Here is a 144,179-nt window from a genome sequence, read left to right as displayed (position 1 = left end):
AAGAGGAAGATGTTGGCGCGCATGGGGGGAACAGAGGAACGTGAGTAAAATTTTATTGTTACCTAGGGATGTAAAAAGTGATAATGGGGCAGAATCACGCACTTTTGTCGGGTTTCCCGTCGATTTCTGATTCGCGCCAAATTGCCCCAGGATTTTTGCGCACGTGATTCAATTTTCGCGCAACAGAAATTGGGGGGCATGGCCGTCGGGCAACCGGACGGATACGGAAAAATGCAAGGCACGCACTTACATGCACCGGGATGAAGAAGGTAAACTCTGGCGGACCTCGGCGCAGCAGCGACACCTGCTGGATATCGGGCGCACGGATCTTAGTGAATCCCGGCAGACTCGAATCCTCGTCGGAGAACGCGCCTCTGGATCACGACTGGACCGGGTAAGTAAATGTGCCCCAATATGTGGCTGTATATAGTGATAATAGGAGGTTGTATATAGTTATTATAGGGGGACTGTATAAAGTCATTATTGGGCGACTGTATATGGTTATAGGGGGCTGTATATAGTTATTATAGGGGGACTATATATAGTTATAGGGGGGGTTGTATAGTTATTATAAGGGGCGGTATATAGTTATTATAGGGAGGCTATATATAGTTAGGGGGACTTTATATAGATATAGGGAGTTGTATATAGTTATTATAAGGGGGCTGTATATAGTTATAGGGGGCTGTATATAGTTATATAGAGCTCTATATAGTTATAGGAGGCTGTATATATTTATTATAGGGAGGCTGTATATAGTTATTATAGGTGGGTTTTATATAGTTATTATAGGGGCTGTATATAGCTATTATAGGGGACTATATATAGTTATATGAAGACTCTATATAGTTATAGGGGGCTGTATATAGTTATTAAAGGGAGTCTGTATATAGTTGTAGGGGGACAGTATATAGTTATAGAGGGTTGTATATAGTTATAGGGGGCGGTGTACAGTTATAAAGGGAGACTGTATATAGATATAAGGGGGCTGTATATAGTTATAGTTCGCTGTATATAGTTATAATAGGAAGCTCTATATGTTTATTTTAGGAGGGACTGTATATGGTTATTATAGGGGTCTGGATAGGTATTAGGGGGGGGCTAAATATATTTTTATTACTAGCAACAATTGTGGGGAGGCGGCCCCCCCACCAGTTTGTGCCCAGGGGCCTTCACCACCCTTAATCCGGCCCTGCTCATAGGTCAGGAAAACAACACTTAAAATGGCTGCAATATGTCCACTACACAATTGTGGTAACTAATATCTCATGGAGTCTAAATCCACGGTGGAAAGCAGGGTTTTTTTTATCAATATATGGAGATTTGTATATATACCATCCATTACAACACTGCAAGAGAAAACCCTTGTTCCAGCACCCAACCTAAGTCTAGCTGCACATGAAGCCGTGCGACTGTACTCCAGAAACAATGGCTCCTTGTGGCATCTGGGTGAGGTCCGCTCACAAAACCATAGCATTAAAAAAAAGGATTGCCTGAGGAACAGGACTCCCTCCATAATTTGTGACTCCAACAGTTGACTGCTTTGTTTGTGAGCTGATTGAAATACATGTGGCCATGGCTATTAGTTGAAAAAAAACGGCTAGCATGCGGCCAGAAACAACAGGGGAGATTCTTTAGAAGTGTCTGAGAATACAACTTCTCAAGTTGCTCATGGAAACCAATCGGAACTCGGCTTAAGTTTTATAAACTGCTGTGGGAAAATGAAAGCTGAGCTCTGATTGGTTGCCATGAGCAACCAGAACAGTTTTGCTCTCAGACACTTCTCATACACCTCCCTCAATCTTCGTGTATGTGTCGCCTTAGGGCATGTTCACAAATTACAGGTTAATCAGCATCGCAACAGTTTTTTATTTTTTTTCTACAGGTGAAACCTGTTCAATAAAAGTTTTCAAGTATAAAATTAAGAAACTGAATGATGCAGCTCTGAAACAACTGAGAATGAACCTTAGACTTATGGATTTGTAGTGTGACGTTCCCCAGACTCACATTCTCAACACAAAAGGCTCATCTCCCAGACAAACATCACCATTTACTGTCATTCCTTCCATTCCATTAAATTGTCAGCTCTTATGAACACATATCACCTTGTTTATTCATTTGTGTTCATTTTGTGCCATTTTGCCTGTTACTTCCTCAATTATCCAGGGATGCAGAATACATTTACCTGATATGTAATAAAAGTTATTAAGAGTCGGTATAAACACTTAGCAATGTTGACTCCAGGTGCAATGTTACTATGATACACAAGAAAAATGACATCAAATAATCACATTTTTTTGATTGGTTAAAAATATCCTGTCTGCATCTTAAATATTGTTATAATTCTGGAGTCAGGGAGTAAGAGTTTTCCTTCCCGTGACTTTGCCAATTAAGTCCGCCTTGCAGGTGTGTGGAGACTTACAGCCATTGATGCTCCACTAAAGGATTCTGTTAAATATGCAAATAAGTTTTCCAGGATGGGACAAGGAAAACCATGACTCTTCTACTACCTTATAAGGCCGCCCCCTTACCATAAGGGATGACTTTCAAGAAGCCTAATTACAGGATGTTGGGTTAAAGCCGAACCAGTATGTCTGTTCCAGTAGGAACAGATTCTCAATAGTAAGGGAGTTGCCTTACAAGATAGCAAAAGAGGCGTGGATTGTCCCACCCTGAAAAACTTTTTAAAAAACTGCATATTTCATAATTCTGGACATTTATGTACATCTTCTTTCATCTCATACACCCCTCTCCAAAACTTCTTCCATGCTGCACCCGTCCTCTGGAATGCTTTACCTTGAATGAACCCCTGATATCCATAATAATAAAGTCCCGTCATAAAGAACTGGCATAAAAGTCAACATAAGATTTTACAGTAAGATCAACAAGGAATAAAAATAAAGTCAAGAAACTGTCATTTTTTATTACATTGTTAACTTTTTATGAACAGGAGTTAGTCCTCTGCTGGTTGCCAAGTAGGATAAAATAATACAATAAAACAATATAATCATCAGGTGTGGTCTCGCTATTCCTAACGTCTTCTAGCTGGTAATCCAATAGAGCGCTTTTTACTAGATAAGAAGAGAAAAATATCTTTGTATTGCTAGACTTTGGAAAATGGATTCATATTTATAGGATGTTCTCCCAGGGCCCTCACACTGCTGTGCTCTTAGCATTTAGATTCTCCAATGCCGCCCCCCCAGCCCCCACCCACACACACACCCATTTGCTCTGATTGGTTTCTGTAGCATTTAACTAAAAACCTGCAACAGCTTTTACTCAGAGCTGTAGAATATACATTTTTACACAATCTTCCACTTCTAACAACACACACTCAATGGTGTTCATAACTATAAGGTCAGAAAGTTATGTTTACCTGTTCTCACATTCCAGAAAACAGATAGCCTATCCCTGTTTTCATGCATTGAAAGGTAGCTGTAAAAGTTTAGAGCCAAAATGTGAGACTTTTATGGGTACAGTGACCGCGTAATGTAATGTTTAGTTTCTGGCGAGCATGATGCAGACGTGTTATATACCTGATAGCAGCCAATCTGAAGGATTAGAGCTGAAGGGGGGAAAGGAGAAGGAAGCAGTGTGAAACAATGATGAGAAAGGAGGTGTTCTTAGACTTTCATATATTTACCCTTACAGGACTCTTTTTTTTACGTTTAAATAGGACCTGTCACCCAAAAAAACGCTCTGAGAGCTGCTTACTAAAGTAAACAGCTGCTAGCGCTACCCCAGTAATAGCAGTGATAAACTGCTAGTTTTATCAGAACTAGCGGGCACTGCAGTGCCATACCCTCAGAACGCCGGACCAAGCTTACAGCAGTATTCATGAGTGGGCGGTCTTAGTAAGCAGCTTCTAGAGTGTTTTTTTAGGGTGACAGGTCCTCTTTAAGGAGATGTATGAGGACTTATAATCTGTGGGACAAATTGTACCTTTTTGTAGCGCCATTAAATATTCCATGCAATGTACTGGAAAGCTTAATAGAAAAGAATACATTTGCAGCGTATCCACATGGGCCCTGTTTTTACGGCTTTCATTTTGTGCTCCAAATGAGGCTCCCTCGTTATTATTTGGGTTGATACGATCACAGGGATACCAAATATATATATGTTTTATTAGGTAGATGCTTTAAAAATTTCATTTTGACAAATTCAAAAGCCAATGGGGCACATTTACTAAGAACAGTGCAGTGTGTACTATGAGCAGTTTGCCTGTGTAGTGTGCAGAGGGTGCCAGATTCAGGATTTCTGGCGCACATTATTCATGGATCTGGTGCCCCATGCACTGCTCCTACAGAGTACACCACTGTTTTTTTGGTGCACCTTTATCATGGGGGATCCGAGACACTTGGGTCAGACTTTGCATGTTAAATGTGGCGCACGGTCCGACTGAGCACTGAAACGCCCCCTTCAGTTCAGAAATGTGTGAATAGTGAAGCCGAGCCACAAAAGGGCCTTGTGCGACACAAATGTGGTGCAGACACGTCTTAAATATCTGTGCAGCCAGTTTGCACCTAAAAGAACATGCAAAGTCCGAAGGACAGAAAACTGTCATAGTAAATGTGCTCTAAAAACTTTTTCACACTTTGCTCTACAGACCTATGTACAGCAAACAAAGGCATATAGCCATAAGTCCAGCACGAGATGGTGGAGAGGTAAAATAGTATTCTTTATTGTTCAAAGATTAAAAGCTTCCATATAGGAAATCACAGGTGGCGTCACAGACCGACACGTTTCGACACGACAGTGTCTTTATCAAGGTCTAACACAAACACATATGGACTTACTATTTAAAAAAACCACGTCCAAGAAGCTCCGCCCCGCGCCGCTATGAAGCCTGTCACGTGACCGGAGCCAATTGGACCGGAGTCCAAATAGGTATAATAAAACATCGCATTATAATAAAAAACATCAGCATGTCTGGCGAAATAACAACAAGGGGAAGGATACAGATGTTATATGCAATGAGGCACAAAATTGCTCAAGAAATATCTTAAATCATTTGGAACAGAGCATCAGATATATCTTATTAGTCAAGAGGACTGAAAAGCATTACGAACCGGCATGGATGACCAAATCGTAGGATGAACTAGTGGGTAAGTATGAACTAATATCTGTTAACACTTGTCTATACCAATAGTAGTACCTTAGTGAGATCGATCTTCAATAGCATAGAATGATATCCTGTCTGGCATTAAGGCCTTTAGGTGTCCTAGTGTCTAGTGAAAAAATCCAGAAGGATTCCCTGTTCAATAACTTCCTTTGATGGTCTCCACCTCTCCTAGGGCGGTTAACCCTTTCAATTGCCTGCCACGTGAAACCTGTGCAATCCTTGTTATGTATATTTCTAAAGTGTCGTGAAACAGCAGATACATTGAGTGAATTGCCAGTAACATCGGACAAGTGTCGGCGTAATCTGATTTTTAGCGGACCAGTGGTACAACCCACATATCGAATTCTGCACAAAGTGCACGAAATAACATAAACGACATGTGTGGTATTGCAATTAACATAGGATTTCATTGTGTATTGTTTGCCCGTGGAGTAGGAGGAGACTTGATTACCCTGTGTGATGTACGAACACATTTTATACACCCGGTGCCCACATTTATGATTGCCTGGGTATGCAAGCCATGTCGGGGTTGCTCCCGTTCTATTTTGGTATAAACTTGGAGAAAGTTGATTTCCTAAGGTGGGGGCCCTTTTTGGAATGAATCTGATGCCACCTTTGACTATATTGTACAGTTCTGGATCTCTTGTCAAAATAGGGAGGTTTTTCTTAACAATGCCTTTTATAGCATTAAATTGTCTGCTGAATGGAGTGCAGAACGTAAGGGTGCTATTAGTCTGTACCCCCCTCCGAATTTTCTTTCTATTATCACTATACGGTAGTTCCTGTCTGGTTAGTCTGGTGGGACGCTGAGACTCTAACCTCTTATATCGAGAAGAATATGATTCCTCGAGGGTTGAGGATTAGAAAAGCACCTACAACGATATATTCAGAGGAATTTATGACATGTTGGAATGCAACTCTCAGCGAGTGTTCCACCAAACTAATGCATATGATTATCAAGGAGGAAAGGAATCTGTTACTAGAGATTAATAATGACATTGAAACAACACAAGCAGACATAAAAAGGTCTGTTTCTTCGATGGACTTTGAACATCACCTCACTCTGATTAAAAACAATATTGAGAAGATGGAAAAAGAAATTATGGATATCAAAAAAGATAAATTTCGGAGGGACATTAGAGATTACCAGTCCAATGAAGTTTATACATGGAAAAACAATCGGCAGGAACAACGTAGGAGAATGACGGATGATACCCCGAGATCGATTCTAAAGAAACCCAGACATGGACGTCGATCCCGCAACGCGGGTAACACCAGCAGAGTGGGGTTCTCCGAGACCGAAGATTCGGCAGCCAGCTCTTCAGTTTACACCTCGGATGAGGGTGATCCCGCACCGAAAGGGAATCCCCCTAACACCGGCTCATCTCAGGTTTCAAAAAACGTGGCAGGCGGGCCGGGAGGAAACACAAAAGGAGGTGGAATGAACACCAGGAGAAATCGAAACCGCAAGTAGAACTTTCTGTGCTCAATTTATCCAGTTATACCATGACTGAACAACAGACTTTAGTCCTTAGTAAAGGGTTAAATTTTTCTCCAACTGTTGATTTTGATTTGTTTGCCACTATTTTGGATATAAATAGATTTGCTCGTAGCATTACAGTGAGGAATCATTTTTCTAAGCCTTCTTTTTTAGAAGGTAACCCTGTTGAACCTATATCTGTTGAATCTGATCTGATTCTAGAGGAATTGTCTGCTTTAACTTATGAATGTCCCAACTTCGATGAACAAGCAAGTGCGCTTACTCTTAAATCGCTATTATGTGAATCCTGCCCTAAGAGCGATGTTACGAATAGCAGGTTTCTCACTAGTAACCAAGAATTCTACCCTATCATGTCACGGACTTCCAACCTGGATAGGTTTCAAGAGGCCATAGAAAGGGACCTTATTGAATTGAAGAATAATTGTGACAGGTCCAGAAATAGGCCCTCTAACCTATCCAGAGAGGAAACTAGAGCTCTTGTCCAACTTAAGAAAAACAAGGACATTGTTGTGCGCCAGGCAGATAAGGGGGGTTCAGTGGTCATCTTAGATGCCACCCTTTACGAAAGGGAAAATATGGCCATGCTAAACAATACCAATACATATAGAAAGGTTACCAGTGACCCCACTTCAGCCTGTCTCGTTAAGTAAAAAAATCTCTTACATGAGGGTGTTAGTATGGGGGTTCTAGACACCAAAATGCGTGATTTTTTGTATGTGAAGAACCCCACCACACCTATTTTCCATTCCCTCCCGAAAACACATAAAGGGGTCTTCCCACCACCACTACGTCCAATAGTGGCTGGTATTGGAAGTTTAGGGGAAAGATTAGGGGCCTGGGTTGATCACTTTTTACAACAATTCTATGCTATTGAAGATCGATCTCACTAAGGTACTACTATTGGTATAGACAAGTGTTAACAGATATTAGTTCATACTTACCCACTAGTTCATCCTACGATTTGGTCATCCATGCCGGTTCGTAATGCTTTTCAGTCCTCTTGACTAATAAGATATATCTGATGCTCTGTTCCAAATGATTTACGATATTTCTTGATAACATCTGTATCCTTCCCCTTGTTGTTATCTCGCCAGACATGCTGATGTTTTTTATTATAATGCGATGTTTTATTATACCTATTTGGACTCCGGTCCAATTGGCTCCGGTCACGTGACAGGCTTCACAGCGGCGCGGGGCGGAGCTTCTTGGACGCGGTTTTTTTTAAATAGTAAGTCCATATGTGTTTGTGTTAGACCTTGATAAAGACACTGTCGTGTCGAAACGCGTCGGTCTGTGACGCCACCTGTGATTTCCTATATGGAAGCTTTTAATCTTTGAACAATAAAGAATACTATTTTACCTCTCCACCATCTCGTGCTGGACTTATGGCTATATGCCTTTGTTTGCTGTGTCTACGGTCACGCTCCTGACCGGTCCGTGCACATAAGGAGAAGAGGGGTCGTCCACATTTGTGGTGTGAGCCGGGACTGGAGGTACTTGTTACCGACTGCATATTTTTCCTTGTTACAGGCCTATGTAGGTGTAATTTTTTGCAGGATGCTGTGGTGTTTTAACAATTTGGGACCTTCCCTTCTGAAATATTCATGGACGGGAAAATGGTGAAAAAGTGCAGATTCTGACATTTGGGCGCTATTTTCCTTACAGTGTTCATGGCCAGTAATAATCTTTTTTATATTTTGATAGAACGCGCATTTTGCGACGCAGTGATACGTAACATGTTTATAACTTTTACGGTTTATTTATTTTTATATGTTCTCTAGGGAAAGGGGGGTGATTTTAACTTTCCCTTTTTTAATATTTTTCTTTTTTTTTTTTTTAATATTATTCCATGCCCTCTAGGGCAGTGATGGCAAACCTTTTAGAGGTCGAGTGCCCAAACTGCAAGCCAAAACCTGTACATTTTTTGCAAAGTGCCAACACAGCAATTCAAGAAGTAACTTATTACAATCTTCTTGCTCCATGCTATACCACAGCTTTCAATGGGCCTGAGGGCACCAATATCTTTGTCTAAAGGAGTAGAAATTTGGATTGCCACTGGAGCTTCCCTTGACAGCCCCCTGAACAAGAAGGTTCAGGGGTCACACAGAAGGAGCTCCAATGATAACTTGACCCTGTCCACACTTCCTCTCTCCTGCAGTCTCAGGTAGACCTGGATGCTTCACATTAAAATAATGCTAAGCATGGCAAGTCCAGGGACTGTCTGGCAAACTCTCCCATGGGCCAACAGCCTGAGTGCCCACTGAGAGGGCTCCGGGTACCACCTCTGGCACCCGTGCCATAGGTTCCCCACCACTGCTCTAGGGTACATTAAAAGGACCCTGTCGCCAGGAACCTCATTTTCATTAAAGACAGGTTATAGAAGCCCATTACAGCTGCATTCCAAATATGTCTTTCTGCTTTTTCTAAGCATTTGCATTAAAATATAATTGTGTGTTATAACTTATATTATACCCGGACAGAATCCTCTGTGTAGTCCCAGGGGTTGGGCTTTGGTTTGGAAAAACAACATGTGACTTGTCTGTGCTGCAGACTGCTTAGCTCTCAGCCCCCACCTTTGTGCTCCTGTACAGCTTCTCCCTCCTGCTCCTTCACAGAGCTCACAGCCTGGTCAGCTGACATCAGTGGGGAAGAAAGGATTATAACACTCAATTTTATTGTACTGTAATACTTAAAGAAAGCAGAGAGGTATATTTGCACTGCAGCTGTAATAGGCTTTTGTAACCTGTCTTTAGTGAAAATGAGGTCCCTAATGACAGGTTCCCTTTAACCCTGCAGGGTCTGATTGCCCATACTATTTTACTGATGATCTGTAATAGCCTGTCATTCACAGACCTACGAGTTTCTATAACTGCCATGGCAACCAATCGCCCCCCTCCAATTACATCATGGTGGCGATCGGCCATCCAAGATGGCGTCGTCCATCGGCAGCAATATTGGGTGCCATGGCCGGGTTTGACTGTGGCACTTAACAGGTTAACTACCTGTGTTTGTGTGGGTTTCCTCTGGTTTCCTCCCACACTCCAAAACATACTGTTCGGTTGATTAGATTGTGAGCCTCATTGGGGACAGGGACTGATTTGGCAAGTTCTGTGCAGCTCTGGGTAATCTGTGCGCGTTATGTAAATAAAGATTTATCATTATTACTCCATGGTGGGGTTTTTAAAGAAGTGAATTAGAGTAAAACAGGAGACTAGAACCAGTTCTCTGACACTTTGACCCTTAGGTTTGCTCAGCATATACATCAATATTAACCAGTACTTCACCTATTGTTTAGGTTATGTCACAATGTCTGGCATAATCCCAAAGGGAACATATAGAACATGTTATACAAGGAAAAATGGAAATTCGCTTACGAATCGCTATACATAGCTTTACCCATCTGTTATAACATGTCTGCAGAGCTGTTATTTTATCTATGGCATGCAATTAGATGTTTCACTCTTCAAGCTTCTCCATCCACAATATGTAAATATTTGTGTAATATGTGACATTACTAGGGGACATTACAGGGGGCTGTGTGTGAGGACATTACTGAGTGACATAACATGGGGGCTGTGTGTGGGACACATTACTGGGGGACATTACAGGGGGGCTGTGTGTGGGACACATTACTGGGGAACATTACAGGGGGGCTGTGTGTGGGGGACATTACAGGGGGGCTGTGTGTGAGGACATTACTGGGGGACATTACTGGGGGGCTGTGTGTGAGGACATTACTGAGGGACATAACATGGGGGCTGTGTGTGGGACACATTACTGGGGGACATTACAGGGGGGCTGTGTGTGGGACACATTACTGGGGAACATTACAGGGGGGCTGTGTGTGGGGGACATTACAGGGGGGCTGTGTGTGAGGACATTACTGGGGGACATTACTGGGGGCTGTGTGTGAGGACATTACTGAGGGACATTAGAGGGGGCTGTGTGTGGAACATTACTGAGGGACATTACAAGGGGGCTGTGGGTGGGGACATCACAGGGTGGCTGTGTGGGAACATTACTGAAGGACATTACTGAGGGACAGTACAGGGGGGCTGTGTGGGGAACATTACAGAGGCACATTACAGGGGGGCTGTGTGTGGGGACATTACAGGAGGGCTGTGTGGGACACATTACTGAGGGACATTACAGGGGGCTGTGTGTGAGGACATTACTGGGGGACATTACTTGGGGGCTGTGTGTGGGGACATTACTGGGAGACATTACAGGGGGGCTGTGTGTGGAGACATTACTGAGGGACATTACAGGGTGGCTGTGTGTAGGAACATTACTGGGGCACACTACAGGGGGGCTGTGTGTGCGGACATTACAGGGGGCTGTGTGTGTGGGACATTACTGTGGGACATTACTGGGGGGCTGTGTGTGAGGACATTACAGGGGGACATTACATGGGGGCTGTGTGTGGGACACATTACTGGGGGACATTACAGGGGGGTTGTGTGTGGGGGACATTACAGGGAGGCTGTGTGTGAGGACTTTACTGGGGGATATTACTGGGGGGCTGTTTGTGATGACATTACAGGGGGACATTACAGGGGGGCTGTGTGTGGGGCACATTACTGAGGGACATTACAGGGGGGCTGTGTGTGGGGACATTACAGGGGGACATTACAGGGGGGCTGTGTGTGGGGCACATTACTGAGGGACATTACAGGGGGCTGTGTGTGAGGACATTACAGGGGGACATTACAGGGGGGCTGTGTGTGAGGAATTTACTGAGGGACATAAGGGGGGCTGTGTGTGGGGACAATACTGGGATACATTACAGGGGGGCTGTGTGTGGAGACATTACAGGGGGCTGTGTGTGGGGACATTACTGAGGGACATTACAGGGGTGCTGTGTGTAGGAACATTACTGAGGGACACTACAGGGGGCTGTGTGTGCGGACATTACTGAGGGACATTACAGGGGGCTGTGTGTGGGGGACATTAGTAGGGGACATTACTGGGGGACATTACAGGGGGGCTGTGTGTGAGGACATTACTCAGGGACATTACATGGGGGCTGTGTGTGGGACACATTACTGGGGGACATTACAGGGGGGCTGTGTGTGGGACACATTACTGGGGAACATTACAGGAGGCATTATAGGGGGGCTGTGTGTGGGGGACATTACAGGGGGGCTGTGTGTGAGGACATTACTGGGGGACAATACTGGGGGGCTGTGTGTGGGGACATTACAGGGTGGCTGTGTGGGGACATTACTGAAGGACATTACTGAGGGACATTACAGGGGGGCTGTGTGTGGGGACATTACAGGAGGGCTGTGTGGGGCACATTACTGAGGGACATTACAGGGGGGCTGTGTGTGAGGACATTGCTGGGGGACATTACTGGGAGACATTACATGGGGGCTGTGTGTGGAGACATTACAGGGGGGCTGTGTGTGGGGACATTACTGAGGGACATTACAGGGGTGCTGTGTGTAGGAACATTACTGGGGGACACTACAGGGGGGCTGCGTGTGCGGACATTAATGAGGGACATTAGAGGGGGCTATGTGTGGGGGACATTAATAGGGGAAATTACTGAGGAACATTACAGGGGGGCTGTGTGTGGGGACATTACAGGGGGGGCTGTGTGTGGGGACATTACTGAGGAACTTTACAGGTGCACATTACAGGGGGGCTTTGTGTGGGGACATTACTTGGAGCATTACATAGGGCTGTGTGTGGGGGACATTACTGGGGGACATTACTGGGGGACATTACTGGGGGGTTGTGTGGGGAACATTACTGGGGGGCTGTGTGGGGGACATTACTGGAGGAATGTATGGGGAACATTACTGGGGACTGTGTGGGAGATATTACTGGGGGGCTGTGTGAGGGACATTACTGGGGATTGTGTGGGGGACATTATTGGAGGACTGTGTGGGAGACATTACTGGAGGACTGTGTGGGGGACATTACTGGAGGATTATGTGGGACATTACTGGGGGACAATACTGGGGGGGATGTGTGGGGGATATTACTGGGGGAATTTGTGAGGGACATTACTGGAGGACTGTGGGGACATTTTTGGGGCGTGCTCACACGTGGCAATAGGACGGGTCTCGATTTGATCTCACATGAGTTTCCAGTGAAACTGAATTGAAAGGGTGAATTTGAGTTTGAAGGGGAAACCTGTGCAACAAATATTGTTCAAAATAACAAAAACTGCAACTAAAACAACCTCAAAACTGATTGCGATGCATTTGTAACGGCAAAATGTGAACGCGCCTTCAGAGAACTAAGAATTCGGGACAATGAAGGACATAAGCTGTGTCTGTGTGGTAAACTCCACAGGAAGGAAACAAGGCTAAAGACGAGACGTGGCCTTATAGTGAAATGTCTCCTGCAGTCACTGGATGGAACAAGTTTCTCCTGTGGTTTCTGTAGCTGCATATACACTCAGTAACATTGTTATTGGCACAAGCAAATGTGAGGGGGTTATGTACAGGAGGGGGTATTACTGAAAGTGCGATACACATGCATTGGGGCCCGTTCCCCAGATCTCTTACCACCCTAGCAACGCCCCTGACCTGCATTCTCATTATTTTTGGAGGTCCTGAATGTTGGAAGCAAACAGAATGTATTAAAACTGACAATTGTGAAATGTTAGTATGGAGAAAATATGTCACTCTATTCCTCTATATCAGCAGTTGTTAAGCTGTGGGTCGCAACTCCTTTGGGGGTTGAACGGCCCTTTCAAAGGGGTCGCCTAAGACCATTGGAAATATGTGTCGCCGTGCTCCACTGTTCTCCATCTATAACATGACATGTGATATCATCATGTGTCACAGCTCCAATATCGGTGTGAAGAATCTGCAAGAACAGAGAGGAACAAGGTAGGTATGACTGCTGGGTACTGGGGGCATTTCTGAAACTACCAGCTACTGAGGGCATGACTGTGACTACTGGGGGCATCCCTCTAACTACTGGCTACTGGGGGCATCACTGTAACTACTGTCTACTGTGGGAATCACTGTGACTACTGAATGATGGGTCAGTTGCAGTGACTACTGGGGCATCAATGTGACTACTGAGGGGATCACTGTGACTGCTGTGGGCATCACTGTGACTACTGGATACTGGGAGCAGGCGCTGTATCACTGTAGCTATTGTCCACTGTGGGCATCAATGTGACTACTAGCTAATAGGGGGCATCACTGTGACTACTAGCTACTATGGGGCATTACTGTGACTATTAGCTGTTAGGGGGCATCACTGTGACTACTAGCTACTAGGGGGCAACACTGCCCCCGCCCTTCCCCCTGCATGGCGGCACAGCCGGCCATTGACAGAACGGATGCCCCTCCTCCCCACCCTACGGCCCAGTTGACAGCCCCCCGCCCGAACAAGCACTGGTCTGATCGCACTGGTCTGATAGGACATGTCCTATCTTTTCATGGTTACGGAACGGTACGGTGCCGCATGTGTGCGGCACCATACTGCTCCATAAGGTGGCGTGCGCCCATTGCCGGCCTATGGGGGATGTATATCCGACGTATAAACGGCGCCGTATATACGTCCCACAACGGCCGTGTGAATAAGGCCTAACAGTCAGGACTAGAAATAAAGTTCAAAGTGCCGCTAAATATGTGTATCAGCCCCTATAGAATGCCGGATAGTGTGCTAATCTCCATATAAGTTAGACATTTCTTTATGTATATTGGAGGCAAAGGAAAAGTGAAGAAGTTTACATAGTAATTAAGTAGATTTCATTAAAAAGGTCTTAAAATGTTGAATGAGTCAGCTTTACCCCAGCTTGTAGTGTAGTAACTGCATCCGCTGTGTATAGATGGGGCCAGATACTAGTTATACCCAGGACCCTACCAGACCTATGTCTCACATTTTACTGTAGCAACAAAGAACAGAGAAAACTGAAAATAATTTTTGCGCACAACATCCAGCTTAATGCCAGCAGTAAACCATCATTATCTTTATTATAAAATAATTGACATCCTGTTTACAATACTGTATTTCCACTTGATTTTGTTAAAAAGCCTTTGCGTGCCTGCACAGAAAGCTTTTACCGAATAACAAAATGACTTATGTGACATCATAACCTTGTATTATCTCCTCATTATTCTGAACGTCGGGACAGCGGCAGCTCCATCTGGATGTAAACTGTCTGCGCTGTGTGTGTAATGGCCCCCATGTCTCAGGACGATCCCGGTCCAAAGAAACCAATCACAACTGAGCTTGCATTGCTTCAACCTAATTCCTAAATAAAAGTTGAATTCTGATTGGTTGTTTTGGGAACAGCATGTAAGACTGGAAAAACACTTTGCAAATCACATGCATTGGAACTGCACCTGTAGTAGAAACCACCTGAAATCCAACCTTTGCATTGGATTGGGTTACATTTCATGATTGGAGATTGCAGCAATGACTGACATGATTCTGTTTCTAATCCCACTGCATTTTTTTTATAATAGCATGCAGGTCCTCCACAATGCTGCTAATGTAAATCACAGTGGGTTACCCAACAGTGATTCTGCTGCAGCTTACCTGTAGTGAGTTCCCTATGCGTATCCCCAGCCTTCAGGCATGTACTAAGGAGAGGCAGGGGGCTCCATAGCAGACTTCTGAATGGGGTCCCCCATAATATACTTATTTGTATACTCACAAATTTGTACACTCTTACACACATACACACATTCATCCACAGAAAACAAAAAATACACACACACTGCATACACACACACTGTAATACTAGAAATGACAGAAATCTGATAATGTGAGGTGTAAATACAGACAAGGCAATCGTTCACAACATCAGCAGGGTCGGGTTTATAGATGGCCACTGACTTAAGGACAACCGACTTACAGACGACCCCAAGTTACAGACCCCTCTGCCCACTGTGATCTCTGGTGAGGTCTCTGGATGTTACTATACTCTCAGGCTGCAATGATCAGCTGTCAAATGTCTGTAATGTATTTTTATTGATAATCCTTGTTCTCTTGACAGCAAAAGTCCAATTGTCACTGAGATAAAAAAAATTTTTGTCTGGAACTACAATTATAAAATATAATAGTACCGACTTACATACAAATTCAACCTAACTTCCTAAAGAACCTATCCTGTACGTAACCCGGGGACTGCCTGTTTAGCATAATGGCACATATATACTTCTCTACTTCTTTGTAGACACAATGTAGGCTGCCATGAACAGTCTATAATATGCTAGGGTCACCCTGTTATTATAGAAAATACCATAGTGTATATCTTTGGTATGGACCTATGGCATCTCCATGTCATCATTATACAAGAGAATTTGAGTGAATGTGTAAATTCCTATTATGGGTAAAATACCTTCCCCATGGAATTTCCTGCAGTGTTTAACTTTGGAAGTGTTTCAAGTATTTAACAAGATTCTTAAATGGACAAAAAAGTGCACCGTGTGCAAAGTACTGAATCTTGAAAAGGTCAATTTGTCATAAAGAAGCCCCATTCTCCATTCTATGAAGACTACAATGGCTTCTGGAAACGTCACTAGGCTGGGCAGCTGGCTACATGTACTCGCAATGGCTTCTGGAGAAGTTACCAGGCTGAGCAGCCTGCAGCATGTCTGCACAAATAAGTTTTCCAGAATGGGACAAGAATAACCACAATCAGGTCGAAACAGTGCTGTCTACAGTTGGTAGTTTGTTCCTTCTGGAATACATAAACTGGTTTGGCTTTAATCCCACATCATGTCATTAGGCTTCCTGAAAGTCATGCTTGATGGTAAGGCATCTCTTCCTTACAAGGTAGCTAAAAGAGAAGTGGTTTTCCTTATCCCATATTGGAAAATGTATCTGCATATTTCCCAGAATCCTCTAGTGAATCATCAATCGCTATAAGTCTCCATACACCCTAATTGGCAAAGTCTTTGTAAGGAGAACTCTTACTTTTTGACATTACTAACCGATACTGAGTTCACAACACTAAACAGTATACACTGACTTTTTATAAAGATAATGAGAACATTGTAATGAAATATAACAACAGATGCAGATACCATCACATAGCACCAAGAGAAAATTTGTTACAATCCCTAGCAACCAAAAATCTTCATTTTTCCCAGAGCAGAAATTTCCCAGATTACCTGTTGTTATATCCAAGTATCTTATCTTCTACAAAAATGGAGTCCAGTCCCTCTTGTCTATTGATGCAAAAATTATTCATTACACAATTTGGTTTTGGCAAGTTTTAAAAACGAACAATCACACAGAAGACAGAATAATACTATAGGGGTTTACTAGGAGTTCTGGAAATCACATTAGGGTTGTGGAAGGGGAGGCCAAAACATACCTTGGGTCGCTTTGGTACTTCTGTCTTTTTGGCCCTGTGTCTGGCTGGAAAATTCAGAGGGTCACAGGACCTGCTAATGAATGACCTCTCCTATAGACTCACCAATGAATGGTCTCCTCGGACCACAGGACACTGCTACCTCATGGGACAATGGGCGTCACATCCTTTGTTAGCCCCCAGGCAGAAGTACTGGGGCAATGTGGGAATTGGAGTAGGGTAAGTAAGCTTTCATTTTTTGCCTCTAATAGATTTTCCACACTTCCTAGAAAACCCCTTTAATTTTGCCTCCAAAAACTAGACATCAAATTGCTAGAATCAGGAGAAAACTATAATACATATTCTCCAAACTCTAGTCAAAGGAGGCAGAGTATGGCTTAAGCACATTGTAAATCAGTTCACATAAAGAAATCTAATATACAAATAGATCTAAAGCCGACAGTCATTTACAATCATCCTGAGTTTTTCTTTGGCACAAACAAAATAATAGCATAAAAAACACAAAAACTGTACATCAGTGCATTAAATATTACAGCGAAATCACTGTCACTTTCAGTGATTGAGAGTTAACACCTATGGTGAATGTTTTTACAGGTGGAAAGCAGATAATTATATGTCATTACATTCTAATAGGTATATCTGCTTTCAGAGATAACCATACATCAGCGGAGTGAAAAAAACAACTCCCTGTGCTCATGATAGAGTCTCTATCTGAAATGACTTCTCTTAAGATGAGAAATGAAGAATAATCAGTAGTAATAGTTTGGAAGCAGATGACCGGAGTCCATAGCTTGCCACATTGCAGAAATTAGATCAAATTTCAACTAGTTATTTCTGAATGAAGCTCCGCTCCCAGAACATTGGGACAGATTTATCAAGTGTCTGAAAGTCAGAATATTTCTAGTTGCCCATGGCAACCAATTACAGCTCAGCTTTCATTTTACTAAAGCTCATGAATATTTTAAAGGGGAGCTGTGATTGGTTGCCATGGGCAACTGGGAATATTCTGACTTTCAGACACTTGATAAATCTGACCCACTGTGTCAAAATCGGTCTAATAGAAAATGATTGATAGAGACAAAAATCTACAGCAATGGCTATAAACTAGCACTTAAAGGGGATGGTGGGCTTTAGTATTGGTGGCCTATCATCCGGTTAGGCCATCGTGATGGGGGACGACATGTGGCTCCTGCACTAATCAACTGTTAACAGGACATGTTTTATTTATGCCCTTATCGATGATGGAACTCGTAAAACTTTTTACTAAGGGTCCTGCTTCTCACTTTCGTCGGACTTTGCAGCATTTTCAGGGTTTGGACAGGTATTTAACAGGTGTCTGCGCTGGGATTGTGTCGCATGCAGTCGGTTTTAGGCACAGCTGCAATGGCTTCCAAAGCGCCAGAAATCGGGGGACGGGCCGTTGGACGATCCGACTGATTTGGAGTGAGCGCGGGATTTAACTTTCAAATTAAGTCACAAGACAATGCACTTACATGTACCGGGAAGAAGAAGGAGAACTCTGTCGGACCAGAGTGGAGAAGCGACACATGCAGCATATCAGGCACACGATCATAGTGAATCGTGGCATAGTGCATTATCGGCTGACAATGCACTTTCGGGGAGATCGCTAGCGATCTAACTGCCAAAACTAAGTAAATGTGCCCCATTGAGTCAACCAGTTCTATGTCCCAAGGTGTCAGGGTCAGTTGTCAGCTCCCCACGAATTGATGGCCTTTGCAGAAGATAAATCATAAATACTACATCCTTACCATTCTCTTCTACGCATATAATCCAGGCAAACACAGATTCCCCACTTCAGACAATCCTTATTGGTTAATCTTTCTGGACGATTAGTTCGATAACGGGACCCATTGTCACTGGCTCTTATCTTGTGCTCAGTTTAGCTTTGAAGGATCCAAAGCAAATACCATTCAAGAAGTAAAGTTATCTGCAGCATCAAAATTTTTGGAATTTTGAAAATTTTCCCTCAAAATAATTTTTGCTTTGGATTTTACCCTCCACCTGTAAAGCAAACTATCAATTAAGTATGAATATTTCACATGCCTGTTGCTACAGGAGCCTCAGATACTTTACCACTTCCTCTGTCAGGTCTCTCCTAAAACGGCCACTGACTTTTAGAGGGAAGCATGTCTGTGACTTCTTCCGTGAAGAAAACAGTGGCCATTTTAGAAAAGACCCAGTACAGGAGGTGAATACAGCAATGGAAGGAATCTGGTATACAGAAGGAAACTGGTATATTGACTATTTGTGCCTATGCTGCTTTGTGATTACTTTCTATAGGCAACTAAGCCTTTTTCCTTTAGACAGTTTTAATAAGTGATCCCTATTGTAGAAAGGGTAACATTTATTAACAGTGCACCTTTTGCTGTCCTATACATGGTGAAAGAGACAATGGGATCATTCATATGTTGGTTTGATTTGTGATTAGGAGCAGAATAACCCCTAACCAGACTCCTAGGAGAGACATAAAGAGTCCTGCTTACCCCACCTACTTGACAGTAATTGACCACTTTCCCTGTGTTAGTGGGTGAACACCAAAGGCTGTCAATCACTGTGAAAGTGGTGATCAGGACTCTTATATTCTCTTCTCCCGTCAGTAGTTCTTGGCTTTTTCTTCTCCACTTCCTATCCTATTGCTCCTAACATGGACCTTGACTTGACATATTATACTCATCTCAGACAGGGCAGTAGAAACCACCTGCTTTGCTTTAAATGTCCATATTGCAAAGAATAATGTAAGTATAAATGACTCTTTCTTTGACAATTTTGAGAACATTTGTCATTTTGAGTTGTCATTCCTCAATCCAAAGCACCACCCAGAGTGATGTCCTCAAAAGTCATTCTGGAGGACATGTTAACCCATTTCTTCTGCCGTTCTTCAATCTTCTCCACTAAGCATTTGATTAAAATAGGGTCCACCTTTGGGTCAAACTTATTTGCAAACCAATGCCCTGAATTAAGCAGCCATCGTAGCTCAGGCGCCCCATAAATACACACACTTCGGACGTAAGTTCCAGTGCAAGGTGGATATTGACTTTCGTCCATATACATCCATTTTACAAGCCGAGTTTTGCTATCCATATCTGTTACCTCCCCTTCTGACCTCGATAGCCCCCCAGGTGCACCTGGCACCCGATTTAAAGTTGCCCAAAAATGTTCATCTGGTGAAAAAGTGTCTTCGCACCATTGTAAAAACTGTTTAGCTAGCGGTGAATCAAACACATACTGAATGAATGGACGACTTAATACAAAATAGGCACTTCCAACATACATCTCAATACCTTCAGGTGGAGGAGATTTTGTAGTAAAAGTCCTAATTGGCATCTGTACATATTCAAATTTTACCACAAAGCGGATCTCATGATGGTAGGTATAGCGATCTCTTTTAATATCTGTCGGTTTCGATGTCTCCAGCATATTCTTTCCATTAAGCTTTTTGAGCTCGGAGACAAGTTCATAGTTGGATTTCAGTGGCATGTCCTGTCCACACAAGTTAATGACATATTTCCACTGCACGGGGGACTTCAGCAAATCCGACAAACAGTTCAGGTCGGCTTGTAGTCTTGAAAAGTGAGCATAAACTACTGTCTCAATCTTTGATGCGATGAAGACGTTAGGGAAGCAGTTGGCTAAGTTTATCATGGCTTTCTTGAAATTGGAAGGCGATTTTTGGTCATAATGGATGCAGTAGACGTTAGCGGGACTGTATATGGTGTGCAGAAGACGTTCCACACTTATAGCATCTTTATGTACAACCATTGAATAGGCTATGGGAAAGTCCTTCTCTTCCGGCGAGATAGGTTTCTGGTCATATTGACGTACGTTTTTATAGTCTACACAGTTATTAGTCATTGTCACGACGTCTACATCTTCAAGGTCAATAATACGTCGTCTCCTAAGTTGTAAACCTTTCCCGATCTCCATGGGTTCCATCTCATATATGGCTGTGCAGTCGATACTGTTAGAGGAATCATTTGGTATGGCATTTCTGGTAATAAAGGAAGAGAAAAGATGCGGCTCCACAAAATAACTTAGAGTTTTAGGGAAAATTGATTCGACTTTCAAAACCATCAAAATACAAAGAAGGGACACGGCTATCAGGAAGACGGTAACCTTCTGACGCTGAAGACATGGCAAACAACTCTTCTGCTTCCTCATTCTGAAATAATACATACCACACGTAAGAAATTAAGAAAACTTTTCATATTCATACATGTGTTAAAATTTGACAACATTGATGATAACATTACATTAGGTGATGCTGACAATTTGATATTTCCCCAAAATGTTTGTTTAACCCCCACAGAAAATGAGAACAGGACCCGCAGCAATGCATCAAGGGAGATCCAATTCTCAATAATGGGTGGATCAGCAGGATGAGCACGCATCGCAGTGTCCGAAATTGCCAATCACAATACTCAGCTATATCCAATACTCTCATAGACAGTGAATGGGGCAGAACAGTGGCTCAGTGGTTAGCACTACAGCCTTGCAGCGCTGGGGTCCTGGGTTCAAGTCCCATCAAGGTCAACTTCTGCAAAGAGTTTGTATGTTCTCTCTGTGTTTGCATGGGTTTCCCACACTCCAAAACATACTGGTAGGTTGATTAGATTGTGAGCCCCATGGGGACAGGGACTGATTTGGTAATCTCCCTTTGCCCCACTATGTTCAGAATCAAATAAATACATTTTCTATGGTATCTCTACCTAAAGATATAGTAAAGATATTACTAAAAAGTCAAGTTGAAGACTATTAAAATTGTCAAACACGTTAACATATACAAATTTTAAGTCCATTAGAGTTTCTGCCCAACAATATTAACTATCACTTTACAAAAATCACAATCAATAATTACCTGCAAATGGTACAGAGAGGACTTAACATAACCAAGGAAAACACGAAATAGACAAAACTGGACCCAACACAAAGTTTGAAACATTTTGTGGTGGTCACAACACATACAGATCATAATAATATAATTGACATGATAAACATGTGGTGGTAATCATCAGAGGAAAAGTTCACTACTTGATGCTGTGCATCTTGGAGGTAGTTTTGGGTAGAAAAAGAAAAACTATGGACAGTTGTGAAAGTATGCAAAGTGTTGTAAAATATTTGAGGAAGGAAGCTCAAAATGGCAAAATTTTCCAATTTTTAAAGCCAGGATTCTAGCAACTGGGATTCATAAATGCCCCCTGATGACTTCCAATGTTGTGGGCATGTTCAGTGTTGTGTGCAAGGTTCACAATGCAAGGGCGGATATATCCTTATCACTTATCAGGATTTAATGGTTAACTTTACAAGGTGTGACTCTTCATTGTAATCCTGTCTTCTGATGATAATACCCTGCCCGAAAAGTATAGAGGGCAAGATAGAAAAGACAACTCACAGTCTAAAAACCCCAACTACTGAGTCTAAAAACCCCAAAACTTCAGGAAATGTTTCTATTTTTCTTTATTCAATATTCCAAAACATAATATTAACACCTTATCATCACTTCTAGTCTAAGAGGACATTTCTAAATACTGTATAATAAAATGTAAAAGAAATCCCCCTCCCCTTGAAAAAGGTCATTTTTAACATCTAAAACATTTATGGTACCAATGCATAATATGTCACTTTATAAGCTTCATGCATCATATTAAAGAAATGGCTGAGTTTCTTTTCCTAATTTACACGTGTGGAAATACTGAATCAAAATGAAACTAAACTACTGGTAACTAAATTCTAAAATCAATTTGTGACTCCTTCGTTTAAAAGCATAAAAAAAAAAAATATTTTTACATTCTGCCCCAGAAAGATTAATAAACAATTAACCAGTAACTCAAAATGTAGGCAATAAAATATTCTTATCCTACAAAAAACAAAACCCTGTAGGTTGTGTACAAGGAAAAATAATGAAAGCATTGCTCTTGAAATGTGACAATGAAAATTTAAAAGAAAATCCTTAGGCGTGAAAGATTAAAATACTGTATATACTTGAGTATACTGTAAGCCAAATTTTATCTAGCACATTTTTGATGCTGAAAAATTCCCCCACTTGGGGCCAGATCATCATTGGCACTGCTGGGCCCTGCAATTCTGGGGGGCCCTGGCCAGGAGCTCCAGCAGCCCAATTGATGAAGCAGTCCTGGGTTTCAGTAAATAATCACATGCATGCAAGTGATTCTGCAGCTGGCAGTCTGTCATACAGACCTCTGCTGTGGGGCCTCTTGGCACACCTGTACTAGCTTTATTATTTTTCTATGCTGCCTAATTTTTGGGACTAAAAACTAATTAATGGGGGGTCACTATAGATGGGTTTCTGGAGTAGGGGGCCATTCCTAATGCATTACTGAGGGGTGGGGGTGCCCTTTCGCATGTATTTAACATGATTTTATTGGTATATATTTTTATTTTTTAAATTTACCAGTAGCTTGTAAATTTCCCACCCTGGGCTTATCTTCGAGTCAATAGGCTTTCCCATTTTTTTGTGGCAAAATTAGGTGCTCATGCTCGGGTCGGCTTATCAGCTTATACTGAGTCTATGCAGTAGATAGTCTCTTAAAAGGTTAAAAATACTTTATTAATAATATCTAAAAGCTCAATTAAATCAATTGCCACATTTTTCTATTGATAGATTTCATGTCAATCTGCACATTATAAAAATTCAGGATGTCTATGATCCAGTGTTGGACTGGCCCACCAGAGTATCAGAGGATTCTCTGGTGGGCCCAGGCTCTAACCCAGTACTCCACACCAGAGGTACAGCAGAAGATGACCCAATTTGAAGGCTACTAGAGTTTGTTTTCTATTTGGTGATGGAGAATGGGCCCCCAGCATAAACTCCGTGGGCCCCAGAGACCCTAGTCCGACACTGCTATGATCTACCACTTCCTTTATGGCTGGTGAGATATTCACCTGCTGTTGCTGATTTCAAGCTTTTTCCAATGATGTTTCTTAGCAATTCATAAAATACTTAATTACTACAATGTCTATCAATTACAATTATCAAATGAGCAGTTCATTAATAAATAAAAATTCATGTTTAAAAACGAAGTGTAGAATATCAGTGCAGGATGAAAGATAAACTTGCCGTTTGCCCTGAGTTAGCAGGTTGGTGAGTGGAGGAGTTTAGGAGAGCGCTGGAGCAAACAATTATCCTGGTCAATGTTGGACTTTTCAGAAGAAGACTGACGGTGTCTTTCATTTGATGGTGGTCTGTAAGGTTCACTTCATAAACTTAACCTAAACATTCTAATAATATAATAGAAGGCTTCAATAAAGTAGTTTTCTATTCCTGTTTTTCAAAGCCGTAGAAATATACCAGCCCTTAATATCTTGACAATAATTTTTAATGAAACCTGGGGTTGGAATTCCCTCAAGAAAGGTTAAACTTTGTAAATATAACTATTCCCAATCTGACAGTCGGGAATGTGCACGTCTGTATTTCTACATAAGGACTTTGTTTCTTATAGGAATACTTTCTCATCGTACCCTGTATAGATTCCTTGTACAAAGGTTAGTTGGTAGATACATTTACATGTAACTGTAGAACTAAGGCAAGCCAAACACTTTTAAAGGTTTTTGCATAATTCTAGTAAAGCAGAACCTCTCTGTCTCTATAGATTTCACTCCTGCACACTTGGGTCTTCCTATATCCTGAATTAAAAGGAAAACACCCCCACACACCGGTGACCTCAACTGTTTCATTGAGAAAACTAAAGAACTGTGTTGAACTAAGGGGGTGTAAAGGGTGCAGTCACAGCTGGTCTTAGGATCCTTAGGGGACACATAAGAAGTCTTTTCACCAAATGAAGAGACCGGTGATAAATATAATTGTTGTCAGTATTGGCCTAGTATTGGGGCCCAGCAGCTTCAAGTCCCCCCCCCCCCCCCCCAGACAGCACTGTCCATTAGGTGAGAGCCTATTTAAATGAAATCTACCATAAAATCCATCATGATAATCCAGGGACTCTTACTCCTAGATCCAGGCACTGTGACTGGGGTAATCTTCTATAGTTATTATCCATGGCCTCCTTCCTTCTAAAATCAACTCTTAAAATTATGCTAATGAGGTTGACGGACTACCCTAGCCCCTCTATGATCTGACTTTATAGACTGTTACATTCTCTCACTCTCCTCCCTGCTTCCTCAGCACAGAGAATACAGCAGAACTGAGAATATTGCACAAGTGCTGAGAAAGCAGGGGGAGCATAAAACAGTGTAACAGTCTATGAAGTCAGATTACAGAGGGGCTAAGGTAGCCCCTCTGTCTCATTAGCATAATGTTAAAACTTGATTTTAGAAGGAGACCGTGGATAACAAATATAAGAAGATTACCACGGTCGCAGTGCCTGATTATATATGTTACTATACAATCTCAGTAGCTTCCACCTTCAGCTTGGGAAAGTAACAGAAAAGTATAGAAATGTCACTATCATGTCCTCTATTCGCTTATCAATGTACGTAAGCTGCAGCTTGACAGATGTTTAATGTGTGGTTTAGTCTTTGTTGCCTAGTTCTGCTTCCTGACCTTTGTTCCTTCCTCATACCCACCGGTCTCTTATCTATGCCATCCTGTGCTTGCGTTAGGCCTCATGATCTTTCAGTACATCTTCATTTTCGGGTCTATTTTTCACTTCATTTCAGCTATATATTATTCTGCCTCCACACATGTCTTGACTGTGTAGGTGAATAATTGCTGAGTTACTGCCGCCCGCCTCCCTCTCTCCTCTATAGCAGTAGATCTTGGCCACATTCCCTCTTCAAGCTTCACATAAACATCTGAGGTCTGCTATTTCTCCAAAGCCAAAATGAGAACATGAAACGTTTTATTCCTGAGCTGCTGAGATCGTATTTACCATCAAATCATTTCCTTTACATTAAAGATGAGGCCCTGTAATCGCTTGGACTATTAACATCATTCCTCAGACAAGATCATTGAGAGTAATCACATTAAGGAGATGCTTTCCCTTTTCGGCAGCCCCACAGCATGTGTATAGGAATACTGCAGCCCTGCATGAGATTCAACAGTCACATGCAGAATGTAGCAGCTGGGAGAAGCTTCTTCTATGCAAAGCACTTACTGCATTGAATCATTCAATGAATCCTCCATTGCAGTATTTTCAGTGCAACATGTTATTGAATATAATAATAATAATTCTTTATTTATATAGCGCATACAGATTACACAGCGCTGCATAGAGCTTGCCAAATCAGTCTATGTCCCCAAAGGGGCTCACAATCTAATCAACCTACCAATATGTTTTGGAGTGTGGGAGGAAACCAGAGGACCTGGAGGAAAACTACACAAACACGGAGAGAACATACAAACTGATAATATCTTTGAATACAATAATCTGCTTTAGACCTTTTTTTAGAAATTGCAATTTTTTTAATGAATTAGAGTTCCAAAAAACAAGTTCCACTTTAATAGGTTCCCCTTTAATCCCTTCCTGCATGTAGGAGATGGTGATAACTTGTTAGAGGGACACTTTTTGCAAGGAATACTTCTGTACTAATGTCTACTATTGGAGGAGACCCATTTTTTTTGCATTTAAAGGAACTGATCACTTCTCCATCAGTTGTTACATTTCATCCGAAAGTCCCCACTTAACACAATTTTTCTATTTTTCACACATCTTTCTCGCAATAGAAAGCAGCGCACATACAGACTAAAAATAAGGAGAACAGTCGCCCCAATATATGAAAACATAAAAAGCTTGTGCTATCTGCCTTAGTGCAGTTTGCCTTACTCATGTGCAGTTTGCACCAGAAAATCCAATAGTGTCGCATGCTCTTAGTTTATCTGGTCTGGTTTTTTTAGGATGTGACACAATTGCATCTTTTTTTTTTTGGTTACATTTTGCTTCATGCTGTTGCAACATAAATGTGGCGAAGCGCAGTAATAAATGTGTTGCAAACTTTGACTGAGCACTAGCACAGCCCCCTTAGAAGCAACGTTTTCTAAAGTGGTGAACAAAGTGCAACAGCAACAAAAAAAGAGGTGGAAACACATTGAAGGCACATGTGCAAGCTCCAAAGACACTTTGGACAAAAAAAAAAAGACACATAGACAAAAAAAACTGGCGCAGACACAATGATACATCTGAGCCAGTATGTATTTGCAGAATACTTACTCCAATGCGTTAATACTATGGACCATCTTCAGGAAGGCAGAGAAATAATTCTTTCGGTGAATACATGGCAGGATCTAAAACACAAAGATGCAATCAAAGATTCAATATAATATAATTATTATGCAGCCTTTCAGTATGTAGTGAGCTGAAGACTTGCACCAGTTGTGTTTTCAACCACTCCTGGTTTTGGCTCACAATAACTGATACAAATAACTGAAGACCTAACGGAGATGTGAACTGTCCCTAAGTGGAGCATTTCTTAAAGAACACTGACAAGTCTGGTATGATAACTGTGTAGGAGAACAAAAGATCTATCACACAAAATGTGGTCTCAGTAAGGGGGTGATGGTCATTGCAAAAAGGTTGAAAGTTTAAATAAAGGGGATTGTAAGCTCTTGTGAATAGTAATGTAAAGTAAACCATGTAATACCCTCTGATCTGTGGAATATAATGGTCTGTATAAATAAACATTTATTAGGGGATTTTCAGGCACACAACGTGGCAGATTTACTTACCCAATCCCGTCGCGATCCTGCGGTGCGTTGTCCGATGAGGATTCGAGTCCAGCGCGATTCAGGGCAAAAGAGAAATATTCGGGAAACCTGACAAAAGTGCGGCGTTCGCACCCTTAGTAAATGAGCCCCAATGTATTAAATAAATAAAAAAATTGTCTACTGCTCTCCACGTACCTAATAGGTGGGGATATATATCACTAGATACAGACATTGCCGCCCTCAGTCAGTGATTGGCTTAGAAAGGTTTTACCTTTCTACCTTTTACCTTTGGTAGATGGAAGCAGAAGAGATACAGGAACTGTTGGAACAGGTGGTGGATTTTTCAAAATCCATTTGGAGACCATTTCCATCAATTTATGTATGATTGAAAACCCCTTTGATTGCATAGATTCTTTCTAAAGAACACTGGGCTCACGGAATAATTTCTTTGATTCAACGCCAAATTTAAAAGGTTAAGTGCTTGGAAGGGATTCACACACCAACAATCTTTTCAATCCTCTGTTAGGAAATCTACAACATATCCTCACACTCCGATGTCTGTGTTATTAAGCAGAAGAGCCCAGGTACTGAGGACTTGGCAGCATTAAGGGTAATACATGGGGCTTAGTGAAGGAGAGAATACACATGAGCGTCCTATGATGTGTAACAGTACACTTTATCCTCTATTACTTTCTGCTTTGGCAAAATAAGCTTCTTGGCAGGGGAACGTCTCTGCTATTCCAAAACTCGGCAGGGTTTTCTCATAAGTGAAATACTTTATAATGTAAGTGTTTTCACCTCTTAACTCCTTATGTCCTCCTGCAGTCTTTACTGATAACATTTTCTGCTATTTCTTCTTGATATTGAGGAAAAAATTCATCCAATGAAGATAAATTAAACTTGGCTTCAGAATTTGTCTAATACAGTGATGGCTAACCTGTGACGTGCATCAGAGGTATTTGCTGACACACAGCAAACTGACAAAAATTCCAAAGATGCATCAACTCTCCTGCTGAGAGCGCGGTGCAGTCCCTTCACTGTCCCATCCCCTGTCCCAGCATTATTTTCAATGTGTATCAGGTGCTGCGATAGGGGACGGGTGGTGAGCCAGGCAGACTGAAGTTATCAGATCGGAGTGCCCTTGCCCCGGTGAAAAAAAAGGGCAGTGTCATGGGATACCAGGAGCTCCAGAAAAGAGAAGTATACGTTTATTTTTTTGTACCGCCCCTAGGCCACCTATATATTTTTTTAACATACTCAGTATACCCACCAGTTACTGCTCAGCAATACTGGGGGAAGAGAACGCTTTTTTATTACAGCTACAAATATCACAAAATTGTAATTTTTGGGGATAATTTCCAAATTATGACACACCAAGCTCAAAGTGTTGGCTATGCCTGCACCTGATATTTGTGCTTTTTATTGAAGAACAGAGGGGAGATTTATTATGCTTTCTTTGTCAGTTTTCTGGCGGACAAGGCATGGATATCTCGCATCCCTACGAGTTGCTGGGATTTTCCTGCCCGAACACCACTTTGGGTGCAGAGCATAAACGTGGCAGAGATTGAAGCAGAAATTTCCACCAGGTCTGACATGGTCTGGTGGAGCAGCTTAGTAGATGCACCAGTCTTCAACTCCATCCAGTGCCGATATTTACATAGTCTGGTTTCATTGGGGCAGATTTACTTACCCGGTCCAGTCGCAATACAGCGGCGCGTTCTCCGATTCGGGTTCTGCCGGGATTCACTAAGGTCGTGCGCCCGATGTCCACTCGGTGTCGCTGCTGTGCTGAAGTCCGCCGGAATTCACCTCCTCCATTTCGGTGTATTCGAGTGCTATATTTTGCGACGCAATTTTTTTTTTTAATTCCGGGTTGTTTCCGAATCTTTCGGGTTTTACGACAATCACGCCCCCCCCCCCTCCCCTCGCGTGAAAGGCGATCGTGTGTGCCAAAATCCTGGGGCAATTCTGCGCGAATCGGAAAAATTCGGGAAATGCGGCGGAAAAACGCGATTCGGACCCTTAGTAAATGTGCCCCTTTGTGTTTGTGCGGGCATCCTCCTCAACCAAAGTATACTGACAGGTTGATTTGTAATGCATGTTGAGAACCATATGTCAATAGTGAAAGACTCTCTACAGCACTATGGTAAATGTCAGCGATAAATAATTACTCGGAATTATGGAAACTAAAATGCTGTTTATTACCATTTAAGGGAATGAGCAAAAGATAAAAAGTATGGGTGGCTTAGTGGTTATCATTATATCCTTGCAGCGCTGGGGACCTGGGTTCAAGTTCTAGGGCCAACATCTGCAAAGAGTTTGTATGTTCTCTCTGCGTTTGCGTGGGTTTCCTTCCACACTCCAAAACAAACTTGTAGGTTGTTTAGACAGGGACCGATTTGGCAAGCTCTGTGCAGCACTTCAGAATTGTAGGCGCTATATAAATAAAAAAATATTATTATTATCCTGCCGATGGCTCTGTGCTGCACTGCGTAATCTGTGTGCGCTATATAAATAATAATAAAGAATTATTAATATTATTAAGTATTAAAGGAAATGTACTATCAAAATCAAGCATGATAGATCCAGGCACTGTGACTGTGGGAATCTTCTTATATTTGTTATCCACGGCCTCCTTCATTCTAAAATCATCTTTTAAAATTATGATAATGATAACTTTCAATGAGTTTGGTCACCACCACAGTTACATGATGTTCTGTTCTTCTGAATGCCAAAGGTTCTGTGTAATGGTTGTAAAGCAGATACAAAGTTGATATCCATGAATAACAAAGAAACTAGGCAGAAATGATACTGATGTAATGAGCAGAAGCTCCCGGTGGCACATGGTCCCAGCCTGACATGTGACAATGTACACAAGCAGTGCCACTGTGACATTCTGCTCTAAATCAAGTCAACAGGGGTCACTGCTCAGAAAGATTTCTAAATTGGGAATATCTCCGGGACTTGCTGCCAAACTGCTCTGCATTATTTATACCAGACCCATAATAGACGTTTGCGGAGAATTACTTAAGACAAACAAAGCATGAGCATACCGTATTTCTCTAATTTAGATAACCCCTAATATACAGCTCCATCTCACTGTATGCATCTGTATTAACCCCGTGTATACAACATTTTAGGAGCGCCAATGCAGAAGGATATGGAACTTTTTTTTTTCATGATCCTAAACCTAGACGGATGAAGCATTTCAATTATGAGCATCATACATCATCCTTAAAAAATAATAGTCAAATGTTGATTATCCTCAATGTATAATTAAAGTTACCCTTCTGAAACCCCCCATGCGATGCATCGCCAATACAATCGACATGATGTACAATGTTATATTAACCCTTACTCATAACTATATTGCATTCTAGATGATTAGAGCATCACAGGGAACGGTGCACGGAGCCACCTACCTCCTAGTAATGGAGCAGTGTCCCACCCTGAGACTGCAGCCAAAGTAACAAGAATATATTAACTTACCAAAGTGTTTGATCCCGACCGCTGCTGAGAGCCTCTTGGCTACTATGACTAACTGTGGCAGAGGATAGGATCCAGGACTCTGCTGCTGTTAAGTCTGCACTGAGCCTTATGACAGGACAGGAAGGAGTGTGTCAGAGGTGTATGAGAAGGGGATGTGAAAAGAAATGAGAAGGCTCCTCCTTCAGCAGCACAAGGAAGTGAACTGTGGGCTGCCAGCCGAAATTTCACTGAAAAAAATGACATCTAGGCTGGGAGTAGTGGGGAGTGAGCGGATAACGTGTTCTGCAGACTTCATGCTGGAGGCGTTACGCTTTGCACTTGACATTAATTAGAAGATTCCTGCGTTTAATAATCTGTTATTAAGCTACTTATGCAGAGCTCTGTACAATGCTGCATGTCCCTGTGTAGCTATTAGCCTCATCTTAAGTTACATACACGCTAACGTTCTTATTAGTCCGTGTGCTATCCATTGATTCTACTTTTAATACATGGAACAAATAAATATTTTGGGCTCATACACATCCCAGTGTATCTACAGCCCTGTGTATGAGCTGACTGCCCCAAGCCACAAGACTCAAAGTAGGTGAAATTCCAAACGTCATCACAGAGATAGATCATAAATATGTAACGTGAGAAATAACACAGTGGAATTTCCATTCCGCAATTATGTAATTATGGTACTGATCAGCTTACGGTATAACATAAGGGTAGGGGAATGTAAGATCTGATACTAAAATAAAATCTACTATCAAACATAATCATGATGACCTGAGGCACTTACTCATAGATCCCGGCACCGTGACTGTGGTAATATTCTTATATTTGTTATCCATGACCTCCTTCCTTCTAAAAATCAGTTATTATAATTAGCCTAAAAGGTTTCTGGGGGTGTTACCAGAGCCCCTCTGTGATGTGGCTTCACCGCCTCCCCCGTCCCCTCTGCTCCCACAGCATTTCCCCTCCTCTCTCTGCCTGATGTTATGTCACTGCAGCAGAAGTTTCAGGACATATTGGGAGGGGGAAGTGCTTTTGTAAAAAGCTCTGGTAATGCCCACCAGAGCCCTTCTAGCTCCTTAGCATAATTTTAAAAGTTGATATTAGTAGCAAGGAGGGAATGGGTTACAAAAATAAGGAGATTACCACATTCACAGTGCCTTGATCTATGAGTAAGTGTCCTTGGTTTATCCATTTCTGATTTTGATGGCAGATTTCCTTTAAAGGAAATCTACCATTTGCTTTTGTACATTATGAACCAAACATACCTTGAGAATGCTGTAGCTACACTGATACAGAAACATATCTTCTTCAATCCCTGAAGTGAGTGGTTTTGATGAAAAAACAATAATAAAATTATAATTATGAGGCTCTGTGGCTGCCCCAGGGCTTCTCCTCGGACCGGAATTATGCACTACTCCAGCCTTGTCCTGCCCAGCATTACCTGAGAATATGTCATCACTGTGTTCTCCCTGACAGGCAGAAGTAATCAATCACTGCGCCATCCCCAGCTTAGTCCTGTCTGGACAGGTCAGGTAGTTCTTTTTTGTATGGCAGGCAGTCTGCACCCAGCTTTGCCATGGGCCATAATTTTATAATTGATTTGACCAAAACCATTCTGTTCAAGGAGTTAAACAGATATGTTTCTGCATCAGTGTAGCTACAGCATTCTCAATGTATGTTTGTTTCACAATGCATAAAAACAAATGGTAAATTTCCTTTAAAGGGGTTTGGCCACAAAAGAAAATTCTCAAATTTCAATCCCCTAGTGATGTTTACACAACAAAAATAATTTTTAACCCTTTACTTTATAATTTTACTTACTTTACAGTTTTATTGCTGTTTTATCTCCTATCACTCAGTGATGGACAGTGTAAGATTCCAGGATGTGGGCAGGGACTCTCTAAGCAGACACTTCATGATCCATCTAGTTCTGTGAACTGACAATGTGGTTAAATTTTCAGGGTACAGGATTATATACACTTTTATTTATGTTCTGAAAATTCTACTAGTATCTGACACATAGAAAGAGAGATGAGACATATCAGAGATGATGAGATCCTTGAGATGTATAATACATGCTCTGCTCTGCTGCATCTCTGTTCCACCACCCTCCCTCCCCCAGATAAAGAACTTTTCTGCCTCTATCTTGTAGATTCCCTCTCGCTGCTGCTGCTTGCCGGCAGGAAGTCAGATTCTGTGTATCAGTGTGAGCTCCGTCCTGCAAGCCAGGGGGGAGGGGGGCTAGAGGACAGGAGCAAAGAACAGAGAAGCTCCACAGCGTCAGGCAAGATGGCTCCTGACCCTAAGGCAGTGATGGCGAACCTTTCAGAGACCGAGTACCCAAACTACAACGAAAATCTACTTATTTACCATGAAGTGCCAACATGGCATTTCAAGCAGTAACTTATTGCTACCTGTTCTTCAACATCATTCAATTGTGTCTCCTAAGGCCACCAATACAGTTGAAAGAAGGAGGGCAAATTCAGACCATCATTGTAGATTCTCTCCAGGAAGAATGGTGGGTCCAGCAGGAGGACCTCCAAAGACATGTGCCACTTTAAAATAGAACTGAGAGCAGCATCCTTTAAGTTGTTTGGGACTGCAGGAAGATATGGTGGATTTGGTCCTGTTTAGTGAAATTGGGGCGATGAAATTGGGTGCCATAGGTTCGCCACCACTGCCCTAAGGCCTCATTCACATGGCTGTCTGGGGAGATATATATGCAGCCGCAAATTTGCACATGTGTGGCACCGATCCCTGGAGTACACGGGGAAAAGATAGAACATTCTCTATCTTTCCACGTATCTGCAGCCGTGTGCCGCTGTTCTCAATGGAGGGGTCACCTCCTCCTCTCCAGCGCACACCAGTATGCCCGCCGGGCTGTGTGAATGTACCCTAAGTCAGAAGATACAGGCAGTGGCGTAACTAGAAGCTGATGGGCCCCAAAGCAAAGTCTGTGTCTGGCCCCCGACTATAATGTAGGGTTTATATTAATAGTCTTCTCATATGGGAATGTGACCCAATAAGGGCCCCCTAAACCTCTTGGGCCCGGGTGCGATCGTAACCTCTGCACCCCCTCAAGTTACGCCCCTGGATACAGGGTCGTGTCTAGGGGCAACTGAACTTGTGTACAGGACTGATAGAGACAGGTTGGAATTATATCTGTGAAATGCTGTATTTTTGTTAATAACAGTGAATTAGAGAGTGTGTTATTTTGTTATCCTGAGTACATATAAGAAACTTGTCTTCCTGGGAATATCCCTTTATGGCTATACTGCAAGACAAATATTCCTCAAAGGTTGAGGTCTGTTTGTAAAGCTGCGGTATGTTTAGAGAATTAATGCTGTGTAAGTTCTGTGGCTGTTACCCTAGAGGGACAATTACCCATATCTTACTACATAATATTACTTCATAAATCATGTTACTTCATTTTACTTCATAAAAAATGTCCACTTTGGATTTTCACTTATGTAAAAAGCTCTGTTTTCCGTCCATACCAACAATGGTTTTTTAATCTATTCACTGTATATCTGGGAGGTTTTTTTTCTTAGTCTTTTGTTTTTGACAAAATGAATTCTTGCCCATGGTGTGACTGGAAGAGTGACATTTTTAGAACATCTCCTAGAAACTGTCCATGGAAAAATCATCAACCCGTACTACAGGTTAGCCAACTTCTTGCGTATAGCCACAAGGACGGACTGGGTGAATGAGTAAATCTTTTAAAAACATCTGACCTCATCTTCCCCAAGTAAGGGTTTTCAAGAGTGGGAATTGCATTCTAGGAGTTTGTCCTGAGGCCTTGTCTGAGGCATAACCCTTTATACCTTACTGCAGCAGAACTGCTCTATTTTTATGATTTTAATTATTTTTGTTATTTGTTTAATTTTTTTTTACTGACATCTTTTCCTTTTCGGTTTCCGGTTCTGTGGGCTGGTTATGTGGAAGGCTTGTTTTTTTGTGGGTCAAAATGTACTTTCTAATGGTATCATTTAATAAGCTATACTTTAACCCCTTAACGCTCTGCGCCGTAGCTCTACGGCGCAGAGGTGCAGGGAATGTATTAAGAGGGCTCATGGGCTGAATCCTCTTCATACAATGGTGGGGGTTGTTGCATATTGCAGCAAACCCCCACCGCTAATAACCGCGGTCGGTGCTTGCAAAGTCGCCGGCGGCATTTAAAAGATGGCGGCGCGCGGGCGGCGCCATCTTTATTCCGATTGCCGCGTCCCTGAATGTCATCGGGGGGCGGCGATCGGTTGCATTGTAGCCTCGGGTCTTTGTTTGACCCGAGACTATCTGGCTTCTGCAGATTTGTTACAATGAGCCAGTGGCTCATTGTTATGAATAAGCTGCAAAAATGCCATATATTGCAATACAGAAGTATTGCAGTATATGGTAGGAACAATCTGACCATCTAGGGTTAATGTACCCTAGATGGTCTAAGAAATAGTGAAAAAAAAAAGTTTAAAAAAGAAAAAAAATAATAAAATATTAAAAATTCAAATCACCCCCCTTTAGCTAGAACTGATATAAAACATAATAAAAGGTAAAAATCACAGACACATTAGGTATCGCCACGTCCCAATATGCCCGATCTATCAAAATATAAAAACGGTTACGGCCGGCAGTGACCTCCGAGACGGGAAATGGCGCCCAAATGTCCGAAATGCGACTTTTACACCTTTTTACATAACATAAAAAATGGAATAAAAAATTATCAAAATATCGCACAGACCTCAAAATGGTAGCAATGAAAACGTTTTTTGTACACATTCGTTTAATTTTTGAAAATGTATTAAAACACAATAAAACCTATATAAATTCGGTATCACCGCAATCGCACCGAACCAAAGAATAAAGCTGAGGTGTTATTTTGAGTGCACAGTCAAAGTCGTAAAAACTGAGCCCACAAGTACACGACGTGGCGTTTTTTTTTTTTCAATTTTTCCACATTTGGAATTTTTTTTCAGCTTCGCAGTACATGGCATGTTAAAATAAATAACATTAAGGGAAAGTAAAATTTGTTATGCACAAAATAAGCCCTCACACAGGTCTGTACACGTAAAAATGAAAAAGTTATGGATTTTTGAAGGTGGAGAGCGAGAAATGAGTGAAAAAAACCTGCGTCCTTAAGGGGTTAAGATATACTTTTCTTGGTTTATTTGTATTTCTAAATGGGGAATGATGTGAATTTTTTTATATACTGTATACACATATGTTTTTGAATTTGGTCCCCCATTTATGTTTGAACATGAATTCGTTACTACACTATTGTAGTCTATGGCAGAAATGTGTTGCATCTGAAACAAGGTCCATATTTTTTCGTGCACAAACTGTGTGGTTTATTAGACTGATTTTTTCTGGGCAATCTATGTGTGCTATATAAATAAAGGAATTATTATTATTAATTTTACTGTGTTGCAGGAGCTTAATAAATTAGTGTACAGTAGAAAGTGACTGAAATGACTCCGCATTCATGAAGTGGAAATAGAACGTTGAAGACTTTGGTTGGTTTTATTTTGTGCCAAAAATAGTGTCAAAGAAACTAGAAGAGCAGGGAAAGTGTCAGGATTCTCGAGTTGTTCCCATATTGAGAAACAACAAAAAAGAAAATGACAAGAGTGTCAGAAAAGAAGCTAATTTGTGGCGCAGGCACATAATAATTAAGGTGCAAACATGGCACGGCTACTAAAATAAATAAAACACCCACCAGAAAACCAGTGAGCTTTATTCTGTTACCATATCTTTAAAGTAAGGTCTGGTTCTATAACCAAATTTATACAATACAGTAATCTTAGATCTGCCACTGTATCTATTTAGTAAGCTTGGTTCTTGAACCTTGTCTATGTAATACAGTTATATTAATTTTTGCGGTATGCTTGGTTTGGGTATGGTACCTGTGTAGTAATCTTGCTTTTGGAACTGTATCTATGTAGTAAAGTTTGTTATGCTACTTTGCAGTTATCTATGTAGTTATCTTAGTTCTGGAACTGTATTGACGTAGTAGGTCTGGTTCTGCTACTATATGTATATTCTAAGGTGTGCCTGGTCTGGCTGCTATTTCACTTTTAAGCTGGTATTTCTTTACCTGGTATTTTCTTCACTAGCCCAATAAGAGGCTGATATTTTCATGTGTGAATTAAAGAGCTTTAGTAGCCCCCTACCCCCAATTGTGACAAACCTAGGTACCATATCTACATAGTAAACTTGTAATGCTGTATTTTCAGGCTATAATACATACTTTTTAGCAAGAAAAAGTCTTCCTAAAAAGTGCCTGTGTCGTATAATCCAAAGTCAGGAGAATCCAGCACTGCCAGATCTTTTTAACTTCTGTCCAGGAGATCGGGTGAAGCGCTAACTAAGCGCTTCACCCCATCTCTGAGAGAGCAGTACCCCCGCACTATTCTCTCCATGCTCATTCCATCTATTAGTAGCAGCACAAAGAAGATTAAAAGAAATCTACCATTTGAAAATGGTCATTCTGACCTTAACATACCTTTACATAGGTGTAGGTAAGCTAATGCTTGAGGTTGTCTTGTTTAGGCCCAGGAATAAGCAGTTTTGTCCAAAAATCGATTTTATGCAATAGGCACAGGGCGCTCGGTCACTATTTACGCACCTTGCGTGCTGGAGAGTTCTCCCACCTCCCTCCCCTGCTCCCGAAATCCGGTGACGTCAACGAGTTCTCGGGATCACTGGCGTTTGTGCACTGCATCTTCATTTCGCACGGCCGCACTGCAAAGCGGACTGCCGTGCGAAACGAAGATGCAGTGCGCAAGCGCCAGGGATCCTGAGAAATGTGGCATTTAGCTTTTGCATAAAATCTATTTTTGGACGCAACTGCTTATTTCTGGGCCTAAACAAGACAACCTCCAGCATCAGCTTACCTACACCTATGTAAAAGTATGTTTAGGTCAGAATGACCATTTTCAAATGGTAGATTTCCTTTAAGGACCTTAGTGATGTCAGAAGCATGTGACTGATCACAAACTTATCACATTAAGGTCCTTAAAACATTTTTGGCTGCCAATTAAAACAGAACTAGGGGGTGGAAAGGAAAGTTTGCAGCTGAGACTTGGTATTTATAAGATTTTTTTGTAAATGGATGGATGTAGCAGAACTGTGTGTGAGTGAATTTATGGATGTATCAGAGCTTTGTGTGTGAGGGTATGTAGCTGGGTAGTTTGTGTGAGTGAATGGGATGCATGTAGCAGGGCTGTGTGAGTGGATAGATGGATGTAGCAGAGCTGCTTGTGTGAGTGGATAGATGGATGTAGCAGGACTGTGTGGGTGGATAGATGGATGTAGCAGTGCTGCTTGTGTGAGTGGATACATCTAGTAGAGCTGTGTGTGTAAAGTGCCTTGAGAACATTATTTTAATTTCATATTGAGGGACATAGCAAGTGTATTTACTGTAGTACGACATTATGGGAGGAAATTCAAGTTTCTATCAGTTTTCAGCTATGATTATTCTGGGTTTTTCCCCAGCACATGTTATAGACAGTAAGGATGAAGCCTTACAGAACCAGGCCAATTTTTAACTTTTGGGCTACCGTATTCCTAACGCTGTAATTTTTTATCTTTTCATTAGCAGCCTTACAAGGGCTCGTTTTTTGCAAGACAAATTGTACTTCTTTGAGTCAGTATGATCAGAGATCTGAAATTTATATAGTCCATTATGTTTTAATAGTTTATTAAAAAAATGTCATTTAAATTACTTTGTTTTATGTGGACACCAGTAACTTTCTACTGTGCTGTATAAGTGTTCAATTTTTGCAGATGATACTGGTGAATCATGATTATATATTTTATTAGATTGATAGTAATTTAAAAATGATATACCGGTATATGCTTTTATACAAGTTCATGAATAAATCAGAGACTTCAGGCAACCAATCCTTCTCTACCAGCCCATTCAGCTCTGTTGATCAGCACCAGAAAGATTGACACTCATGGGTCTTAACCACAGGTGCAGGCGACGCCTTAGCAGCAAGTGTCACAAAGGGATTTTTTAATTTAAGAAAAAACACAAAAAAGCAACCGAAGGGCCGGCTGCAGGCAAACTTGTTCAGCCTCTGAAAACGGACCTATTCGCTGGTCTGATCCCATGAACTGAACACAGTGCAGTGGATGGGAGTCCTTGCATCATACAGAAAAATGATGCAATGACTCCCTGTCTGCTGGACATTCTGTAGTGCCAGTACTTTAACAACTGTTACAGTGCAAGAGCTGAAGTGCACCTGTCAGACAGGGACTCCTTGCATCATATTTTTGTATAATGCGAGGACTGCCTTCCACTGCACTGTGTTCAGGCCGCGGGATTGGACCAGACTACGGGTCCATTTTCACACGCTGTCTGCAGCTGGGCCTAATGTTGCTTTTTTTGTGTGTTTTTGTTTCAAAAGTGTTTGTGACACTTGCTGCTAAAGGCCACCTGCACCTGTGGTTACGACCCATGTGTGTCAATCTTTCTGGTCCTGATCTACACAACTGAATGGGTTGGTAGAGAGGGATTTCTGAGCAGCCAGCGTCAAACATACTTATAAGCACAACTAAATCCCTATGTGTGACTAAATCTCAGTACAGAGGGACCCCTACTTAAGGGGACCCCTACACCCAATTTACAGACGACCCCTAGTTACAGACGGACCCCTCTGCCCCCTGTGACCTCTGGTGAAGCTCTCTGGATGTTACTATAGTCCCAGGCTGCAATGACCAGCTGTAAGGCGTCTGTGATGAAGATTTATTGATAACCCTTGCTCTCATTTCAGCAAAAAAATTTGAAACTCCAATTTCACTGGGACATTGGACATTTTGTCTGGAGCTACAATTATAAAATATACAGTTCCGACTTACATACAAATTCACGTTAAGAACCTAAAGAAACCTAAAGAACTTATCCGTACGTAACCCGGGGACTGCGTGTATAGGATTTTCAAGTTTGAGCAGATAAGGGCATTTTCAAACTACTCACCACATTAATGACCATTCATTTTTACAGAAAAATAATTACCGTATATACTTGAGTATAAGCCGACCCAAGTATAAGCCGAGGCCCCTAATTTTATCACAAAAACCTGGTAAAACCTATATATTTTTTGCTCGAGTATAAGCCGAGTTTGGGTTTTCAGCATATTTTTTGTGCTGAAAAACTAGGCTTATACTCGAGTGTATATGGTAATATTTATTTCAGCCGGCTCTACTAGCCTTGTTCTACACCTGTGATCCACACATCTACTCGGCATAACTGCTGTACAATTTAATGATGCCTGAAATGCCTGGGGCAGTGTGGATGACAAGGAGAATTTTTTAACATGTTTAACTAGGTCTGGGACATGAGGTTCGAAAATACAGAAAACCCCAAAATCCCAATGAAAACCTGCTAATATATTTTATAATATTACATACCACATCTGTCTGTGGAGCTCAGCTCAGAGCAGGATTTCTTTTTTAATTATCATTTAATAGCGAATTCTCATTGTTATAGACTAAATAATATTCCGAATGTCACTTGGTTAAAAGCATTTATAGTTTGGATTGCACTTTCACCTTGCTTAAAAAATTTGGTTAAAGCTCAGTGTAATAATAGTAGGGTGCTGGCTCTCAGCACTAATGCTGCATTTCGCACCATAACAACTATTACCACAGTCACAGGGTCTGGATCTTAGTCCCTGGTTTATCCATGTGCAACATCCCACACCGGGGCCCAGCCTTTTCTTGGGGCCTGGAGGCAGCCGGGGCCCAGAATACCGGTCTGGCTGGCTAGCGCAGCCTTGGGCGCACAGGCCTCGGTATGGGGACCTGGAGCTGACCTACAGCCTGGCAGGTCTCCAGCAGGTGGTGTGTGCAAGAAATATGGAGGGAGAGGCTGATGCAAGGGTTTCTCCCTGGGGCAACACCTGAGTGTCTGTAGAATGAGTCCCTGGGTGATGGAAGATGGGGAAGCCCGTGCTGGTAAGCAGCCGTATCCAGAGATTAGACGGAGGCAACGTTGTGCAAATCAACTTACAGTTCTTTATTCAACTTTATACAACAGGCAACGGCCAAACGTTAGCAGCAGATTCAGCAGGCTGGAAGGTAGATGGAGTTAGCTGGCGAGCAGGAAGGTTGCTCTCAGCCAGGTGCTAGCTTCAGACTGGGCTGGTAAAGATGGAGCTGAGTCCGGATGACGGACCTCTGGTCTGAGGGCTTAGTCTCCTGACTTGCCCTTATGTGTCAGGCAGTTTGCCTGGACACTTATGCTTCCTGGTATTAAGACAGTGGCTGGTGCAGCTCTACAGGAGACCGTGTGCTCACGTCCACTAGGGGTTGATATACTCCCTTGGTCAGGCAGTAGCACTTCCCAATCAGCTTTCAGCTTGCTTTACAATATCACAAGAAATACCATTGGACAATAATGGGGCAGATTTACTTACCCGGTCCCGTCGGGATCGCGCAGTGCGTTCTCTGACGTGGATTCGGGTCTGGCGCTATTCACTAAGATCGTGCGTCCGAGCTCCTGCATGTGTCGCTGCTGCGCTGAGGTCCACCGGAGTTCACCTGCTTCTTCCTGGTGCATGTGCTTGCCACACAAAACCTTTTTTGAATTCCGCGGTTTGTCCGAACCGTCAGGTTGTCCGCCGGCCACGCCCCCCCCCCCCCCCCCCCCGATTTCTGTCACGTGCAAGCTGGCGCCGATGCGGCAAAATCCGATCGCGTGCAACAAAATCCTGCTGCAATTCGGTGCAAAACGGAAAATATTCGGGAAACCCGGCGAAAGGGCAGCGTTGCCGACCCTTAGTAAATGAACCCCAATGTGGCTACAGCTGCAATTACAAAGTTCTCCAGTACTTAGAGACCTCCTAGACAGGTGATCAGTCTCCCTAACGCACCTCACATGGAGAGGGCGCTATTCGCAACTACCACCTTGCCTATGCGTTGGTAGGGGTGTTGCACATGCGTGATGTTGATGGTAGATTTCCTTTAGAAATATCCTGCATAAATGCAGTTTGAGAAAATGTCTGTGTTGTCTCCAAGTACAACATGGAATCAAACAAGTTCACAGTGATATCACAAATAATGTCTATAGTCTAAAGGACATATTGCTCAAATATAGATTGCTCCTAAAGCAGCACATTTATAAGCATAGATGAAATACCTGTTAATGGGTATTGAAACATTGGGGGTCATTTATTATGACCTTTCAAACGGAAAACGGGCAGTGGTTTTTTCCCCTTTCATTGCCTCCTGTGTCTGTGTAGTATATAGCCAACCAGCCCCCAGGTAGTACATAAATAGCCCCCTGAGTATATAGCCAACCTGCTTTAGTACTCAGTTTATTTATTTTTCTATATACCCAAGTATAAACTGAGTGAGGAATTTTCTGCACAAAAATTGTGCTGAAAAACTCGGCTTATACTCTAGTATATACAGTATATATGTACATGGGATGGTCCACCTTCAAAACGCGTATCTCTGTCTTTGAAGCTCCGCTGCTGTCAGATTCATTAAAGTGGTTTTGTCCCTTGATAAGTCTGCTAGTGCTGTTCTTATGCTATGGATGTCTGAGACAGTCGCATAAAAAGTTGGAAAAAAGACATCAATAAAAATCGTATAACAAAGATCAGGGTGGGGACTGGGGTCAATTTGCATCTAAATGAAAAGTAAAATACAGTACATGAATTCAGGTCTATCATGAAAATCAGGTCTATGCAAATAATGAGTTTGGTGCCGGCTGGGTCTATGTTATAGTGACTTTCATTGTCCTATGTTCAATTGGCACAATGGAAAGTCGCAAAACAGAAGTTGCACCACAACTGCTCTAAAACAATGCCACAAATAGACAAAAAGGTGTAATGATACATGACCCCAATTAATCCTAGTGATGCAAGTTGTAATTTTTAGCAGAAATTATGATGCATCTATTATATTATATTTCCTGAACCCAAACTGTCATGTACGATGCTGCGCGTCACTGCTTCCCCAAGGGAATACTGACTCTTACTAAAAAAGTGATTACCCACCAAGTTCTTAAAAAGCCTGGCGCCTTTACCCAGATATTATATGAATAGCTGGTGAGCGGCATACAGGACCTAGGAGAGGTTAGGTAGAGGAGCATAATACCAGGAAATTAGGGGGATGTGTCTAGGAAAACCAATAATCGTTTTACAGCATTTTCCTGCATTTCCTGATATTCAGCATTTTCCTGACTATCTTAAACATATGCAACTCCAGCACGAGTCTCAATCCAGCACAACGTAAGATAAAACTTATAGCCAACACCCTGCCGAAGTACCATGTTCAGATAACATGCAATTACTCCGAAGATGCAGAGGTCAATCATGACCAAACTACTTCAAGGAAAGTTTATATGTTTTTTTAAATGTTTAAAAAATTAAATGTATCTGACAATTTGTTACAGAATTTCTTTTCACTCCGTGTAAATGTGCAAATTGTATGTAAATATAAAGATAATTAACATTTGTAAATTACAATTCCAAGATTTAGAACTGAATAACCTGCCTGACTAGAAACGTTTAAAATGTTGAAATATTTTTTAATGATTCTTTCAACAAATTGGTCTAATCTCTAAAAAGTGAACAACTTTTTACTCAGACATTGGCCAGTAGAATGGACTAGTGTAGTGGTCCTAAGTCGGGAGAGTCTGTATTGTATTTGTTTTGTCTGTATTGTATTTGTTTTGTATACTAACCCGGCTTTTGGGCCTTACACTTATTTAGTCTAGTGGGACACAAGGGTCATAGTGCCACACAACTGGATTAGGGGCACTGATGATAAACATGTCATCAGCCTGCCATTGCTTTTTAATAGTAACACCTAATGCGTTTTCTGCATCCTTAATATTATTTAGAAGCGTCCCCAGAGGTGCTTAAATACACAAACATAATGCAACCCTGTTTCAGATTACACCCGCAGCATTTCCCCCCACAGTATTGTAAATGGCCGTATCACGGTCTAAAATGCCTGGGTTTTTAAATGGTTAACTCAACCCACATTCGGAGTCACATTCGCGGGTGGACATTAACCAGGCTCAAGGTTGATTGGACATCAATCAACATACTGATACAATGTAGCCGATAACATGTCAGCCGCGTCAGGGATAGATGCCTCCTACAATGGGTGAGTCTAACCACACTCGTGACACGGTCACAAGGTCCCCCCCCCCCCGGGGGGCTTGGTAGCATAGATCATCTGGATCTACCTCATGATGATGTTGTCAAGGAGACTGATCAACACAGGATTTCTCATTTCGGCAGAATATTATGGAGGTAAATGTCGATACCACTATGGCTCATTTTAAAAGCAAGGGGAGAACCCAACCGAAAAAAAAATCACACAACCATCACACACAACAAAAACTGTGAAATTAAAACTAGATTGTTGTTCTGTGTTGAAGGCCGATACTTTTTATCTCAAAGCTTAGTAATAGATGAATAGATATTCAGAAATAGTTTGGTGCCCATTGCTGCACCTAACTAAATAAAACATGCATATGGAACATAATCATTAAGACCTTGTGGTTTCACAGTGTCTAAGGGGAAAATGAGTCTGTCATAATCTCCCTCCTGACCAGGGGGTTGACAGCTTCAGTGCCTTGGAATCTGCTCCCTATGATTCAGGTTTGGATATCTGTACTTTGTCTTGAGTTGGGATTTAAGAGACCATCCCTATTAGTACATAAAGCATGTTGGTATGCATTTTTCAGCACCCTATTTGGATAACCCCATTGTCGGAATCTCTTATATAGCTCCAATGAGAATTATACAAAATCAGGAGGGAGCGTTGGTTTTGGGTACATGTGAGTGGTTAGCACTCCAGTGCGAGATGTTTTGGGTGGCGAGGTCCAGGAAAACAATTTGATCCTTGTGGAACTCAGAGGTGAAATAGAGCCCTATTTCAATGATGTTCAGATGTAAGACAAAGTTCTTGTATTTGTCAGCTGTACCTTGTCACAGGATTAATATATCGCTTATAAAGCCTAGCCATTATGCTATGTTGTGTATCTACTCATCCATAGCATCGCTAAACACAATCTCCTTCTCCCACCAGCCCAGGAAGAGGTTGGTGTATGCGGGGGCACATGGGCTCTCCATCGCCACTTCCCTGAGCTGGTGGGAGAATTTGCCATCAAACACAAATGTATTGTGTTCGAGGACGAAGCGAAGGAATCCCAAAGTGAATTTATGTTTTTCACATTGGATATCTCTAGTGTTTAGAAAAGACTAGATGACAATGGGTTTTACTATACAGCCACTGCTTAGTTGTCCACCTTTTATTGCTGGTAATGTTGCTGCCATATTCCACTGTTACCAGCAAGGGAAAATTTCTAGCAGCAGACTTATCTAGAAAATATCACATTGGTGAGTAATTACAGAAAGATACTGGCTGTTATTTCTAACTGTTACCAAATATTTAGCACATAAAGAAATTGCTTATAGCAATATTTGTAACTTCCTTTTTTGAAACCATTCTGGCCAGAGTGAAGGCCCCACAAGTGCAGGAGCGGTGATGACAGCAGAAGTGTCAAACCTACAGTGGCCTAAGGGCTAGTTTATGTTGTTTCAATGCCCTGGGAAAACAAGCCAAATGGCTTTACCATCCCACCACCCCTAACCACTTCCCTAATGTGCCCATGCCCCTTTCCAACCTTCAGATCAATTAAAAAAAAAAAAAACAATATAAGAATTTGTTTGTTTGCTGAAAGTCATAAAACACACATTCCATAAGTGTAAAGCACTAGAACACAAAGTAAGTGTGGAACTATGAAACTGACTACAACATTCGTTGGAAAAATAATGTATCTTTACATAATGTTACTTTAATGTAACTTTACTGAAAACACACATAAAAAGATCCGCACATCTTTGGATGGCTCCTGCTAGGGTGAAAGCTCAGGGTGCTCCTCCCCATGATGTAGCTCTTCCTCTCCTTGAATTTGTCTGTGGTTCTAGAACGGAGTTTGGAAAATAATTCAAGATCTTCCATCTCTTCAATTGTGAATATCCACCTGGAAAACCTGAAGAGAGGAGAGCTGTGATAATATGTTGCTGTTATACACCACATCCGCTACTGGACCCCTTCCTCACACCCTACACGTACCCCACAGCTGAGGCTCTGCCGGCTCAGAGTTGCTGTCAATGGCCGCCCCCCTCCCTTCAGGCCTCATATCTATCTGTAGGGAGACACCTCGCCCCTCCCCAACTACTAGTGCTGTCAGAGATGTCCCTCCCGTCCCCCAGCACAGGAATCTCTGCCCAACGCCACAATAACATCACTCTGTAATGTATTTTATTTCTAAGTGTCCCCTATGATTTGTAAAGCGCTACGGAATATGATGGCGCTATAACAATAAAGATTATTATATTATTATACGCCATAGATGTATACAGTGTGTAATGTAACTAACGCATCTTATCCGCCCGCGCAGAGGTGTTTATAAACAAGAATGGAGTCCAATAATTTCCTTGTCATATTGGTGGTATACTAATGTTAATTGAAAGCTTGAGTCACGAGTAGCGGTGACTTTCTTATATCTTATACAATTAATTTATACTAACAGTACAGAAACTAAGAGAAAAAAATAACTAGTCCACAGAACTAACACAGGTCAATTTGTCAGCCATCATGTTCCTTCAAGGCTTTAAAGGCTTAGTTATAGGTAACAAATACAATGGATCTAGTAAGGCCTATTATGGGGGTATTTGTTATGGCAGCTGAATAGTAGTTTTGGATGCTGAAACGGCATCCAGGCTTGCGGTGGATTTTTCATCTTTAGAAAGTTGTATGAGAGAGAGAACGCATGTGAATATACCAGATTTATTTCTGTGAGTTTGATGGTATAATGTCAGATTTTTACAATCTTGCTATGAGTAGTTTAGCTATTGTTGAAGGGGTTGTCTTCTTTCAGCAAATAATTGATATGCTTTGTGTAAGGAAAAGTTATATAATTTTTGATATACTTTCTGTATGAATTCCTGACATCCTATAAGAAGCTCCGTTGTTTACTTCCAGTGGATAGAAATCTGTCCATGGTCATGTAGTGGATACGCAGGCGCCAGAGAAACTGTCCCCATACTATCTATAAGACCTCAGTAACCTACCAGACACTTTCCCTATACCAGAAACCGCTGTCAATTCCCTATATGAAAAGCAAAACATCAAGTCTCCTGGCACAATGCTTCATGACATTCACAATAGCCCAGTGCCAAAAAATACAATATTGTGGCCAGCCATTATACCCTAAACCTTCTAAATACTAATGTAAATGTTTCCATGACCCATTGTACCCCTACAAAAATGCAATAGAGGACCCTTATTAGAGCCACTAGGTCCCATCTAGAGCTACAATGCCCCAAGACAACCATAATAAATTATGTTAGCCACAATATCCCTCTTTGCCGGGCACAAACTCTTAGTAATGCCCCACAACCACCATGTCCTAATACACCTGAAATAATATCAATTGGCGGAATCTCAATTGCCATTTTGCCAGAAACACTGCCCCCATTTCAGCTACAATGCTCCCATGAGAACCACCATGCCATGCATGTCATTTTAACATCCCCCATTGCAAACATCATTCCCCCGGTGACACACATACACAACAACACATGGCGGCTACAATTCTCCATGACATTTATGTTGTCTCTAAAACCATCTAAACACAATATATCATGACAATCCTACATGCGTGATAGATAAAATGATCCAATGTTTCAGTCCTTTGAGGACAGAGTCTATGTTACAAAAGAAGGCAAGACTCTATGGCTGCCACAATACCTCACTGCCACCTATACCAGCCATGACATCCCTTACATGGATGACTCAGACCCTATTCCAAAATCAATGCCCTCTATGCCAACCCAAGCCAATCACAATGTGGGCTTACGGAATCGCTTCTGATGTTCACAATGAAAATATGGAACATTTGCCTCTCTTATTAACGCGGTGCACCAATAATAATATTTTTCTTGGTGGTCGTATAGTATAATATATAACGTCCACAATTACAGAAAGGTGTGGGGGGGGGGGGAGTGGTCAACAGGTCATCACAAACACCAAAGCCATATCCTATGACACAGGTAATAAATTCCCTCCAATATATTTGCTCTCATTGCAAACACAGAACAGAAATCTTCTGCATCCAGTTATAATGCTGCCATGACCTGCAATGTCTGCAACAATGTCTTAATGAATAAAAGAGACAACAAAAGTGCAGGTATAGTGTAGTACTTTCACTTGAATTAAGATATTAGGTGTGTGCTCACCTTGCATGCTTGGTAGCATAATAAGGCTAAATATTTGATAAAACTATGAGTAAAACCACAGTTCAGCACCAGTAACATACTTTAATATGCCACAAGCCTTGTAAATTACAGCCGGTCTGACTTGACACTTCAATCATATGATAGATGAATCTCATGTGAATTGAACAAGACACAAAGCAGCCTCTGTGTAGTGACCACAAGTCTTCATTTACTAGTGCAAAAACCTAAATACAGTATATTATTAAGTAATATTGAGCTAAATATAATATTAATGCCAGGTCATTCCATGTTTTAAGAATTAATGCCAAATGCTTGTTTCTTGGAGGATAAGAGACGTAATGTTGAGGAGAGCTGACAGATCCTCTTCATATAAACATGGCTAGAGGATTGTTAATCTTCATGTGCACTTAATTCATCATTAGTATCTCTGCAGCATCAACCCAATACTGTAATAATTGTAGTAGACAAAGCTTTCCCACGTTTAAATATTGCATAACTAAGAAATAAGTTACAGGCAGTCCCCGGGTTACATACAAGATAGGGTCTGTAGGTTTGTTCTTAAGTTGAATTTGTATGTAAGTCGGAACTGTATATTTTATCATTGTAATCCCAGCCAGAACTTTTTTGGTCTCTGTGACAATTGGATTTTAAAAATGTTGGGTTTTCATTTGAATCAGGATAAACACTAAAGCTTCATTACAGACACCTGTGATAACTGTTACAGCTGATTATTGTAGCCTAGGAGTAAAGTACAATAAATTACCAATATCCAGAGGTCTGTTTGTAACTAGGGGTCGTATGTGAGTGTTCTTAAGTAGGGGACCGCCTGTATAGTGCAAGGTTTAACATGGTCCTTTGTGGACATCTAACTTACATAAGTAACTTTGCTGTATATACGGTCTACTATAAAGGTCCACTTTATGTCCCTTCCATGCCTCATTCAAAAATGACGGGTAAATATCATCTCCTTGACAGACAACTATGTGAGGAGATCACTTGCTCTTTTGTTTTGCCATTAGCACTCCTTAGAGAAAAAAAGTAACCTGTGGTCACAGCTGCTTATTACGGATATCTCATCTGTGCATGTGCCCCCTGCAAATAAGTGTAAGGCCACATTCAGACGGCTGTGCGCTCCCGGGCTGGAACCAGGGGGTAGAATACAGCTGGGAAGGTGAACACCCCTCACCCCTCCTCTCTCCATAGAAAGACGAGTGGCCTGCTCTGTCGCTTTGTATTGAGACACTGGGGCACATTTACTAAGGGTCGCGCACTGCATTTTAGTAGGACTGTTCGCGTTCTTCATTTCTAAAACGTCTTGCAAAGGTATTTAAGAAGTGTGATTGTGTCTTACGTGATCCTTTTGTGGTGAAGCTGCGCTGGCTTCCATGCAGCACAAATTAGGGGATGTGCCGTCGAACGGTCCGACTGATTCGGACTGAGCGCGGGATTTTACTTTCAAATTGTGTTGCAGGCCCTATGTTAAAGATGCACCAAAAAAAGAGGGTGAACTCTGTCGGGCCTGAGCGGGGAAGGGACACATTCATGATTTCAGGCACTTAGAGAAGCACCACACGCAGCATTATACACGGACAATGAACTTTCAGTGAACTCGAGTAAGCTGGTAAGTAAATGTGTCCCAATGTGTGCTTCCCGCACTGTGACCGGGGGCCATAGACCTCAATGGATTCTATGATTACGGCCCCCATTACAGTCATGTGAATAAACCGGTATTCTGTTCAGTGTCTGTTCAAGATCGGAAATGAATGATACTACTATGTGAAAATGGTCTCAGCGTGTGGTCTTGGTGTTTTTAGACACATTAAAATTGCATGCGTTTTTGCGTGTTTACCATGCATTTGGCTGTTTTGTCTTCATTTCTGGATCTATCTGTCCATCTGTCTCTATGTCTATCTATCTGTATATCTCTTGTATCTAACTAGACGTACATCTATCTGTCTGTATGTATGTGTCACGAGTGCTCCGCTGCCTGCCGGTCCCCGTCCCCCTGCCCTCACTTACCTCTCCTGGCTCCTGTCTCTGCTCCGGCGTGTAGGCCGCACGCTCCTTCCCTGCAGTCGCGCGCTCCCGCCACTAGGGGGCGGGCGCGCAAACTTCTCAAGCCTTAAAGGGCCAGCGTCCTCCTGATTGGCTCCTGCTATCCGGTTTGCCCTTATAATCCGGCACCTCCCTTCACTCCTGGCCGGATCTTCTCCTATGATCTCCTATGGTTTCCATGCCGGGCTTCCCTAAGCCGTTCCTGTGGAAAAGAAAGCCCATTAGTGTTTCCAGACACTTTCCTGTGTGTCCCCAGTGTTCCCATACGCTCCTGGTGTGTCCCGTTTTCCAGCGTTTCCAGACGCCTCCTTGTCTCCAGCGTTCCCATACGCTCCAGGTGTTCCTGTCTCCAGCGTTACCAGGGTACCTCCGTGTGCTCCTGCCATCCTGTCTCAAGTCTTCAGTTTGCCTCCGTGCTTCCTGCTGTGCCTCCCAGGGTTCCAGTCCAGTGGTGTCTGCAGTCCGTGCCAGCGTTACCAGTGTTCCTCTGTGTTGCTGTTGTCATCCCAGGCTTGGACTGTTTCCTGCACATCCCTCTACCTTGGCTTCCACCATGGGCCTCATACCATCTCCCGCGGTGGTCCAGAGGGTCCACTGGTCCACAGACTCGTCCCTCCGGACTCTTCCCATAGAGACTTTTAGTTCTGTTGCCTGTGTGACCCGTTACAATATGTCTATCTACATGTAGTTATCTATCAGTGTGTTTATCTATCTATAGACATATGCATGTCTATTTACCAGTCTATCATATGATATCTATGATACTACTTCACATATTACCTCACACATAAACAGTCTTATACTCATTGGGGGATATTTATCATATGCCGCTGCTCGTGCAATAAGCTAGCATTTGTGATTATTTCAGGACGCAGCGGCCCTGATAAATATGCCCCCTTGTCTATGCTAACCAATCAAAGCTCAGACAGTGGACATAATCACATACATTCAGCTTTATTTATTAGATATCTGTTTCGACCTACATATAAATTCACCTTAAGAACAAACCTACAAAACCTATTCTATATGTATCCTGAGACTTCCTGTAATGAGTTTATAAGATCCATGTCGTTAAAACTGTTGCAAAAAACATTTGTAATGTCTTTGTCAATGTTTGGTCTCAGTGATGTAACCAGCCGCCAACTCTCCCTCTATTTTGGTTTACCTGTTATGACCTAACTATAACTTGATAAAAAAAGAAGGATATGCATTCACAATATGTTTGGTTGTGGGGGGAAGATTTGTGTGGACAATATGTTAATAGTCTTAAATAAATTAAGCCACACAGACACCTTTTTACTTATAACAGGTCTGTCATGTTAAAATCTTAAATGTAAAACTTTAAAAAGTCAATGCCCAAACACCTTCTTTGCTGTACACGTGATCAGCAATCTGCACCTGCTATATCAAATGCTACAAAACTAACTACAGTATAACTTTACAATGAGTCAAAGAGAAATGTGCAGAACTCTACATGTGTCTGTTAGGCCAGCGGCAAACAACCGTTGTCGGTCTGTGAATAACTGACCGGATATCACGGACCAACCATAGTGCAGATAGTGATATAAGATGCAATGAACTATCAATGAACAGGATACTTACAGTTTTATGCATCTTTTCTGTTTATAGAATAACATTAACTTAAAGTAAATCCACCATTAAAATCAAGCATGACCAACCAGGGACACGTACTCACACCTCTCGGCACCAGAAGGAGGGCGTATAAGAAGATAGAGGCGTGCATAATTAACCATCGGAAAGGGAACAAAAGGTGGCCAATGACATAGGGGTAGCACCGAAGGTTCATTTGAATATGTAGATAAATCGATTTTTTAACTAAACTAAAGTTGGATGTCTCTAACCAAAATATTGATTTTGATAGTAAATTTCCATAGTGATACAGCCTTAGGCCCATGATGTACATATTTAACTGTTTGTTTTTCAGTTTCTGGATGGGATCTGGCTCAACTCCATCCCCAATTTCCCGAATACATTACGAATAGTCAGCCATTGGTCATCCTGTAGTAAACAGCAGTGGTTCTGTAGTGTGAGACCCTGGCCTAAAGCAAATAATGATCCCTTCTAGTAAGGCACAATGTGAATAAAACAAAAACAGGGAAAATGCTTGGAAACTGCTTGAAAATGATAAATCTTTATCACCAGGTAACCTCACTCTGTGGACTGTTAACTACTACATCTACGTCACCAGAAAAGATAGAAGAGGCAGCAGAGAGATAACATGGAAACGAGTTAACCTAATGAAATTGTAATTTGTCCTCAGTAGTCCTGGATATCACCGTTCATAAATTCTTGCCAGTATTTATCCATTATATGTCTTGGGAAGAATTCGCTTCTATCAACCAGCAGGATTTCATTCACTTGCAGCACTGCATGACCTGGAGGCTGAAGTCTTGGTAATTCTACAAATGAAAGAAGATTTTGTGGTTGTTATTATGAAATCTTAAATATTTGTACTATAACTTTAACAGCTAACAAATATAAAACTTTAGAAAAACTTTCTGAGCTTCTAATTGTTTTTTTTAATATAATTTTTACTTCAGTTTGCATTTTAAGTAAACATACAGACTCCCAGGCCATTTAACATACACACTGACATATCCAACAGTGAACAATAAAGTGTTGCATTTCCAATTGTAGGACATCGTTTAAGCTTCAGAATATCGGCCCCTTTGTAGCTTAGGTAGGTGGCCTCCCCTCCTAGTCCTTTTCAGGACAACCCTCACCTAATCAAAGTGCCCTTGAGCTGCTCTGTCATATACCATTGAGTAAGCGTAAAGGGCTTCATGAGTTCTATTCTTTCCTGGGTAGTGAAATATTTTACAATGAACAACCTCCACTTCTTAAAACGTTTACTCGCCAACTTTGACTTACGGCACTCTGCTTCCAATCTTTCAATGTAAAAGAGTTTTTTCATCTGCTGAATCACTTTGTTTGTTGTTGGAACCCCTGGCTCTAGCCATTGCTGCAACAGTGATCTCTTTGATACCAGGCACAGCACGTGGAACAGTTTTGGCAGCCAACAAAAATTCTGTATGGTCTCATCATCCTGTTGGGTGTCATAATGGAACAGATATGTCATCGGGTCCAAGGGTATTACCCGCTGCCATAGGTCCTCACCTATCTTTCTCATTTGTTCCCAAAAGGCCTGCAACTTCTTATTTTGGGCAGGCCGTCAACCGTTGAGAGTTGGTTGGGGATGGCGGGAAATTAAATGCGTATATTGCTCTGTGCATAATTCTAAAATGTGTGTCTCTCCACACCTGGTTCACTACTGCTTTACATAGGACTTGCCAGCCCTTAAAGGGAAACAACCACCACAAATCTACCTATAAAGGTAGATTGGGTGGTAGGTGGATCAATTGGACTTGAGGATAGCCCTTTTAAAGGGAACCTGTCACCAGGAGACCCATTTTTAGCACTCCCCCAGTCCCCACAGAGCATAGTACATACACTGCCAAAGTGTTTTTGTATTAAAAATTGGTTTTACAGAAAAAAAGATATGTTATATTGTACCTTTCATTAGCATCTGCTGTGTGACTAGGCAGTTGCCAATTGGTAGGGTCTGGAAAGGAGCAGTTCCCCCCCACCCTTGGGAAGCAGCTCCTCCACGTGACCTTTTCAAATATATATAAACACCCATCACTGGGCTTAGCAACGCCCCCTGCTCCTCTACAGCCAATCCCGAGTGAGGGGAGTTATTCATATATTTGAAAAGGTCACATGTTTCCCAAGGGTGGGGGGACAACTGCCTAGTCACACAGCAGATGCTAATGAAAGGTACAATATAACATATCTTATTTTCTGTAAAACCTATTTTTTATACAAAAACACTTTGGAAGTGTATGTACTGTGCTCTGTGGGGACTGGGGAGTGCTAAAAATGGGTCTCCTGGTGACAGGTTCCCTTTAAGGGCTAATCCTCACATCCCCGCACTTTTTTAGTAACTTTTAACAGACTTGTATGCAAATTTTGTTATGCGGCTACTGGGTCGTGGAGTAGCCGCATCTGAGGTTACATGGCGCGTCTACTCCACGCCCGGTAGCCTCTTTTCTTCTCCTACTCACCATCTTCAGCGCGCAGCTGCTCGTTGCTGCGCGCCCTCGTCCGACGATCCTGCCGTCTGCGCATGCGCAGAACAGCGGGCCCGCATCTGCACGGTCACTGCTCCAAGCCGGGGCTGCACAGGCGCAGGCCTGCTGTTCTGCGCATGCATAACAAAATTTGCATACCAGTCTAATAAAAGTTACTAAAAAAGTGCGGGGACATGAGGATTAGCCCTTAAAAGGGCTATCCTCACGTCCCATTGATCCACCTACCACCCGATCTACCTTTATAGGTAGATTTGTGGTGGTAGGTTCCCTTTAAGGATCTTCTCTGCCGTTTCCTCGGCCCCCAGTTGTGTCGTGCAGCCTGTAAATGTCAGATCTTCCTTTTCTAATTTCCATACAAAAATGTTTAATCTGTGCCAATTGGAAAAATTGGGGTGCCCATAGATCATATTTTCCTATCAGTTCCTCCCTAGTCAGCCACCTGTGTTCCTGTTGTTGTAGAAGCTCCCACACTGTATGTATTCCCTTGTCTTTCCATTCCACAAATAGCCTACTCTGTCGACCTTGGGAAAAGCAGGGGTGGTTTCACAAAGGAAGATGCTTAGATATGAGCCATGGCAGACGCAAGCCCTTTCGTACAGCCTTCCAGGCTGCAATTGTGTCCCTAAACGTTGCTGATTGTTTAACTGACACCAGTTGTTTACCTATCGGTACATGAAGAAGCGTTTTCATGCTCATGGGTAACAATACTCCGTCTCTAGTGCAGTGTCTGAATAATGACTAGTGTCCTTTATCCAGTCTATAATATGTCGGATCAGACTGAGCCTCTAATTTTAATGAATTAAATACATATAGAGTTGGATATTGTAAGGAAAATCCCGTTTTATATGTTGTCAAATTAAAGCATTATATGTTGCCCTCTCCATAAAAGGTGGTTGTTTGCTGCATATCGCAGCAAACACCTACCTGCAACACATGTGGTCGGTACTAGCACCGATCACGGGTGTTAACCCTTTAAACGCGTCCGGCAAAGCTGACGGAGGCATTTAAATCCTGGCGTGGCGTGGGTGCCGCCATCTTGGATTATATCTTCGCACCCCCGTGACGTAATCGGGGAGCCGCGATCGGTCGCCATGACAGCCTCAGGTCTTCCGATGACCCAAGGGTGTCTGTTTTTAACCTATTCATTACAATGTGTGATTTGCCCATTGTAATGAATGATAAGGAAAATCCCTATATGCTGCCAGTATATGGTAGGATATGGTAGGATCAGACAAGTACTAGAGTACCTAAGTACTCTAGAGGGTCTGAAAAAAAAAAAAATTAACTCTAAAAATTTCAATTATCCCCCTTTTCCCTAGAAGTCCTATCAATATAAATAAACTGTAAAAAATAATAAACGATGTTAGGTATCGCAGTGTCGCAAAATGTCCAATCAAAATATAAAAAAGGGTTTTTTTTTTACTGAAGTGCAGTTTGTCACTCAGAAAACAAGCCCTCATACAGCTCCTTACATGGAAGAATAAAGAAGTTATAGATTTTTGATGGTGGGGAGTAAAAAAATGGAAACGCAAAAATGAAAAAGGGCCTCGGCATTACGGGGTTAATAGTGAAATGGAATCATAAAATGCTAATATCTACTGTAGCTTTAAAGCCAGCTTTTTTGGAAGGATTTGAAGGGCGTAATTGTTTTAGTATATAATTTGCCTGGATTTTCTGAAGCATGGCAGTCATCCAGTGCGACCCACACTTGAGATATTAAAATACTCTTGTCTTTTAAATTCCACAATAGGGAAGGGGAGATAAATAAAACTTGATAATTTGCTGTAACATGCTGTGTGTTGCACAAAAGTTTTTTTATTGTGACGCCCTTGCTGGTATTCGGACCTTAGGCCTGGTCTACTATTGACTTTCATGACTGATGTTATTCCACAATCCTTTGCTAAATCCTAGCATATACTCATATTACTCATAAATGTTTGTTAAAATTATGCACAAGGGCTACATAATTACCACATAGGAAATATGTTCCAAGATTGTTCCATCGTTCCTGTCCTTTTGGGAGAGGGTTCTTCTATTTACATACACGTACATGAAAAACACAAGTGCCTCACTAATTCACCTATCACTGCAGCCTCCACCAGTCGGGTCTTTATGGCAGAGTATGCGACAGAAGCCTCTCCTCAGTGCAAGACATATGAAAGCCGCATACAATGTGCAAAAAATCATAAAGAGCTCCCAGACTATGCAATCCAAAGGACTTGAAAGACTTGAAAATGGCTTCCACCAATGTTCACCATCCAACCTGAGGCAACTGGAGGGGATCTGCAAGGAAGAGGCAGAGGATCCCCAAATCCAGGTGTGATGCTTCCTGCATCATGATATTTCAGTTTTTCTTAATTAATAAATTAGCAAAAATATCTACATTTCTGGGCGGGTTCCTGCCAAGATGGGTGCAGAGTGCGCATCACTTAACTTTTTTAAACTTTCCAATTAGCTGCAATTAAAGAGTGAAAAATGTAAAGGGGTTTGAACACTTTCTGTAGCCACTATAAAAAGCTACTGCGTCGCATATCTGAAGCTGCCCATAAAACCATACTCTCTGTTGGGATCCAGGGAATCAGGTGTTCTCCTCATTTATCAGAAATACATACAATGTTTTAACACTCAGTCTTTGTCAAGCCAAGAATAATCCCTGAGGCCGCTTCCACACTAGGGTTTTTCACGCGCGAGTTCTGCACGTGCTTTTGATGCGCAGAACTTGCATTGCACTCTGTCCCATTATTTCCAATGGGTCTTTCCTCATTTGCGTTGTTTTTCACGCGCGTGCTTGCGTTTGCTTTGACGCGCGTTTTTCCCGCCTCATTCAAGTCTATGGAGACGCATCAAAAATGCATTGCACTCGCAAGCATTGCAAGTGCAATGCGAGTGCAATGCATTTTAAATGGATGGGTTGCTAGGTGACATGAGATCGAGATCGAGATCGAGCATTTCATTAAAAAGACACAGTGAAGAACAGTGAAGAATAGAATAAAAACAGTGAACACCGGATCATTTAAGTGAAAAACACAGTGAAGAATAGATTACAGATGTTCGGCACATCTGCTTACTTGTCGGGAGATACGCGCGGAACGGTGCGAACAAAATAGCATGTGAAGAACAATATATATGTGTGTAAAGAACACATTGCAGATGTTTCCATACATCTGCAATGTCTTCTTCACACATATATATTGTTCTTCACATGCTATTTTGCTATTTTTCCAAGGAAAAATGGAACAAAAAATGCAGCCAAAAACGTCAGTTTTTCACGCATTGCACCCTGACGTGAAATGCAACGCTAGTGTGGAAGGGGCCTGAACAGACCTTGTTGCTGATCTACTCTCCATGCACATTGCCACAGACCTTGGCCAAAACTCTCTTGCCTGGTTTCCTCTGCACATCCTTGCCCCCCTTAATTCTAAGTGGCATCCACACACATGCTTCCAGGAATATAGGGATTTTGCCACACATTTTGTCTCAGTTTGCCACACATGTGCACTCAGTTGTAGTTAAATCCCTTCCCCCGAAAAAACTTACCGTAATTACTTGTAATGAAGGCTTATAATTTACCAAACATTAAAAGATAGATTTTGTGGAATAGATTCTGTTAGTAACACAATGCAGTGGCAGACATTCCGCAAATTATTTTATATAATGATACAACTTCTCAACCACTGATTCTACGGAGCCTAATTTTATAAAACATCAAAGGTTTTATATGTATAGCTTATACCAGGGCTATTTCATGATTATTGGGATTCACAAATGATCTACATTTTCCCCTTGGATATAGAAAGTCACAACATATGAAAAATTACAGCCATTTGGTAACTTGGTTTAATTTTATGGAATATTAGGTTGGCTCCTTGCTATTTTTTTTCCTAAATTTCTGATAGTGCCACAGTTTTGAAATGGGTCACTCCCTGTTGCTGTGAAATCCTAACCACAATAGTTATAGTGTCAGACGTAAATATCTCCACACAATACCTCCCTAAACTCTTTACCTGGACGCTCTGGATCAGGTTCTCCTAATGTCTTTGAAAGGTCTTCTTGTTCTATAAAACTTGACAGTTTTTTCTCAATGTAATTGACCTAGAAAATAGAGAAAATATTTTAATATAAAGAGTTGTGTGATGGATTATCTTTTGGGTAACAAATTGCACTTCAAAGTGATGATATTTAATATTCCCTGCCGTGTACTGGGGAGCGGGAAAAAAATTCCAAATGCAGTGAAAATGGCGAAAAACTGCATTTGCAATGTTTTCTAGTGGGCTTGGATTTTACAGCTTTCACTGTGTGCCCCAAATACTACTTTATTCTTTGGGTCTGTAAGAATATGGGGATACCAAATTTGTATAGGTTTTATAATGTTTTTATACATTTACAAAAATTAAAACCTCCTGTACAAAATTTGTAAACATTTTTTTGCCATCTTCTGGTGCCAATAACTTTTTCATACTTTGGTGGGGGGGTGCTGTGGGTGGTGTCATTTTTTGTGACTTTTGATGGTGTTTTCTCTACTATAATTTTTAGGACTGTGCGATCTTTTGATCAGTTTTTATAGATTTTTTTATATTTTTCAAAATGGCAAAAAAGTGCCATTTTCAACTTTGGGCGCTATTTTCCGCTACGGGGTAAAACGCTGTGAAAAACCGTTATTATATTTTGACAGATCAGGCATTTTCAGACGCGGCAATACCTAATTACTGTTTATTTATATTTATATGAGTTCTAGGGAAAGGGGGGTGATTAGAATTTTTAGGTTTTTTTATTATAACTTTTTTTTTAACTTTTTTTATTTTTACTTTTACTATTTTTCAGACTCCCTAGGGTACTTTAACCCTAGGTTGTCTGATTGATCCTATCATATACTGCCATACTAAAGCACCTTTGTGCCTTACTGTGCCCCTGGAGCCTGTCTGCACGATGACTCACCTCTCCCGACTCCAGCGGCGGTCTCTTCTCCTAATACAATGCGTGTCGGCTCTGTAAGATTTGAAGGGCCAGCGCCGATAATTGGCACTAACTGGCCGCCTGCCAAGATATATTCCTGCCCCTTCCTGTTTCCCTTGCCGGATCTTTGTGCTTCCATGGAAGCTGTGTTCCATGCTCTTTGTGATTATCAGGATTTCCCGCTGTAACCTCGATTCGGTTCATCATTCCGATCCCATGTTGCCTGTCCTGACCTACCTCTATGCCCCCCGACTCTGAACCTGTGCTGCCTGTCTCCTCCTCCTGCCTGTCCTCGACCACAAGTTTGCCTGAAAGTTCTGTACTACGCCACCATGGACAAAGTGGCACCTGTGGAATGACCTGGTGCTATCACGCTGCAGCAAGTCCAAACCACTTTGCGGCGGGCTCTGGTGTAAACCGGATGCCACTTAGATTCAGGTCCCAGATGTCATTTTACATCGTCCACGGTGGTCCAGTGGGTCCACTACACCTGGTTCCTGACAGGTACCATGGATAACAAATATAAGAAGATTACCACAGTCACTGTGCCTGAATCTATGAGTAAGTGTCCCTGGTTTATCATCAGGGATTTTAGTGACATTTCCTTTAACTTAGACCAGGTAGTGTGCTACGTATAGTAGTTTTGTTCAAAATCTGGGAAATTTAGCTCATCTATTCTGAAAAGTACAATATTGCAGTGTCTTATACTGCCTTGTAGTACTGGGTACTTTAGACATTGAGCAGGCCCACATCTTTGTGGAGTTGGTGTGTTCTCCCCTTACTTTTCTGACTCTCCTCTTTGCATTCTTCCAATACTCTAGTGTCACTGACATGTCACTTGGCTTCCCATGAAATGTGAGATTAGATTGTTATAACCCCTAAGTAATGTTAATTGAGAGTAACTGCATTAATAATTGCATTAAAAACACACTAACCTTATCAGATACATATTTCCAAGTCACTGAAATGTTATCTCCTAGAATAGCTTTGACCCACTGAACTGGACCTCTGAAGACAACACCAGAAGAATCGATAACCTGCCCATCACAAAGCAATGTGGCCTTATGGCTGTAGTCCTGGAAAAGGCACAAATTACATATTAATTACATTGCATGATTATCAATATAGTGAGGAAGAATATTACAATAATTATCTTCCACTCAGACAGCAAGGCCACCTGAGGGCTTACTAGAAGTGTCTGAGTGTATGTGTCATACCTTGCCTGTCAGAAGTGCTGTGAATTTTGGGGAGGTGTGTATTGTATGACATTGCTATTATCTCTAGATCAAAAAATGTATTTTAACATTAAATTAAGAAACTTTTCCTGTGACTCAGATGTGTCCATCTCTGTGTATTTTCCTACACTTCTGAGGTCAGTGTTGTACTAGGCTTGTAATGTGTTGTCTTCATGTGGATCTCTGGGGTCTATTATTGAGCACTTCAGTCTATTTTGGCTAACGGGCCTTTTTTTAAAATTGTTTTAGAAAAGTCTCCTAGGACGACTCAACGTAATCAGAATACACAATGATTATTATGCAAATACTTCACTCAGCTTCATTACAATCAGTGTCCTAGGGGAGAAACTACTTTAGAAAATGGCAATAAATAATAAATATAATTTCTATGGTTTATTTAATACAGGCATTTCTGTAAAGTAAAAAGTTTACGACATTACGATATCACTTAACATGAGAACCACATTTCTATTTACTTATGTATTTCCAGCATCTTAAAAGGTTTAAAATGCTAAAATTAATGTGTTCCTTACTGATTGTTATTTAGACTCTTTAAATGCGGATTTTAAAAACTGATTAAAGGAAATGTACCTTTAATGTACCAAGTGGTATTGCTGAAAACACAATTTCAAAATTCAAGATCTTGGGAAAGCTGGGTGCCTACATAAACACATTACACACAGAGTTTCCTGAACTGTCCAGACAGCACTAATCAACCTGAGCTGGAAGACTCATACGCAGCAGCTGGGCGATGGTGCAGCGATTGATTACTTCTGTTTGTCAGGGACAACACAGTGATGATGTATTCTCGGCTTATGCTGGGCAGGACAAGGCTGGAGCAGTGCATAATTAGGGTAAGAGGAGAAGCGCTGGGGCAGCCATAGCAGCGACAGGGCCTCATTAACATAATTTTATATTTCTTTTTTTTGTCAGCAAAATAACTTGGCTCAGGGATTAAACAAGATATGTTTCTGCATCAGTGTTGCTACAGCATTCTCAATGTATGTTTGGTTCGTAATGCATAAAAGCAAACTGTAGATTTCCTTGAAAAAAAAAATCTATTACTTTTTACTAAGATGTTATTATTTTCAGACTACATTTCTTTCTTCTATAGGCTGTCCCTGTTTTAAGGACACCAGACTTACAGACGACTCGTAGCTACAGACGGACTTCTCTGCCCACTGTGACCTCTGGTAAAGCTCTCTGGATGCTGCAATGTCTGTAATGAAGCTTTATTGATAATCCTTGTTCCCATTACAGCACATAATTGTGAAAATCCAATTGTCACGGGCACAGGGTGTCCGTAATTAAGCTTTTTGTTAATCCTGGTTCTTATGACAATCCAACATTTTTAAAATCCAATTGTCACAGAGACCAAAAACAAAATTTAAATTCAAAAGAACAAACCTACAGAACCTGTCGTGTATGTAATCCGACGACTGCCTGTAGTAATGTAATGATGGGTCAGTGTTATCTATATGGAGGTCTTTGTACAAGAAAGGGGAGGAGATAAGCTGTGACATCATCTATTGTCAGTAGTGATGGGTCAGTGTTATCTATATAGAGGTCATTGTACAGGGAGGAGGAGGAGATAAGCTGTGACATCATCTATTGTCAGTAGTGATGTAATGAGGGATCAGTGTTATCTATATAGAGGTCATTGTACAGAGAGGGGGAGGAGATAAGCTGTGACATCATCTATTGTCAGTAGTGATGTAATGATGGGTCAGTGATATCTATATAGAGGTCTTTATACAGGAAGGGAGAAGAGAGAAGCTGTGACATCATCTATTGTCAGTAGCGATGTGGTGATGGGTCAGTGATAAGGAGATGATCTGTGACATCATCTATTGTCAGTAGGGATGTTATGGTGGCATTTTTATACATACAGTCTTTGACTATTGCATAAATAGCCCTACAAAATAATCACGTTTCAATCTATAATATAGCTTAGTTGCAGAGGGAAGCATATAGTATTTTTTTTTAAATATACACCGTGACAAGAATGTTTATATTAAAAATAGGTTAAAAACTAGGTTATTTCTGTTCTCTTTCCTTCTTATTAAATGTAAAGAGTCACAAGCAGCACTGTATGTTTTAGGCAATGTCATACAGAAGAAAGTTGGTATTCTACTTTTCGAGTTGGTGAAATTCTGTGGTGAGTTTCTATTTGTTAATTTGTGATGTGGATAATGTAGCCAGTAAGTGATGTAAAAAGAGTAGGCATAATAATTGGCATAATTGGCATGGCATAATAATTGCTCCTTAAAATGACTATCACATGGCCATCGTCCGGCAAAAAGGCTTAATGCTATAAGTTGAAGAGAGACAAAGACTAGGATCCAACTTCATGTAAATATTATTTCACCATCACAGATTACAATCGCATGCCCTCTTCTCCTTAAAATAATACTGGGGAGAGAGCACTGAGAAATTGAATTTAACGAAGCAAATACATAACTTTAATATTTCAGTAACCTGTAGCTGGAAGCTTAGCACATCTACTCCCGGTTTTAATTTCCCCAGCTTCATAAGTTTTTTCAATGGAAACGTCTTCCTGGTCCTATCGGTTTCTTTACATTTCTGTTTTACAGATGCAGCTTTTTCCGTAATATTTGATGAGATGTTCACATATGTTAAACTATTAGATTTATTTCCTGGTACTTTAGAGTCTAAACTTTTATTTAATATAACAGAACATGAATCCGAGGATAATGGTTGTAAGATGTGCTCATCTTCCGATATCGGGGAGGCTGTGGGAGGCTCTGCGGTTCTTCTTATCTCTGAACCTGAATTGCATCTGCTAATTGTCCTGTCAGGCTGGTTGCTTTCGATGTCTGGCATCTCGTCCACTGCTGGCATTTTCGTTGCCATGGTACTTCCATTAGTGAAGTTGGCTTCGAGCCATTCATTAGCTGCACATAAAGCAGATATCTGATTCCTTTGAGGAGATGTATCATGCAGATTTGAGCTTGTCTCTCCATTATTAGCATTTGATCTTTGGCTCTGTTGAAGTGCTTTTATTTTCAGTGTTGCTTCTTTCTGGTTACGGACGACCTGCAGCAAGGTTTTCTGGTTAGACGCTAGTTTTGCCATCTTGTCTCTCAAAATTCCTTGATTAAATGACTCTGCAGACGCCCTTTTGGTAATAAAATGCAAAGGAATCAGAATCATTACTAACCACATGCTTCCCTTCACAAAACTATCTCCCCAATATTACAGTCCCTGTAGCAAATATGACAAAGGCTAACGATTCCTTCCAGTCTAGTGTCATTGGTGTTATTCTTCAATTAGTATTTTACAGCATTACATACCTTAGACATGGCAGAAAAGAATAAATCCAAAATAAGCCTGGAATATCAAGCCTTTGTATTAAAGGAAATCTACCATCAAAATCCAGCATGATAAACCAGGGACACTTACTCATAGATCCAGGCTCGTGACTGTAGTAATCTTCTAATATTTGTTATCCGTGTCTTCTTTCCTTCTAAAATTTTTTAAATTATGATAATGAGCCAAAATGGCTCTGCGTGTGTTTTATGTTGTTACACTGTCTAACCTCCCCCTCTGCTCATTCCTTATGTACACAGAGGGAGGTGGAAGTACTCCTGCACAGTGTAACAGCCTGTGAACCTACAGCACAGTGGGACTCATTAGCATAAATGTAAAAGTAGATTGCTGGCTATGGGTAACAAATATAAGAAGAGTACCACAGTCATGGTACCTGGGTCTATAAGTAAGTGCCCCTGATTTCTCATGGTGGATTTTGATGGTAGATTTCCTTTAACTCAGACCAGGCAGTCTAAAGTGCCATGTATAGTAGTTTTGTGCAACTTCTGAGGCATTTAGCTCCTCTTTCCTGTAAAGTTAACTATTGCCGTGGCTAATACTGCCTTTCAGTACTGGGTACATCCGACATCAAGGAAAGCCACGTCTTTGTGGAGTCGGTGTTTTCTCCCCTTACTTTACTGACTTTCCTCATTGCATTATTCCGACAGTCAAGAAACATACTGAAAGGTTGGCTGGTTTATCAAAAGTGTTTAAAAGTTAGAACAAAGTGAGGCTAGACAGCCTTATGCTCCATAGTTATAACTATATATAAATATAAAATATAAAGTGACTTTGCAAATAGCCTGGATTAAAAGTTTTCTCTTTTGTCTGCAGCTGCTTTGAAGATCTAAATGTCTCTAAGGTAAGAAATAAACTGTGTAGTCTGAGTCATTTTATCTTCCAATTGTTCCTTACTTTTTGTTAGCCACATATGTATGCAACAAAATGTAGACGACAGAGATAGTGACTTTTAAATCTATATAGCTGGCCTTACAAAAGAATTTTGAATTTAAAATGATTGTAGAGTAAATGTCTCAAACACTACATAGAGTTTGTAGTAAGTTAAAATAATTTCTGTATTTGATTGATGGGGGTCCAACTCTTTGCACTGCAGCAATCACCATTTTTGGTTATAGATACAACTCCTTACTTTTGGAAGCCACATGCTTCTCAGTAATCTTGTATCACTGCTTAAAGATAAAATGCTGTCGCGATGTGTAATTCCTGGTACAGTCGCTCTTATGTGGAGTATGGGCTAATCCTAGCAAACAAAAACGGAACAGAACGCCATGGGTGTCTACCTATGGATATGCTATAAATTTTAAATACCGGTAGGTTATGTAGGGGATTAAATTACTTTATTATAGGGCCCACTTTGTTCAGGCAAGATTTAGACAAGAATCTAGTGGTGAAATATTCTTCAAGGGAGGAAATAAAAAAAGAATTCACCGACCTGTATTTCTTCACAAGGCTGTCTCTTTCAGTGTTCTGCAGATTTACTATGTCATTAAGAACATTTTCTATCTCATTAAGTTCTTTAACACATTTTTCTGTTCAGATGAAAAATGGAAAATAATTCAATAAAATAAATCTTTAGGATTCATAAATCCTACGTGTAGCAGAAAAAGTGCATGTGATAATAGGACATGTTCAAACACCCTTAGAGACCTAAAAAAATAGTAGCATTTTAATTTTAAAAAAATTATATTGAAATCATCCCCCTTTTGCGCTAGAACAGGTGTAGGGAACCTATGGCTCGGGGGCCAGATATGGCTCTTTTGTTGGCTGCACCTAGCACTCAGACACATCTGTAATAAATAGTGATGGCTGCTGTGTGTCTGTTAGACTGATCACCGGACAACGGCAGCGATGTTACCGCTGCCTACGTCCTTTGTATGACCAAGGTGCTATTGTGGCCATCGTCTAAGCCTGAGTCAAAGAGAAGAGTGTGGGAGCAATGAGGAGCTGGCTGCAGGGAGCGCTGGTAAGTGAATATTCTTTATTTTTTTTGCTGTGACTACCTATCTACCGGGGAGCATGTGCTGTGGCTACTTATCTACTGGGGGTATGTGCTGTGGCTACCAATCTACCGGGGAGCATGTGCTGTGGCTATCTACTGTGGGCATGTGCTGTGACTACCTATCTACCGGGGAGCATGTGCTGTAGCTACTTATCTACTGGGGGTATGTGCTGTGGCTACCTATCTACCGGGGAGCATGTGCTGTGGCTATCTACTGTGGGGCATGTGCTGTGGCTACCTATCTACTTAGGGGCATGTGCTGTGGCTATCTACTGTGGGACATGTGCTGTGGCTACATCTACTTGGGGGCATGTGCTGTGGCTATCTACTGTGAGACATGTGCTGTGACTACCTATCTACCGGGGAGCATGTGCTGTGGCTGCCTATCTACTGTGGCGCATGTGCTGTGGCTACGTATCTACCAGGGAGCATGTGCTGTGGCTATCTACTGTGGGACATGTGCTGTGGCTACCTATCTACCGCGGAGCATGTGCTGTGGCTATCTACTGTGGGACATGTGCTGTAGCTACCTATCTACTTGGGGGCATGTGCTGTGGCTACCTATCTACCGGGGAGCATGTGCTGTGGCTGCCTATCTACTGTGGCGCATGTGCTGTGGCTACCTATCTACTGGGAATATGTGCTGTGGCTACCTATCTACTCGGGGTATGTGCTGAGGCTACCTATCTTCTCGGGGTATGTGCTAGGGCTAGCTATCTACTGGGAGGCATGTGCTGGGACTACCTATCTACTGGGAGGCATGTGGTGGGTGTCAGGATTTGGAGTAATGCACCCCCTGGACCACCATGAATGATGATGTAAGCAGAAACCTGGGACCAATCAGCGGCGCTCTAAATCTGCAAGTGCCGGCGCGTGTAGAGGTGAGTGAGCTCAGAAAGAGGCGCCGCCACAGAGAGGGGCACGGGTGTGCACCCGTAACACTGGGACCACCTATCTACTGAGGGGCATGTGCATATTGTACAGCTCTTACAGAATAACATTTTAAAATATGTGACGTTCATGGCTCTCTCAGCCAAACACGTTCCTGACCCCTGCTCTAGAATGTAGAGGTAAAGAAACAAAATTATTAACACTTGATACAATTTACAAATGTGCTCTCTGAAATCCATACAAAATACAAATCAATGCACTGAATTCTACAGAGATGGAAAGGAAAAGGACGAGAAGAATTATGAGGCAGACAGCAGAGAGTTAAAAAGTCATTTCTTTACTTTTTAAGTGTTTGATATCCTCAAGAAGACAAATAATATCTTATATGTTCTATTCTCACAGGGTTATAATATAAGTAAAGGTCATCAATATAAAATTCCTGTAAAACCACTTTAAGAGATTTAAAAACCCACATAAATTATTTTGTCAGTGCTTCTAAGAAGTTATTTTTAACAAGTGTTTGCACAAGTCCTACAGAGAACTCTAAATTAAAACTCCCCATAATTCCATACCCAGAACATGCTGCATTATAAAAGAAACCATTGACCTCAAAAACATCACAAAAAGGCCACAGGCTGAATCACGTTAAGTAGTGTGTTTCATATTTCACATAAGCATGTGACATTTTACACTGACATCCGTCCATTTTTTGCTAAAAGAACAAAATTAAAAATAAAAGAAAAAACATTTTACCAGAATTTTCAGATGCTTCTTTAGACAGTAGTTTTTTCTGTTTGCTTTCTATATCATGTAAAGTGTTCAGGATTTCCTATGGACAATAAATTTTTATTTTAGAATCGTAAAAGACCAAAGACAAAAATGATGATCCTTCTCTGTAATTTTTTTTTTAAAAGTATTTATTTTTGCAGTTTTTGAATTTTTATACAAACATAATAAACAAAACCAGAAATCAAGATTGTCTGTCACATATTTCCTTCCCCCCAATACAGGATTATTATACAACAGCCATGGTAACAGTCAGGTTCTTACTGCGTTTCAAAACTACCTGAGGGATATTACATAGTAGATAACAGCAGGATACTGCAGCCAGACATCTTGATACAACACAAATAACTATTGACACAGGGACAATCAGTCACACACACACACACATACCAGCACGCTCAGTCTCCTTCATCATGGAGAGGAGTATATATCACATGTGATTATAAGGCTGTATGGGGAGTCGCGCACCATCTGGACCAGATGCGGTCAAACTTCTGGGGACACTTCCTGTTGGTATACAGGGACCGGTAGTGGGGAATGACACTATTAATGAGTAGTATCCATCTTTTTAATGGAGGGGGCTCCTGGTCCTTCCAGGTCATCACCACCACTTTTCGGGCGTAGTATAGGACAAACCTAAAGAAAATTTTTTCATAGTGGCCATTGACAACTTCATTTATGATGCCGAGGAGACACACAGAGGGAGATAGTAAGCGTGGGAAATCAAAGTGTAAATTAAGGAACTCCAGCACTTCGGACCAGAAGACATGGACCCTAGGGCAGGACCAGACACAATGCAGGAAGGATCCGACTTCAGCCCGACAGCGAAAGCAAAGATCATTAGGCATTGCTCCCATGCGAAACAGTCTAGCAGGGGTGAAATATACTCGATGGAGGAATTTAGATTGGATCAGGAAGTCCCTCGCACTCACTACAGATGTGAAGTAGGACAGTTCGACCTCCCTCCAGTCATCATCTGACAGGTCAGGGATATCCTGTCTCCAGCGTTCACAGGCTCTATCAAACGGTCTGGACTTTTGCTCTTGTAGGAGAGCATAGCACTGAGTGAGTGGCTTAGGGAGGTCCGGGGTACTCATCAGAGTCTCTAGTTTGGAGAATTTCACTGTCAGGCTGAAGGAGCCGAATTGGGCTTTGAATGCGTGTCGCAGTTGCGTGTAATGGAAGCTGGCCGTATTGGGTACAGTATGTCTCTCCCTTATCTCGTTAAAGCTGAGTAACTCTGCTTCCGGGGATAAGAGCTGGCCTACAAATTTCACCCCTGCTGCCCCCCACATTGTCCAGCCTGGGAGGGAGAGGAAGTGAGAGAGCCACGGATTGAGCCACAATGGAGTCCTAGGCGAGAGAGGGGGAGAGCTGCTCGGTTCTACCAGGGATTGTGCCCTACGCCAGCACACCGCTACCGTACGTAGGGGAAGTGGGGTATCAGATGGGGACTTATACCTGTACAGCAGGTTTGTAAGGGCCTCGTAGGAACCTACCAGGGCACCAGCCAGTGCAGTAGCTGCATTACCCATGTCTATATCTATCCACCACTGGGCATATACTAGCTGGGAAGCCAGGTAATAAAGATACAGATCCGGGGCAGCCAGTCCACCCCTAGACTTGGGAGCCTGAAGCAGCGCTAGACTGAATCGCGGGGCACTACTCTGCCAGTAGAAGGACCTGAGAATGCCGTCCAAGCGTTTAAACAGACTCTTAGGAAGTAGTATAGGGCAGGCATGGAAAAGGTATAGAAATTTTGGGAGAAAAATCATTTTAAATATATTAATACGCCCGTACAAAGACAAGGGGAGAGTGGACCAGGCTTTTAGGCGCGATTCCGTTGCAGCTATCAGGGGTGTAATGTTTAACTCCGTAAATGCCTGGACCTTGCGTGACACCTGGACTCCCAGATATTTAAAGGTGGACACCACCCGGACTGGGACGGGGAGGGAGTGTACCCCTACCTCAGATAAGGGAAATAGGGCCGATTTGTCCCAGTTAACCCGAAGGCCTGAGAACCCCCCATAACGTTCTATCAGGGCCAGAAGGGATTCCAGAGAGGGGCCCACATCCCCAAGGTATACAAGTGTATCATCGGCATAGAGAGATACCTTTTCAATAATAGTACCTCTAGTTATGCCCTTAATGCCCTCAGAGTGGCGGATCGCCACAGCAAGGGGCTCAATGGCGAGTGCGAAGAGGAGGGGAGATAGTGGGCAACCCTGTCTAGTGCCCCTGGCCATAGGGAGAGTAGGTGAGATGTTAAGGTTGGTCCGCACCCTAGCCTTGGGATCGTTATACAGTAGCTTAACCAATGCTGTAAATCGAGGGCCAAAACCCATTCTAGGCAAAAGGGTCCACAAATAGGGCCACTCCACAGAATCAAACGCCTTACAATTGTCTAAGGATAATATAAACCCAGGGTCTGGAGACCGCTCTGCCTCTGCAATGTTCAGGTGTAGTCTTTGTATATTTATGTCAGTTCCCCTCCCAGGCATAAAGCCTGTCTGGTCCGGGTGAACCAATGATAGTATTACTTTGTTAAGCCTTGTTGCCAGAATTTTTGCTAGTATTTTAACATCTGAATTTAGGAGGGAAATTGGGCGGTATGAGTCAGGAAGCAGGGGATCCTTGCCAGGCTTAGGAAGAACTACAATAAGGGCCTCTCGCATGGAGTCGGGGAGGGAACCACTATCAAGCGCATCGGAGTATAGGCTGAGGAGAAGGGGGACCAGAGTCTCACAGTTATCCCTATACCACTCACCTCCCAGCCCATCAAGTCCAGGTGTCTTACCGGGGGGCAACGATTGGATGGCCAGTTCCACCTCCTCTGCCGAGAGCGGAGCATCAAGCTCCGATGACTGTGCCTGTGTGAGCCTCCAAAGTGGAAGACTGTCAAGGAATCCGGAGATCTCGACGGAAGAGGCGGACAATCTGGAGCTGTAAAGAGAAGAATAGTATTCATGAAATACCATGTTAATGGCCCGGGGTTCTGTGATCAATGCTCCGTTACCATCAACAATAGAGGGAACGGAAGCACAGGGGCGTTCAGCCCGCGATAAATACGCAAGCAGCTTCCCGTTTTTATCTCCAAATTCAAAGATGGACGCTTCCCTGGCTAGCAGGCGTTTGCTGGTGCGCTCCTTCACTACAGCTAGATGGTTCCTCTGCGCCTGAGCCCAAGTCTTTTTATTCCCCGGAGTAGGTTTCTCTAGATACTCCTTTTCTGCAGTCACCAGTACAGCCGTCAGCCTTTCCTCCTGGGCATTCAAGGACTTCCTATGGCCAGCTACCCCCGACATGAATGCCCCCCGCACCGAGGACTTGTACGAGTCCCAGACTAGAAGGGGATCAGGATGGGTTGAGTGTACATCCCAGAACTCGCTGTGCGCTGCCCTAACAGTACTCTGGACCGCTGGGGACAGGAGCCAAGCCGGGTGCAGGCGCCATAAGCGGGAGTCGCTGGGAGGGCCTATAAGGAGACTAATGAACAAGGCGGAGTGGTCTGACGCACTGCGCGGGCAATAGGATATCTGGTCAACGTGCTGCATCATATCGGGGGAGACAAAGGCCAGATCAATCCGAGAGAAGCTCTTATGAACAGAGGAATAAAATGAATATTCTCTCTCTTGAGGGTGTTTACTACGCCAAACATCGGCGAGGTCTAGAGAAGTGAGCCACTCGTTCAGACGGACCGAGCCTGTGTCCAGACCACTTGTACGATCCAAGGAGGGATTAGGGACGGCATTGAAATCACCAATACAGAGTAACGGGCTTGGAGGCATAGCAGCCAGCTTACTGGATATTAGATGCAATACTGCTGGATCAAAGGGAGGTGGGACATAAATAGACGCAATAGTAAAGGTAAAACCCCACAAGGCACAATGTATGACTACATAACGGCCAAAGTGATCCGGTGCTACCTGTATGACCTCTATGGGAAGCGCTTTGGATATGAGTATGGATACTCCCCTGGCGTAAACAGAGTAGGAGGAATGGTAACCTCTAGCCACCCAGGCCCGCTTCAGGGAGAGGACCTTCTGACCCGTAAGGTGTGTCTCTTGGATACATACAATATGGGGGGCCTGACGCTTAATGACATCTAACATCAGAGCCCTCTTGAATTTGGAGTTAAGTCCCCTCACATTCCAGCTCATTACCTTAAGTGAAGACATCTTAGCGGAAGGGAAAGGGGTGTGGGGAAGGAGACGTGAGCAACCAAGCATTCATCCTTTCATACCACAAAGACATAGACAGACAGACAACAGTGAGCATAACAAATATAACAGAACTGAACTAACAATCCCAAGAATACAAACCCCCTGTCTAACACCCTAACAGCAGTAGTGTAGACCTATACCCACTAACAGTCAAATAGTAGAACAGTGGTCCCTAACTCAAGACAAACCTACACCATTTGTCCCGGGACCTTCAACCCTTAATGAATAGATGATCAGGAGGTTATTAGGCAGCCATATTTAGAGAGAACCAAGAGGAAATAGGGGAGGGGGGGGGGGAAGGAGGAAGACGCAAGGAGGTAATGGTAGGGGGAGGTAATGGTAGGGGGAGGTGGGAAGGGGGGGGGGGGGAGGGAGGGAGAGAATGGAGTGCCATAAATGGCGCACTGGTCAAGATGACCAAGAGGAAAGCGCAAATCAATCACAGGGTACATTTGTGAGGCACGTAAAGTGTAAACAAATATTAGAATACTGTAACAGTGATTTGGGACCCCTGGATAACCACTCAGGACCAAGTCCAGCACAGTCACTGCACATCAGACAAAAGGATATGTGAGTCCAGTCACTCAGGAGGTGCGGGCCTTGCAGCTGGAGCCCGTGGAGCTGCATCAGCCCAGTGAAGTGCTTCGGTTGGGCAAGTGAAGAATCGAGTCTTCTGACCATCCACTATTCGGAGCTTGGCAGGGTACATCATGGAGTATTTATACCCCTTGTCACGGAGACGGGCACGGACCTCGGTGAATTGTGCTCGCTGTTTCCTGACGGATGCAGAGAAATCAGGGTAGAAGGACACTCTGCTGTTGGCATAGAGAATTTCTCCCTTGGTACGGACAGCCCTGAGGATAGAGTCCCTGTCCCTAAAGTGCAGCAGCCGGGCCAGGAAGGGTCTTGGATTGCCCCCTGGGGGGCCAGGGCGGAATGGCACACGATGGGCCCTTTCTACTGTGAAGAACGGGGAGAAGGTATCTGCAGGAAGCATATTTTTGAGCCAATTTTCAAAAAAGGATACCGGGTCAGACCCCTCCACTTTTTCGGGGAGGCCAACCACTCTGACGTTGTTCCGTCGCAGGCGGTTTTCGAGGTCATCAGCTCTGTCGATGGAAGCAGACATTTGGCGCTGAAGCTCTCTTATCTGTGTCGGCATAGGCCTCTGGACATCCTCCACTTCAGATATTCTGCTTTCAGTTTCTGTTATTCGCTCTTTGGCTTTGTGAACATCGTGTCTTAAAAGAACAAAGTCCTGTCGCAGCTCATCCACCTTGGTAACCAGTTTGGATTGGCACCCATTAATGGCCGCCAGCACCTCTGCAAATTTGCGGTCCAGTTCAGTGGCCACGTCAGGCGGATCAGCGCCCTCTTCATAACTTACAAGCTGCGGCGGGCTCTGGGAGCCCTCAAAGAGGGAGGGAGAGGAGTTTGGGGACCCCTGAGGAGAGCAGGGCTGTGTGCGGGAGAATCTCCCCAATTTTTTTGCAGCGTTTGACTGTATCTGTGCAAGAACGGCTTGTGATGTGGAGCATTCCTGCGCATCCAGGGGTTCCAGGGACTGGAATGGAGGATCTTCATGGATGGATTCATCATCCGATGGAGGCGCAGACACCCCGGACGCCGCTTTTTGCAATTTAGCCGTCCTCCTCCGGTTACCCATGGCGTCTGGACAGAGGGGGCCAGTGATAAACAATCGAGGAGCCTAGCGTCCAGTAATTAGCAGAGACACAGTCCAAACCCACGTGGACTATTGCAGCGGCACTGCAAGGGTTAATATAAAACAAAACCCAGGAGCAGGGGGTCACTGGGAGTATGGTGGGCTGCACAGCTTGGGGTCCCCAGGTGAGAGGAGGGCAGCAGCAGGGGAATTACTTCCCTACCTTATTCCTGGCTGCAGTCCGGCAGTGACAGGGTTAACCCTGCGCGCCTAGGCCTCAGGCAGCGCAGGGGAGTCCAGTAAGATGGCGCCTCCGGCCGGATACAGGGCTGGCTGGAGCGCTGCCACGATCCCCCAGGTCAGCAGCACAGCGGGTCGGCGGCACAGCACGGGGGGGGGGGGGTTCCCTCCCCCGGTATTCAGCACCTCTCCGGTATACAGCCGCGATGCCGGGCGGCTATGGTCCCGCCGCCGCTCGGGACACGTGGGAGGCCGCAGGAGGTGAAGTGCTGGAGGGGACCTCACGGAGCCGGTGACCGCCGCGATACCGCCACCGGAGTATGGGGGCAAGTACCCGCGGCACCGGGGAGCAGACTGGAGGGGGTACAGGTAAGGATGGCTGCCTGGGAAGGGTGATAGGGTGCCAGGTCCCGGGAGCTCCGCGGTGCACGTCCTCCTAGGTCGGCATCAGGCCACGCCCCCCATCCTTCTCTGTAATTTATATAGCATTTAAATTAAACAGAAAACTTTTGAAGGAAACCTGTCATCAGGATTTGACATTTCTACCTGATGATAGGTTCCCAAAGCCTTTTCTATCAATGCCATGTGTTTGTTCTACAAACTTAGAAAATAGATAAATGAATACCTCAATCCCTCCCAGCAAGCATTATTGGGCCATCTGGGCGTCAGCTTCAATCAAACGATTCCATGTGTAGTCGAGTCATCCTCCGTTATACTCCCTCATCCCTCCTCCCCTACGTGATGCCTGCAAGTGAGGCAGGGGATGAGGGAGTATGATATAGGATGACTCAAATACACGGGGACGTCCACATGACTCGATGATAATCGCTGGTGCGGGGCCCGGTATTCTTTTATCTACTAAGTTTTTGGCACATTTAAGATTTATAAAAGCACTCATGATACCAAAGGATGTTGGAACCTGTCATCAGGAAGAAAAACTTTTCATCTTAAAACAGAGTCATTATTGTGTCGTTATAGTGATAACATTCACTAACAGGCTGTTTTTAATATCTTTTTCCTAAAAATAAATTTAAAAAACCCCAAAAAAACGTATAGCCTGACCCAAGATTTAAGTAATCTGAAAGCACCATTTAAATAAAACATGACACATTTTTGTGTAAACATTGTTAACAATCACCTTTTAACTGCAGGTAAACATTTCCTCCAATTACTAGGGACCACAATATCTCTGGTTATAAATGGGTTAAAAGAACTAGCATGTGGCATACCTCTCCAATTTTCCATTAATAAAAACCTTACCTGCTGTGTGTGAGTAGAATGTAATGTGTTTAGTCAGTTTACACAAATATCCCCATTTGTGAATAACAAGTACAATTAATTTACTGTGCTTTCTGGCAGCCTACATCATAGTAAATGAGGTTACCATTGACATTATACAGACTGGTGGCGGATGTAGGAACAATAATAAATGATGATGGAATCTATATCTGTACTCAGAATCTGAACTCTGACAAAAGCTAATTATTTGTGCAGCCCATTGAATTCACTAAATATATGTAATATATATATATATATTATATATACACTCACCGGCCACTTTATTAGGTACACCATGCTAGTAACGGGTTGGACCCCCTTTTGCCTTCAGAACTGCCTCAATTGTTAGTGGCATAGATTCAACAAGGTGCTGGAAGCATTCCTCAGAGATTTTGGTCCATATTGACATGATGGCATCACACAGTTGCCGCAGATTTGTCGGCTGCACATCCATGATGCGAATCTCCCGTTCCACCACATCCCAAAGATGCTCTATTGGATTGAGATCTGGTGACTGTGGAGGCCATTTGAGTACAGTGAACTCATTGTCATGTTCAAGAAACCAGTCTGAGATGATTCCAGCTTTATGACATGGCGCATTATCCTGCTGAAAGTAGCCATCAGATGTTGGGTACATTGTGGTCATAAAGGGATGGACATGGTCAGCAACAATACTCAGGTAGGCTGTGGCGTTGCAACGATGCTCAATTGGTACCAAGGGGCCCAAAGAGTGCCAAGAAAATATTCCCCACACCATGACACCACCACCACCAGCCTGAACCGTTGATACAAGGCAGGATGGATCCATGCTTTCATGTTGTTGACGCCAAATTCTGACCCTACCATCCGAATGTCGCAGCAGAAATCAATAAATCAGAAAGAACCATGTGCTATGCCAAGAATACAAATTTTATTAATACATAGAAAAACACACCAAAAAAAGGGGAATAAAAACATTTAAAAAGGAACACAGTCCTCTATACATAACCAGAGGGAGGGTAGGGTATATGATAAGTACCCATAAAGACCAACCTCCCTATACAGCCCCCAAACCTTTTAAACCTGTCCAGCAAATGCAGTACAACAAGTAACAAGCCAAAAAAAAGGTATATGCCAGAAGTACCAATGGAATGTGCTGCCCTGCAAAGGCAGGGGAGCCAATATAGCAAAAGGTAAAGTATGTGCAATGATAGTTACCAATAGGCGCTGGGCTGGCAGGGAAAAAGGGGGAGAATGGGGGCTGGATGAGGCCCCACGCGTATCGCCACACCCAGTGGCTTCCTCAGGGGTAACTGGTGTGATGGGTGACACAGCATAAATACCTGTGTGAATAGAGTTAGAATTAGTGGTGGCAGGTGTGGAGCACCATGATGGAAAGATGGGCGCTCTGCGTGCTGCTTAATGTGGTGCGCATGCGCCTATTTTTTGGTGCGCGTGCGCCTATTTTTCGGTGCGCGTGCGCCTATTTTTTGGTGCACGTGCGCCTATTTTTTGGTGCACGTGCGCCACATTTCGAGTGTCATTGGTCACATGATCGGACGTCATGTGACCAAATATAACGGCGTGCCAGCGCCGCATTGATGAGATGCAAGAGCGATGCTTCTGCGCGCAGAGCGCCCAAGATGATTGTATGTGTCCTATATGGTTGTTGCTCCAAAAGGATATGTGATAAAGAAGGGGAATACTATAAAAAGGTAAAAATATAAAAATATAAAAATACTTCGGGAAGTGCACAAATGTTAATATCGATGAGTTAATCAACAAGTGAATGAATGAGTACATAAATAGGTAATTGGTTAATGTGCGATAGTATATACATACTTTTTATAAAAATGAATAAAGATTCTTGTGTGATGCGCATGATTCGAATATGCAAAACATATAGCAGCAACAATATATATATATACATGAACATGCATCATAGATGAAACATAAAGCAAAGAAAACTACTACCCCAACAAAACATATAATAACAGACACATACATGGGCCCATGTACACACGCGCACACACACACATACACAGAGTACACACACCTGAAGAACCACCTTAGTTGAAGACATCAAAAAGGGAGAACATATATCAAAAGTACACAAATACACGTATCTCCCAATATCTATGCTGGTCACGGAAATTGAACTACAGACAAAAAAGGAAAAGGATGACAGGCGAGTCCCGGGTCCGCTGGAAAGGAGACCCAAATATTTGAAAAGTTATTTCTGCCGGAGGATGGAGCAACCAGAGGTCGGACGAGCCAGAGTGAGGGAAGTGAAGAAAAATGGAATGCATATGAGGCAAAGCACAGGGACCTGCTGGGTACCAGATGAAAGAAGAGATATAACAAATATACTATAGAATGTACAGTTATACATACAAGAATAAATAACAAAATTGTAGGGAGAAAGACCACCAAGTTAATAGTGTAAAGTGTGGTGTAGGAAATAGTAAACCGGAAAAGTGAGTGAAGAGGATGATGATATTGAGGGAGGGAGACCAAGAATTGGAAAAGAGGAGAGATGGGGGGGTGCGCACGGTGGGAAGTGACAAAAGCTGCGAGATAGGTGCAGAGTGAGACACGACCGCAAGGGTGAAGAAACACAGTAAGCAGTAAACCGAGTGGAGTGTGTACAATGTAGGGAGTCACACCACGAGAGCAAAAAACAAATATATCATAGGGCTGTCGTGTAAAGCGTGGCTCAAGAATGTGACAAAACCATAATGGAAGATGAAAGATAGAAAGTCTAAGGGTGGAAGAAAATCAGAACCGATAGTTAGGTGTACAAGTGACAGAGAAAAGGGGGAAATATTATAGGGTATATACTGTACCTTATTGCTTATAGAATCCTGAGAACAACATATCTTCATTTATCCCCATTGGGGACAGTGAGCCCAACCGGAATATCCATCTTGCCTCTTGCCGTAAAAGTGCTGGTACTGGATCACCGCCCCGAATGTTGGACTGGATCTTTTCCAGGCCTACCACTTTGAGTTTACTCGGATTGTTACCATGAACAGCATGAAAGTGCTTAGCTACTGTAGAAAGTTGTCTGCCGTTGGCCAAGTCCTGTGCAGCGTTATTTATTGTAGAAACATGTTTTTGAACTCTTTTGCGAAGTTCTTGGGTCGTTTGACCGACGTAAATTTTCGGGCACGAGCAGATCAAGCCATATATTACACCCCGGGAGCGACAATTTATGTAGGAACGTAGTATGATCTTTTCTTGGTTGGTCGGATTCTGGAAGGAGTCACCTCTCAGGATCATGGGACAAACCGTGCAATCTCCACAAGGGTAGGAACCCGTTAGTTGTATACCTCTGCCTAGTGCTTGGCTAGGTCTCTGAAAGTGGCTCTGAACCAATGAGTCTCGCAAATTCCTGGCTCTCTTTGCAATCATCCTGGGTTTGGCTGTGATGTGTGGATGTAGCCGTGGATCACTCCTCAAAATACCCCAGTTTTTTTGCAGTATTTTGTGGATATCTGACCATTGATTGTGGTAAGGTGTTGTCAGGCAAGGTTTTCCATCACTCTTTCTCGTGCTAGGTGTGAATGTATCTTCCCTCTTGGTATGCTTGGCCCGCATATAGGCTCTAGATACTACCTTCCTTGGGTATGCACGTTTGCGGAATCTGTTGGTTAAATCCGTGCAGTGTCGTTGGAATTCCTCCTGGCTGCTGCAATTTCTCCTCAAGCGTAGAAACTGACCAATTGGGATCCCATCCCTAAGATGCTGTGGGTGAAAGCTCGCAGAAATCAAGACTCATCAGACCAGGCAACGTTTTTCCAATCTTCTACTGTCCAATTTCGATGAGCTTGTGCAAATTGTAACCTCATTTTCCTGTTCTTAGCTGAAAGGAGTGGCACCCGGTGTGGTCTTCTGCTGCTGTAGCCCATCTGCCTCAAAGTTGGACGTACTGTGCGTTCAGAGATGCTCTTCTGCCTACCTTGGTTGTAACCGGTGGCGATTTGAGTCACTGTTGCCTTTCTATCAGCTCGAACCAGTCTGCCCATTCTCCTCTGACCTCTGGAATCAACAAGGCATTTCCGCCCACAGAACTGCCGGTCACTGGATGTTTTTTCTTTTTTGGACCATTCTCTGTAAACCCTAGAGATGGTTGTGCGTGAAAATCCCAGTAGATCAGCAGTTTCTGAAATACTCAGACCAGCCCTTCTGGCAACAACCACCATGCCATGTTCAAAGGCACTCAAATCACCTTTCTTCCCCATACTGATGCTCGGTTAGAACTGCAGGAGATTGTCTTGACCATGTCTACATGCCTAAATGCACTGAGTTGCCGCCATGTGATTGGCTGATTAGAAATTAAGTGTTAACGAGCAGTTGGACAGGTGTACCTAATAAAGTGGCCGGTGAGTGTATGTATATATATATATATATATATATATATATATATATATATATATATATATATTTTATTTTATATACATAAAGAATAGACATACCGCACTACATACATCTCCAGATCTGCACGCACTTGATGTCAGGGACGGGGTAATTGTAGGACATGGTTCTTTGATATCTGGACAAAAGCAAAAACATAATCATACAAGTGACACCACAACTGCAAGATGAGAATCTTAAAAGGAACCTGTAACCAGGAATGTCATTTATAGCCGGTGACAGGTTCCAATAGCCTCTGCAATGATGAGTTAAAGATGCCTTGGTTGGCAACTATTCAGAATGCTCATCATTTCAGAAGCTATTGGAACCTGTCAGGTTCTTTAAGAATGAATGTTGGTTTAATTTCATTTCAAGTATTCATTCTTTGATTTTTATTTTCTGTAAATTTGAAACTAGCCTTATTGCAGTCTTCTAACATTTATCCCCAAGAGAATGGGGGTCATTTACTAAGGGCCTGATTCGCGTTTTCCCGACGTGTTACCCGAATTTTTCTGATTTGCGCCGATTTTCCCTTTATTGCCCCGGGTATTTGGCGCCTGTGATCGGATTGTGCCGCATCGGCGCTGGCATGCACGCGACTGAAATCGGGGGGCGTGGCCGAACGATAACCCGACGGATTCAGAGAAACCGCCGCATTTAAAAAAAAAAAAGTGTCACGGGACACGCGCTTACCTTCACCAGGTATAGGATGGTGCATTCTGCGCAGCAGCGACATCTGGTGGACGCCGGAGGAACTGCCTTAGTGAATCGCCGGAAGACCCGAATCCACCGCACACAACGCGGTGGATCGCGAATGGGCCGGGTAAGTAAATCTGCCCCAATGTGTTCATTAGGGAAGATACGGCCACTCATAATGGCATTTTGGCTCTCAAATTCATCATTATATTACTTGGTAACTTGGTAAGGATCAGAATAGGTACTGTACATCAGCTCCCATACTACAGAGAAAGGACCTTTCCTTTGTCTTTGGAATAAGTTACCAATTTTTGCAGCCTTAAAAAACCTCTTCAAAGTAGACCTACTAGTAGACTACAATGCCATATGTAAAAATTGCATAGTAAGAGCACAAATCTATTTTTTTATTAAAAATATAGCACAAAAAATATTGTACGGCGTAGCTACTGTAAGTAAATAGTGAATTAAAAGTTTATAAATCTTGTGTATCCATGAGAAAAGTGTTACATATTGCAATTCAACGACCCAGGGTCTTTACGTGCCCATGTATGGCCGCCCTGACTGATTCTGAATATCATTTAACACAATCACTTACGATCAGTTGCATGTATTGTTGGTTTGTCTAGTTGCCCACAATGTGATGTTAATATTTTTTCCATGTTTTCACTGCAACATTTGTCAAAAGCATTTTTCATGTTTTCATCAGTTTCAAGCGGATTTGCACCAAATTTTAGCAAAATGTCAACTGCCTAAATAAAAAGGAGAATAAAGAGAATTAGGCCTCTTTCACGCTTGCGTTTTAACTAAATTTTTGGTGTGTTTTACATGCGCTTCTTTAATATTACATGATTCTTCAATTGGTACCCACTTGCCACTTCCTCTTTGTACAATACATCTTTGAAGCGTCTCCAATGACTCTTATGGTGTGTTTTTCACACGCGTGACTTGCAAAAGTAGAGCATGCTGAGATTTTAACATGCATTAAAAAATGGGTCAGAGTACAATGCGGGTTCTGCACGTCAAAAACCCACACAGAACAAGTGTTTGAAATTACATAGTTGATAACATAGTTTTATGTAGCAAAGGGATTGAGGGCCTTGCTCACAAGAGCTTACAATCTATGAGGTGGAGGGGTTGACACAGGAGGTGACAGAGATGACAGTGACAATGCTCCAGCTATTCTTTATAAAGGGATAAAATAAATAAATTAATATTGATGAATGAACCAGACACCAGCCTCTATATTATGCATTGGTCTGCAGTCACCTGTTTAATGCTTACAAGGCATGATGATTACATAGAGGGGTTAAATCAATTTTAAAGTTTTCTTAAAACATCTTAAAGGGGTTGTACTAACTATTTAGGTTATCCACAGGATAGGGGATAACTAACTGATTAGTGGTGGTCCAACTTTTGGGACCACCACTGATCACAAGAACAGGACCCCCAGCAATCTGGAGAACAGGGGTCCTGTTTTCACTAATGGGTGAAGTGGCAGGATGAGCAGACACCCTGCCGCTTCATTTAATAGTATTGGAGTGTCTGAAATTCCCAGCTTTGTTCATGGCTATGATCTCTGGCATTCTTATAGACAATTGGGGGAATTTATCACGAGTAGATACAATTAATGAGATGCTGAAGGGAGTCTGTCTGCCATCAGCACTTAACAGGAGACCTGGAAAGGAACAGACAATATTCAAGCTCCCACAAGTAGCAGCACCAATGACAAAAAAGAACTTTTCATTCACCACCATGGTGATCCCTCTCTCTGAACTGCATCCTCTCTCTCTCTCTTCCAGTCATCTTCCCTAAGCAGCCAATCATAAGAAATATGCCAGAAAATGACTGACTGGGGCAGATTTATCAAATTGTTTATGATACACTGTAAATTGTTAAAATGGGCCATAATATTCAAATGTCACCTTAAAATGGTTGCCATAAACTGCGTCATGTAAAGGTAATATTCCCTCCAGTCCTTTGCAGTTTATGTCAGCGCCTGCTTCTATCAATGCCAGGATCACCTCAGAGTATCCCTTACAGGAAGCCTCATGTATTGCCGCCCAACCTGAAAACAAAATATTCCATTATAGTTACAAATAGTATGTAAACTTCTAGTACAAATGAAATACAAAAATTACAATAGAGCCCTCAAAAAGATGTGCTACATTTAGTTACTTAGATTTTTCTTATTATAATTAACACTAGAATAAGCTTGACTTTTGTCAAACCAGCTTGGAGATGGTGCAGATTTTCCACTGCAGAAATTTTACATTGAGGCCATAGTCACAAGTTCCGCTAGCGTTGCGTTCGTAACGCGATGCTAGCGCACAGGGGGCAGGCCTCGGCCTGATCGCATATACGTTTCCCAGGAAATGCATGCGATCATTAACCCGCTCGCATGCGTTTCTCTGGAAAGGCATATGTGATGTAGCCTAGGCCCGTCCCCTGTGCGCTAGCGTCATGTTATGAACGCAACGCTAGCGGAACGTGTGACCGCGGCCTTAGTGGATGAAAAATCCACTAAGCATGTGCATGTCAATTTCGTGCTAAAAAATATCACTGTATGAATAAGAATTCCAAAATCTCCTTCAGAAAATTATGTCATACAATATTTTTAACAATTCATTTCGAGAAAAAAATAAATACTGGCCTGCATTATCTTGTTGATTGACATTTATTCCAGCTGCAATGAGAGAATTAACTAGTTCCAGGTCACCTTTTCTACAGGCTTTATGTAGAAGGGTCTCCCCCATGAAGTCTCTTTTGTGTATATTTCTCGAGGTGTGGGAGGATTTGCAATGCTGTACGGATTCTAAAAATATAAAGAAAATATCAAATTCATATCAGGCAGCACATAGTCTGATAAGAGAAACATAAAAACTGACTAGAAAACTGGTGTTCCATGTTTATGTATTCAGCAATTGAACTTTGGGGAGCTTATCTATTTTACTGTAGGGTGGAATGATCTTTCTAGGGACTGCAAGAAGCATATCTTAAAGGGGTTGGCCCCCGATATGAACCAGGGTAAGTACAAGACCCTGATAGGCTCAATCATGACCTGCGGGTCACATGATTGCCAGCTGACTTTATTGAATGAGCATAAGTCAGAGTTACATACATTTCAACAGACATACAGTGTATACTGTGTCGCAGCACAGACTGCAGCACAGACTGCAACACAACATATACAATAAATTAAGATTTTCACATAGTGTTGACAGCACACAGGAGTATAATCCTCAACCGTGCCATGAAAACACTATACTAGCACACAGCTCGCTCAATTGACCTAACTAAACACGCATTGCATCTCACTTACGGCGACGACAAAGTGTAAAAACGGGAAAGGGTGCGGGGTGGAAGGGGAAGGGGTGGGGGTAACACTTGCCCGAAGCTTTATTGAAAGACAGACACAGAAGGGGGAAAAACAAGGAAGGGAACCTAGCAAAAAGTCCACTTCCTGGTTTGGGTCGTTTGCATAATGTATGCGTGACCCGGAAACCCCTGTAAAAGTCCAAATCTAGTGGAAAGTGAGTGTTTCCTGGCCTTTGCCAGATAAACACAGCCTGCAATTCCTAAGACACCTAATCTAAGCAAAGTCCAGCATTTCATACAAAAGTCCTGATTATGTGCAAAGTGTAGATGTCTTGCAAAGTCCAAAAAAGCGGCTTTCGCCTGGATTCTCCCTGAGGGAGGCGGTGGGCGCCTGGGGAGGCGATCCTAGCTCACAGCAGGGGGTCCAAATCCAGCTAGGCATTAGCCTGTCTTGCTCATACTGTGTCCTCACAGATAAGACATTGACTCCTGCTGAGGTACTGCAACGTCGTCGTCGCCGCCGCTCGGTATACCTCAGTGGAGGGGGGAGGAGCCTCCTGTGAAGGGGGCTTCTCCTTCTTGTCAATGTCTTCCTGCTAGGGAGTAATCCAGCAGGCTGTTGAGGACAAGTCTGTAGCAATCTGGTGTCGTCAAAGCTGTCTTGTGCCAAGTGAGGAGTCTCCTGGCGTACCAGATGGTGTCCTTATAGCAATTTATAAGGAGCCAGGCGGCCTGGATATCCTCAATGGCATGAGTGCCTTGGAACAGCCCATAAAGCACCGCGTGGTGGGTCATGGAGCTCCTTGGCACAGAGTCTTGGAAATGGGGCTCCAGGGCGTCCAACAGGCTCTGAGCAAAGGGGCACCCCCAAAACAGGTGCAGGGGAGTCTCCTCCGACCTGGGGTAAAAGGGGGTGTTGCTCAGTCTCCGGGCATAGGTGAAGGCCCGCAGGGGCAGCCCCCCTTGGATGGCCATCCACGAGATGTCCTTGTGCCTGTTGAGCAGTCGGGCCCAGGACACGTTGGCCCAGACCGCCTGGGCCGTGTCCTGGGTGACTCCTGGGACAAATTCCAACAAGTCTTTGGCTCGGATGAGCTTGTGCACGGTCTTTGGTTTCCACAGGTCGGGCTTGAGTCCCTCCAGTTGGTGCTCCCTCACGAAACGGACGGCCTGGCCGTAGTACCAGGGCGCGTCCCAGTTGTAAGGGATGGAGCTGTCCCACTTGTCCCAGCCCAGCCCCCTCCAGAGGGGCAGGAGGAAGAAACGGGACATGGACTTTCCCGCGGATCTTGCAGAGTTCCTCAGGGTCCTGCGCACGCAGTCACAAACAAAGAAGATCCAGAGCAAAGTGGAGATGTCGGGGACACCTTTGCCCCCCTTGCTTGGCTCCTTGAACATGACCGCTCGCTTGACCCGGTCCATCTTTGAGCCCCAAACAAAATGAAAAACGGTCCTGGTAACTGACCTCTGGACTTCCCTTAACATCCCGTGTCTGGCTGCCTTCAAACATACAGACATTACTTTATGCACGCCCCATCAATGAACACCTTTCCTATATTGGGGATTAGAGGGGCGTGCGGATGTCCTGTGCATACAGAAATGACTGCACGTCCTCCTCTATCCAGCAGGACATGGGACGTCACTGGTTCCTGTACTTTACCCTCATAAAGTTTCTTATTAGTGTCCCATCCCTGTTAACCTTTATAAACCTAGAAATGTATCATACCTCGTAGATGAATAACAAATAGAAAAGAAAAGAAATTTACAAAGAGATTCATTTGAATACAGTAAATATTTATTTTATAACTGGAGTAAATTAAATATCTTATCCTTGTTTTCTCAGCTGGGAAATTATTCTCAGCATAATGATACTGTAGATTCACTAAACCAAGTCAGAGAAGGCTCCTCTGTGTACTGTATATAATTCCCACATCAGGTGATTGGGACTCTTAGCCCACAGAGGGTGTATATGTTAAATTGGATCTTGGGGAAAACTCTATATCTGAAATATTGAGCGCATTTGCATTTGCCCTAGCGGCTTGGGGCAACTGTATTTCTAGTAGGGATTGTCAGAGGATGGATAAGATAATTAAGAAAGCCTCCTCCATAGTGGGTCTGCAATTTGATAGATGGGAGAAACTAGTACAGTGTGGGATACTCAGGAAACTGGACAAAATTAGAAATAACAGTGACCATTCAATGCATGGCGTGCTGCAGGCACAGATTAGTGGTTTTAGTTCTCGTTTTATTCTTATGCGATGTAGGTCGGAGAGATTTAAGAAGACGTTTATACCGGCTGCTCTTGAGCTATCAAATATAGCGATTAGGGGTAGAATATGTAAGTCTTATAATGTATGACTATTAGACAGGGAAGGTTATAATTAACTATTTTTTAATTAACTTATTTAACTTTTTATTGTAAATTTGGTGAAATGGATATTTATGTGTACCTGTGCTATCTCTCTGTTTTATGGTATATGTGTTTTTTTATGTGTTTTTTATATATGTGATGTTTTTGTTAAATTGTTGTTTAGCGGATGTGACAATTTAAGTTCCCGTCTGGGATAATAAAGTATTATTATTTTAAGTGAAGTGTTGGATCAGCTCATTAATAATCATGATTTACATTACACTAAATCATTTAAGAAACTGATTTCACACTATGGACAGTGTCAGACAATGAACAATCTCACCTATGCTATTTAGCTGAGAACTTTGACACACAACGGGAGTTGCAGGGTCTTTCCTTTTCTCTCTGCAAAGTTATAATGTTGGTGAATAACTCATTAAAGAGACAATAGATTACTATCAGATACTGCTACAAATGCTAAAGGAAATCTACATATTAACTATCAACACTTGTGGGTAGTTTAAACACTGGAGCTGCGATTTTTTTTATATAAATTACCTTTAATTAAGCCCAAGTGCTACAGAGGGTGTCGGCAGAGGCTCTTGGAGTACTTCTATCCTGCCCCCTTTTTTCTGCTGGAAAACTCACAACACACAATATAAGCTCTGTGCTGCTACAATATTCCTGGTACAGAGAAGGAGGGGAAGCAGAGGGGGGAAAGTGTGGCTGGAAGGGGCTCTGGAGACACCCCCTAGAGCACTTGGACTAATTTAGAATAAAAACAAATATCAAGTAAACTGAAGGAGCACAACTCCTATCACACAAAGGGGGAGATTAATCAGTGCTGCTACATTAGTTTTCTGGCGTAGAAGCACTGAAATAATCACAAATTCTTGCACACTGCAATAATTAGCGACTATTATCAATACTACAACACTCCACGTCATGCGGGCATGGAGGGGGCATAGAAGGGGGTGGCCAGCAGGGGAGTGGGGTGTTCCTGCCCGCGCCTGCATACTTTTAAAACCCTGCAAACTTTAGTTCACAGGTTTTTAAGCAAAACTACGCTAAGACGGACCTGCCATAGTTTTGCCCAGCGGCCAAGTCGCCCAACAGATGGATCAAGAGGCTTATGCCTTTTGATTCATTATGCGGGACACAGGCACCGGTATATAATAAATTACCCCCATAGTGCTGGAAAAATGCTTATGGGTAGAATAGTTAATAATAATGAAAGCAGACTGTAGATTTCCTTTGAAGTAATTTTACAAACTACAAATAACAAATAACTACAAATAACTTGTATATACGTTAGTACCTTTCACCGCTGCTTGCTCCATTTCCTAGAGTTTCAAAACATATTTTTTCACTCAGGGCTAATTCATTCTCTTTAGTGCTTTTCTGTTTGTTAAAAAAGAAAATTATGCATATGTGCAAAAAAATGTAGAAAACCTTCAATATGTAACAAACTGCATATCATTTCTAAAATAGCTTGGTGATAACACCCAGGAACCTATATTTAGTGTACGCACAGAAAAATGCAGCTTTTATATAAATCCAAAAACCTCTATTTGGAGTAATCGAATCCTTATTAGTTTTTCCTCATTGCTGTAAATGTTTTACACCTTTTCAGATACTAAACATTGAGGCACATTTACTAAGGGCTTTGTGCCAGTTTTCTGTCAGACTTTGCACATTCTTTTAGGCGTTAACTGCTTGCACAGGTAATTAAGACGTGTCTGCACCAAATTTGTGTTACACGCGTCCCTTTTGTGGCACATCTACACTGGTCAACACAAATTAGGGGGGCGTTCCGGTGCTCAGTCAGACCGTGCACCAGATTTGTTGCTGATTGTGCTGCACGCCCCATGTTAGAGGTGCACCAAAAAAAAAGTTGGTGCACTCTGTCAGAGAAGTTCAGGGAGCGCCAGATTCATGAAGAACATGATAAATCTGACTAGCAGGAAACCACTGGTGTGGAATTCCAACCAAAGTTAAATGACTCCGTATGTTCACTGCAAAAGGTGACATTGTCGATCAAATGTACTGCTACCGTAATGAACTGTAAAGTTCGGTCCAAATCATTTTAATTGTCTTTAGTCATCATTTATCTATATAAATATACATACAATAACAATGAAAGGAAGGTTGAAGGAAGGGCATAATCTGTCATTTACAGGTAGCTTTTGTCTGTTCTCATGAACGATATGATAATCTGGGGAGACAAGACACACCTAAACCCATAAGGCACATTTCAGTGTGTTTAAGCAAAACTTGCTCGGTATTTGCATAGTTCCACTGATAAACACACTGCATATTTGCTTCAAGTGATATTTCAATTACAATAGCAGAATATGAACAGTTATGCTAGTAACACAAATAACACAATTAAAGAAATTCTACCGGGACAAGAATTGTACTAAAAATAAACATTAAAAACAAACTGTATGCTTTAATCATTTTTTCTGTCTCTTCCACCAATACAATGGGGCACATTTACTTACCCGGTCCATTCGCGTTCCAGCGGCGGCTTCTCGGACGAACGTTCGGGTCTTTCGGCGATTCATGAAGGTCCTGCGCCCCATGTCCACCAGGTGTCGCTGCTGCGCCAAGGTCCGCCGAGTTGCGTCGGAGTTCACTGATCTCTTCCTGGTGCATGTAAGTATGGCCCGTGCGACCAATTTTTTGTTTTAAATGCAGCGGCTTTTCCGAATCCGTCGGGTTTTTGTTCGGCCACGCCCCCGATTTCCGTTGCGTACATGCCAGCGCCGATGCGCCACAATCCGATCGCGTGCGCCAAAAACCCGGGGCAATTCATGGAAAATCGCCGCAAATCGGAAATATTCGGGTAACACGTCGAGAAAACGTGAATCGGGCCCTTAGTAAATGACCCCCAATATATTGAAAGTAGTACATGTAATAAAAATGAAATTTGTTTAAATCAAATCTTTCACTATCAAAAATTCTGTATGATATGTAGATAGCGTGTTATATAGAAGGAGGAGCTGAGCAGATTGAACATAGTGCCCTATCTACTGGCAGCAGAATATAGAGCAGGAGGAGCCGAGATGATTATACATAGTCCTATCTGCAGGAGACATGTTATAGAGCATCTGCTGCTGAGAATATTTAACTTTGCATCCCATCTGCAGGTAGCATGTTATAGATAAGGAGCTCTGAAGATTGTACATAGTGTTCTGTCTGCAGGCTGGCTGACAGAGAATGTTTTATATATATGTTCTCCTCCTGTCATTTAACATGCTGCCTACAGTTATGACTATTCGTGCAGCCTTCTCACCAAATCCTACTTTACGAGTGTATAACATGAAGCTTGTGCATAAGACTCTTTCTATGCTCATTCTCTCTTGATCTATAAAATGTTACCAGGTAAATCTTCCACATGGACCCTGAGAAGAAGGAACACCATTTACTGTTTTACATAAACCTAAACCACTAAATATATAGAAATTATATAACATTTCAGGAAAACTAACCTTTTCATGCTCTCGTGGTTGGTTGATGTTACTTTTTCTTTTCAGAGTTCTTTCTGCAAGAAGGTTAATTGACATTTTGAATGAAGGCAAAATGCAAAAAGTGTACTAAAGACATTATTCATAGTAGCTTTTATGTTTTATTCCTTTCTATTTCTATTGTTAAATACAAACAAATCTATCCTGCATCCCAAAACACTAATTTTGACATGTATTAAAACAGCATGCAACTGATTTTAATTTTTTTTTATTTTGCTTCTCTATGATATAAACTTAAATTGCAGTCACACGAAAGAGAAAGTACAGGCAGTCCCCGGGTTACATACAAGATAGGGTCTGTAGGTTTGTTCTTAAGTTAAATTTGTATGTAAGTCGGAACTGTATATTTTATCATTGTAATTCCAGCCAGAACTTTTTTGGTTTCTGTGACAATTGGATTTTAAAAATGTTGGGTTGTCATAAGAATCAGGATTGACAATAAAGCTTAATTTCAGACACATTTGATAACTGTTATAGCTGTTTATTGTAGCCTAGGTCTAAAGTACAATAAATTACCAATATCCAGTGGCCCGTTTGTAACTAGGGGTCGTATGTAAGTCGAGTGTTCTTAAGTAGGGGACCGCCTGTATAGCTTCTTCCTTTAAATTTTATAGTTTTATGCTTCAATGTTTTCCATGAAGTCATAAGAGACCCAATGATCTCTGTGTGTACTTTATCCCTTATGTCTTACATTTCCACTGTAACTGGGGCAGATGTTTTGATAAGAGCTGACTCCCCATCTGGTGATTACGTGACTTCTCCTAAGGCTTCACTTCATAATGTGTAGCTTTCCATCGATTTAACTAAATTTGTAGCTTTTTGCCAAACCAAAAACACTTTTATGTTATCAACTCGCTGTACATTTATCCTGTGATCCAGATGGGAGGGACAGATTTTTGAAATGCGAATAGTCAAAAATTAACTCATTTACTTGATTAACAATTTATGTGCTAAACTGCACTCAAATTTTATCAGGCAGTGTGTACAACCATAAAAAAACCCTGTTATGTAAAATACACACTGTACAAAAAATTGGAATGATAAATATGTCCCATTACACCTACTGTACTGTATTCTGAAAATTCAAGTGATGTAGCAATATTTATCATTTTGGAAATATCTGTTTATTACAAAAACATAATAAAACATTAAAAGTACCATTTACAAATATTACCGTATGTAACTTATTTCCAATCACCTGTGCTGCTCTTCCTTATATTATTCCTTCCTTGAGTAGATGACTCCGCATCACAACCATAGCACGGTCTGTAGGTAAACGTCAAAAAGAAAACACAAATTAACCCCTTAACGACCGGGCCCTTTTTTATTTTTGCGTTTACATTTTTTACCCCCACCTTCAAAAATCTGTAACATTTTTATTTTACATGTTAAAGCGCTGTTTGAGTGCTGTTTGAAAAAATTCCAAATTGCTAGAAAAATGCATTTGCTCCATATTCTTCTGGGCTTGGTTTCTACTGCTTTCACTGTGTGCCCTAGATGACATGTCTTCTTTGTTCTCTGGGTCGCTACAATCACAGGAATACTACGTTCATATAGGTTTTATTATGTTTTAATACATGTAGAAAAATTAAAACCTCCTGTCCAAAAAAAGAATTCATTTTCTGCAAGGTGACATTATTTGCTACTATTTTAAGAACTATATGACCTTTTGATCACTTTTTATTAAAAAAAAAGTAGCATTTTGGAGATTTGGGCGCTATTTTCCGTTACGGAGTTAAATGCTGGGAATAACTGTTATTATATTTTGATAGAATAAACACTTTTATATTTATATTGGTTCTAGGGAAAGGAGGGGGATTTGAATTTTTAGGGTTTTTTGAATTTATTTTTAACTTTTTCAGACCCCCTAGTGCATAATACAGTACTACAGTATACTACAGAATAACAGTATATGTGAACTTTACAGATCATGTATTAGAATGTGCCGCTGACACATTGTAACAAATGATCCGAAACTATACAGTATTGGGTCACATAACGATCTATGCCCAGATGTCGGTGCCCACACGCGCTGGCAAAGCGTTTGCTAACACGATCACCAGTGGGTGTTTGCTGCAATATGCAGCAAGTGATCCCTTTTTATGGAGAGGGCTCACCTTATGAGCCATCTCCATACACCCACAGCTGATGTGTGACATTACGCGGTTAAAACAAGGTCATACTGCAGCGGCTTTTAATCCGTGGACTGTAATTATTGCTAAGAATTCAGGACCAATAATTTAGTAAATTTTAACCCTGATCCTCTGCTGAATCACAATTGCAGATTCCAACTGCAGCAGAAACCAGATGATTTTGTCTTACATCCAGGAGTGGGTTATAGTATAGGCCACCCAAACAACCCACCAAATTTTATACGGAGAAGGACCTTCACCCAGGAAATCCTCCTACATCTGTTTCTCCTCTCCATACATATGTACACAAGAACCATTTTAAGGGCCTTTGAAAGTTCCCCAAAGGTCCAGAAACTGCAGATTAAAACAAGGACGCATCCTCCATTCCCCAAGAAGCTTGATTCTATTTTCATATGTAGGAAGTGAATTGAAGACTTGTAGGGGCTATAATATTTATACAGCCCAGGGCCCATGGCACCACCACAGCTGACATCTATTGTGGTCAAAATCATTACGTAATGTCTACTGTCCATTACACACTTCTATATTTGTATATGTGGAGACACTTCATTGACCTTTTTTAATGCATGCTACATAAAAGGTATTGATTAGAATAAGGTATAAGTCAATTTTAACACCAAAAAACTGAAAAAACCTATTAACTTGACTATAAACCGAGGGTGGGAAATACAATGATCACATGACCCCCAGTATATAGCCATCCCCTGCCCCCTAAATATAAAGCCTGCAGCCCCCTTGTAAATAGCCAGTGCCTGCCCCCTTGTATATAGCCAGCATCCCCCTGCCCCCAGTATATAGCCAGTGCATGCCCTCCAGAATATAGCCAATGCCTGTCCCCAAGTAGATAGCCAGTGCCTGCCCCCCACCCCGTACATAGCCAGTGCCCCCCTCACCCCATATATAGCCAGCAGCCCCATGCGCAGCCTTAAAAAAAACAAAAAAACTCTGTACTCACCTTTCCAACACCCCACGCGGGCCCAGTTCTGTCTTCAGTTCCCAGCGCGGTCCCGTTGCATACACGATGACGCTGTAACATTTCTGTGTGCCTATGTCATGGTGTCTGCAACGGAACCGCGGGCGGAGCTGAAGACGGAGCCATTTTTTGTGCTGAAAAACTTAAAGAAGAACCTTAGATGACTTGTAATAGTAATGCTGCAGTAATACTGTTCTGAGTAAGGTGCACCACTTTTAAATGTATTTGCATAATTTTGTGACCAAGTACATTAAATAGTACATTACATTAAATAGTACATTGTGACCAAGTACATTACCATGGCGACCCCCAAGTTTTAGCCTTGATTTAGATGTCAAAAAAAAATTTGAGCACCCTAAAAATACACAGTCTAAAGATAAAGTAAAATTAATTTCTTAGCAAACTTTTAAAATTAAACTCTTTAATCACTGACCTTTGATTTTTGTTTTTTGTACATAAGGGATCCTGTTGTGTTTTTGAATATATTCTTAGCTGCTTACGGTGCTGGTTCATCTTAAAATTAAAATGACTAGCGTCAAACAATTAGGCAAATTTATTTCAACCAAAAAATAATAATACTGTTTTATTAATAAATCGAACAAAGCAGATGCCTAACCTGTTAAACCTTTCCAGGTTATATTTTAACCTCTTAATGATTTGGCCCCTTTTTTCCCCCATTTTGCACTTTTAATTTTCCCATGTACAGAGCTGTGTCACGGCTTGTTTTCAGCATTACAACCTATACTGTACTTCATAGTGACAGTATTTAATATTCCATGCTGTGTAATGGGAACTGGGAAAAATATCCCAAATGCAGTGAAATTGGTAAAATATGCATTTGCGCCAATTTCATGTTTTCACTGTGTTTCCTAAATGACATGGCTCCTTTATTGTTTGGGTCAACATACAAAAATAGAAAGGAGAATAAGCTCACTTATAAGTCTTGCTGTCTATGACAATCAAATGAAACATTGAGCATGGATAAAGCTTTGCTCAAAGCAAATTACTGAACATGGAAAAGCAGGATTCCAGCTCCAAAAATGATCCATGGTAATCCATTAAAAATCCACTTTTATTGAAAAATATTAAAAGTAGGTGCAAACCATGACACTGGTAGCCTTCACACAGCCTACGCATTTTGGGATAAAACCTTATTCATGGCTTGACATGTTGAGAACTAGCGTTCTCTTTATGCAGAGACAGGCTTTATGCCACTCTACATAAAGAGCATGTGACTTTGATCGTCACAGGGAGCAAAGATTAAAGTCAATATGGAGGTCCCCACCCGCCGATGGCTTTTTACTGCCAATAAGCAGCAAACACCTGGCTTGTATGGAGAAGGCTCAGCCTATGAGCTCTCTCCATGTTCTTGTAGCAGACTAATGTACTAATATGTCACATGTCGCTACTAATATCCAGTGTTGCCAGGGGGGGGGGGGGGGGGGCCAAAGCTACTGAAAAGTTCCAACTGCATCTAAATCAGCGGAACAACACTTATTAAAGGGTGAATGGAGTTAGATTTGGTGCAGGCAATGAAAGGTCTTCTTCATTCCCAATTCTGCTATAATACATTACAAATTCAAGTAACCATTTTCCATGGATAGGTCTACAATACTGTTTAGCCTGTAAAGCCCTTTTTGAACTCTCATAATTTTTATAAACTTTATGGGGCAGATTTATCAAGCTGTCTGAAAGTCAGAATGTTTCTAGTTGCCCATGGCAACCAATCACAGCTCAGCTTTCATTTTACCAGTGCTCATGAATATTTTAAAGGGGAGCTGTGATTGGTTGCCATGGGCTTTCAGACAGCGTGATAAATCTGCCCCCATGTGATAATAACTTTCTGAAAAACCAGGATACAAAATTTACCTTTTGCTTAGCAGTGCCAGCAGTTGATTGTTTTTCATTTATTGTATCAGATACAGCTAGAAAATATATATATACAAGTTACGGTAGATATATTTCATCTCACAAGGTGGAAAGAAGTCATCACTATATCACAAATTAACTTGTTTGATTAAATATATTTTGTTGATATCAAAATCACTGCATCATCTGGGAGAGGAACATTCTTATTAGGAAGATCAAAAATGATCAAATCTCAAACTGCAGATCACAAAAGAAATATTAGGAACACTAAATAAGAGCACACGTGGGAGCTGTATCACCATTTCCTGATTCATTTTGTTATTTGTGATAAACGAACTATGAATTAGCCACAATTAACAATTCCATTGAGAAATTCTATCTTTCTCTTTTTAACTATAAGCAAAAAATAAATATTGATGGTGAATGGAAACCCTTTGATTCCCATCATCTCCCGTGGACTTGCACAATGGAAGGGTTCCTTCTAGTGCATCCCCATAGAAGCGGAGGAAAGGGAATCTGTGCCTTTTGTGTCCACTTGCCATTAAAGTAGTCTAGAAGGGTTTTACAGAATTTCCCAATTTCTTCAATATAGTAAATGTCTTCAATACTGGATCGCTTTAATTACAATTAGAATTTAGTTAGAGAAATCTGAATTCTATTGCTATACTTGAAGTTAATCTTGCTGTAGATTTTCTGGCACCTTTTAAGTGTATACTCACAAATAGCAGTTTTGGAGACCTCAGGTGGTTGCTTTACATGTTCATGAAGGGGAAGACTAGTCTGTGAAATATCAGTGCAACTAATGTTTTCAGAGTCATCTTTGGTAATTGTGGACTTTTTACTGTTAAGTACATAAAGACAAATACAATTATACATTTTAGCATTTTGCTTCATTATTGGTATTATAACAATTAACAGTTGCATTTTTACATATAGTAAATCACCTGCAGATAACTGAATGCTACTCTACATCTGAACTCTGTCCAGAAATTGAACATCTCTGCTATTTACCACAGGCTTTATAAAACCATAATCACATTGCTATTACCATATAACAAGAAATGCTCAGTAATATCATCAGGATTCCTCGATACTGTTGGTCCTAGACGTCCAATTATAACATTGGCAGTTGAAGTATAAATTAGAATATACAATATTTGATCTATTTCCTTGTGTTTTTCAGATGATTGGTTATCCACAAATGATGAAGGAGCAAATTTTGATTGAAACATGTATCTTCTTAAAGGACACCTGTCATCAGGTCTGTGTCACTATTTCTGTCACTACTACCTGTTGGAGCAGCTCTCAAGGATCCATCACAGCCTTTATCTAGTCAATTCATACATTAATCATTATAAAATCATCTATTCTTTAGTATGTAAATGAGGGTTATCACACGGTCAGAGGCAGTGATGTCACCCCTGCTCATGTCTGTGTGTAATGTATGGTAAAGCATTGCTGATGTCTGTGCTTTACCCACTGACATGCTGTCCTCCCATAAAAATGTGAGAGACACAGACATCAGCTACACATGTAGCTGACATGTTCTGCTATAACATGGCTGCCTGGAGCTGTTGTATCTCTCCTATACACACACAAGCTTCAGGGGGCGCCAGCACCAGGAGGGTCATTACCAGGGCCGGCTCCAGGTTTCAGCGGACCCCTTGGCGATAGAGCCTCAGTGGGCCCCTTAACAGTGAACTCATGTGGCGTCATGACCCTGCCAGCTGAGCTCAGACACAGTAAGAGACAATCATATTTCAATTACATCGGCAACAAGGATGCCGTCGCTGATGTAATTAAGTTTTCTGATCAGGAGCGTAATGGACTCCATAGCAGACCGTTTCCTTAAAAACACATGCATGTTTTTACACAATCACAATCATTTTTACACTCATACACGTGTCTACAGATTTATACACACATCCAGTATATACACATCAAATTTACAACATACACACGCATCCAGTATATACAGCATATATACACACATCCAATATATACAGCATATATACATCCGTATCCAATATATACACACAGCACATATGCACAGATATACACATGCATCCAGTATATACAACACAAACGCACAAATATACTGCATATATACACACACATCCAGTATAAAGAACATACACACAGATATAAAGCATATATACACACACGCATGCAGTATATACACAACAAATACACACAGATATACATCATATATACACAAAAAAACACATATACACACAAATATATATAGTTGTGGGCCCCTTTGGAGCTCTGGGGCCCCGGCACTTGCCCGGGTCAGCCGGGTGCTGACGCTGGGCCTGGTCATTACACTATTATACCCCACACCATTATACAGGCTGTCAATCATGTGTATAGGAGTATCTCATACACACAGGCTGCAGGGGGCGCCAGCACCAGGAAGCACATGGAGGAGCCATTACACCATTACACCTCACACCATTATACAGGCTGTCAGTCAAGCACTGGGGGGTGTGGCTGTGCCATGAATAAGCTGGACATCTTGAATATGATAATGACTCATTGGACCTCACAGGTCATTTGCATACAGCTTTAGGACCTCATTGCTTAAGTTTACAGGCATGTAGGGACAATGAAGGGAGAGAGGCAATGATTTCTAATGGCAGTTTATGAAAATAAATTTAGTTTAGGGGGTTTTCTTCAAAGGAAATCTACCATAAAAATCAACCAGAGAGACTCACTCTAGATCCAGCCATTGTGACTGGTAATCTTCCTATATTAGTTATCCATGGCCTCAATCCTTCTAAAATCAGCTTTTAAAATGATGCTAATGAGTCCTCCTCCATCTGCCTGTTGTAATGTCACATTTTTTAAAAGGATGTATAAATTATTTTGGTCATGCAGGGTATACAAGGGAATGTATCAACAGTTTTTTAAACTTTCTTTTTAACTTACTCTTTAAAACCAGATAGGAAAATTATTTTTTCTACATTTTTTACATTTACTCATAGTATTCTTTATATTAGCAACGCAAAGTATATGTATACTTTTTATATTGAAAATCGGTTGTAATATTTCCTTACTTGGACTCTTGAAGTGAGTTTTGGGTAACTGATTGTTTTTCCACATTCAAAAGATTGCTTCCATCACTGGGAAAAGATCCAGAACTCAGTAAAGTTGTAACTATGGTTCTCTCCTCTGTAACCAGCGTTTCTTCTCTTGTTTCCTGCGGGTACATGGTATGCTTAGAGTGTGAGTAAACAGGAAGTAGTTTCTAAGCTTTTATTAAACATTGAAGTAAGAGGTATGATCAATTATTATAGAGAAAAACAAAAAGGCAAATAATTAACTATTTACATTGTGAATATAGAATGTGCAGGAAAATAAACTTCTAGAACATTATTTTTTGCAAGTTGTTTGCAGTGTAATGTAATTACATAACACTTGTTTGAGAAAGTAACGGTCCAAGATATTGAGTCATGAGGATCTATATACATGGCTCATATAATGGATTAACTAAATCTAATAGAAGTTTTAACCAGTGTTAGGTATTAGCCCTGAAGATTTATGTTACCATTCCTTTAAGTTGCATCAGGAATGTAGCTGAACTTGAAGCACTGTAGTGCACTTCTGCATGGGATCTCTTCACTAAACCACTGCACAGCCCCTCCTCCATGCTCTGAGTAAGAGCTGTAGAAGTCTTGTGGTTAGTAAGTACAATCAGGGGAGGGGGTTAGAGAGAGGTTTGAATAAAGAGTTCAAAGAACAAGCAGAGTGAGGACCAGTTACAGTGAAGTCCAGCTACAATCCTAGTATATAAATCAATTTTTAGTCCTGCTACTACCACATGTTCTCGAAGTTCCTTGGACTTCATGCCAAAACACATAGGCATGAGAGTCCATGATTTTCTATATCCAGTATGGTACATAATAGCTGCAGGTGATTTTGTTGCAGGATTGCACTACATTTATCAGTTTTACGACAGTTTCTAGCATAGAATAACTGATATAATGGCAATTGTGCACTGCAAGAAATTGAGATTATTTATGCTCCTATGCCACCTACATGCCATGTGGGCATAGCAGGGTGCGGGTGCTAGAGTAGACATCGCATAATTTTGCCCAGTGTCGACTAGACCTCTTGATGTAGTCACCATGACAGGTGGGGACATGGCGCTTCTGTGCCGGGGTATGAATCATTTCTCCCCATGTGTCTATGGCCCTAGGAGTGTTTCTGTACTCTTCGAGACAAAATGTAAATGCTATTGAGTTTTATGTTCCACTAACTTCAGCTAACATCATTAATACAGAGTTGTGCTGCCATCTAGCGGGATTGACTGCTTTTTACACATTCTTTAATAGAGGATCAAAATGCAAAAGTAAAGAGTTATATATTGTGGACATGTTTTGCATCAAGTGTAAAAGTGCCATCTATGTCTTATGGTGCATGGGAATCCCCCCCCCCCACACACACACACACACTTCTAAGGGAGTTATACAAACCTATATTATACTTCTTAATTTGGAAGTAATGTGCATTTACTCAAAAGCAGCACACATTACTCAGAGCTTCCTTTCTAATCAGCAATCATTAAAAAAATGGCTGCAATTATAGAGATGATCAATACCCTTCACTATTCCATGAAAGATGATTCATCAAACGACAAATTGGTGAAAGCTTCTATGTATATTGGAGTAATAACGAGATAACTTGGGCAACCACATTTCAAGTACCGTATTTTTCGGGACTATAAGGTGCACAAAAAATCATATGATTTTCTTAGAAATCAAAAGTGCGCCTTATATTCCGGTGCGCCTTATATTCCGGTGCACCTTATATATGAAATGGTCATGTTTAACAAGAGCTCCAGGCCATGGCAGCAACATCCTGCCAACATCCTGCACACACTGTAAACGGGCACAATACCCCATCCCTGAAGTGCCCTGGCACTGCGATACCAACATCGTGCCCCTCTGTGCGTCGGCGCAGGGCAGTAGCATGGAGAGACTGGAGCTGGAGCCGCGACCCAGCATGGCCGGCATTACCAGAGGGGGACTCGGCAGCGACTCTAAATACGTGGGTCTCCAAAGACGACCCCTTCACAGCAAATCTCCAGCGGAAACTGAAGACCATGCAGGGCGAGAACCACAGGGGCCATAGTGGGAACCACATGGCTTCCTCATCTGTCGCTCGCACGGACCACCTTCTAACCCAAGCAGCCACCAAAAAACTGCCTTCACCTAATAATTCGGTGTGCCTTATGTATGCACCTAGACGTCTTAACAGGCCTTTATTTCATAATGTGCCTTATAATTCAGTGCGCCTTATCAGAGAAATACGGTATAAGCCAACTTCTAATTAGGGTTGACTAATTCTTTACCTAATATGTATAATGAGGTCTGACAAAGTCTATAACACATATGCATTTATAAAATCATTAAGAACATTCACTTCATAAACATTTTAGGTAAACAGATAGGTTACTAAGTTTAGGTGTAAATAAACACCTTACACCATACAGACTCATGTTCTTTAGAGCATAAGTAAGCTCAGCAGAGTTTGATGAGGCTGGCAGTCTGATACATCAGTGTACATTTCTAATGCAATATTAGCTTTCTATCACCCCTATAAATTGCTTACAGAAAGTGGTTTGCATGTATATAAACAAATAAGGCCCATACCTTTCATTTAGTAACTTACTTGCACTGTAAGCAGATCAAAGGAAACAATATAAGAACCTTTGTATATAAAAAAAGCGTTTTCTACTAGCTTTCATGATGACTATACCTCATCAGTCTTTTCTGTGTTTTCTTCTTTCTTACGTTTACCAATCTCATCAGTACATAACACTCCAGGTATTTGTGTGTGGTTATCACTGAATTCCCCCATCGCTTGTCTGTCACAATGATCTTCCTCTATAATGAGACCATCTCTGGAGGACTGTACTGGGGGATTCAATAAAGCTGTAGTATTCAGCTGGCCGCTGCCATCCTCAGGAGTTTCAAGAAATGACAGGTCCCCTATTTCTAGTAATTGTGTCAAACTGTCTGATGCATAGAAAAATTTTAGCATGTTGTCAATGCTCATGAAATCCACTTGTCTTCTGGACTGTGGCTCTTCAATGAAAAGGTTTATTTCTCCATTGTTTCTCGTGTTACTTACATTATGGTCTGTATTTTGTACATTTACGGTTTCATTATTATCTAATGATACCATTTTATTTTCTGGACAGGTTACCAGAGCAGGCAGCAAACTAGTGTTCTGGGATTCATTTGCAATTATATTTTCCTGGATTGTGCACAAAAATGAACAGAACGTTAAATTTACAACTAATAAATACAAGAACAACTTGAACAAAACATCACATACAGGGTACAGATAGTGCACAGCTGATAATGGTTACATAGTCTATACAGTCGGAAAAAAACACAAGTCCATCAAGTTCGACCTAGAAAGGGAAGGGATTGGATGAGGAAGTGATTTAGGGAAAACAGTTCTAAATAAAATAACCATCAATGTTATTTAGATGTAAAAAGGCATCTAGACCCTTCTTGAAGCTCTCTGCTGTCCCTGCTGTGACCAGTGCCTGAGGCAGGCTATTCCACAGATTGACAGTTCTCATAGTAAGAAGCCCTGTCGCCTCTGGTGATTAAACCTTGATTTCTCAAGACACAGACAGTGCCCCCTTGTCTTTTGATTTGATTTAACCTGGAACAACTTTCCACCATATGTTTTGTATGGACCATTCATATTTTTCTATAAATTGAACATGTCCCCCCTCAATTGTATCTTTTTGAGACTAAATAAATCAAGTTGTTTTAATCTTTCTTCATAACTGAGACCCTCCATACCCCTTATCATTTTTGTGGCTCTTTGTATTACTCTCTCCAGCTCCTTTTTATGAACCAGTGCCCAGAACTAATGCCTTGTACAGTGGTAATATTACAACCCTATGCCGGGAGTCCATTCCGTTTTGATACATGACAAGATCTTGCTGGTATTTGAGGCAGCTGATTGACATTTGCCACGGTTCCATGGTAAACTACATCCACTTGTTACCACAGAAAATAGATTTTATAGTGGGAATTGTCGACAAACCTAAAATGTTCTGTCCACTTGCAATTACTTGCGATTCTATACGTTATATATTTTTCATATATCTAACACTGTAGCATTAAAAAGACAAGACAGCTGTCTATTAAAACTTGTAAAAAACTGTATTTAGTATGTGCACAGCAGCAGATCTTCTAATGCTGAAATGAGGTGATCTAGAAGAGAGATTAATAAAGAGCTAGATTGTTACAGAATTCCAGCAACAATTCAGATATGACAGTACTGCATAAATCCACTAGATGACGCTAAAGAAAGACAATGAACAGAATCTAAGATTGTACGATACAGTGGATAGACCTGGCTGGATGAGCAACTGGAGAGGAAAGTTAAAAACTTTCAGGAGCTTTCTTTTGTGATTTATTTCATATCCTTCAGGCCCACAACAATTTTTATAGTTTTGCAAGCTGGAGGGGGAACATTTCAAACTTTATCTGTAGTTCTGAACCATGAACCTATATCCTCTGAACCATGGCACCTAGGAACACATTGCTAGCGTCATATTAAACAGGAGAATATCCCCATATAATAATATTGTATCAAGATACGTTTCACGGAAACTGTTAAAGTTACAGTCGGACATCTGTAAGCTATATATATATAAATCAAATTTTTATTGCAACTTTAACAGTGGATATCTCTGGTTCTGTGAAACACAGAAACACAATTCTGTGTATGGATCAGGGTTGGAATTATTTTGCAGAAATTAAATTTTCTAAGGAAGTATAGGTAATCAATATCGAACTGGGAGACTATCCAACACCCAATCCCCTTGTTAACAGATGATATATGATTACATGTATCTGATTGCTGGGACCCCAATTGTGTCTCCAAGCACATGTGTGACCAGTGCTCCATTCACTTCTATGGGAATTACTTGATCAGTGAATAAAGAGGTGACACAAAGTTTACCCAATATCCCATGTGATTGGAGTATTGGTGTTTATACTCCAATCACATGGGATATTGGGTAAACTTTGTACTTTTGATTTGCTGCAGACAAGACACTTATCACCTATCCTGTAGATAGGGGATAATTGTTATTTATGGGAGCTTGAGCTATATAAGAGAACATTGATGATTCATATGTGCAACAAATCTATCTATAGAAGGACTAATTATAAGTAACTATAAAAATTGACTATCAAACTACTACAGAACTCATGTATCTTGGCTGTGGTTGTATCATACTAACCTCGAGTTCCAAAGAATCAAATAATTGCTGTGAATCTTCACATAAATCTGGAGAAACAGTAAAGGCAAACTTTTGTTATAAAAGGTACATGTGAGTACAATAATATTTCAATCACAAACTTTAGAAACTGTGAATATCCCTCTAGTCTAAAGATGCAATGAAAAAACAAAATAGAGGGCTAAGCTCTCTCCCTATACAATGGGTGTCGGCTGTATAACACAGCTGACGCCTGCCTGTAACTGCCATGGTTAGTGCTGGCACCGATCGTGGCAGTTGACCTGTAAAGTGCTGCGGACGATCCCGACTACGGCACCCAACAGAGCTGCCGGTGGGCGCTGCCATTTTGGTGCCGAACCTATGGCATGGGTGCCATAGGTGGCACTCGGAGCCATTTCTGTGGGCACTCAGACCATCGCCCCAGGACAGAGTTCACCAAATAGGACCAAATCTTCCTGCAGTCCCAGGCAACTTAAAGGGAACCTACCACCACAAATCTACCTATAAAGGTAGATTGGGTGGTAGGTGGATTAATGGGACGTGAGGATAGCCCTTTTAAGGGCTAATCCTCACGTCCCTGCACTTTTTTAATAACTTTAATGTGGTATTTATTCAAATTTACTTATGCGGCTACCGGGGCGTGGAGTAGCCGCATATGAGATTACATGAGGCGGCTACTCCACGCCCCGGTAGCCATTTTACCCCTCCTACTCACCCATCTTCGGCGCGCAGCTCCGCGTAGCTGCGCGCCCTCGTCCGGCGATCCTGCCGTCTGCGCATGCGCAGAAGAGCAGGGCCGCGCCTGTTTCGGAGTTGTGACCGCGCAGGCGCGGGCCTGCTCTTCTGCGCATGCGCAGACGGCAGGATCGCCGGACGAGGGCGCACAGCTACGCGGAGCTGCGCGCCGAAGATGGGTGAGTAGGAGGGGTAAAATGGCTACCGGGGCGTGGAGTAGCCGCCTCATGTAATCTCATATGCGGCTACTCCACGCCCCGGTAGCCGCATAAGTAAATTTGAATAAATACCACATTAAAGTTATTAAAAAAGTGCAGGGACGTGAGGATTAGCCCTTAAAAGGGCTATCCTCACGTCCCATTAATCCACCTACCACCCAATCTACCTTTATAGGTAGATTTGTGGTGGTAGGTGCCCTTTAAGCAACACTTCTTTGGAACTGTGGGTAAAGTGAGAAGGTGTTGTCAGAACTGCATTATCTTTGAACATCATCCTGCTGAACCTGCCATTCTTTCTCTACAGAGAGACCCTGGAGAGAAGCTACAACAAGAGTCTGATTTGCCCTCTTTCTTTTAACTGTATTGGTTGCCTCAAGGGGCCGATACAATTGAAAGATGTGGAAGAACAAGTAGCAATAAGTTACTGCTTAAAATGACATGTTGGCACTTCACTGTAAATAAGTGAACTTTGGTTGTAGTTTGGGCACTCTGTCTTCAAAAGGTTTACTATCACTGTACTAGGGGGAAGCTGTGACCCAGTCAATAGGTTTTCCCAGTTTTTTGTAGTAAAATTAGGGGCCTCGGCTTACATTCGGGTCAGCTTATACTCGAGTATATACAGTATATAAATTTAATATCCCTGTGATTGTACTGACCCAAAGAATAAAGGGGTATCCCTGGAGCGCAGAAACAACAGATCCCACAAGAAAACCACAGCAAATAAGGGGGGGGTTGTCAATTTCACCTCACTTGGAATTTTTTTCCAGCTTTTCAGTATATTGTATAGAATATTAATTAACCCCACTAAAAAGTACTATTTGTCCCGCACATAACAAACCCATATACATCTCTGTTAACGTAAAAAATAAAACAGTTATCGTTTTTGGAATGAGGTGAGTAAAAAACAGAAACGCAAAAATCTGTAAGGGTAAACTTTTTCAATATTGAAATGATTGATCAGATTTTGAATAATCATACCATTGAAATTTTTCATAAGCTGACAGTGAGTATTTTCGGTTGGCAGAACTCTTGATTTTTTGCCCCAATTCCTAAAAAAATATAAATTATTATGTACTCAATGTATTTATTCAGTTGACATTCAATTACAGTATTAAAAACTTCCATGCGTAGTAAGAACAAAAAAAAGACTTCAAAAGCATCATTGCATTGAATGCATTTTTAGAAATGCATTAAATTTTTAATATTTTAATTTGTGCTTAACTTTGCACCATTTTATACATTAAATACATTTGGCGATTGTTTCTGAAAAATTGAAAAAACTAGCAAATCTTTAATTTTTTACATCAGGAAATCTTTAATAAATGTGCCTTCTGTAAGATGTCCCCGACGTACGTTTCGGCTCGGAATTCACCCTCAGAGGAAGGCTTATTCTGAGCCGAAACTTACGTCGGGGATGCGGTCTTTCCCCTACAGTGGAGTCGCTAACACTTATCTGTCAATAAGTTACTGGTTATGCAGCCCATACATAGGGTAGTGCTGTCACTATTTATAACAGTCACTACATAGGTTACCGCTGCTATTACCCATACCAGGCACCATAAATACATGGTCCATCAGCAGGCTTCATGTCCACGTTTGTCCAGTCTCTTGCAAATTGACTTTTCTATTTAACTGTCTCTCCATTTTGTCCGGGTTGGTCCGCTTCTTTCTCTGTGTTCCACCACTCGGGATTTTATTGCATTTTATTGATATTTAAAGGACGGCGCCATCTCATGTTGGCACCGTTTATGTCATCTTGGTTATGTGTCATTAATAAAGATCCATTTTCATGTGCACTTTCCTAGTTTGTCCTTTTTTCCCCTCTGGTTGAGGGGTATGTTTGTTGTTATTGTGGACTAAGAGACTAGGTGCACTACTGTGTGGGGTGACCGAATAGTGGGCTATACATTTGGCCTCGGTATATACTGAGGGATGATCTCAATCTTCCCAAAAACCCTTTTACTTGTATCCAGCTTTTTGTTTAAAAGGTGGAGACACGTGTGGGATAGTATTGCCTGATGAGTTCAGAGATATACAGAGGGGACAGGTTGTGGACGGCTTTATATCTTATGGTTAATATTTTAAATTGAATTTGCTGTGCAATGGGTAACTAGTGGAGAGACTGGCAGAGAGAGAGGCAGAGGAGGAGCGAGGAGACAGATGGATTAGCCGGGCAGCAGAGTTTAGGATAGATTGGAGGGGTGATATGGAATTAGCTGGGAGACCGCAGAGTAGAATGTTGCAGTAGTCCAAGCGAGAGATGATGAATGTAATATACAGGCAGTACTCAGGTTAGGTACAGGATAGATTCTTTAGGTTTGTACTTAAAGGAAATCTAACAATCTGGAAAAGTAAACAAAAACCTAGAAATACTCACCTCAGCTCGTCTTCATCTTGTTCCCGGCACTGTCCTCCGCTAGTTTTGATGCCCGCCGTTCCAGGCTGCTAATTATGCACGACCTCGTCAGGGGGAGGTGACGTCACTATGTACAGTTTGCTTGTGTATAGTGCAGAGTGCGCCAGATTCAGGATTTCTACATGAATCTGGCGCTCCCTGCACTTCTCTGACAGAACTTGTAGTGTCCAGTGGCGCCCATCTTAGTGATAACTCCACCTACTTTAGAGAGGCCATACATTTTGTAAATCATAAAATCAAACTTTGTGTGACAAATGAATTTGAGTATTGTTGTATTCATTTATTTATATAATCATGGGTTTTTGTGTCAGACGTTCATATTCCCGGAATACCTCATTAAATCTGGTGCACTGTCTGAGATCACCGGAACGCCCATTTCAGTGCTGAAATCTGTGTTGCATGAAGTGCAGCTGCGCCGCAAAATGGTCACAAATGTGCTGCGGATACTTATTAAGATACCTTAAAGGGAACCTGTCAAAATTACCGTAGGTAGAGAATAGACATATTTGCTTGATTTGGGGGAAGATTTTAGGTAAACAAGGGAGTTCTAGAAAGGACATGTCATACACTACCTAAAACGGCTAGTAGGTAAAGTGAGGTAAACTTGATGTCAGGTTCTCTTTAAAGGAAAAGGATTGTGTCCGGCATTGTAGCACAAATCATTAATATGAATATGACTGAAGTGCAATAACATACACAACCTAAGGTCAAGGGTGGTGCTATTTTTGAAAGCAAATAGCCACGATGTTTTAGTTATGGACAACCCATTTAATAAAATGCAGTCCAGGGAGGACCTCACTGTGCAATAATTAAGTCCCATAATGTCATGGTATGAAGCACACAGCCCATCATACTCATTTGGGATTAATTGTTACAGAAACTAGGTCTTCTCTTTCAACAGCAGCGAGTGTGCTTACAAATACTTTTTTAGCGTTTAACCCAGTGGACAATAATTCCCACAGATACATTGCCAAAATCTCCTAAAAGGCCTTTCCAGATGTATGATGGACACCGAATAGGAACCAACTATGAAATATGTAATGTTTATGGTTTTGACATGAGATATTCACCAAGTTCAAGGTCTGAGTGTTAAGTATCCACATACTTTTGGAGGTTACGTAAGTAACATTTGTAAATACGAGGGTTAATAGAGGGGTGAATCTTAGATTATTGAACTGGAAAGACAGAAATTCATACAGAACTTTAATTCTCAATTCCTGCTCTTATTACCTTAATAGGGACTGTGAAGGCTCCTCCTCAGAAATCTAGCAAAAAAATTATAATAAACAGAGAAATTATGAAAAGCCATTATTCGCTACATTTGTGTGTGTCCTGATCAGCAGTGTATATAGACAAAGGTAACATAATAGAACTATTATAATATATATTATAATATAATTATTGTAGAGGATGGGATATGAATCTTACCTGTTTTATTGCAGTACCATTACTTTCCATTTGTGTAGCTTGGATCAATTTAGAAATAAGATGTATTTCTGGGGACTGCTGGCCTAGAAATAATTATGTAAAAAAGAGTAATGTTTCCCTCTTTTTTAACCTTTAACCACTACTGTTACACCTGAAAACGGTGCTCAGCCATTTACTCCTAGCCAACACCAGCATACAACACAAAGGAATGGAAAAACATGATTATTTAATAAATTAGATGCTGCTATACTGATCATCTAAGGGGGGTTGAATGGAGGGGGCAACCTCTGTGGACCATCTGCACCCCATAGATGGACTCATTTAAATATTATCTGGGGAAACATGTGCAGCTTAAGTAAGCTCCTTAGTGCTTGCTTTACAAAAACTGTGAGGTGTGGGTGCATAGTCCTGTTCGGTACAGGACTGTGTCCAGCCCAGTATTGAACTTAGGGTACCATTCTGTGTTCATACTTTTCACAGATCTTGTACAGCAAGCTCTGAGGAGGCTATCGGAGCTGTGCATGTTAATGTGTATTTAATATCACAATTCCGATCGCAGCCATGAACGAGATCAGAATAACCCTTTTAAAAGTAAATAGAAAATAATTTGTCATAATCTGAATACAATAATGAATACATTTATACTAACGTATAAAAAGGGGCCAGCAGAGAACTAGGACACAGTGTGCGGCCGAAGCTTGGACACGCAGTGGATGCTCCAAGGTTGTTAGCATAAAGAAAAATGGTGTTATTTAAAGAAAGCGACACATCACACAGGGATAGCAGAGGCATGTATCAAAAGTTTTTTCCTTCCCCTATACATTCATGGTAAATATTCTATATAGTCAGTCCTGGTGGCAGACTCCTTTCGAAGGGGTTGAATAAAGATAGCAAGTTGATCAGTGAGGGTCTGACCTTTAGAACCCCGTTAATCCCGTAAACGGGAGCCCTGACAATCTTCAGAACAGGGTACCCATTCTCATTAATGGGGTGAAGTAGCAACATGAGCATGGATCCTGCTGTTCCATTTAATAGTATTAAGTATTGAGAATTGGTAGGTACAACTCTCATATACCTCCAGTACTCCCATTCACTGTCTATGGGAATGCCGGAGAAAGCTAAACACTGACCTGGGCCATTTCTGACACTCATATACTATTGAATGAAGCGGCAGGACATATGGTTGACCTGCTGTTCCACCCATTAGTGAGTAGGGGACCCCCATTCCCCGGATTGCTGGAGGTCCCATTCTCGTAATCAGTTGGGGTCCTAGAAGTCAGACCGTTACCAATCACTGATCCTATGGATACGGGATAAATTTTAAATTATTATTTTTTGCACTATAATAATTAAAGCTCAAGGTGACTTACCATTGTTTGATGTGTTTGGAAATAAACTAGCAGCACATGTGGGATAGGCATCACTTTGTATTAACATTCTATAATATGTAAAAAAAAATACAATCAGCAATTTATCTAATAGCAATACATGCTACATTGCATCATCCTTCATTTACATTTGTTAAATGAATATTTAATCTATATAAAAGCTAGTAATTTGAAAAAGGAAATGTTAAAGTTCTGCTTTGTCTATCTAGTACCTTCAGCATATTTTCAAAATACAGAATCTTTAAAGGGAACCTGTCACCCCTGTTCCAAAAAAATGAAACTAAGACAGCTTCCCATAGAGCCCTTTAGTCCTAAGGGCACCCATTTATCAACTAACACTGGCGATGCATAAAAAAGCAAAAAATCACATTTTATTCTGTACCTGGTAACCAGGGAGAACCCAGCGAGTCCACGTGGGAGGATCACCGCGGCTCGAGTCCTCGCCCTCCTCTGTGCACATCAACCAGCACACGCCCCCTGTATGATTTTTCCTACATCGCACAGCCGAGTTCCGCGCACGCGCACTGGCTGCTCTCAGCTGTGTCAATGCTTATCAGCGAGCAGGGAGCCGCGTGACGTAGGAAAGATGGAGGCGTGCGCTGGCTGATGTGCACAGAGGTGGACGAGGACTCGAGCCGCGGTGATCCTCCCACGTGGACTCGCTGGGTTCTCCCTGGTTACCAGGTACAGAATAAAATGTGATTTTTTTGCTTTTCTATGCATCGCTAGTGTTAGTTGATGAATGGGTGCCCTTAGGACTAAAGGGCTCTATGGGAACCTGTCTTAGTTTCATTTTTTTGGAACAGCGGTGACAGGTTCCCTTTAAGTGCAAAAGGTAATAATAAAAAATACTATGACAGGATGCGTAATGCTTAGATGAGGGTTATTCAGAGGAAAACCAGCCATGTGTGCCTTCCTTTTATTTACTAAAATCTTTTAATTATCAAAATCTAAAGAACATTAAACTGAAAACCTTTTGAGGTAAAGCTCATCTTCTCCCTCATCACTGCCAGGAATCGATTCATCAATCACTGTTTCATCACTGTCATAATCTTCACACACTGGGGTCCTTTTGGTCTGAAAGCCTTCTCCTTCGTCCATGTTCTTAGTTTATTTTCACCACTCCTCAAAGTATGATCAAGTTCTAAAACAAGAGAGCTGTTATTATGAACTAAGCAACTATACTCAGATATCAAATATCAGTGTATTAATATAATATAGTGTAATACACAAAAGATCACCGTGTAGGGAAATAGTTCATGTAAACAATCGAGCCGATTCACCTGCTGAAAAACAGACCATTTCTGTTTTTTCAGTGGTATCAGTCATAGTCTGGTCTGGGGGTGTTGGTGGGGTCAGCCATAGTTTGGTATGGAGAGGTCAGCAGCATCAGCTGTAGTCTGATCTGGGGAGGTCAGCAGCGTCAGACATTGCCTGGCATCTGGAGTATCAGCCATAGTCTGGGCTGGTCTGGCAGGTTGGTGGTCAGCCATAGTTTGATCTGGGGGGAGGGGGGCAGCGGTGTGAGCCATCGGCTGGTATGGGGAGGTCAGCAGCATCAGCCATAGTCTGAGCTGGCGAAGTCCGCGTTCTGACATTGCCTGGTCTAGGGGTATCTGCAGTGTCAGCCATAGTCTGGTTTGAGGACCAAAAAAACAAAGAAAGAGCACCCCTTATTTAATGCATTATGTAAGATTGCTTGAATTGCTTAAATTGGCTATTTAAGCAGAGAAAACAGACAGTAATGTTTTTCTCACTGTAAATATCCGTCTATTAACATTATATATGCTTATGAATTACCGTATATACTCGAGTATAAGCAGAGGCCCCTAATTTTACCACAAAAACCTGGTAAAACCTATATTTCTTTTACTGGAGTATAAGCCGAGTTTGGGTTTTTCAGCACATTTTTTGTGCTGAAAAACTAGGCTTATACTTGAGTATATATTTCAATTATTGAAAATGTCATACTCCTCACCAGCTAAAAACACTCCTCAAAAATGGTAAGAGGAGTATTATTTCTCTTCTGGTAAAACGTTAATGCGACATTGTCAAGGACTACAACAAGGGGGCATCCTCTATGCCTAGGGGAGAGGCGGTTCTACCATTGCCATAGACAGGGATTCTTTACTGTATGAGCAGTATAGAACTCTCTGTCAAAGGAGGTTGTAATGGTGGATACTTTGTACATGTTCAAGAGAGGCCTGGATGCCTCTCTTGAAAACAAAAATACCAGCAGGAGTTTTTCCCTACATTGGGCCAATTGGCATCTACATATAGGTTTGTTTTGCCTTTCTCAGGATAAAAACTGTATCAATTATAAGTTGAACTTCATAGACCAGCGTCTTTTTCCAATCTTATCGACCATGAAACTGACTACTTCAGACAGAAAAATTAACGGTAGCCATATCAATCCATCCATTCCAGCAGGATCCAAATGGCTGGGTCATTGGCTTTTAACACGTCAGATTCTTTTATTAAACTGTAGTTCAGTTGTCTAGCCGCATCTTATTCCCCTCTGTCTTTTGGGAAAACGCATATCTGTCTGAGCCAAGTGAGCATGAACAGTTACAGATGCCAGTTTCTAGAAGGCAATGGAGCAAAAAGCTTCCAGGTCTGCAGTCCAAAACAACCAAGTGTCACTTTCCCCCCATGATAAACAATGGATGGCCTACCCTGATGATGAACCTAAAAGGAATTTCTGACCAACAAATTATGTAATTATGAGACTTTAAATAGACTTCACCAAATTTTATCCCATTACATTACGAACTCCCTCAGGTACGATATATGTTTTTCTGAAAATGAGCTGAGAAGAATCATGTGTTGCCTGAGAATAGTCACTTTTAGAAGCTGAAGGTGGAGCGTCACTTCAGTCCCTCTATATTTGGTTCTATAGTATCTAGAACAAATCTTTTGGCATATTCAAGACAAGAATCTCATCTTGCAGATTGAATCAGACTTCTGTGACCTGTAAAAATGGAGATACAGAGAGTTATAGTAAGGTAATAGGCGGAATCTCGATCATTATCTGCAGCTTATATGTAAACAGATTTCACATAAAAGAGGGAATTCTAGAAAGAACATTTTCCCTACCTGAAGGGGTTTCTAGTTTAATGGATATCTACAATCAGTTGTACTGATGGCAGACTCCTGTAACATACCCGTTTGTCATCTTCACTTCTTTGATAAACACTTTTTATTACTTTCCAGCACAGCGTCATTCTTGAAATATAGATATGGGTCTGGGGGCTGATAATTTCTGCCGGTGTGCTGAGATTTTCCTTGTGAAGTCAGCTTGATAGGAAAGGCTCTGCAGATGCGTTGGGCGGTGGCCAGCTAAAATTAAAATAAAGGGGGCGTGAATAAATTATCAGCCCCCGAAGGCAGAAGGCTCAGGCTCATTAGCATATTTAATATGACTCTATATTTCGAGAATGCCGCTGTGCTGGAAAGTAATAAAAATTGTTTACCGTAATAAAGAAGAGAAGAGGACATACGGGTATGTAATAGGAGTCTACCATCAGTATATCTGATGGTAGATGTCCTTTACTGGGTTAAAATCTGATGTCCCTTTAAGTTTAAAACAGGATAAATATCAGGATTCCCTCTGGATATTGGATATGTGAGGTAAACTATGTCACAAGGGATATATCCATAAAATGTGACCAAAGAATAAACCATATTATAAATAATCATATTTACATACATAGTACCATGTCTGCACATCACCTTCCAGCTTAGTTACACAGCCCCAGTCTATTTACATTAGTAAATATGTGCCTGAGTAGAACACTAGGAGAACCTGTCACCAGGATTTACCCCACTAAACTACTAGCCCCCTCAACTAGGATATGAAATGTCTTTTCTATAATTCTCTCTAGAAATGTGTGTATTAAACATAGAGATCCCACATCAGGCTTATGGCTTTGTGAGCTACAGAACCAGAGACATAAGCAGCTAAAGATATAGTTGGGAATGCAAGCTGCAGATAAACATCCATTTCCCTTCTATTTTTCATCTGCCTGTATGTCCTGTTCTGTACCTCGCAGAACCGGGAGATTCTTATCTTTAACCCCTTAACGACCAGGCCCTTTTTTGCTTTTGTGTTTTCATTGTTCACTCCTAAAAACCCATACATTTTTATATTTCCATGTAAAGAGCTGTATGAAGACTTGTTTTCTCCGTAACACATTGCACTTCATAGTGATGGTATTGAATATTCCATGCCGTGTACTGGAAAGCAGGAAAACAATTCCAAATGCAGGGAAATTGGTAAAAAAATGCATTTGCCCCTTTTTCTTGTGGGCTTGGATTTTATGGCTTTCACTGTGCGCCCCAAATGACAGATCTACTTTATTTCTTTGGGTCGGTGCGATCACGGGGAAAACAAATTTTTATAGGTTTGAAAACATGTACAAAAATTAAAACCTCCTGTACAAAAAAAAAATTCTTCATTTTGCCATGTTCTGGTGCTAATAACTTTTTTTTTCATACTTCAGTGTACGGAGCTGTGGGTGGGGTAAATTTTTGCGGCTTTTGATGACATTTTGAATGCTACCATTTTGAGGACTGTACAAGTTTTATGATCACTTTTTATAGAATTTTAAATTTTTCCAATTTTTGACTTTGGCCAATATTTTACGTTACGGGGTTAAATGACAGCAATAACCAGTATTGTGTTTTGATAGATCGGACTTTTTGGGATGCGGTGATACTGAATATGTTTATGATTCTAACTGTTTATTTACTTTTATATGTGATCTAGGGGGTGATTTAAACTTTAACTTTTTTTACTGTTTTATCATATTATTTTTCAAAATTTTTTACATTTTTTTATCATTATTTCAGACCCTTAAGGGTACTTTACCCCTACACGATCTGATTTGTCATACTATACACTGCAATACTACTGTATTGCAGTATATAGCAATTTTGATGATGATATCTAATAGCCTGCCATCTGCTGGCTATTAGAGATCATTACACATGGCAAGCCTAGAAGTCTCAATAAGACTGTAGGCTGCCATGGCAACCAATCGCCGCCCTCCAATAACGTCACAGGGGCAGCAATCGGCCATCCAAGATGGCGCCACCCGTGTAATGGTAAGTTAGGTGTCGCAGTCGAACCATGATCGGCAGTAACAGCTGTGTATGGAGAGAGCTCAGTTCGTGTGCTCTCTCCATACACCCCTCGCAGCACAAGGTCCATATAGTTCGTCCTGGTGCGCAAAGGTGTTAATATGACACAAAAAGCTCGTTTCTAGATACTATAGAACAGAAGATAGTGACTTCTGAAGTGAAATTTCTCCTGCAACCAATAAACTTGACTCATCTCATGTGGAAATGAAATGAGAAGAGTCATATTTGCCTGACTTGATTCTCCAGCAGGTGCAAACCCCATAAAATAAATACTCATAATTACAGACACAAAAGCATGGATTGTGGGTCTTAACCCTGTAAAGGCCTCTCTGTAAATGCCTCCAGCTTCCAGGGGCATTTAAATCCTGGCAGTGTGTGTATACCGCCATCTTGGATACGATATCCACCACCCATAGCATCACTGGGGGGCAGCGATCGGTTGCCATGACAGCCTCTGGTCTTACGAAGACCCGAGGCTGTCTGGTTTTAACCGATTCATTACAATGTGCGATTTGCATAGGAAGTGAATGAGAGCCGCGTGCACGGTAAGCGCCGAGCGCGTACCTGCCTGCGACGGCTATAAAGTTTAAAAAGTGTTTTAAAACGTGATACCGCGGTTTAAAACACTAACGAAAATAAGCTCCGGCACCAGCTCACCCTGAGCTGGTGCCCGGTATTTCCATCAGAAACCTGCCACTACAAGTGGTAGGTTTCCTTTAATGACAGGAGCATTTTTAGCAAATTTTCATACTTACTGGTATTCGACTATGATGTAAAATACGGCTGTCTAAATGAGTTCTGTACATATCCTTCCACACCGTATGTGGTCTGTATATAAGGTCTGTAAAATATAGAATATGTCCTATTCTTTTGATCCGGACCTGTTCAGCCCAATAGAAGTCTATGGAAACATAACAAATACGGGTTGTATACGGCAAACACAAGTTGTGAGCTGTATGTGACCTGTATTTGCGGATGGTTCCCAGGGGGTCTGCAGAGCCATATTTTTTGCGGATACGGATCACATATGGTTGCATACCAGTGTCTTACAGTCTGTATTTGCTGTAAATACGGGTCCACAAATACTGAAAGTGAAAAATCTGGATGTGTGCATGAGGCTTAGGGCGCATTCACACATTGCGTTTTGACATGCGTTTTCATTGCGTTTGAAACGCATACACAACAGCTGAAGAGGGGTGATTTGCCTAATTACATCACTGTTTACATCTCCGTTTACAAAACGTAACGTAAACGTGATGTTTACTAATGTAAACGGTAATGTAATTAGGCAAATTACCTGACATCAGCTGTTGTATATGGGTGAAGACACACATGGTGTTTTTGGGCCGTTTTTGGGCCGTTTTTACTAAGTGCGTTTTCAGATCGTTAAAAACGCATGCGTTAAAAAACGCATCCGTTTTTTAAAAACGCATGCGTTTTTTGAAAACACATGCGTTTTTGTCCGTTTTTCATTGCGCAATTTCGGAAAAACGGACAAAAACGCATGCATTTTCAAAAAACGCATGCGTTTTTAAAAAACGGATGCGTTTTTTAACGCATGCGTTTTTAACGATCTGAAAACGCACTTAGTAAAAACGGCCCAAAAACGCCATGTGTGTCTTCACCCTATGCGTTTCAAACGCAATGAAAACGCAACCAAAACGCAATGTGTGAACGCGCCCTTAAGGGTGCGTTCACACGTGATGTCAATGCATGTGTTTTCAATCGTATAACAACAGCTGAGAAGAGGAGATTTGTCTAATAACATTGCGTTTAAAAATGCACATGTTAACCCCTTCTTGTCACAGAGGAATTGATGAATAAATGCATTTGTGTCACTTTCTTGTGGGCCTTACAAATTTCACTGTATGCTCCAAATGATACGTCTACTTACCGTAATTCTTTGGTTCAGTACAATCATGGTTAATACATTTTCAAAAATGAAAACAATGCGTACAGAAAAAAATTATTTTCATACTTTGGTGTACGGTGCTGTGCAAAACATTTTTTGGGAGACATTATTGCTACCAAGGACTGTGTGACCTTTTGATCATGTTTTATTGAATTTTTTTATGTGATATAAACATAAAAAAAGTAGTGTTTCAGACATTTGGGAGTTATTTTCCGCTATGGGGTTCACCACCGGGGATAATTGTTTTTATATAATATAATTTTATATTAATAGATAAGGCATTTTGGGAAGCAGCAGTACTTGTTAGTTACAGGTTTGTGATTTTTACTATTTATTAAGTTTTATATCAGTTCTAGGGTAAGGGGGGAATTAGAATTTTTATAATTAAAACATTTTTTTTTACAATTTTTTAGACCCTAGGTACGTTAACTCTAGACAGTCTGATGGTTCCTACCATATACAGCAGTACTACTGTATTACAGTATATGACATTTTTACACGTTTCTTTATAACGGGTATCTGCAGAAACCATACAATCTCGAGTCTAGGCTGACGGCACATGTGGTGTTTTGAACCCGTTTTTGTGCAGTCCGTTAAAAACAGCGCTAAACGCATGAGTTTTTTACCTGTTTTAATCCAGATAATTGGTAAAACCGGTGAAAACCGCATGCGTTTTTTAACTGACTACTTAAAAACGGCCCAAAAACTGGTTCAAAGTGCCACAGGGAGCAGCGATAGAAAACAAGATGGGAGTTAACACTCCAATCATGGGTATTAGCAATGGACGTTTTCTGCAATATGCAGCAAACCCCATGTCTGTATGACGGGGGCTCACCCTGTGACCCCTCTTCATACAGCATTAGCAGCTCTGCACCTTAAGGCTGCATGCACACTGCCGTGAGCCCGCCGCACCGTAGCACGGCGGGCACACGGCAGCGCGGGGAGAGGAGGAGGAGGTGAGCGCAGCTCACCCCCGCCCCTCTCCATAGCGATGCATGGCCGCGGCGCCGTAATACGGGAAAAGATAGGACATGTCCTATCTTTTCCCGGGCTACGGAGCGGTACGGTGCCGCACGTGTGCTGCACCGTACCGCTGCCGTAGGGCGCCGCGAGCCCATAGAAGTGTATGGGGGACGTATATCGGCCGTATATACGTCGGCCGTATATACGTCCCCCATACTGTAGTGTGAATGCAGCCTAACTATTACGGTGTGGAGCGCTAGGGGCTTAATACTAGTTTACAAACTACACAAATTCCTAAATTGAGCCAAGAGTTTAATATGGTGTCAACGCATGCGGATGTTAACCGTTTCAATGTATGTTAACACCGAATTATTTTGTAATGCAACGTTGACAGCAATGTAATTAAGCAAATCTCCTCTTCTCAGCTCTTGTGATGGCGTTTTGAACCTGTTTTTGGGCCGTTTTTAAGCAGTCCGTTTGAAAACGCATCCGTTTTTGACCAGTTTTACCAATTATCTTAATTAAAACGGGTCAAAAGCACATATTTTTAACGGACTGCTTAAAAAAGGGCCCAAAAATGGGTTCAAAGCGCCACATGTGCCGCCGGCCTAAGGTGTTTGGCACTCCAAGAATTCTTATTATACACCTATCCCAGGAATGGGCCAATATATATATATGGTATTTTCACACAAATTATTGCAGCATTTAGTGGCGATTTTCTTCACAGAAATCCTTCTTAGTGATGCTGATTATGTAGTTGGGCACAGGATGGTAATATTATAATATTATGGGGAACTATAGGAAGAAAAGATGAATCCCAGCTTATAAAGCAGAGTCCTGTAACAGGCGGGACATAATAAGTTCAGGACTACGAGCACCATTGCTGTTATGAGGTGGTATCACTATCACTACTACACACTCTCCCGCCGGCAGCGCCTCACACCTCGTCATCTGAGGAGAACCAACGGCACAAAACGTCTCCTCAGGCGCCACCTCAGTCCCGCGCCCCGCTCTCGTTATCAGGATATTCAGGACACTGCGATTGGCTAACAGCGGATCCTAACCACCAATCAGACAGCAAGGTGAGGTGGAACTGTCGTGGCGCATCCCTGGAGCCCCGCCCCTGTAACGGACCCGTGTGACTGTGTCTGAGGAGATGACGGAGTCCTCCATGTACAGCGGTGGCTGTAGCTACTTCTATGAGACGCTGCAGTCACTGTGTATATTGTGGAGCGGTTACCAGTTTCACTGTGACAAAGAGTATGAAAAACCACCCCTCAATCTAATAAAAACTTCGAATTGAAAACTGTGAGGTTACTGTGGCGTGCCAGTACCGTAAAGTGTCCATATATAATACCACCACACAGTACACACTTCCAGAAGTAATGGAAGCCTTCTCCCTAGACTCTGCCCATAATAGTTAGGAACTACCAAGGGCCCTCCATATTTTGAATGGCTGCACTAAATGCAATAAAGTTTAATGGGTCAGTACTGACGGCCATTATTTTAACGGCCAGCGCAACCAAAACGTTAAAAAAGTAGAGCGTTTCCTAGACATATGGATCACTCATAGGCTACATTCACACTGCCGCATGGGGGGGTGAATATAAGGATATACGGCCGATATACGTCCCCCATAGACGGCAATGGGCGCCCGGCACACATCCGGCACCGTACCGCTCCGTAACCCATGAAAAGATAGGACATGTCCTATCTTTTCACGGCATACAGCGCCGTGCACCATATATCCCTATGGAGAGGGGCGAGGGTGAGCAGCGCTCTCCCCGCACCCTGCTGTGTGCCCGCCATCCTACAGTATGGCGAGCAATGGCAGTGTGAATCCACCCATAAGGGTCACAAAAATAAACCTGACAGAGGAATATAGGATTTTTTTTTTCTCTTCCATTTTTCACTCCCCAGAATCAAAAATCAATAACTCTGCTCTGTGACAGCTTGTTTTCTGTGTAACAAATTGCACTTCATAGTGATGGTATTTATAATTCCATGCCGTGTACTGGGAAGCGGGAAAAAATTCCAAATGCAGTGAAAATGGTGAAAAAACGCATTTTCACTGTTTTCTTGTGGGCTTGGATTTTACGTCTTTCAAATGTCAAATGACATTTCTACTTTATTCTTTGAATTGGTGTGATCACGGGGATAACAAATTTGTATAGGTTTTATAATGTTTTCATACATTTACAAAAATTAAAACCTCCTGTGCAAAATTTTTTTTTTTAGATTTTGATGAAGTTTTCAATGTTACTATTTTTAGGACTGTACGACCTTCTGATCACTTTTTATAGATTTTTTATACTTTTCAAAATTGCAAAAAAGTGCCATTTTCAAATTCTGGCGCTATTTTCCATTACGTGGTAAAACGCTGTGAAAAAACGTTATTATATTTTGATAGATCGGACAATGTTTTTGTGATTTTTTTTCTGTTTATTTATATTTATATCATTTCTAGGGAAAGGGGGGTGATTTGAATATTTATTATAATTTTTTTTTTTTTTTTTACTTTTTTTATTTTTTAGACCCCCCAAGGTACTGTAACCTAGGTTGTCTTATTGATCCTACCATATACTGCCATACTATAGTATCGCAGTATATGCGGATTTTCCTCCTCATTCATTACAATGTGCGAATCACACATTCTAATCAATGGGTTAAAACAAGACAGCCTCGGGTCTTCGGAAGACCGATCGCCACTCCCCGATGATGTCACAGGGAGTGACGATCTTCAACAAGATGGCGGCGCCCATGCAGGTATTACCGGTAAGTCTTTGCTGTGATATGCCTAAATGCATGTTTGTTAACAAATCACTAATACAATGCAAACACTTGCATTAAGGGAGCACTCACACGTGGTGTTAAGGCATCTGTTTTTGACTAATTACATTGCTGTCAACATTGTGGGGCACATTAGTGCTATTTCCGTATATAATGCTTCGTCCATCTTTTTTGTGGTGCACCTTTAACATCAGCACAGCTTTTATAATATGTTTCAAAATGCAATGTAAATGCTAAAAAAACATACACCATTTATTAATTTTTAGATGCATGTAAAAAACTAAATCCTGGCTAAAAATGATTATTCTCATAGGGCAAGTTTTGCAATGCTCAAGTGTAAGCCGTAATCTCTGTTTGCATTTCTGTCAAGGCTATCAACGAGTCATGACCAGTATAACACATGCTGATGTAACAGTACAAGGGCTTATTTTTTTTTACTAGACTAAGTAGTGTTTAATGGCACCATTAGGGGTACATGTAAGGGTGATGTCACACGTGGCGTTTTTGGACTGTTTTAAAGCATGCGTTTTTGAATTGTTACCATGTGTTAGGCTGCTTTGAACCTGCTTTGAACCTTGAATCTCCATCTCTAGAAATATAGGCAGCTGTGAAACAGATTAAAACCAGCCAAACTTATAATTAGCAGCATGGAGCGCAGGGACATGATGTCCGGCACTCCAGGCGGCTAATTATGCACGCCCTTGCACCTCCCCCTCCCATGCAGATGTGATAGCCTCACTGCTGCTCCAGCGCAGATGGATACATCAAGAGGTTACGGCCTCCTGAAGTACTTGGCGGGGTCCTGAGCAGCGCTCATCTCTTCACCAGGCCCTGCAGCACCGCACTGACCCGCACCCCACCAGCCACGCGCCCCCCTTCACCATCCTCTACGCCCCCTTAGTGTGAAGGTGGCAAATAGGGGAAAATAATCACAAGTGCTAGCTATAAGAGCTTCAGCGCTTCACCTTACTGATGCAGCTGTGATAAATATCCCCCATAAAGATCACGGGCAGTCCTGAAGAGGTTAAATTATATATAGACCCCCAAAAAACTTGTGTCAATTCCGGTCTCTGGTACCGCTGGCTAATTCATCTGTATGATTTTGTATTATGCATAATAAGCACTTTTTTATATACTAAGCATATGCAGTTATACAGTATATAGTTTCTGTTGAAATATGTAAATGGAATGTATTGATATTGCATTTGCACTTATCTTGGAATGTTTTTATTCATAATTTTTCCATAATGTGTGTATTTATTTAATATACAATGAAAATAACAAAAGCAGTGGCCATGTTGTATGACACATACCTGTGGCCACCAATGGACCCTGCTACTAAATGCTCATAATGGGGGGCATTCATCAGGACTTGTATGCCAGTATACAAAAAAGTATACCTGTATACTTTTGCTGTACAAGCCATGAAATCATCTCAATTACTAATGAACCAGTAATTATGATTTTTTTTCCTTTCATGTCATCCTCACTCCAAGTGGGCGTGCGGGAGGATAGCTGGTGGATCTGTGGCCCGGCTTTAGCCTGCGAACTTACCCGAGTGAAAATTTGCAGTTTATGGGGCAATTCTATGTAGAATTACACTCCAGCGCAGGCGACGGGGGGGGCACAAGTGTTGGCACTTGATAGATGTCCCCGAATGAGTATTAATCCTCTTGGCAGTAAAAACGGTTGTGTGTGTCCATTATTCTTTATTTATGGCTGCACTAAATACTCTGTAGTGTTTCAGTGCCAAAGACCATTATTTAAAAAGACTGGGTGACCATTCTGTTAAAATGTAGAACATGTCCTAGTCAGAAGCGTTTTTTAAGATCAATTATCAACAGATCAATTATCGACTGTAGATAATGAAGATCCCTGAAAACTGGATGCCACAGGGATACAACTCGGCAATGAAAAACAGAAAAGAAACGAATAGTTTTTTAAGGGGAAGAATCAAAGAATCGGCACACTCACGATTGTATTCTCATCTGAGCATTCATATTTCATTTAATTAACCCCTAAAAGATGCAGGGTTTTTTCGCTAATTTCTCACTCTCCACCTTCAAAAATGGATTACTTTTTCATTTTTCCGTGTACAGAGCTGTGTGAGGGCTTATTTTGTGTGTAACCAATTCTACTTTTCCCTTATGTTATTTATTATTCCATGCTGTGTACTGGTAAGCAGGAAAAATATTCTAAATGTGTAAAAATTGGAAAAAAAAAGGCATGTGCCTTTTTGCCTTTTGGCCTTTTGGGCTCCGTTTTTACGAATTTCACTGTGCGCTTCAAATATCACGATGATACCAAATTTATATAAGTTTTATTGCGTTTTAATACATTTTCAAAAATTAAACAAATGTGTACGAAAAAGAAAACCCCCGGACGAAGGCTCATTCGCTGAAACGTGCGTTGGGGCCAGTACCATCCCGGACATTGGAGCTTTACTGCCAACACCTGGGTAAGACCTTCTAACCTTATGGTGGGTCACATCTGCACTGAACTACTTTGTGAATAATGTATTTAATATGCAGTCATACAGATGTCTAATTGTAGAGTGTCCCACCAGTCCAGCATTCTCAGGCCCATGGCCACGCAAACCACCCACCAAATTGTATACTCAGAAGGACCTTCACCTATTAAATCCTTGTATGTCTATTCTTGCATCTATATAAGAAACTTCATATTGAAAGCAGCAGAAGTAACACACCCTCCATTCCCAAAGCAGCTTCATTCTAGTACCATATGTAGGGAGTGATTCCAGACTTGTAGGGGCTATAATAATCATACAGCCCAGAGCCCATGGCAGGCTTATCTTCCCCTGCACATGACCATGTGCAAGGGGTCTTACACTGCCGTTTATAAACACTACATAATCTCTTTCACTTCTATTTCTCAATGTTTCCTAGAAATCTATGTGGGTGGAAAGTTATTGTAAATGTAAAACCCTGGAAACACACGACTCCCTTGTGAAGCTGCATATATTTGTATATATCTATCTGAATGCAAAGAATTTCTCCTTGTAGATTTTAGCCACGTATAACTTGTGGAACTTATACCTTATGAGCGTCTTAATGTTATGGATGTAAACCCCTTATTTGATGTACAGCACTTTGGAATGAATGATGCTTTAAAGATTAATAATAGTATTAATAATAATGAGGTTTATTCCCTGCCTTCCAAAGGGTTGTTCGGCAGGGAACATTTTATTGGGTTACAGTCTGTCACTTTTGTTATAGGTGAGGTGGATCATCAGGCTGCTGTCTGTCACACATTCTACCTGTATGTTCTGGTGACGTCATTCGGAACAGTAGCGGCAGGGATCAGTAAGCTGAGTAATGCTTCTTTAACCCATTCAGCCCCTTTAGTCCCTGCATGTTTCCTGTCAAGAGTTGACTAAACCAGATTTTGGGGATTAATAGCTGAATCAGTAGATTCAAGTTGTTGTTTTTAAGACCCAAAAGTACAAATGACCTATCAAAGACTTCTCAAATAACCACCAAATATACCATAAATACCCTGTAGGGACAGATTACACCATTGGGATATCTTTCTCTTTACTGAACTGATCAGAGGTTTCTGCTTTTCCCATAAACAACACCTAAGATGATAAAGCCCCTTTACAACTGGTAAATCAAGAAAATTAACAATACTACATCTTAAGTTGTATATCACTATCCTGCAGCACTTTACACATCATGGGGGACATACAAATTAGCCCCAGTGCACACCTCCGTTAATGGATTTGTTAAAATGTCTGTTGATGTCAACAGACTTTTAACGTCTTTCTTTAGGGCTCATTCACACGTGGTGTAAACCCGTGCTGTTTCAAGCGCAATACAACAGCTAAGAAGAGATTTGCCTGGTTACATTACAAAATGTGTAAGGGTGTTTTTGGTCCGTTTTTAAGCAGTCCGTTAAAAAACGCATCCGTTTTTTTTTAAAACGCATGCTTTTTTTTAAAACGCTTCTGTTTTTGACCATTTTTAATCAAGATAATTGGTAAAACCTGTAAAAAAAACGGATGCGTTTTTTAACGGACTGCTTAAAAACAGACCAAAAACGGGTTCAAAATGCCATGTGTGGCATAACCCCTAGGGTGATGTCACATGTGGCGTTTTTACGCCGTCTTTGGCCGTTTTTAGTTAGTGCGTTTTCAGATAGTAAAAAACGCATCTGTTTTTAAAATGTGCACAATTAAAAACGGACAAAACGGATGCGTTTGCAAAAACGCATGTGTTTTTTAAAAACGGATGCATTTTTTTACAATCTGAAAACGCACTAACTAAAAACGGCCTAAAAACGCCATGTGTGACATGACCCTTAGACGTCAGTTATTATCCTTTTTGATCAACAGGTCAACATGCAGTTTGTGAACTGGGTCTTACAAATCATTATAGATTATCTACTAGTGCCAATAAAGGGCATGCACGTAAAATCCAATTCTGCGGTTGTTCAGGAGCAAGATCCCTCCCGAACCAAAACAAAATCCAGATGTATTTCTCAATTCGAAAAGAAAGAACTCTTGGTGATTTTTTTTCCCTCAGTAAAGGACACGTTCATACATACTGACGCGTATGAGGAGTTACTACTCCCGAAGAAATTTGCTTTTAGAACTAAATAGGAATTTGCTAATTTGTCCATTTGAGGGTGGTGTCACAGGTTAGCACTTTGTAACGGAACCAAAGCGCACCGGGGTGACCCGCGGATGATCGCATATGCGTTTGTATGCAGCCTAAAGGTGTAAATGTGCTGCATGCTCTGAATTGTGGCTACCCACGTCCACTTGTATTGTACATTGCTGTGGATCTGCAGTACAGACATCAGGACAGTAGTCATGGACGTGTTCACACACACGCGTTAGTTTTATACTGGTGTAGATAGGACCCCGGCCAGTAGTATATGTAATAGTATGAGGTACATGTTATGTCTCCAGTATACACGGCACAGCGGAGGGGATGGCTGCAGGCTGAGGTGCTGCAGTCCCCATCACTCCCGGCTCTGCTCTGCCATTGGTCGGCTGTCAGTGAGGAGAGATCGCGCGTTGCCCTCCTCGTCTCATATAGATGCTCGTTACCACAGCGACAGCCATGACGAGCTCACCTGGTCTCGTTTCCCATTGGCTGCTCGATCAGGCCACTGGAAAGCTCGCTCCCCCCAGGCCCCGCCCCCGTTGCTGAGGCTGTCACTTGGCTGTGGTCAGGTGACGCGCTCGTTCACTCGCTTTGCGGCGGCGGACAGGGAGAGCCGCTCTCCTCCTCACCGACACTTCCTGACCCGCAGTCACCGCCGCCGCCGGCCAGTCAGGACCCATCCACCTGTCTGAAGGTGAGCGTCTACACAACATTACACTACACTGGTTTCGGTCATTTCCATCAGGCAGTGTGCTAGACAGCCCCGGATCAGAGCTGATAGATGGGGCCTTCCAGGGAGACTAGAGCCGCTTCTTCCTGTTAGCAGGCGATGAGGTCACTACCCGAGCACTACAAGGTCTGAGGGAGATAAGTGTCGTCATACACCGGAGTGTAAGTGTGGAGAACCACAAGGCGCAGCGGGTGCAGACTCCATGGTCCGGGATATGCAGACACCACCTCGTGTATATACACGTGTATAACATATACAGTATGTACCTGTTCTATATACAGCTCTCTATGTATTCATGCCTTGGTATACTATAGACCATCAAGAGTTAACCAGGCGTTATACCATTATATGTACAATAAGGGGTGTGTCTGTCCGGACTACTGCACATCTGCCATGTAACCACTAGGGGGGGTGTGACTCTATAAGCGCCACTTACATATATAATAGGGGAAGACGCCATTGTGCCTGCTACGTATAGACCATGTAACATCTGTATTATAGTGTCATTGTACTGTGCGCCATATTGGATCTTTAGTTCTTGAGCCCCCTCCCTTAGCTTATGTGTCCCTGTGTAAGTACAATCCTTGTCTTACTCCATTCTTATGTGAGATCAGGGAGAATCCAGCCTGTTGCACCCGGCAGTCTTCATCCTGTATGTATAATGCGCTGCAGTGAGCCTGGAGGTTACTAATGGTTTTGTGCAAAGCTTTTAAAATATTGTACCAAAATTAATAAATAAATTTTCTGCTTGACCCTCTAGTGTTTTGTGTGTGTTATGCTTGTTTTGTTCTATTTTTCATCTTTGCAATGCAAATGGTGAAATGTGCACATGTAATACATACAGCTTCTCAGGCCAGGCCACAAGACTAGTTTCCATTGCAAATTAGGTCTCATGTGGAGGTGACCTTGTGTGACTTGATCCTAGAGGTGAACTTGACACCTAAGATTTTGGATCACCTTTTATTGGTGTACTTGAATCTATCTCCTATAAACCTTTCTCGTTTCTTTCATAATCAGTTTGGCTCTTTTTTCCTACTTCACCATGTTGATGTGTTTATTGCTTCACTTGTGCCCCAGTATTGTTGGGGTCTCCCTTAAAATCCCCTCTCTTTGATCTTGTTACTGCCAATAATAAGTAACATATAACTTGTTTATTATTTAGGAAGTATAATGGTATGAGATGGCTGCACAGGCTGACATGATGTAGTGGAGTGACTATATCGTTAGGATCATATCCTTGGGGATGAAAACAAGCGGGGCAGGTCAAACCTTAGGGCACTGGTAACTAATATACATAGGGGGAGATTTATCAAGATGCCTAAGGGTAATATTATGCTTAGTTGCCCAATTACAGCTGCCCTTTAAAATATTCTTGAGCACTGGTAAAATGAAAGCTGAACTGTGATTGGTTGCCTTGGACAGCTTGATAAATCTCCCCCTGCTGCCCACTACTTTATGAGCCCACTACTTTATAATGGCTTTGAAAGATACTAACTCGGCCACATAAAAGGCCTCACAGGCTATATATCCAAGATGGAGAAATTGCTGTTCCTAGCAGTACATACAGGTTTCTTATATCCCATCATAAGAAGGATACAGTAATAATTTGTTCCCATTTCTTATAATAACTGGGATGCCTGGTTCTGTTGTACTTCAAGGGCGATAACCCTTGCACCAGAATTGGAGCTACTCCCGTCCAACTCTACAGGTTGTGAGAGGGATTGCAGCTCAGCTCCTGTTAAAGTAGGTGAGCTGCAATACAACCCATGACACTGTTTCTTAAAGGCGGCTGTGTTTTCCTAGTACTGAACTACCTCATTATGGCCTGTACCCAATGACCAGAGCTGTTCCTCATGATACTTGGCATCCTGCATGAATGGTATATGATGCCACCCAGAGTGTCTACCACATAAGACATGTTATCTCTTTATCAATAGTTACAGCATCTTCTTGGCTCTCGCGCTCTTTTTCTGGAGTGTGTGTAATGTTTTGTCATAATCCTTCTGACCGTGCCGTGTGACAGATGGCGCTGTGCCAGCTCTGAAGCCTGTAATCTAGGAAACTCGGAAAGTCCATTCTTCTAATTCCTAATAGGTCTCAGCTGTTGAGGTGACGGGTGGTTACATTACAGCATCTGGAGATTTTAGAGCTGTGAGTTTCCAGAAAGAATATAATAGACTTAAAGGGGCTTTCTGAGATAGATCATCAATGTCGGTGGGTGGGTTGGCGCCCTTCTATGCACCGATCAACAGCTTAACACTAGTTCTGTATGTAGGCTGTCAAAAGGAAAAACTAATTCTGGAAAACCCCTATTACCCTCTCTATTCAGAGTAAAATTTGTGCTATTGAAGCGGACACTTGCTCTATATACACATGTATATATCTGTGCCAACAATGAAAACCAGGTCAGGTTTCCTTAAATGCTCTGTGCTGTTTGAATTATAAACTGGTTTGGACACATTGCTGGAAAGTTAGTAGGACCGAGTAAGGTCACTGTATCCTTAGTGCTCTATATTTCGAGGATATGACTAATCTCTGTATATTTGATCATTCGGAACACAACAGATGAGTATTTAGTCAAGTTTTTTGGCTTTATACCTTGGAAATATGGCTCACAGAATAGCCGTCTATGTTCTGTCTCTTTAGTGTAGACGTGAATGGGGCTGAACTTTAATACACACACCTGTCTGGCCCGAGTTCTTGATCTTTATGTACGGTAGATTATGCCCAAGGGCTATCGCTGATAAGGCGACATAAAGAGCAGAAAATGATTAGCATGAAGAAAGGTTACAGAAATGTATCGCTCTGTATGTCATATACAGACTAGTACTTATGAGCAATTGCTATAAATTTTATTCAGTAAAGAGGCTCTTGGAGGGAAAGCTGATGTAATGTCCATGAAATAACCTTATGTAATGTCCAGGAATGAGAGTGAAAGTCCGTGTGATCTTCAGCTTAAAGCTACGAGCTAAAATAAGTTCCCATAAAGCCAGACTGACTCCTCTTCACTAACTAGAAGAAAACTTCATAGCTGATGCTGGAGTTTGACTTTATTATAAGGGGCTTTCCTGCGTTACAGGGGATGGGGATTCCACTATGTAGAACCCATGGGCTCCTCAATATTTTCTTGACTGCACCATGTTGCTGGTAAGAGCACCCAGTCTCCTGATAGTGGGTCCCATTGGTCATAATTTTTTTTTTCATATTATTCTTTCTTTATTAAGACAAACCGTATACAAAATACAAGACCATAATACAAAACTCAAGAAGTGATAATCATCATAGAACAGCATATAGACAATGAAGTTATGAGTAATGGATGTAAGACGCTCTGTCATGTAATAATAGTCATAACATTTTCATTTTATAATGTTACTGCATGTCCGAGATAAATACGATCAAAGTTTCATTGTTAAATGAATGTGTTAAAATTAGCTTATACTGTAAAGTTGACCCTTTAGTCTTTACTACTTCAAGTAGTGTCGCCAACATAAGCACTAAGGATCTAATCCTGGGGGCCCACCACCTCGATCCCAACTAATCACAAAAATGGGCGTCCCAGGTCCCCTGTTTGAGTGTAGCCGTGTTCACACATTCACTGTCAATAGCTCGACGCTGCATTCAGCTATCTGCATCAATTTTAAAGCCATTACACTGGGGGCATTTATTCTCTTGCTTTCTGTAACCCTCAGGATGTGGTCATACGGGGTATGTGTTTTTACATGTTACCATGTGTTTGGCTGGGTTAACATTTTGGTTAACATTTTCACAGCTTCTTACACTTCCAGCAATGAAGAAAAAAACTTTTAAAACCAGCCAACACATGGTAACATGTAAAATGCATCACAAATGCCCTGACTGCTGCACCTTCCGGTAATAAACACTTAGGACTTATCTTTTGGATAAGTGATGTTTCTCGAAGAGAAAAAAAAGACCTTTAGGCATTCTTTTAAGCGGAAACTGCAACCTTTTGCTTTGTAGATTTTTGAGCATAGGAAACATGCAGTAACTATTTTACCACTATACAGGCGGTCCCCTACTTAAGGACACCCGACTTACAGAAAACCCATAGTTACAGACAGACCTCTCTGACCTCTGCTGAAGCTTTCTGAATGCTGTACTATAGTCCCAGGCTGCAATGATCAGCTGTAAGGTGTCTGTAATGAAGCTTTATTGATAATCCTTGGTCCCATTACAGCAAAAAATGTTTAAACTTCAATTGTCACTGGGGCCAAAAATTATTTTGTCTTGATCTACAATTATAAAATATACAGTTTCGACTTACATACAAATTCAACTTAAGAACAAAACTCCGCACCCTATCTTGTATGTAACCCGGGGACTGCCTGTATACCTCACATTTTCTGTAAGATTTTGGCAACTGAAAAAAATTATTCCTCTCCTTTTCCTAGGTCATCATTAACCGTGAAGATGTTGTCCCGATTATTCCGCATGCATGGCCAGTTTGTGGCTTCTCACCCATGGGAGGTTATCGTGGGTACGGTGACCATCACCATCTGTATGATGTCTATGAACATGTTCACAGGAAATGATAAGATCTGTGGCTGGAACTACGAATGCCCCAAGTTTGAAGAAGTAAGTTCTGTCACAGAGCCCCTAAAAATGTGTCGCCTACTAGTAGATTATCCAGACCTGAATTTTTAGATCTATATAAAAGATTTGTATGTGGCCTCATAAATCATGGGTTTTCTTTTTTTTATTTGTCAGGATGTACTAAGCAGCGACATCATCATATTAACCATCACACGGTGCATTGCTATCCTTTATATCTACTTCCAGTTCCAGAACCTCAGGCAACTTGGATCTAAATACATCCTGGGTAAGTGTAGTTACACCTGGTCCTTTGTCATCATGATATGTGTTCAAACTAGTTGAGTAATTCACATTGCGCCTCTTGTTCCAGGTATCGCCGGTCTCTTCACCATATTCTCAAGCTTTGTCTTCAGCACAGTAGTCATTCATTTCCTGGATAAGGAATTAACAGGCTTGAAGTAAGTGTTGCGCTTGTCCTTGTTATTCAGCATATTTCCTAATTTTACAATCTGGAAATCTAATGTCTTTTTCTCCTTTGGACAGTGAGGCTCTTCCATTTTTCCTGCTGCTTATTGACCTCTCAAAAGCCAGTGCATTAGCCAAATTTGCTCTTAGCTCCAACTCACAGGTGAGCACATAAACCCTACCAGTAATCAAGATTTATACAGTTAAATATATGCCGAGTGTTTGCAAAGATTACTTCATTTTCTAGGATGAAGTCCGAGACAACATTGCCCGTGGCATGGCCATTTTGGGGCCCACCTTCACCCTGGATGCGCTTGTGGAATGTCTTGTAATTGGAGTGGGGACAATGTCAGGTTAGTAGCTGTTTAATACACACATTCAGGGTTTGTACAACAGTTTTCTGGAGCACAAGCCCGAAATAATAGCAATTTCTGGCACAACGCCATAAATCGTGATTATTTCCTCCTTTACGCCACCTCCTTGCCAAGGGTGTGAAGGGGGTGCGGATGGCGGTTCTGCCCCACACTGCAAGATAAGGAGCAAAGCAACATCAAGCAGGACCAGAGCCTCCTGATGCTTTGTTACATTAAGCTATAGTTTGCACAAATTGATTCTTGATTTTCAAAGAATTGTAGATCATTTTAACCTTCATTGTATTCTTAAAAACACTATGTTCATTGTGAAAAACCTTGTGGTGGGTTCTTAATTATGAAACCCAGCCCCTCCAACGCGGTTGGAGCCACCTGATGTGTTTGGTTGCCGGCTGGTGGCAGACAATTCAATAGAATTGTGCTATTACCAACAACCATTCAGCTCTGGTGGTTCACTAGACATGGAGCAGTGAGTGGCTTTTAGAACACCCTCAATGTAAATGCAGTCTCCATAATAAGAAACCGTAGCCACCCAAACTTTACAATGTATTTTATGACAGGTCATCAGTATCAGAAAGGTGGGGAATCTGCTCTGCTGTTCTTGAATTCTTCAGGTGCCAAAAAGCATCAGGCTCCATTCTATATTTAGTGACACAATCAAGTAACAGTAGCTCAGCTTTGATTAAATCATTATTCATTTACATTTAATATATTTTTTAATATATTTAAGCTATGCAACACTATTTAACTTTTCGGATGTATTTTACATATATCATTTTTCTTTCTGTACAGGTGTTCGCCAGTTAGAGATCATGTGCTGTTTTGGCTGCATGTCCGTCCTAGCAAACTATTTTGCCTTCATGACGTTCTTCCCAGCCTGTGTGTCGCTGGTTTTGGAGGTGAGTCTTCAGAGCTGACATGCCTCAACTAATAGCAGCAAACAATCACTTATTATGTAGTTATATGTGTAGATGATCTGTTCGGATTATGGTATATGCTATTGTGGATGAAGATCAATCTTTGATCTTTCTAACAGCTTTCCAGGGAAAGCAGGGAGGGACGTCCCATCTGGCAGCTTACACAATTTGCAAATGTATTGGAGGAGGAGGAAGACAACAAACCAAACCCAGTCACACAGAGAGTGAAGATGATCATGGTGAGTGTCGCTCTTTTAGAGGTGTTGATGTTTATTATATTTGTATTGCGTTTTGTGATTCTATTCACCATCACTATTAACTTTATTTGCTATAAGTTAAGAATTTGCACCAACAATGTATTGTATTATTTAGTCCCTAGGTCTGGTCCTTGTTCATGCTCACAGCCGGTGGATAAGTGAACCGTCCTCGCAGAACAGCACCTCAATTTCAGATCACAAGGTTACGATTGGCTTAGATGATACCATACCAAAGAGGATTGAGCCAAACATGCCTCTCTGGCAGTTCTATCTTTCTAGGTGAGCGCACAGTTTTATTTCTATTTAATAGTGTTTTATATTTTTACACGATTAACACTAATCTAACCCAGGTATCTGACAAAGCTATATGTGTCCTCCACAGGATGATCACCATGGACATCGAGCAGGTCATAACATTGGGTCTTGCTCTTCTTCTGGCCGTCAAATACATATTTTTTGAGCAGACCGAGACAGAGTCTACCCTGTCCTTGAAGAACCCCATCACCTCTCCAGTTATGGTGCAGAAGAAGCAAGTGGAGGGTTGCTGCAGAATGGAACCAGTGCCAGAAAAAGTCTTCAAGGATTGTAAAGTAGAAGACCTCTCGTCCAAAGAAGAGAAAGGTATAGACCATCATTTACATGTTTTCTCTTAGCTAATCTATAATGGCTTTAGTATTAATACATATTCTGTCTATACACTTTTAGAAGCCGTCATAAAGCCATTGCCACTTGAAAACTCACACAAGCCTAACTTTATGCTGGGTGACTCTTCATCATCCTCACCGGATTCCAGTGAAGAAGAGAAGGAAACAAAGTTTGATATACCAGAGGTTCCCCGGCCTCTCGATGAATGTCTTCGTATTCTAAGAAACCCAGAAGTAAGTAATTTAAAACTGTGCTTATCTAATACTAGATAATACATATGTTACAGATGCAACAGTATATTGCTATATAGCTTTGTCTCCATATGTTTACTACATATGGATATATGTAAGATATGTCTTATTATTTTACCTCTCTAGCCATACTATGTAGACTTCATTGCTTCATTATAAGACGTTAAGTCTTTACAATTATAAATACTTACCCTGTTCTTACAAGAAAGGGGATAGGTCCCTGAAAATTGGTGTTCGGACTGGGCACTCCACTTATTACAAAATTTAGTATCCTAAATGACCTCATTTCACTGCAGAGGCGATTGTGCTTGTGTAGATACTGCACTGTAACAGGGGATCTTTGCCCCTCCGTTCTTGAGATCATTCTGTGGTCAGACACCTAACAATCAGGTGTATATTCCCTATAACAACCCCTGTACAGATACATAGGTCTTTTCTTTAATAAAAGTGGAGTTCCATTATATTCTCGGATAATAATTTAGTGCATCATAGTATGTTACATAAAAGTAATTGTGGGGTTGTTCTGAGGTAATGTGGATGCGTCTTTTGAACTAGTTCTCAGCTTCCAGGTAATCCCTTCTTAAAATCCCTATTAATATATGCTTACTAATGATAAGGTGCATGCATCAACTTATCTCTGCAGCCAAGTTCACTTGCGGCCAAGCTTCTCTTTTAAACACTTCCAATTAGGTATGATTAGGGGGTACAATAAATTATTAAAAATAGGGAAAACTGAACATCAATTATACTTTTCGCGTGCTCTGGAAAGGGGATCTCTTACCAGGATGCTTTGTTTTTGTAGCAAGGTGCCCAGTACTTGAGCAATGCAGAAGTTATCAAATTGGTGAATGCAAAACACATCCCATCATATAAGCTGGAGTCCATGATGGAGTCTCCTGAGAGAGGAGTTGCTATTCGCAGGCAAATGCTAGTTCACAAGCTGCCTCAAGCCTCAGCCCTTCTGAATCTGCCTTATAAAAACTACAACTACTCTGAGGTAAGTCCTTGCTATAGAGAAAGAGCAGAAGATGTCCTCATCTTCGCTATGGGCTATGCATTTTATACAGGATGCTATAATTGACTTATGCCTGCTTTATTCTTCCAGGTAATGGGTGCCTGCTGTGAGAATGTCATCGGCTATATGCCAATCCCTGTAGGTGTGGCAGGTCCTCTCATCCTGGATAATAAAGAGTTCCAGGTTCCTATGGCTACAACAGAAGGTTGCCTTGTGGCTAGCACCAACCGCGGCTGCAGAGCCATACTGGTGAGTTTTGGCCATATGGTCAATTATTTGAATGGATTATTTAGAAAATTGATTGTAAACTTCCATATATTATCACTGACTGTTGTGGAGTCTTTCAAAACTCAGAGCAAGTATGACAGATTCTGAGCTTATCTTGTTCATTTTAATAGCTGGGTGGAGGTGCCCACAGCCGGATCCTCGCTGATGGCATGACTCGTGGACCAGTTGTCAGGTTGCCGACAGCTTGTGAGGCTGCTGAGGTGAAGAACTGGCTGGACAGTCCTGAGGGCTTTAAAATTATTAAAGATACCTTTGATAGCACAAGCAGGTAAGTGCAATTCTATATTTTATATAATTTTATTTCTCAAATTAAAGGGGTTTTTTGGTTAACAATCTGTTTGTTACCATCAAATTCTCAGCATGGTGCATTCCCACTGGATTAGAGGCTTTTCTTAAGGCCCCATTCACAAACTTTCAAGCGTATATATACATCCCCACAGATGCCAACAGGCACGCGGGTGGCAGTACTGCGCCATACAATGATGCTCTATCTTTCCCTGTTCGTACGGCTGTGCAGTGCGATTTTATATGGAGAGGGGAGGGATAAGCAGCGCTGACATGTGTTTGCCCAGGCTATAGCCTTAAGGTTATATCCAGAGTTGTATCTATATAAGGGTAGTGATCTGAACTACTGACTTATCCAGCTATAGTTTTTATTATTCCTATCTGTGGTTTATGTCTTGAATCATTACTTCATTCACTTTTTATTTCCTGCCAGGTTTGCTCGTCTTGGGAGACTTCATAGCAGCGTGGCCGGACGAAACCTTTATATTCGCTTTCAATCCAAAACAGGAGATGCCATGGGAATGAACATGATATCAAAGGTGAATAGAGGATGCACTTTACTTGTAATATAATGACGCTTCTTGTTTCCTGAATATAATGAACGTTTGGATGTGATTGCTCTAGGGCACAGAGAAGGCTCTTTCCAGATTACAAGAAGAATTTCCGGAGCTCCACGTTCTTGCTGTTAGCGGTAACTTCTGCACTGACAAGAAGCCGGCTGCCATCAACTGGGTAGAGGGCCGCGGAAAATCTGTAGTGTGTGAAGCTATTATACCAGCAAACGTGGTGCGAGAGGTAAAAACTATTTCTTTACTTTTAATAAGGCATTATTGGAAGTATAAGCAATCAAGATGATTTAGTCTACAGCGGTGATGTGGGAATTGTCAGGATTGAATTGTTTTCTGGAGGCAAGCATGGTGCCACTTGCAAGTGAAAATTTGCACTTTTTTCTCTAATCTTTTCAACTCCTTTAATATTTATGTGTTTGCTCATATCTGCAGGTGCTGAAGACCTCTACAGCTGCATTGGTTGAAGTGAACATCAACAAGAACCTGGTTGGCTCTGCTATGGCCGGCAGTATTGGAGGCTACAATGCTCATGCGGCTAATATTGTGACTGCAATTTACATTGCTTGTGGACAGGTCAGATGATGGAAAAGTGTATACATTGCAGTTGTATGTGAATGTCCTTTATGTACTATAGACTTTTTCACTTTGTCATTTTAGGATGCTGCTCAAAATGTTGGAAGCTCAAACTGCATCACCCTGATGGAGGCGACAGGTCCCACAAATGAGGACTTGTACATCAGCTGCACAATGCCTTCTATAGAGATCGGTACCGTGGGAGGAGGAACTAACTTGGCCCCACAACAGGCCTGCCTGCGAGTATGTATAATGTTACTCTTATAATCGCTCAATGCTTTATATAGTTATCCTACATTTTACTAGTACAAATAATACAGTGAAGATGCAGACGTCCCCAGCATTTAGATAAACCATCCATCCATGTAATAACTGAACTACTTGAGAGCTGTGAAAACTTTTTACACATGGAAAACCTGGCCCAAGCACTATAATAACCTGAATCAATAGTCTTGTTAAGAAACAATTCTGCTGTGAATCACGGGTCAGTAGTACTGCAGTTGGGTCAGTACTGGTGGCCAGAACTCAGACACACAAGTAAGGCTGTCTAATACTGTCTCTTAAAGGTCATAGTGTAAGGAAATCTACCATCACAATAAAGCTTGATAAGCCAGGGGCATGTACTCCTAGATGCAGGCCCCATTGACTGTTGTAATCATATTATATATTTTTATAACTGTTATCCATTGCCTACTTCCTTCTAAAATGAAGCAGAAGGGCTTGTTACCAGAGCCCCTCCATGCTGCAGCTTCACATTGTGTAGGAGCATCCTTCCCAGTCTTGTAAGCTACAGCATTGAGGGGGTCTGGTAACACCCCCAAGAGCCCTTCAGACTAATTAGCATAAAAGTGGATTTTAGAAGAAGGGAGGACATGGATAATAAATATATGAAGATTACCACAGTCACACTTATAGATCCAGGCACCGTAACTGGTTTATTATGATGGATTTTGATGGTAGATCCCGACGGTAGGGTCCCCAAATATCCTGCATCCCCATTCTAACCATAACCAAAGAGGAGGGTTGAATCTGTCAGCAGATTGAATCATGATTGATTAATTTTATTCAAGAAATGCATTTTTTTCTCTACAGATGCTTGGAGTCCAAGGAGCCAGCACTGAATATCCTGGCAAAAATGCTTGTCAGCTGGCGCAGATCGTCTGTGGTACAGTAATGGCTGGAGAGCTTTCCCTTATGGCTGCCTTGGCAGCTGGTCATCTAGTCAAGAGCCACATGGTCCACAACAGGTAATTAATACAGTTCTCTTCCATTAACGTTGGAAGATTAAATAAAATGATGTGTGAACTTATTATATGTGTATTATATGTACCGTACACCACCCCAGTCCTGCAAATTATAATGCCCCAAAGCTCTGAAAAAAAGTTTTTGAGTGACACAAATTGGGCCTGAAAATCTGTGCAAAAAAAGAATATCTATATATATTTTTTTTTAATGAAACTTTTAATCAAATATATTAAAATAAAATTTCAAACCCAATATCTGCAATTTGTTTCCTGTAATGACCTCTCGTCCAGCAGTCACATGACTGTATGGTACAAGCTCTTTATAATAATGTTTGTGTAGCGCCACATGTTCCATAGCGTTTCACAAATCGTGGGGGACATGTACAGCCAAGATAAAACAGTAGCTCAGGAAATGCCTTTTTTACATGTTCATTTTCTACACTGTACATTGATTAATAAACTTTTTATTTCCTAGGTCCAAAATTAACCTTCAAGACATGCCAGGCACGTGCACAAAGAAAGCTGCATGAGCCTATACCATGTGCAGCGATTTTTCTCTTGAATCTTAGAAGGACCATAGCGGGAAATCTAAGGGATCAGGCGGAATATTTAACGGAAACATTCTATAGGGTAAAGGTGCATTGTCACCAGCGGCAGAGAAAGATGTGCAGGCAACACGAGAAGAAGACGTAAGCCAGGCTCAACCTGTGTTCAGTGAAGATCTCCGGTGCCTCATTTTCCGGTTCCTTAAGTCTTTAAGGTCCCAGTAATCACCATTGGCTGTGTGTTAGCTACTGACGCAGGAGCCAAAATCACCCAGGCGCTTGGATCTCATTTTCTTTGTCTTTTTACGCTGCTCGCAATGATCCGTTTCATTCACTTTAAGCTACTTTGCAGTTCTGTTTAAAGAATGTTCATTTTTATTTAATCATACTGATGTTTGTAATATACCTCGGTTTTAGTTCAGAGAAAAAAAAAAAATAGTAATTTATTTCTTTATCTAAGCTTCAGGTCCAGCCTTAGGAGATTATGTGATTTCAGCAAGTAAAATGTAAACTAAATTCCCTCTAACTAAATGCACAGAAAATATTTGTCTCCAACTTGTGGAACTACAACTCGCAGCATGAGAGATGTTGAGCGTCTTAGTTCCTTACAGCGGAGGAAGAGGCTGGAGACCCGTGCGGTTTAAAATAGGGTCTCTGTATGTCCTCAGAAAGCCATTTACAGTCTATACAAGCACAGAAAGTATTCCCAGCCATAAACATCGCGCAGGGGTGTTTAAGCTGTGAGTGTTTTAGTATCCCGACCCTTACATTTTTTTATTCCTTTCCTTTTTGATTGATCTATTACTGCAGGTGCTACGTTAAAAACACCAGAACATCTAGAATTTACTAAACATTAATTTGTAAAGTGACTTTCCTGGTGTTGGTGGCCATTTTTTTTCTTTTTCCTTGGTGGTCTATCACTACCTCAGACAGAATAGCTGTGACCATCTTGTGCCATGACAGATACAAAGTCACAGCCCGTGTAATACACGGACAGCGTTCAGATTTGGCCAGCGTAGAATCGAGTACAGTTTTATACACTTGCGTTGTAGGTTTTGTACTTTTTTTTTTAATCCTTTTTATTTCCCCCTTTTTGTACCTCGTTACTTGTCTGTATTATTCAGTACTGGGCATATTCATCAGAGGCGTTTATTGGTTTCATGGTGTATAAATTTCCTAGAAACAATGTGTTAACTACTGTAGCTGGTGCCTGTGTCGTCTTCTTCTCCTGCTGGTGAAGAGGTGACAACTTTATGAATAAAGCATCTGTTTCCGTTTTCTTTTTCCACATCTGGTATTTTTTGGAACGTGAACGATAAGGTCAGAATCTCCCCTGTATATAAAATCATAAGCTATCTTTAAGATACTGGAATAAATGTAATTATTTTTCTAAGTTTTGGTGTTTGCTTTGGTGCCTGTCTTCTTTACCGAAAGTGGCGTCAGTCTGTGGAGCACATCAGCGAAAAAAAAATCAGCGAAGGATTCTTTGCACATCAAGGGGACGAGACATTATAAACTGGATCATTAGAAGGGCAACTACAAAAAGGAATCTGCATTAGACTTGACACTACTTTTGGGCTGGTTTATTAAGTTTGTCTAGTCTAACCTTACTTTAGACTGAATAATTGCACCAATTCTGGTGCACATGGTTGAATAGTCATCAAACGAAAGTCAAAATAAAGCATGACAAGCCATGTACACTTACGCATAGATCCAGATACTTATCTCTGGGGCTGTTACCCGAGCCCCTCTGTGCCGCAGCTTCACAGATGCTTACTCTGTACAGGAGCAATCCAACAGGCAGATGGAGGGGGAGACAGTGTAACAGCCTGTGAAGCGGAGGGCCTACGGTAACAGCCCTTCTCGGTTATTATCAAAATTGTAAAAGCTTATATTAGAAAGGAGGAGGCCATAGATAACCTATATATGAAGATGATCACAGTCACGGTGCCTGGATCTAATACATTTCATCAGAGCTATATTCCTTTCTCCATTAACTTTGGCTCTAATCACTCTAATCTGCTTTTTTTTTCATTGAAATGACATTTCATATTGTTCCTGAGGGGACAAGTAGGTTAACTGGGTAAAACCTGGTGACAGTTTCCCTTTAACTACTACTGACCTATCCATAGATAAGGCCTTTAATAGTCGCCGGAGGGAAGTACTGCAGCCTGTCGCACCCCCACTCATCAAGTATAGTATGAGAGTAGCTTGTTGCTTCAGTACCACTTCACATAGTTGATTGGTGAGGGTGTCCAGCTTGGACACTAGAAAGTAGACTTAATTTATCTATAGGTCATTAGTCTTAAGTATAAAGTATCAAGAATGGTTGAAGTAATAGTGTGTGCACATGGCAGCAGTAAATTTTATCAAAAGCCCTGAAATAAATCAAAGCTGTCCCATGCTTGGACAATACAGTTTAAAAAAAAAAAAAAAGAAAAAGTATTTTATATGATTTTATAAAGGTACCTCTTTGTTGCTGTAATATCACAGAACGTTTAATAGATTTGATACATCTATTCCCATGAAGACAAGTTTCTAATATGTACTAACAAAATAACACATTGTCTAATTCACTGTTATTAACAAAAAACACCATTTCACCGATATAATTACAACCAGTCTTTATCGGTCCTGGTTTACACAATTTCAGTTGCCCCTAGACATGAGCCAGTAACTTCTGACTTGGGGTCGCTTGGTTTTCTGACAGCTATGGAGCTGAGATTACGGTCTCTGCTCCCTGTTTCTAGCCCCACCCCCTGAAGTCCAGGACGCAGCTCTCACACTGATAAACAGACACTGGCTTCCTGCAGGAAGCAACTTGAGGAGTGTAAAGCTACAGACAAATAAGTTCTTTATCGGGGGAGGAAGGCACAGCAGATCTTGTGTGTTGTGAAATAGAGAGAGGTAGCAGAGCTGACTGTGTGTTATATGCATCTCATGGATCGTCTCATCTCTCTGTGTCAGACACTGGTGAATGTTCAGAAAGTAAATTAAAGTGTATCTAAACCTGAAATCTGATAATCTAACCACATTGTCACCCCACAGGACTAGATGGATCATAATGTGAGTCCCCGCCCACACCCTGGAATCTAGTAAAATAGACGAATAAAATTGTAAATCAAAGGGTTAAAAATTATGTTTCTTGTGTAAACATCATCTGGGAATTGAAATTTCAGAGTTTTCTTTCATGGGAAAACCCCTTTAAGGCCGCCTTGTAGACTTCTAGCCATTGATGGTCCTCTAGAGGATTCTGGGAAATATGCAAATATGTTTTCTGGGATGGGACAAGGAAAACATTGCCTACATTGTAAGGCAGCCCCCTAAACATCAGGCATGACTTTCAGGAAGCCAAATGACATAATGTGGAATTAAAGCCAAACCATTATATCTTTTCCAAAAGGGGTCAAAGTGTGTGCTACCTATCAACTGGGGGGGAAGGGGCAGAGTGTGCTGTGCTATCCATCTACTGGGGGGCATGTACTTGGCTTTTTCCATCTGCTGTGGGGCAGCTTTCACTGGGCTACCTATCTACTGGGGGGCAGGGTTTGCGGGACTACCTACCTACTAGGGGGCAGTGTGTGCCGGGCTACCTATCTACTGGGTGGCATGTGCAGGAGTTACGTATCTACTGGAGGGCATGTCTGAGGGCTGTTGGGCAGTGTGTGCTGGGCTACCTACGTAATATCATTAATTCCTGGGAACTATATATATATATATATATGAGAATTTATGAAGCACTTATATGCGATGAGGCATTTAGTATAATATGGGGGCCCAAAAATCCTAATGGCTGTTCAGCTAAGGGGTCTTACAAGGTTGCTAAAAGAGGCAATGCAATGTTTTCCTTGTCCCATCCTGGAAAATTTATTTGCATATTTTACAAAGTACAAAATTCAGTGACCAAACACTCAACCTCATGCCAGACTATGGCGTGCCCACTGCCCACTTTCATATGTAATTTTACTATTCATAGCAGAACTATGAATTTCTCAACCAGGACCACCAAGTGGGAATGTAACGACTGGAGCGGAGACGCGTCGCTTTAAAATAATCTGTTAATATAGCATTGGCCCCGGGCAGCAGGTTACAAGTATTTGCTTGTATTCTGGCTGAAGAAAATGTTCAGGGACATTCTGAGAACTATTTGTAGACGTTAGAGCTGAAACAAGGTTATAATAACCACCACTCGGTATTCGGAGAAGATATTCCCTGCGTTTTGAACCAAATATTATATATTCCATGATGATTGTAGAATTATTAACACACCTTATAAACTCAGGACCATAAAGTTTAGTGGTGACAAAAACTGGTAAAGAAGGACGAGCCATCCAGGCCAACCAATCAGGTCACTGCTTTCATATAATTGTCCACCATAGTAAGACATTTCTAAACGTCTATCAACAATGAAACTGTTAAATCTTTCCTTTTGCAGGGCATGCTTGGTGTTAAGGGAGCTGCCTTTCAAGGTAGTAAAGGAGGCATTGTTTTCCATTTAACACCTTGGAAAACATATTTGCATACTTCCCAGAATTCCCTAGTGGAGCATCTATGGCTTTAAGTCTTCACATGCCTTTAAAGTGGCCTTAATTGGCAAACTCTCCTTAAGGAGAACACCTACTGTCTGATCCTTTTTACAGGTTCCGGCTACATGTGACTATATCTGCACTGGATAAGCGCCTGTATCAGTTATGAGCTTCCAATACGAGTAATACTTGTGAGTTTAGTAGAACAGTGGTGGCACCCAAGTCTGAGGGGCCACACACGCCATCACCCCAGCGCAGACTCCAAAGCTACACATCCTAGCACTGTAGGAGGACCGGATTATCAATAGAGCTATTGTCCCAGGCCCTGTTTTAGGGACCCCAGAGTAAATATTATAAACCAAATTTCCCCTCAGTCTTTCCATGGTATTGGTGTCCTCCTGATGCTGATACTGTTTGAAGCTATGGCAGAGCAGGGAGCAATAGGTTAAGCTCCCTGCTCCACCACACTGTGCCCCAGTCCAGGTGTCACTTCATTGTGTCACTGGTGCTGGACATCAGAGATCAAGGGCAGGAAGAGATCTGACCCATTCCCCTGTACAATGTACTTATCACTGAGGGTGGTCCTGTACTATATAATAATATACTAGCTGTAGCTCCCGGTGTTTCCTGGGATAGTAAATAACTACTCTTAGCTGTAACAAAATAGAATGGGTTAACAAAAATATTTTATATGTATTTATAGACTGACTGAGCCTGTCTCTGTCACTGACACTGTCTCTGGCAGTCTCTTTCAGTGACTGTCTGTCTCGGGCACTCTTATTCCAGTGTCTGTCTCAGGCACTCTCATTTCAGTGACTATCTGTTTCGGGCACTCTCATTCCAGTGACTGTGTCTCTGACTGCACTTTGTCTATGGAGAGATTTATCAGAAGTGTCTGAGTGCAGAACTTCTCTAGTTGCCATGGGCAACTAGAACAGTTTTACATTTCTGAAAATTTCCAGCTCACCGCACACATAAGTGCCTTATACTCATTGGGGCAGATTTATCAAGTGTCTGAAAGTCAGAATATTTCTAGTTGCCCCTGGCAACCAATCACAGCTCCCCTTTAAAATATTCATGAGCACTGGTAAAATGAAAGCTGAGCTGTGATTGGTTGCCATGGGCAACTGGAAATATTCTGACTTTCAGACAGCTTGATATATCTGCCCCATTGCCTTTAGTAACCAATGGCTCAACTTCCAACTGCCATGCCAGCAGCAGACAATGGCTTCTGTATATGGAAGGGAATAAGTGGATTTTGGAATGTGTGGGGTGAAAATTTTGGCTCAAAACACGGGCTAAGATGTTCCCTGAGTCACAGGCAACAACTATGCAAAATTTGGTGATGGTAAATGCGGCGGTGCAGATTCCTTTAAAAAAAACATACATACACACACTCCGCTTTATATATAAGATATGACTGTAGGGTGCTGCTGTATTATATATGAATTAACCAGAGGGTGCTGAGTTATTATAAATTAATTGGGGGGAGATGCTGTGGTGTTACAATTTTAATTACTGCACTATTAATAAATGAGGGGGTTTATTAATTTTTATTATTAAGGGGGTCCCTTCATCAGCGAAAAAGAAGTATTTTTCAGTATTCAGGTTAAATTGCGGTGTTGGTACTTTGTGATGTATAGGTTTGGGCAGTCGGTTTCCTATAGATTTTCCATAGTGAGATTCCTTGCATTGTATGACCTGGTTGAGAAATATGTGACTCTTCTATTTCATGGAAGTGAAACCTATGGACCTACGGACAAAGTATAAAATGATCTGTGTATGACATAAGAGGCTGCTGTGTACGGGGTGTGGAGCTGGTTAATGACTTATACACAGGACTGACATGAGACTACAATGCAGCCCCTTCTAGTGTACAGGACTATCCCGGCCTCTTCCTACAGTAACGGTTTCCTCATCAGACCAGAGCGAGCCAATGACTGCTGCTGACATCACATCGCCCCAGCATATGGCCTGATACTCTCATTAACCCCATGCATTCCAAGGACAGCTGTATTTGGACACTTACTATCTCTCCAGCCAAAACTGCATCATAAAAACCCAAAGATATGTCATAGTTTTTAAAATTATAAGAGGGGGAAGACATATTTGAAATAAAAGACTGAATACAGTAGAAAAGTTACTGTATAAAAATTGCAGGGACCTCAGTTGTAAATATGTGATTGACTAATATTTCTTCATTTGGCTCATTAAAAAACATTCTGCAGCAGCCAGCGTTTGCATAACAGAATAAAGCTGCTGCAGAACATCTTATAAACAAAACTTGCCTTCTCTTGAATAAAAAAAGAAATGTAGAAAGAAGGATGAAAGAAAATTGTTAACCTGTCCCATCACACCCGATTCTACAAGTAATAAATACAAAGACCGAGACTGAACACAGCCATGTTTAATTCTTATTAGTTCAAGAGAGCCCCTCAGCTGTTTTTGCCAAAGTGCTAGGTACTGACCCTGGAGATTTGTATTATCTTACCTTTCTGTGTGTTGTTAGTAGCAGCAGCAGAACTGTTAACAGAATCGATTCATATTCCAGGATGGTAGCTGGACTTGTGATATTTCTTCACAGAGAACTCTTCCGCCCCTCTGCTATGAGTCACTGCTGTAAAAGGCTTCTGATTAGATATTATAGCAAAGGGGAGGCCATGGGGA

At 41.7% G+C, this 144,179-nt stretch overlaps 3 protein-coding genes across 17 annotated transcripts; 1 reads left to right on the top strand and 2 right to left on the bottom strand.

The window, feature by feature from the left end:
* Positions 1-14,537: 14,537 nt before the first annotated feature.
* On the bottom strand, positions 14,538-27,162 carry GCNT4 (glucosaminyl (N-acetyl) transferase 4). Its single transcript, XM_072138454.1, has 2 exons — positions 27,063-27,162; positions 14,538-21,100 (listed from the first exon to the last, which is right to left on the bottom strand). Exons 1-2 carry the CDS (start codon positions 27,086-27,088, stop codon positions 19,741-19,743), a joined length of 1,386 nt encoding a protein of 461 aa, XP_071994555.1. The 5' UTR covers positions 27,089-27,162; the 3' UTR covers positions 14,538-19,740.
* An 18,746-nt stretch (positions 27,163-45,908) lies between these two features.
* ANKRD31 (ankyrin repeat domain 31) lies at positions 45,909-117,930 on the bottom strand. 13 transcript variants are annotated; one of them, XM_072138347.1, is made up of 28 exons: positions 117,800-117,930; positions 111,684-111,810; positions 109,813-109,983; positions 108,822-108,889; positions 107,452-107,534; positions 107,254-107,288; positions 104,586-104,656; positions 102,658-102,704; positions 100,140-100,640; positions 97,436-97,578; positions 95,096-95,217; positions 94,377-94,432; positions 92,941-93,020; positions 90,580-90,647; positions 89,346-89,398; positions 87,170-87,252; positions 86,195-86,256; positions 82,837-82,998; positions 82,109-82,251; positions 80,782-80,935; positions 79,553-79,629; positions 67,659-67,734; positions 65,448-65,544; positions 63,127-63,803; positions 60,365-60,507; positions 58,481-58,568; positions 52,620-52,784; positions 45,909-46,058 (listed from the first exon to the last, which is right to left on the bottom strand). In XM_072138347.1, the coding sequence occupies exons 3-27, from the start codon at positions 109,938-109,940 to the stop codon at positions 52,642-52,644; spliced, it is 3,360 nt and encodes a 1,119-aa protein (XP_071994448.1). In that variant the 5' UTR covers positions 109,941-109,983; positions 111,684-111,810; positions 117,800-117,930; the 3' UTR covers positions 45,909-46,058; positions 52,620-52,641. The 13 variants fall into 13 exon arrangements, with proteins under 13 accessions (XP_071994448.1, XP_071994543.1, XP_071994517.1 ...); XM_072138442.1 differs by lacking the exon at positions 45,909-46,058 and having other exon boundaries at positions 51,341-52,784; positions 100,515-100,640; XM_072138416.1 differs by lacking the exon at positions 45,909-46,058 and having other exon boundaries at positions 51,342-52,784; positions 79,565-79,629.
* A 6,883-nt stretch (positions 117,931-124,813) lies between these two features.
* HMGCR (3-hydroxy-3-methylglutaryl-CoA reductase) lies at positions 124,814-138,379 on the top strand. 3 transcript variants are annotated; one of them, XM_072138307.1, is made up of 20 exons: positions 124,814-124,971; positions 129,420-129,603; positions 129,736-129,847; positions 129,932-130,019; positions 130,105-130,189; positions 130,274-130,379; positions 131,190-131,296; positions 131,434-131,553; positions 131,687-131,850; positions 131,954-132,192; positions 132,277-132,449; positions 133,270-133,464; positions 133,573-133,731; positions 133,881-134,038; positions 134,489-134,594; positions 134,680-134,850; positions 135,057-135,197; positions 135,282-135,440; positions 136,290-136,444; positions 136,917-138,379. In XM_072138307.1, exons 2-20 carry the CDS (start codon positions 129,439-129,441, stop codon positions 136,969-136,971), a joined length of 2,658 nt encoding a protein of 885 aa, XP_071994408.1. In that variant the 5' UTR covers positions 124,814-124,971; positions 129,420-129,438; the 3' UTR covers positions 136,972-138,379. The 3 variants fall into 3 exon arrangements, with proteins under 3 accessions (XP_071994408.1, XP_071994417.1, XP_071994427.1); XM_072138316.1 differs by lacking the exon at positions 124,814-124,971 and adding an exon at positions 125,035-125,168; XM_072138326.1 differs by lacking the exon at positions 124,814-124,971 and adding an exon at positions 125,189-125,265.
* The last annotated feature ends 5,800 nt before the right edge of the window (positions 138,380-144,179 follow it).

This window comes from Engystomops pustulosus, chromosome 1 (genome assembly GCF_040894005.1).
Source record: "Engystomops pustulosus chromosome 1, aEngPut4.maternal, whole genome shotgun sequence".
NCBI classification, from domain to species: Eukaryota; Metazoa; Chordata; class Amphibia; order Anura; family Leptodactylidae; genus Engystomops; species Engystomops pustulosus.
This window is presented reverse-complemented; position numbering and strand designations above follow the sequence as displayed.

What these genes read in the sequence shown, in the direction of transcription:
- GCNT4 (XM_072138454.1), bottom strand. Translation starts at nt 27,088, where the DNA reads ATGGTCCATAGTATTAACGCATTGGA. An exon ending in CATAGTATTAACGCATTGGA is followed by an intron (nt 21,101 to 27,062) that starts GTAAGTATTCTG and finishes GTATTATTTCAG; the next exon opens with AATGAGGAAGCAGAAGAGTT.
- ANKRD31 (XM_072138347.1), bottom strand. Translation starts at nt 109,940, where the DNA reads ATGGACGAAGGAGAAGGCTTTCAGACCAAAAGGACCCCAGTGTGTGAA. An exon ending in TTCTCAGCTAAATAGCATAG is followed by an intron (nt 82,999 to 86,194) that starts GTGAGATTGTTC and finishes TTATATTTTTAG; the next exon opens with AATCCGTACAGCATTGCAAA. An exon ending in AGAAGCATCTGAAAATTCTG is followed by an intron (nt 65,545 to 67,658) that starts GTAAAATGTTTT and finishes TCATCTGAACAG; the next exon opens with AAAAATGTGTTAAAGAACTT.
- HMGCR (XM_072138307.1), top strand. Translation starts at nt 129,439, where the DNA reads ATGTTGTCCCGATTATTCCGCATGCATGGCCAGTTTGTGGCTTCTCAC. An exon ending in GTGTGTCGCTGGTTTTGGAG is followed by an intron (nt 131,297 to 131,433) that starts GTGAGTCTTCAG and finishes TCTTTCTAACAG; the next exon opens with CTTTCCAGGGAAAGCAGGGA. An exon ending in CACAACAGGCCTGCCTGCGA is followed by an intron (nt 135,441 to 136,289) that starts GTATGTATAATG and finishes TTTTCTCTACAG; the next exon opens with ATGCTTGGAGTCCAAGGAGC.